Below are 116,214 nucleotides of genomic sequence, written 5' to 3'. Positions count from 1 at the left end.
TTGAGGCCACTGAGAGCAACATCCAAGGGGTTGGTGAGCAACATGTTGCTCGCGAGCTACTGGTTGGGGATCACTGCCTTAGACAATACAGTATGAAGGTTTAGCTTATTCTGTACCCAGAACATTCCTTCTCTATACATATGGGAAGGAGGTGCCATATTGTTTCCCTTAGACAGTACAGTATGAGGGTATAGCTTATTGTGTGCCCAGAATATTCCTTCTCCATATATTTGTATTTATACATATGGGAAGGACATGCCATATTGTTTCCCTTAGACAGCACAGTGTGACGGTATAGCCTATTGTGTGCCCAGAACATTCCTTCTACTGAATTTTCAGTACAGCAAATAAGTGTTCATCCCCCAAATCCTTCAATATTTGACTTACAGAGTGAAATTACAGGAGTATCTAGGACAAGGATCTTAACATTTTGCTTGTGGGAAATTAAACCTGGCGACCCAAAATAATTGGTTTAGAATCAATTATGCACTTTATATAACTGTGATTAATTATTCTAGCTAAACATATTACTGTACTTAGGACAGTCATGAGTACCCAGTTTTGGGTCCCGACCCATAGGAAATTGTTCTGAGTACAAATAGGCATTCGCCCAAGTTAATATACATAACAGGCCTGTTCAGTCTCTTTTAGTCCAGGCCCCTGCTTACCCTTGAGTGTTACATTTCTCTGAGAATGTAATATTAAATAGATACTGTCAGTATATATGTTTCGTGCATATGGATACAGAGTTTATAATTAATGCAGTTCATTCAAATATAGCCAAACTGGCATATCTATATTTTGTTACAGAATAAAAGAACCAATGTGATTGGGCAGAAATACACAGTCTTTTAATATGAACCTTCTCTAGCCTGACACCCTGTGGGTTTAGAATGTTAATGGCAAATTCTGGAAACAAGCCTAAAAAGAGAAGGCAGAATTAGTTTATAATAGAGAATCTGTTAAAGAAACTGCTGTCATTTGAAAGAGGATTTAAATCACACCACATTATAACCGATTGGCTTTGACACTTAGCCCGTTTTTCAGATTTTTTTTTTTTTAATTCTAGTTCAAGTTCCAATTTTGGGTTTCTTTTCTATGATCAATTGTGGTGGTGGTTAGTATTGTAGTTGCCATTTAAAATAATGTATTAAATAGGGATGCACCGAATCCGGGATTCGGCCAGGATTCAGCCTCTTTTTCAGCAGGAATCGGATTCGGCCGAATCCTTCTGTCAGGCCGAACCGTATCCTAATTTGCATATGCAAATTAGGGGTGGGTATTCGGCCAAATCTTTCGCCAAGGATTCGGGGGTTCGGCCGAATCCAAAAAAGTGGATTCGGTGCATCCCTAGTATTAAACAATTTGTAACTTTACTAGAGATGCACACAATCACATCATGTTTGGATTTGGATGAATACTGAACCCTCCACAAACTATTTGGTAGAATATAAAAAAAAAGCAGAGAATAAAAAAATGCCTTAAACTTGTTTGCAAAGTATACTTACTTAGTGTGTGCCTTTAAAAATATGGCTACAATTATAGAAAGAATATATTTATGTAATACAAGAGATGCATTGAGTTCATCATTTTTGGATTTGGCCAAATTTCTAATGAGGCAAAAAAGATTTTGCCAGGTCCCAAGGTGAATCGAATCCCCAATTTGTGAATCAAAAAAGACTATTGTCATCAATTGTGCACAAAAATGTGTCCTAAGTCACATGACCTTCTAGTCGTGTCCTGTTTCAAGTCACGTGACTCCAGTTACAAAGGTTAAACAACGCATAATAACAGAACTGAGGAACACGTTATAACTATAGAAATGTGTGAAGCTAAAGATACTACACAGTCCATTATAACTGTGCGTGGTAAAGTAGTGTTTTTAGGATTTTTTTATTTTGTCGCACCCATGGTTACAGACCAGTTTGGAAACACTTTAATCCATAGTTAATGTGAATTGCCACTTATAGAGATCCCTACAATGAGATAAGGAGTCCTATGGCAATAAACAACAATGGATCGCAGGACTCGAACGACAAAGTTTCTTGCACGCAACCCAGTGGCCCGGGAGAATAATGCGGCCATGGTGGAGAACAGCACTGCTTCAGATTAAGAGAGTCCTAAAGGTAAAAATAAACTGGCATAAGCAGTGGTACTATGGCCTAACAATCGGAGTAAACCGATATGGCCCTATCTTTGGTGGGCATATTGGGTTAAGATCTGCTCGTTTGGCAACCTCACCAAACGAGCAGATCTTATTGTGTATGGCCACTATAAGATTAACACAAGCCCAATTCAGTGGAAAAACAGGGTATGCTGCCCCTTAACATAAATCAGCCAATAGAAGAGGGATGGTTGAGACTAGGGTTGCCACCTTTTCTGGAAAAAAATACCGGCCTTCCTATATATTTATCTTTTTTCCCTATTGATATCATTGGGATCAACCATCATTTTTACCAGCCAGGCCGGTAAAATACCGGCCAGGTGGCAACCCTAGTTGAGACTGACAGATTAAACTCAAGTATGTTGTATTTTTATTTTATATATTTTATTTGGTTAATGGACCCTGTGCTTTGTTTACTTTTATGCTGCAACTCGGCATATCCAATAGGATTAATTAGTGGAGGAATTCAGGACCATGGTGAAGAAGAGGCGTGAGGCCACGAAACGCGTTAAGCGTGGGGCTATGTTCACTGGTTTGCTCTTCATGATTTTATGATTTTTCAATAAATTTGGACTTTTTAAATGACCCCAAATGCTGCCTGGTGCTCCATGATTTTGTTGCTCCATGGTGAATAGTGGTAGGGCAAGGACAATCCAAAACTATTGTAGTAAAAAGAAAAAATTCAAGGGTGAAAAGACTCCTCAATATCTTAGAAAGGGGAGACTAGCCCATTCCTTTATCAGCAATAACCCTCACACACAGGCCCTCCATGTAGTGAAAATGAAATAGGGTCTTGTTTGGGTCAGAGGATCCATTTAATATTGGGATTTTGTCCGGGACAACAGTTGACTTTGAGGTCACCTATAAACACGTTATAAAGTTGCAACTAGTTGAGCTCAATGTCTTGTTGCATCACAAGTGTCAAGGGGATACAATGTTGTCTATTCTTCTTATTGTATCACCATACAGAGGCCAATGGTTCTTACTGGAGTCCCACAAGAACTACAGTGACTACTAGCTGAGAGATACTTCTGCCATGATGACTGTGGCCAACTTCCCAATGAGCCAACTCTTACCACAGAGCTGAAACTCATGGGATGCCCATTCTTGGTCCTACTATAGTGACACAAGCAAAGCTATTGGCAGTCAGTCAGAGAGCTGCCCTACCAATCTCTTCCCTCCACACAACCCAAACCACATGGCTGCAGCACCGAGAACCCACAACCACGTGACCCAGCACATAATAGTGCCGGTGGCGAAGGGATCCAAAGCACACCGTGTATTCTCATTGTGCTTTTTTCTGTTTTTGATGTATCCGTCCGCAAAAGGCGCCCCCTAGCGGTGAGAGGGGGATTATCTTGGTGACCCGATTTTCTCGTTCACCCCAAATTCCTGTTAGGCAAGATAGCCTGTGCACTTGCTCATCTCTCCGGTAGCGAAGGTACACGGCTCCGGCCAAGATTTGTTTTTTCCCGGGCTCCCGCCAGCTCCGGACAATGAGTCCCCCCCGCTCCTCCTTCATGCTAATGAGGCGCTTACGTCACTTCCGTTTCTTCGCGGCCGCCATTTTGGCCAGGGCAGGATAGGTGTCGCTGCTGCTGCCGCCGCGCTGTATTGTCTGCAGGAGGAGGAAGTGCACCCGGCGGACTCTCAGCTGCAACACCGGCACCGGGAACTGACTCCACCCCTGTCTCTCACACACATACACGGGGCTCATGTTCAGGCGCATTGCCTGGCACCCCCGTATCCCCAGGTGCCATAGGCTGCCCCCCGCCTTGGGCTGACAAGGACCCCCCTCCCCGGCTCAGGTATGTCAGGGCTTGTAAAGACATAGCGGTTATGGGGGGATATATTGGGGTGCACCTTCACATGAAGTTGGGGTTCGCTAACTTGAGGCACAACTAAAACTCCCCTGACAGTGAATTATGGGATTTGTAGTTCAGGGATTGGAGGTGATTGGAGACATATGGGGGTTGGCAGAGTGAACAGATCATCTAGTGATCATAATAAAGTTACTGAGGCTGCGGGGGCCCGTGACAATTATTTGGGGGAAGATACGTGTCAGGGACACATTGCTTGGGTGACAGAAGTAATAGAGGGTGAGGATAGTGTGGGGTGCCACTGACTGTGTTGAGGTATCAGTGACTCTAGTGGGGTACAGATGAGGTGGGAGTGACTGTATTGGGGTACAGATGAGGTGTGAGTGACTAGTGGGGTACAGATGAGCTATGAGTGACTAGTGGGGTACAGATGAGGTGGGAGTGACTGTATTGGGGTACAGATGAGGTGGGAGTGACTAGTGGGGTACAGATGAGGTGGGAGTGACTGTATTGGGGTACAGATGAGGTGGGGGCCCATACCTGGCTATTGTATTGTGTACATGACACTGTGCCGGGGAAGTTGCAGCAGGGCACAGACTGGGGGTGTATAAGCATGATGGGGACGGTACAGTGAGTATTTGGCGTGCGGATAGTAATGAGAGGCTCAGTGGCATGTATAGGGGTACAGAGAGGGGTTCATTTTGTGTCCAGGGCAGATTTAATTGGGTGCAGCTGATGGGGGGAGCTGTCTGTATGAGGCAGTCTTGTTACCCCCATTCCTACTGCCTGGGGAGCCCTAATTATAACACACAGTGCGGGTGATTATCCTGTTGATTAGGGCCCCCCATTGCCGCTGCTCGGGAGTTCCAGTCAGGCCCTGACATGTAGTGACAGAGGGACTGTGAGTAGAGGGACTGTGAGTAGAGGGACTGTGAGTAGAGGGGTGCTGGAGGTGTAGGAGCCAATAGGAGGGGAGCGCTGAATGGCACAGACAAGGGGCTCCGGGTGTCTATGAGCAGCAGCGCAGGAGGGCATGGGGTTGGCGCTGCCATGTTACATAGTTAGGGCTCCAGCTCGCAGCCTGGGTTTGCGGTTCCGAAGCCGGCGGGCCGTAGCTCGGGCAAGCCAGTGGCATCAAAGCAAAGGGTTAATGTATGGGAGGGGGTGGGGATACGGCTGCCCCCACCCTCCCTTGTCTGGCTGCTGCTGCAAAAAGGCGCGATCCTGTAGGAGGTACCTTTAAACCAGCATGTTCCCCTCTCCCCAGGTACACATGGCTTGGCCGGCGGTAGGATCTAGCGGCAGGTGGGCTGCACCATCCCCAGGATGGGGGTCCGGCACAAAGGCGCTCGATCGGAGCTGCTGCTGCCGGTGTTTTCCTGCTGTGCACATGGTCTGCTGTCAGCCTGTCACAGTGACGGCCTCGCATTTGTCATACACTTTAGCGCTGTTTGTTTTCTCTGTTTGGCTGCGAGCAGTGGCACGGGGAGAAGGGAATAAAAAAAATAACAGGCAGTCTCCACCCAAGATGCACTGCAGCTGCAAAATGGCGCCTCACATTCCAGTAGGGGGCGCTTGCTGTGCGCCGGGTAAGGCTCTGGGGTGGGGGGATGGGGAGGCTGAAGCAGAACTGGGAGCTGCCGCACAGCGCCTCCTATAGGCTTGGGAATGGAATGTAGCTCGGCCCATGACAGCAGCACTGCTTGTGTACAGAGAGGCAGTGATTCACTCCCACATTCCCCAGGCCCCACTGCTGCTTCTGGGTGCAGCCTCTAACTTATCTCTTGTTTGTTTCTAGTCACTGCCCATCCATGGTGTAGAGCTTGGGTGCCCTGCTTGGGGCTGCTACAACTCCCATCATCTCCACTAAAGCCTTTCAGCTGGTGATAGTTCAGCAACATCCTGGAGACTATTCATTGGATATCTGGGCACAACACTGCCTTGTCTTTTCTTACTCATGACAATTTACTTTACTCCATAGTAAGCCACATACTTAGTTGGTGCATAAACTTTCCATCCTCTGGTGCCCATTAGGGTTCTGCATCTCGCATCCGATTTTGCCAGATTTTGTAGTGGCTCAGCAGCAACACTCACTATTGGCATTTTTTATGTTCAGATGTTTCCTCGTGCAGGTATAGCTCTCCCAAAATCAGCTGGCAGTTTGAAAGACAAGCCGAAGCTGGCATTATTGGGAGGGTAACATAAGAAAGACGGGCGATAGAATGTGTCAGGTCAGTAACTGCCACTATAGAGTGGAACAGTAGAATCAGGCAGGTACTGTAGTTTTAAACCAATACTATGTACTTACATTTCAATTATTTTCCCTTTGCAGGTGGATTAATTCATTGGCACTTACACTTTTTCCCTTGGATTCCTATCAGCAACACCTTGCACTGTGTGGGACGTACAGCAACAAACTGGCGCTCGGATCTTCATTTCAATTTTCCTTAACTTTATTTTGACATAAAAGGTTTGTTTCCATTTCTCCTTTTTAGCTCTAAGCTTAGGAACATAGCTGGACTGTGTTTTGGAATGACATGTTATAGGACCCTGGAGTGAAAAGCGTCTTTAGTAACGTAACAGTACAACTATACTTTATATAGTAGATGTCCACTGAAAAAAAAGGTTTATTGCCTAATAAAAGAAAATACAATTCTGAACATCTTCCCAATATCTATTCATTTCATATAATCATTATTTTCAATGTTATGTGTAAATGTAATTGCTGTTGAAAAGCAGTCTGTTTATCCGTTTCTGTTCTCTGGCTGTGCTCTGTCGATGCAGTAACTTCTACCCCAGTGCTTGTTGATCAACTGGCTTCTGCTACAGTGTTTCATGTGTCAGAACTAGTGGTGCAGAGAATGTAAGCAGCCCGTAGCGGCTTGTGATAAGTTATATTTACAAATAACCTTATAGAAATTGTTCAGTATAAAAATAAAAACTGGGTAAATAGGTGCAAAATAAAAAATGTTTCTAATATAGTTAGCCAAAAATGTAATATATAAAGGCTGGCGTGAACGGATGTCTAACATAATAGCCAGAACACTACTGCTTTTCAGCTCTCTTGGTTTCCACTGATTGGTTACCAGGCAGTAACCAATCAGTGGTTTGATGGGAGGCCACATGGGCCATAGCTTTTGAATCTGAGCTGAATGCTGATGATCAATTGCAAACTCACTAAACTGTTTTGTCCCATGTGGGCCCCTTTATAGTCACTGACTAACTCTGAGTTAGAGAGATGAAAAGCAGGAAATAGTGATCTATTTACTCGGTTTTTATTTTTACACTTAGTTGTCGTGTAAACACTAGTTTACTGAGGGGTGTCAAAATCTTGGACACCCCCTCGGGAAGTAAATATATAGGTTTTTATTCAAGGCCTGTTTATTTAGGAAAAACAGTATCACTTCCTGGAAAAGTCAGAGGGCCACACTAGCACTTACCTTTTCCCAGTGTCTGTAGTGCGGATTTCAACTGTTATATGCACAGTAGAGGTGCGTGTGCGCCTGCCCAAGCTGCAAATTGTTAATATCTGCGCACTGCTCTTAGTTTTTCCACTCCCCGGCTGGTACTGTCATTTTCCTAACAGGAGCACTGGCAAGGGAACTAACCTAATAATTCTATACACTGGGGATGTGTTTGATATCCCCAGTGAATATGGATTTCCTTGTCCTTTAAAACCAGTGACATTGTGTTATATAGTGAATAAAGTACCCCCTCTTGTAAAATATAAGGATATTATAAGTTACAGATGAGTTTCATAACCACATAAATATGGACCGTTTGTGTACACATCATCTTCTGCTTTAGTAGCACTAGACAAGCAAATATTTGTGTTGCGTCTGTACCCCTAAATATTTTGCTGTAGGCCATCACCACTGCGTTTTTTGTAGACTGAGGTCTTGGTGAGTGATGACATAAAGAGTGTGTATTGCAGAGGTTTATTTTGGCAAATTGAGGGACACATTGTTGGCTGTTTGGTTTAGGGCATGTACAGACTGGTGTCCTGTAGTCTGGTTAAGCTGTACAGCACTGAAACTGAATTGTCTTAATTCTTCTTACAGTTCATTATGTATTTACTAATCAACCCCCTGTTCCTCAACCCTATATCTTATTTTTTTGACTGCAACCTAAGCACTAATTCTGCAAGTAATATACTGATTTCTAACGGGCTGGTTCCAGCAGCAATATGAAAAGCAGTAATGACACACAGCAAATTTGGGTTGCCTGCAGTCAGAAAATTAGTTATCTTGAGGAATCTGCAAACTATTCATATCTAGAAAAAAAACTATAAGGAAAAAGTCTATTTGTACAGTTTGGGTGCACGGTTCTTTTTAGTGGCTGTTTTAGTAAACTTGCAATTAGTTTTAATTGTTTTATTAACACTGGTATTACTGGACCTGTGTTGGCTTAATAATGATGTGTGTGTATATATATATATATATATATATATATATATATATATATATATATATATATATATATATATATATATATATATATATATATATATATATATATATATATATACATATATATACACATACATACATATATATACACATACATACATATATATACACATACATACATATATATACACATACATACATATATATACACATACATACATATATATACACATACATATATATACATATATATATATATATATATACACATACATATATATACACACCCCTTCCCACCCCTAATTTTCATATGCAAATTAGATTAGGATTCTGTTCGGTATCGGCCGAATCTTTCGCAAAGGATTTGGGGGTTCAGCCTAATCCAAAATAGTGGATTTGGTGCATCCTTAATATTAATATATAAAATATATATATATATATGTATGTATGTGTGTGTGTATATATATATATATATATATATATATATATATATATATAGTGCAGCAGATAGGGGCGCACACCTTAAGCCAATGTTTATAACCTGGGTGCTAGTCCAAATAGAAATATAAAAGACAGCAACAAATAGCAGCACTCCAAGGAATTTTATAGCCAGACGAGATTGGTCAAAGCAAGCAGGTTTATTATTCCAACGTTTCAGTTCCTCATGGAACTTTCATCCCTGATGAAAGTTCCATGAGGAACTGAAACGTTGGAATAATAAACCTGCTTGCTTTGACCAATCTCGTCTGGCTATAAAATTCCTTGGAGTGCTGCTATTTGTTGCTGTCTTTTATATATATATATATATATATATATACATGTATGTTTGTGTGTGATCAGAAAGGGGTTGACACAACATAAAAGGCGCAACTTTAAAGGCGCAACTACAAGAGAATGACCTAGCAGCATAAACCTGACCCTTTTTACCAGAATATTATCTGAACCAAAGCCTAAATCATCCTTGCGTACGTTGGATCCATAGCCCATGCAGAACACATGCTTATGGCCTTGTAATTATGTCTCATAGTGAATAGGAGTTTAGCTGAGACTATAATGCTTATGAGGGGATTGGATAAAAAGGACATTAACACTGTAACAAGAAGCTAATTTTTAAGAACATCATGGTACTGTTATGGTATGGGATCTGTTATCTGGAATTACAGAAAGGTAATAATCCAACTTTTTAAAAACAAATTCCTTTTCTCTATAATAATAAAACAGTAGCTTGTACTTGATCCCAAATAAGATATACTTAAACCTTATTGAAAGTAGAACCTGCCTATTGGGTTTATTTCATGTTTACATTAAGAAGACTTAAGTTATGAAGATCCAAATTACGTAAAGGTTATATCCCATAGACTGTATTATATCAAAATAATCCAAACTCTTAAAAATGATTTCCTTTTCCTCTGTAGTAATAGAACAGTAGCGATGCACTGAATCCACTATTTTGGATTCGGCTGAACCACCCGAATCCTTTGCTTAAGATTCGGCGGAATACCGAACTGAATCCGCATCCTAATTTGCATATGCAAATTTGGGGTTGGAAGGGGAAAACTATTTTTACTTGTCTTATGACAAAAAGTCATGTGATTTCCCTCCTAAATGCTAAATCGGATTAGGTTTGGCCAAATCCTGCTGAAAAAGGCGGAATCCTTGATTCGGTGCATCCCTATAAACCAGTACCTTGTACTTGATCCCAACTAAGATATAATTAATCCTTATCGGAGGCAAACCCAGCCTATTGGGTTTGTTTAATGTTTACATGATTTTCTAGTAGACTTAAGGTATAAAGATCCAAATTACAGAAAGATCCATTATCCAAAAAATCCCAGGTCCCAAGCATTCTGAATAACAGGTCCCATACCTGTATTTATCTTCATCTTAACGGTGAAACACATGCCTTTAATTCTCTTTAGAGAGTCACATGACACTATCGATGAATATGCCTTTGCGTAGACTGTAACCTGTTGGGATTTTTAGTTTCATTGCTTTGTTGTAGTGCAAGTTTCTTCACGTTTCTATGTGATTCTTTCTTCTTCTTTTTTTTTAATAAGCTTTTTTGGTGTGAGATTGTGCCACCTGCCATTATACATTTGCTTTTTAAGACATTTGGCTTCTTCCCCAAGTGCAGGAAGTTTGGTGACCTTGTTGCTTTGGGCAAGTGCCTTTTCTTTCCATTAGCCTTAGAAATTCTTCAGTGTTCCAGATGTGCTCTTGCCACATTATTTTGTATCTGCTTTCTGTTACTTGTGAAAGATGTGGTGGAATAAACATCAAAAACGTCTTCTCTCTGCCTTCGAACCACATAATCACATCCTACAAGTCCCATATAATTGTACAGGTCAAAAAAAAAGGTAACGGATTTGAACGTTTACTCTGTAACCTGTACGGGTGAGTTATCGTGTGACACTACAGGGAATAAAGCAGGATTTTCATTTGGTAAAATAAAGTTGCAGAGAAGATAGTGAGATATAAGCACCAAGAATGTGGTTAAAAGCAGACAAATTCTTTTCTAATTAAGACCCTTGGGCAAACCGCTTTACTGGGAAGCCCCTTTCCTTCCCATTGTGGTTAGGGGGAGCTGTGTAGATCAGGGTTAAGTAGATTTTTAGATTAATAACACCTTTTTATTAACCTGTTCCTGATGTCTAAGAAGGCCCAAGCAGGCTTTACAAGGTAAATAAAGAGATGCTTTTTGTTTTTTTCAATGATAAATTCCTGCCTTTTTTTGGTGTACTTTGATGAAATAGTATACCGTACCGAGTTTCTCATATGGAGAGCGTTTATTTGCTTTTCAGCAAGTAGAGTTATGATCTGGGTGGAAAATATCACTTTATAATACACAAAAACCATGAATATTTTGTAAATTATATCCTATTATATCCTTATAAAAGGTGACTAGTAGGGATGCACCGAATCCAGGATTCGGTTCGGTATTCGGCCAGGATTCGGCCTTTTTCAGCAGGATTCGGATTCGGCCGAATCCTTCTACCCGGCCGAACCGAATCCGAATCCTAATTTGCATATGCAAATTAGGAGCGGGGAGGGAAATTGCGTGACTTTTTGTCAGAGAACAAGGAAGTAAAAAATGTTTTCCCCTTCCCGCCCCTAATTTGAATATGCAAATTAGGGTTCGGATTCGGTTCGGTATTCGGCCGAATCTTTCACGAAGGATTCGGGGGTTCGGCCGAATCCAAAAAAGTGGATTCGGTGCATCCCTAGTGACTAGTGATGTCATCAGTTATAAACTGAGTAGTGATGTCATTTCTGTCACATGACTCACTAAAACTTGTGTATTATAATAAATAAAGTACCCCTTGTTGGAAAATATGAGGATATTAGAAGTTACCTCTGACTTCCATGACCTGTATAAAAACACTCTGCCTTCAGCCTCGTACTTTTATGTCAAGTCAGGTGGATTTTATTGTCATTTCAGCCATATACAGTAAATAAAGTACATAGTAGAAACGAAATGACGTTCCTCCAGAACCCCCTGGTGCTATACATATATATATATGGTCATGGAACTCCTCGCTGACTTATAATATCCTTATATTTTACAAGAGGGTTACTTTATTCACTATATAATGCACAAAAACCAAGAATATCTTGTAAATGATATCCTTATAAATGGTGACTAGTAACATCATCAGTTATAAACAGTAAGTAGTGATGTCATTTTTGTCACATGACTCACTAAAATGTGTGTATTATAATAAAGTAGCCATTGTTGGAAAATATGAGGATATTAGAAGTAACCTCGGAGTTCCATGATCTGTATAAAAGCACTCGGCTATGGCCTCGTACTTTTATACGGTCATGGAACTCCTCGGTGACTTATAATATCCTTATATTTTACAAGAGGGGGTACTTTATTCACTATATAGTCACACAGGTGTTTCCCTTGGGCAGCTTTAAAGGGGTAGTTCACCTTTAAATTATTTCTTGGTATGATATAGATAGACAGTGATATTCTGAATTTCTTGGTTGTTTTGTGGTTCTTGAATTCCACTGTGTAATTTCAGCAGCTATCTGGTTGCCAGGGTCCAATATACCCTAGCAACAGTAGAGGGCCTGAATAGAAAGATTAGTAACTTGCAAAGCAATTCTCTTTGAAATGACGCAACGCTTATTTTTCCCCGCACTCTGCAAGATATCTGTGTCTAGTTCTTCCCTGAACTGTAAGCAAGTGGCATGCAGTTCTGTCACATGACTGGCAGTTGCAGTGAAACTAGGAAGGATGCAGTTTCACTGTTGCTGAAATCCGACAGTCGCAGTAACCTTGCACTGGCAGATAGGAATGAGGCCTCGGCTGCAGAGATGCAAGAGATTTACGTGTTACTGTGGGACCCTCCACTTTTACGTTATTCTGCTGTAATCGATACTAAGTTAAAGCATGTGCACAGGCAGGCATAAACATTTCCACAAATTAAACTCTGTTCTCCATAAAAGAAACAATTCTGTTAGAAGTTGCTACAAAGACGAGTGTGTGTAGCTATTTCACTTGGTCTGTTTCTCCCAAATTATATTTGTTACATTTAATGTGTAGAAGGAAGGTTCTGATACATGCAGTAACATTTTATTAAACGTTGCAACTGCATTGCTAATTTAGCTTTAATTGTTTTTAGAAATATGATTACTTCTGCTTAAAAGCAGCTTTTTGCAGTTGTCTTTTTGTAAAAGCTAGTTGTGTTTATAGGCTGCGTTTGTATCTGTTGGCAGACATTTATGTGGCATCATAATACAATAAGCCCAGTAAGTGCGGCTGGGATGGACTGTATATGGACAGCTTATATGAACATTTGTTTGTTTCGTATACATGTATGGGACCTGTTATCCAGAATACTCGTAACCTTGGCTTTTCTGGATAACAGATCTTTCCATAATTTGAATCTTCATACCTAAATTCTACTAGAAAATCTTGTAAACATTAAATAAACCCAATAGGTTGGTTTGGCTTCCAATAAGGATTAATTATATCTTACTTGGGGTCAATTACAAGCTACTGTTTTATTATTACAACATTATTAAAATCATTTTTAATAATGTGGAAAAAAATGGAGTCTATTGGAGACGAGCATCCCGTAATTTGGAGCATTCTGGATAACAGGTTTCTGGATAACGGATCCTGTACCTGACCTCCTAAAGAGTTTTTGAAAGCCTATTTGATACCAATTTTCATGCCTTGTGCCCTGTCCCCCTAGCCCCATATGACAACGATTATCAAGATTAAAGGGATATCATCATGGGAAAACGTGTTTTTTTCAAAATGCATCAGTTAATAGTGCTGCTCCAGCAGAATTCTGCACTGAAATCCAACCCTCAAAAGAGCAAATAGATTTTTTTTATATTCAATTCTGACATGGGGCTAGACATATTGTGAGTTTCCCAGCTGCCCCGTTCATGTGACTTGTGCCTACACTTTAGGATGAAACCACTTTCTGGCAGGCTGTTATTTCTCCTACTAAATGTAACTGAATCAGTCTCAGTGGAACTTGGCTTTTACTATTGAGTGCTGTTCTTAGATCTACCAGGCAGCTGTTATCTTTTGTTAGGGAGCTGCTATCTGGTTACCCTCCCATTGTTCTGTTGTTAAGCTGCTGGGGTAGGGGTTGATATAACTCCAACTTGCAGTAAAGAATGACTGAAGTTTATCAGAGCACAAGTCAAATGACTGGGAGCAGCTGGAAAACTGACAGTATGTCTAGCCCCATGTCAGACTTTAAAATTAAATATAAAAAAATCTGTTTTCAGAATTCTGCTGGAGTAGCACTATTAACTGATGTGTTTTGAAAAAAAAAACATGTTTTCCCATGACAGTATCCCTTTAAAGGGGTTGTTCACCTTCTAACACCTAGTTGTTTAAAGATAGTTCACCAGAAATAAAGACTTTTCCAATTACTTTCTATTATCTATGTGTGACAGTTTTTCTAATATTGAAGTGTAAAGTTGAATTTTTCACCTTCAAAAGCAGCTCTGGAAGGTGGGTCGCCGACCCCAGTAAACTTTTCTAAATTGATACAATTAGTTTGATACGTTTCTTATCTTTGTTCCTGATGAGCAGAATCTCTGGGTTTCCTTAAAGGCAGCTGTTAGAATTGATACAATAGTTGCTGATACTCCAGAGATGCTGCTGAGAAATGGATCAACTCAATGTTGCAAAATTGTCTGCGCCTGAATCACTGAACTGTCAGACTCAAACAATAAGTTTTAAACTTAGATTTTGAAAGAACAGTAAGAAATAAAAAAACGTAAAGTAATTCAAAAAAATTTCTGGCGAGAAATCTGAAAACAACTGAATTGAAAAAAGTGTTTGGAAGGTGAACAACCCATTTAAATCCATAGCAACTGTAGAAAATTCAGAATATTGACATTTTAGAAGACGGCTGTTTTCTAGTGACCTCAATGCAGTCCTTTCCTGGTCATATCTAAGCTTTTCTTTTCAAGCACAAGTAGAAGGAAACCCACTAATAGTCATACTCAGGCCAGGCACTGTTAAATAGTTGTGGGTTTCAGTTCTGTGCTGCTGCAGTATGGGAAGCTGTGCCAGCCCGTTAGAGAAGAGACTTGAGTTGTGCAGGGTTGGTGCAAAGGGAGTGTTCACTGATGCAGTTGGTTTGTTTAGTAGCTTTGTCCTTGTTGCCGGTGTGTGGGCAACTTCTTGGCTCCTTGTGTGTCCTTTGCTTAAAGGGATACTGTCATGAGAAAAAAAATTTTTTTTAAAAATGAATCAGTTAATAGTGCTGCTCCAGCAGAATTCTGCGTTGAAATCCATTTCTCAAAAGAGCAAACAGTTTTTTTTATATTCAATTTTGAAATCTGACATGGGGCTAGACATTTTGTCAATTTCCCAGCTGCCCCAAGTCATGTGACTTGTGCTTGCACTTTAGGAGAGAAATGCTTTCTGGCAGGCTGCTGTTTTTCCTTCTCAATGTAACTGAATGTGTCTCAGTGGGACATGGGTTTTTACTATTGAGTGTTGTTCTTAGATCTATCTACCAGGCAGCTGTTATCTTGTGTTAGGGAGCTGCTATCTAGTTACCTTCCCATTGTTCTTTTGTTTGGCTGCTGGGGGGGGGTGATATCACTCCAACTTGCAGTACAGCAGCAAAGAGTGATTGAAGTTTATCAGAGCACAAGTCACATGACTTGTGCAGCTGGGAAATTGACAGTATGTCTAGCCCCATGTCAGATTTCAAAATTGAATATAAAAAAATCTGTTTGCTCTTTTGAGAAATGGGTTTCAGTGCAGAATTCTGCTGGAGCAGCACTATTAACTGATTCATTTTGAAAAAAAATTTTTTCCCCTTGACAGTATCCCTTTAATTGTTGAATGAGTGATTTTTCTTTTTTCTACTCTTTCTTCCAGTGTCTAAACCTAGGGCCTAACACTCAGATTACAACAAAGAGAATGGGTGCAGACCGGCCGTAGGACCGCATCAACTAGCCGATGTGGTCCTTTATCGCAGGAAAAATCAAACCTGCCGATTTTTGGCCCAATATCGATCAGGGAGACCCCACATGGTCAGATAAGCGGCAGATTTGGTTTAAAGCACCGATATCTTCGGCTTAAAACTGCCTCTGTATGGCCACCTTCAGGTTTTTAGTATGTTATAGAATGGGCATTATTAATTTTTTATAGTTTATGAATTATTTGCCTTCTTCTTCTGACTCTATCTAGCTTTTAAAAAGGGGACACTGACCCCCTGTAAAAACAAATCCTCTCTAAAAATAACATTTATTGTTATTAGGAATGCACCGAATCCAGGATTTGGTTGGGGAACCGAATCCTAATTTGCATATGCAAATTAAGGGCGAGAGGGACATTGTGACTTGTATTACAAAACAAGGAAGTAAAAAATGTTTTTCCCTTCACATACCTAATTTGCATATGCAAATTCGGATTCGGTTCGGTATTCGGCCGAATCTTTCATGAAGGATTCGGGGGGTTCGGCCGAATCCAAAATAGTGGATTCGGTGCATCCATAATTGTTATTGCTACTTTTTATTATTCATTTTTCTGTTCCGACCCTCCCCATTAATATTCCATATTCTCATTCAAATCAATGCAGGGTTGTTAGGGAATTTTGGACCCTAGCGACCCGATTGCTGACACTGCAAACTGGAGAGCTGCTGAATAAAAAGCAAAATAACTCAAAAACCACAAATAATAAAAAATGAAAAAGCTATCTTATCCTTCTATTTCTTGTATAATTGTGTGTGCAATGGAACCAGTGACATTAGCCTGAAATAAATTCAATCGCTGTCGTTTAGAGCTAGTGCACAGCTTGTCCCTTTAGTTAAATAAAAATGAATTCTGTTACCCACTTAACTTGCGCTCCCTTTTTGGTTTTCCCAGGGAGGTATTTTGCAACTTAACAAAAACTTAAAGTAAAAGGAAAGTCACAAACACCGGTGGCAAAAGTTAGGTACCCCCCATGATTGTATTCTCTTGTCAGTGCTGTCCAACTGGCCTTCCTTGTGTTCCCTGTGTGTGCCATACTCTGCCTTCCCAATGCTCCCTGTGTGTGCTATACTCTGCCTGCCCTATGCTCCCTGTGTGTGCCATACTCTGTCTGCCCTATGCTGACTGTGTGTGCTTTACTCTGCCTGCCCTATGCTCCCTGTGTGTGCCATACTCTGTCTGCCCTATGCTCCCTGTGTGTGCGCCATACTCTGCCTTCCATACTCAACATGTGTGCCATACTCTGCCTGCCCTTTGCTTCGTATGTGCCATACTCTGCCTGCCCTATGCTCCCTGTCCTGAATATATCTAAAGGTGTCTGAAAACAAAGCCTATAAATCAGGCAGATATATATATCTGCTAGGTAAGACAATCCCGTCAGACGAGAACTTTAGTAGCCAGATCCTAACAGACCTACATAGGCCTTCATTATGACTGTGAATTCTAGATCCTGTTTTGAGCTCTATGGGAGATTTGTTCTACCCCAGATAGTTTATTGATACAGGCACCCAATGATTGTACAGTATTTGAGCCAGTGCCATACACGTATATTGTCATCAGATATCATTTTTCATACTATGTGTGTTAAGCAAACAATCTTAATGCACAGAATTGCGCAGTACAGCTGTGAAAATGTCATATCCCTTCATTTCTGGTCTTTGAGGTCATTCTATTGCATCATTCTGACATCTCACTGAAACAATAGAAGGGGCAGAAATGATGAATAAGACTCTGTGGTCCTTGCACTTTCTATTAGGGGGTCCATCATTCCAAACAGATCATTTGAATTATTTTTATATAAGTGCATGTTCTGTTTATTTGTTCAGCCATGCGGCTTGTCCTGTGTGTGGCATGCTTCCTTTAGATAAGTATAATTCTGTATTTTGTTTGTCTCGTGGCTTTCAGTCTGGTGGATGATATTGATAACTGATATTGACAAGAGTGGCCTCCTAATTATCCTTATCAGTATTACACTCTTGGTTGCTGCTGATTAGTTGCTGAGCCATGTCCTAGATATGCTTTTGGAACCTAGAGCATGGTTGTACAGTTCAGCAGATTAAGTTATTCATATATCCTGTAGTTTTTGGGGTTTTTTTGCATATGTTGTAAAACGATATCATTTTTATTTTTAATTTTTTTTATTTTCCAGGTAGAAATTATGTTCCAGCTTCCCGTTAATAACCTTGGCAGTTTAAGAAAGGCCAGGAAGACTGTAAAGAAGATATTGGGGGACATTGGTTTGGAATACTGCAAAGATCATGTAGATGTAAGTTTGACTTTTGGATTCTTATGCATTTGCCGAGAGGGGGTTCATTCCGTTTTCCTGCCCTTGGGCCTTTGCTGTCTCCCTTCCCAATGCAACTCAGGCCTATCTGAAAGTGCAAGGAGCTGCGTGTGGATGGCTGTGAGTTAGTCCTTTATTCACCCAAAGATTATGTATTTGGAATTGGATGACTTTGGTGGTCTGCAGGCGATTTCCATCATTTAAGTTATGCCTCTCTCATTCCATATGTGAACTGATTTGCAATCATTGACATAACTCAGTAGTAATCAAAGTGGGCAGATTTACACATCAGGTTTCCATCCTCAAAAACCATCAACTCTCTTGCTTTTAATGGCTACACTACTTTTGCTTTGCTACTATTGGGTACAAAAAAAAAATAGTGGGGAACTAAATGCTTAAAGGAGAAGTAATCCCTATCATCTAAAAAAATTTTTAGGTTGACGGCCCCTTTCATTTTTTTATCTTTTTTTTTTTCATGCTTATGAGAAGCTTGACCTCCCTGTATCTTTGAAGCGGTCATGAGAGTGCTAAATACCTGAGCATGTGTGGACTTGGGGGTTTTCTGGAAAACTGATCTTTCTGTAATTTGGATCTTCCCACCTGAAGTCTACTAGAAAATCATGTAAACATTAAATAAACCCAATAGGCTGGTTTTGCTTCCAATAAGGATTAATTATATCTTAGTTGGGGTCGAGTACAAGCTACTGTTTTATTATTACAGACAAAAAGGAAATGATTTTTAAAAATGTGGATATAGTCTTTAGGAGACAGCCTTTCTGCAATGCAGAGCTTTCTGGATAACGGGTTTCCTGATGACTGATCCCATTTCTATATCTGGAAGGAGTTTGCATGTTTTCCCTGTGACTTTGTTGGGTTTTCTCCCACAATCCAAAATATTGGCTGTATTACAGATATGGGGTCTGTTATCTGGAAACCTGCAAATTACAGGAAGGCCATCTCCTATGCACTCCGTTATAATCAAATAATAAATAATCATTTCCTTTTTCTCTGAAATAAAACAGTACTTGATCCCAACTAAGATATAATTAATCCTTATTGGAGGCAAAGCCAGCCTTTTTCTTTTAGTAGTCTTAAGGTATGGAGATCCAACTTACAGAAAGATCCATTATCAGGCAGGGATAACCGGTCCTATTCCTGTACAGCCAAGTTCTCTTAACCTAAGGTGTTATACTGACGGGCGGTTGATTTATTCCCCCCCCCACCCACCTAGTCCAAACTGGAAAACCATCAGCATCACCTTCCCTGTTGTCTTCCCACTTGTAAAAAAATGAATCCAAGTATTTGTATGGGCCACTTGTATACATTGATGAATATATAAGCCGCTTATGATGTCATGCACACCCATGGGCTGAGCATTAAAGGGCAACTATTAGGAACTTTTTTGCAGGAAAATGCACCCCATCTGGAGTTACTCCACCAAGACCAGAAAGTGAGCTCCTGGTGTAGCAATTGTGGTGGGGCACACCTACGTGTATAATGAATAATTAATGCCTGGCTCTCATTATCCACATGCATATAATGTAGGCCCTCAATCCCAATAGCTGTCTATTCCATGACCCAGCTAAACAAATTGATTTATCACTCCCATCTTTTTGCAGGGCAGATCCAATTAAAAGTTTCATACTCAAACTCACACATTTTAGAAAGGCTGCACATTTCTTTAATGCAGCAATATTCAGCTTGCTGCTTTCCTGCGGATGATAAACTCAAGAGTTCTGAGTATCCCAGCAACAACCAATGGATTTTATGGTGCTGTGCTAGGGGATGGCTAGTGAGGCTGCATACCAGGCATCTGCATATGTACTGGTGCAACACTAAGCATAAAATCAATATTCTCAACAACATCAGAAGAGCGTGAGTGTTCTGCTGTACAGTGCTGCGTACATATGTAGCATCTATATGCAAGAGTATATTTCTTTGTGTACATGGCACAGAACTATTGATAAATCAACGCTCTACAGGGTTCACCATTTTCCTGTAGAATTGAGGCAGTGCACAGGAATACCTAAGCTGCCCTAGTTTTATGGTCTCTCTCTCTGTACAGGCTATGAGCAAACTTAGGGGACTGTTCCTGCTGAATTATGCTTAGTACAGGGGAATACCTATGCTGCCATAGTTTTATGGGATCTCTCTGTACAGACTATGAGAAAACTTAGGGACTGTTCCTGCTGAATTGTGCTTAGTACAGGGGAATACCTATGCTGTCATAGTTTTATGGGATCTCTCTGCACAGACTATGAACAAACTTAGGGACTGTTCCTGCTGAATTGTGCTTAGTACAGGGGAATACCTATGCTGCCATAATTTTACGGTATCTCTGTACAGGCTATGAGCCAACTTAGGTTGCTGTTCCTGCTGAATTGTGCTCCATCTAGGAAGTTGATATGGTTTTATGGTTTCTCTGCAGGCTAAAGAAAATCCAAGGAAGTTGTGCCTGCTAGTTCATTGTTTGCCCCTGTATGGCTGACCACAGGCCCAGTTATGTCAGATCACATCCCTGGGCTCCTAGCCTACACTCTTTTCTGGCTGCTTATTAGTAGTATACACCATAGGAGTGTAAAGATAAGAAAGGCTTGGTAATTGTATACTTTTGAGAGAATAATGATCACAGATCATTACAGGGACCTTATTCCAGTTAGTGGTACTGCAGCAAGTTAATAGCAACAGAGTATTAGAAGCTGAAATTGCAAAAAAATCAAAATTGTACTCAACAGCATCTGGAGACATTGGCTATTTTGAAATTCCCAGGCCTTGAACTCGCAACCAAAACTTTGTCGGCCAACGAGAGATGAACCCTATCTATAAAGGAACTCTGTTTGCAGACCTCTTCTTCTGCCTCCTTCTCCTTTCCCCTTTCTCATTAATCAGACTGAACTTTTGCACAATTATTTTTATTTTCTCCATTTTTTTTTTTTCTTCAATATATTACGGTAATCTAAGCTCTCCAGCTTCTTTAACATCAATGTGGGTAATAGGGGAACTCAGCTTTTTGGCTGTACATTGGTTTCATGGTGGAATGGCCCATTCCATGTCACCCACCCACCAGGCTGAGAAACATGTGCAATCACTACATGTCACATTGCAGGCTTTGATATTTAGGGTCCGGCAGTGCATTTTAGTTTCTTCTGCTATAATAATCATTGTACATGTTTTCAGCCTTAAACTATGGAACTGTACACACACAGGCAACAGCTAGGGGAGGTTGCGGTATATGAAGATTTTTTCCACTGTTGCCCATGCTCTGTGTTTGATCCTGAATAAACCTGGAAATTCCTTTCTTAAATTGTAGTTAAACTTGGAGCTTGTGAGAACTCTCTATTTCGTAAGGCAGAAGGTTGAAAAAATATTCAGCTACATAGAAGTGATGGAGAAAGAGACAATTTTAATAAACCTTTTTCTATATTGTGTAAATTCATATAGGGCTTGTTCACTTTAACTGTATGTTTTCTGACTGTTCAATAAAAGGCATTTGAGTATATTGTTTTTTTTTACATGAGCTTTTTCTTTTGTTTAGGAGTTCAAACAATTTGAACCAAATGACTTCTATGTGAAGAACACCTCATGGGATGATGTGGGACTGTGGGATCCTTCACTCACTAAAAATCAGGTTCGTGCTGTACTCAGTTAGACACAAATTATTTTGCATCTATACCTGAAAGCATTGTCTATAATAGTTTTGAAAAGGTAGACATGTACTTAAATTACATTTAAATGTAATAGTTGTAAGTACATTGCTATCTTTACAGAACATGAAGTCGCAGAAAAAAACATGCTTATGCAGTAATTGATGGCAACTTTCAGTGTGGTCACAGAGAAATGAATAGAAAGGATGTAGCGGGGAGAACCCCTGCACATTTATTCAGTCACTTGCTTCATACAAGGGGTATGCCCCCGAAAAGTTACATCAAGTGACTGAATAAACGCGCAGGGTTTCTCCCCGCTACATCGGCTTTTGTGTTTGTCATCCTTTTTATTTATGCACACTGGGAGAGGTGCCGACCCCTCCAACCAAACACAGGCCATTCGCTCATTGGAGTGGATTGGGCAAAGAGAATAACTTGAACGTCAAAGAGAAATAACCAGTCTAGAATTTTAGCATCTGATTAGCTTTAATTTTCCATGGAAACTGGACATGCTCAAAATACCCTTGGTTGCCATATGCCTTAAAGCTAGCCATACACCTTGAGATCCACTGACAAATGAGCAGATCTTTGCCCAGTTAGGGTACCTACATATGTAGCCAAATCAAGCTGATCTGATCACTGAGTCATACTGTGGACTTACAGAGACCCATCCACATTGATCGCTGTATATCGATCAGTTAGGCTTTCGGAAAACACCTGTACATGGGCAAATAAGCTGCTGACTTGGCCTGGGAGGGGCCAAGTCAGTGGCTTATACCATGCCAAGCTTAAGATGGGTACATTTATAGATGAAGCAAAAACTGTCCAGTTAAATCTGCCCAAATAAATGTTAATTATAAAGTGGCAGTTAATAAGTGACATTTATTTACATCTTTTACTGGGTACATCATACCTTGTTGTTTTTCCTCTGTTTTTAGGATTACCGTACGAAGCAGTTCTGCTGCAGCCAATGTCCATTCTCTTCAAAGTTCTTCTCTGCCTACAAAAGTCACTTTCGAAATGTTCACAATGAAGACTTTGAAAACCGAATCCTTTTGAACTGTCCCTACTGTACTTACAACGGTGACCGAAAGACCTTGGAAATGCACATCAAAGTATTTCATGCTCCAAATGCACCTACGTCGAATCCAAGCCTTGGTGCTTTCAAAGATAAAAGCAAGTTTGAGAGCCTTAAACCCAAACCAACTGACAGTGTAGAGCAAGCTGTTTATTATTGTAAGAAGTGCACTTACAGAGATCCTCTTTATGAGGTAGTTAGAAAGCACATATACAGGGAACATTTTCAACATGTTGCAGCACCTTACGTGGCAAAGACAGGTGAGAAGTCGCTAAATGGAGCAGTGCCCTTGGGGTCAAGTCAACGAGATGATGTGAGCATTCATTGCAAACGTTGTCTCTTTATGCCGAAGAGCTATGAAGCATTGGTGCAACATGTAATTGAAGACCATGAACGCGTAGGTTACCAGGTGACTGCCATGATTGGGCACACAAATGTGGTAGTCCCTAGATCTAAGCCATTGATGCTTATAGCTCCAAAACCACAAGATAAAAAAACAATGGGCATTCCTCAGAGAATGGGTCCAATGTCCCCTGGAAACATCCGAACCCTTCCTTCCCAACAAATGGTGAATCGGCTATCAATACCAAAGCCTTCAATGAATTCTAACATGATGTCCAATGTTCATCTACAGCAAAATAGCTATGGAGTTAAAAATTTGCCACCTGGTTACACTGTTGGGCAGTCAATGCGCTTAGGTATAAGTGGAAACTCACCAGTCTCTCTTCAGCAGCAGTCTTCCTCTATGAAACAATTGCTTCCCGGAGGAAATGGAAGATCGTATACCCTTAGTTCTGATCAAAGATCACAGGCCCCATTAAGGTACTCCCTTCCATCTGGAAATTCAGGTCTCTCACCGGGCCAAATGAAGCCTGCATCAATAACTCCAGCTCATGCAGCATCGCGAGCGCTAGCTCAAGCCAGTTCAAAGCCAGCCACATCGGCGGCCGCTGCTGCTGCAGCTGCTGCTGCAAATTCCAACTCTTCCACACAGAAGTGGAAAATCTGTACAATCTGCAACGAGTTATTCCCTGAAAATGTGTACAGTGTACATTTTGAAAAAGAGCACAAGGCAGAAAAGGTGCCTGCCGTTGCCAACTACATTATGAAAATCCACAATTTCACTAGCAAATGTCTATACTGTAACCGTTACTTGCCCACGGATACTCTGCTCAATCACATGCTCATCCATGGCCTCTCATGTCCCTACTGTCGTTCTACCTTTAATGACGTGGAAAAAATGGCTGCTCACATGAGAATGGTTCACGCTAATGAAGAAATGGCGCCCAAAACAGATTCCACTCTGACCTTTGATTTGACTTTACAACAAGGCAGCCATACTAATATACATTTACTTGTAACCACTTACAACCTTAGGGATGCTCCGGCAGAGTCTGTAGCATATCACGCGCAGAATCCAAATGTGTCTTCTGTTCCTCAAAAGACTACACCAAAAACAGTTGAGAAACAGCCCGAGCAGCCAGCACCCATCAAAAATACTCCACAGACTGCTGTTCCCTACAAAAAAGATGTAGGAAAGACCCTTTGCCCTCTTTGCTTTTCTATCTTGAAAGGTCCCATATCGGATGCACTTGCACACCATTTGAGAGAGAGGCATCAAGTCATTCAGACAGTTCACCCTGTTGAGAAGAAGTTAACCTATAAATGCATTCACTGTCTTGGTGTTTACACCAGTAATATGACTGCCTCAACCATTACGTTGCACCTTGTGCATTGCCGAGGTGTAGGGAAGACACAGAATGGCCAAGACAAATCTGGTCCTCCACCAAAAATTAATCCAGGTCCTATACTCACAATGAAACGTGCCAATGATTATGTGGAGATGGCTCTTGCAAAGAGGAGGAGAATGGACGATGATCCAGATGCACCTGTTATTTTAGATGACAAACCTGAAGAACCAGTGGTCTTGGCATTGGATCCAAAGGGACATGAAGACGACTCGTATGAAGCACGAAAAGCATTCCTTACAAAATATTTCAGCAAGAGTCCATACCCCAGCCGGCGAGAGATAGAAAAGCTAGCAGCCAGCTTATGGTTATGGAAGAACGACATTGCTTCCCATTTCAGCAACAAAAGGAAAAAATGTGTTAGAGACTGTGAAAGATACAAAGTCAGTGTCTTACTTGGATTTAACATGAATGAGCTCAATAAAGTAAAACACGATATGGCGTTTGGCGCTGAATGGATGTTCAAGAATATAGATGACACACAAGCCAATGCTAGTAAAACCGTAGACAAGAAAAAATTAAACGAATCCAGTTCATCTGATAGCTTCAACAATGAAGATGACTCCAATGAAAGCAGCGGTGAGCCAACCCCAGAAAAAAACGTGCCCACAAAACCTCTGTTAGACAACCAAGAGTCAAGCATTTCAATGTCCCCTCTAGAAGTAGTAGAAAAGACTGAGTTAAAGGACGAGGATGTAAAGGTTAAAGACAACGACGTGTCTGAAACACCAAAAGAGATCATTTTAGACAACTCAGATAGTGAAGGTGATCGAGAGCAGCCTTCCACATGGAAGGACGAGGCCTCGCAACCTGCTAGTGATACTGGCTCTCAGCAGGGATCCGATGTAGAAGACACTACTCCAGAGACAAAGCCAGACATTTGGGTTAATGATTCCAACCACAGTGAAGATGATGCTGCAAGTGCAACAGACCCCTCCAACAATGACGCTCCCGTTGTGGAAATCAAACAGGAGAAGTCAAAATGGAAAACTAACTCTTTTGAAAAAGTTGAGGAGTTTTGGTCCAAAGACAAGCCTACGTCATATCCAAATTCAACCGCAAATGACGAAAGCTTCCTGAACCAGCCAATGGAATGGCCAAATAGCACAAATAACAGTGAAGACGGGGAACAGTTTGATATGACTGTTACAGACACAATGCGCAGCACTCTACCAGGTGTAGGACTCAGTAGTCAAGAAGTATAAGTGAACTTTTTAGGCACCACTGCTGTGTATACCCCTCCCCAGTAACTGTTTAAATATGTTTTCATTACCAGGCGGCTATGCCTAACTTTTGAACTCTTACAGCCTATATGTGGTAGGCCTCCTCTGCAGTGGGAATCACCACTGGTATTCCACAATTTCTTTGCAGACAGCTATTTGTTAACCTTGCTTGTAATCCCCGCTGTGTTGGGCACATCAAACCATGAAACTAAAGGAAGAAGAAACTTTTGACGACAATAGAACGCACTCTGGAGATCTTGAATTGCGTTTCTCTTTCATGTCCTGTTCCAATGTATGTCCATGTAACCGCCGGCAAAGTGTTGCGTAGCGATATTTTGCCAGTCCTTCATTGAGCAAAACTTATATAAAAACATCCTTCTACTCCCCCACAATAGACTTTAGCGTAAGATGCAGTCTGCCCGCTCGATGTGTATAGCAGATTCCGGGAATACGTGGATGTTTTCCCTCGTATTCATTCTGAATAGCTAAAATGTATATTTGTACAGTCTTTTAGACCTATTCAAAGTGAGGCTTATGACATTGTTATTGTGTATCCGATTATAGAATTTTTTTTTTAAGTGACGGCCTGCTGTGTAATAAACTCTGTACTTAGTTTACCTAGCAAGGGGCTTGAAACTGCTATAGTAAAAGCTTAGAAAAAATAAATAAAAAAAAGTACATTTTGACAAAGTTCGTTTTTTGCATATAACGTACACCCTGGCAAGGAACTGTGTCCAGTCATACAAATTACCGGACTGTTGTACTAAATACTTTGAACATCCTCGATATCGAGACGAGGCGGCAAACCGTTGTTTCGATATGGCTGAAATCTTTCAAGCTATTTAAGTTAAATGCAAGAAGCAAGTTTGCAGCTCTTCATATTTTTGACACCTTTTAAGACTGTATAGTATGTATTGTGTTTCAGAGTAACCTACAGAACACAATGCCGTATTTTGGATATTTAGTTTTCTTAGTTAACGCCCACATAGTGTTGATCATTTTACACCATCTAATATTCGACACACGGTTGTTAGTAGTAATACGTGATCTTTATTTTCCCTTTGTATTCATTTAAGCATCTAAATAAAATGCTGTATTGTGCTCAATGTACATATTTATTGCTTTATTCACAGGAGCCGCTGTGCTTTGTAGAGTAAGAACTCTTTCGAAGGACAATGTGAGTTCATGTTCAAAGGTCCAGGCTGAATAAAAGTTGTTTAAAGTGTATACATTTCAATAGAAGAGTTATTAGAACTTAAAGGGGAACTGGCAGTGGTATAAACACCTGTCTAAACTGTAGTGGCTGTTTCCAAATTTTGCAGATTGGGTTATTAACATTGTTCCTCAAGCAAACAATTCTACTGCAGGCATATGGAGAACTGTCAGGAGAAAGACCACATTAACAGGCCAATGCAGCACTTGTGCAGTCAAATTGTTTAAGTTGCCCAATAGATAGAAGGCAATTCTGCCCATCCAATTGGATCGGCTAGGTTTGGTCAACCATTCACTAAAAAAAGTTGCCAGATGAGCAGATCTTCACAGTATCGGCCTATAGTTCTTGGCTACAAAAAGTGTTGAGGAACTTCCATTAATTGGGCAGTTTAAAAACATTTTAGAATGGCGATTCAGCCCATGCAATTGGATCAGCTAAGTTTGATGAGCAGATCGTCACATCATCAGCCTGTTTTTCCCAGCCACACACAGAGGAACTTCTAAAATTTTGCAAGAAACCAATATTCTAAAATATTTGAAAATATCCGACTGCTACAGTAGTTTATATAATATAATTGAATTATACCTCTCAAACGCCTAAAAACCACCAAGCATATTCGATATTCAACCTCCATGCTCTATGCACAGGTTTCCTTGAGAAAGCCGTGACCATCTGCAATTGTTTGCCCCTGAGGAATAGATTCTGTTTTAATCTCCTATGAGCCTTAAAGGGTTTGTTCACCTTCCAACACTTTTTTTCAGTTCAGTTGGTTTCAAATAGTTCATCAGAAATAAAGACTTTTTCCAACTACTTTCTATGTGTGACCGTTTTTCTAATATTTAAGTGTAAAGTGTCATTTTTCACCTTCTAAAGCAGCTCTGGAAGGGGGGGTCACCGACCCAATACACTGTTCTAAATTGATATATTTAGTTGACGCATTTCTTATCTTTGTCCCTGCTGAGCAGAATCCCTAAGACAGGAACCTTAAACTTAGATTTTGGGGAAAATGGTAGAAATGAAAAGTAAATGGAAAAAAAGTCTTTATTTCTGGTGAACAATCTGAAAAAAAATTAGAACTGAAGCTTAAAGGGGAAGGAAACCTCCTCGGCGCTAACCCCCCACCCCCCCCTCCCGTGTATTGCTCCCCCTCCCTCCTCCCCCCTGGCCTACCCCTTCCGCTGGGCAAATGCCCCTAACTTGTTACTTACCCTTCTGCGCAGGTCCAGTCCAGGGAGTTCACAGGCGACATCTTCTTCCACGCGATCTTCTTCCTCCTTTGACCGGCGTTTTGGCACATGCGCAGTAGGAGCATTTCGCCGGTACGGATCTACTGCGCATGCGCCAAAAGTCACGCGCATGCGCAGTAGATCGTACCGGCGAGACGATCCTATTGCGCATGCGCCGGTCAAAGCAGGAAGAAGATCGCGTGGAAGAAGATGTCGCCTGTGAACTCCCTGGACTGGACCTGCTCAGAAGGGTAAGTAACAAGTTATGGGCATTTGCCCAGCGGGAGGGGTAGGCCAGGAGGGAGGGGGGGCAATACACGGGAGGGGGGAGGGGGGTTAGCGCCGACGAGGTTTCCTTCCCCTTTAACTAAAGAAGCTAGAAATGTTGTACATGATGTTTTGTGCTTCTGTACCAGCCGAAGGCAACCACAGCCCTTTAGCAGTAAAGATCTGTGTCTCCAAAGATGCCCCAGTAGATTCACTGCACATGCTCTGTGCTGCTGTCACTTACTGAGCTTAGGGAGCCACTCACAATATACAGTACACATAGAATAGAAATCTCACAATATAAGGCTGATTAGTAATTAATACAGATAATTACTACATGGCAGCACAGAAACCAGTGCAATTAGCATCAGAATTTAATAATCAGCAAACCTGTAGTATCAGCTTATATTACAGGGGAAGCTCATTTTCTGCTGGATAATTAGTGACGAGCCCTAAGTTTAGCTTCTCAACAGCCAATCAGAGCCCACTTAGCATGTGAGTGTCACAGACACTTTCCAACATGGTGACCCCCTGTGACAAGTTTGAAGTCCTGGATCATTGCTGCTATTGACAAGCTGAAACTTTAGCCTCGTGCAATAAGTTCACTAAATAAAGTATGGCATTTTTAGCCATATTCATTTTTTGGGTTTAGTTCTCCTTTAAAGGCGTCCTACATTTAAAGATACTCTTACGCAGCATTTCAATTGTTACTGTTTTTATTTATGCAATTCCACTTTCCATAAATGTTTTTGTTGTGGTGGAGGCTTTTAAGTCCCACTGTGCACAGTAAATATGTTGGTTAGGATACAGTGTTTTAATTTATGTTTGATACGAAGTGGCCCAAAGTGTGATTTATGGCTTTAAACACTTCTGTTGGATTATAATGGAAGGAATGTGTCCATTGGATGACATTTGCTGCCTGTTTGACCTAATATCTATCACGCTGGCCTCTGTAGGCATTGGTTTTTTGGGGGGATTTTTTCTGGATAGCCGGTGCCATACCTGTACTTGGCACTTTTTATACCTAAATGTCTGTGTTTTTTGACTTAGAAGCTTGTAGGTGTTGACGACCGTGATGCTATATATTAAGTTGCTATCAAAACACGATAGGGAGCAATAAACACCTATTGAGTATGTGGCCAGAGCTTGATATTGTATCAAGCACAGTACAAAGCAGTGTAATGGAGGAGCACTTACTCTTTCACCTTGTTCCACAGAGCAGTCGAGGGAGGAGAAAGTCGTGTAATCAGATCATAGGATAATAAACACCTTTCTGTGTTATCTTGGCAAAAGGCAGCAATTAGGGAAAGTGTGGGACTCGTCATACTCTCTCTCTTTGAGAAATAAAGAGAAAATGATAATTAGCAATTAGAGTGAAGCATTTTTTTTTTTAAATTAAAATAAATCAAGCCTGGGATTAAACATTCGTATATGTGAAAGGCGGCCGTAAACTGCCACATGAGTGATGGCCTGAATTGGCCACCCATGTGCAAGGCCAAATAAGGCTAATAATCAGATTATATATTGGGGCCTACAGAGAGGCTTGTCAGATGAGGATCACATCAGTGTTCTAGTCCCAAGTCCAATGGGAATTTCAAATATGCCGAATTGATCTAGTCGATTTCCAGACAGGTATTTGAGGGTGGCCCCATATGTTTAATAAACTGCCAAGCTGGTCTAGTGGAACCCAGTTGGCAATTTTATCAGCCCACCTTTATACTCTTAATCCACTCCTTGTGGCACCTGGCTCAAACCAATAAAACAACCAGATGGTGCAATAGCTGGCAAATTAGGCCAGGACGAACATTTTGGACAGTTTGAACGATTACGACCATGCTGACTGACTGTCAATCTGTATGTGTCACTGTTTAGACTGGTGATCCTGGTGGGTCATAGATTATCATTCCCAATGGGGAAAATTTGGTCCCCTGATTGAGCAATTGTTATCTCAAATATGTGTTGAATAAAAGTGCTCTTTAGTCTATAATTGGGTGGATTTGCGATGTGTGTATGGATTGTATGGGATCCGTTACCTGGAAACCTGTTACCCAAAGGGAAAACATTTTTTACTCCCTTGTTTTGTGGCAAAAAGTCACGCAATTTCCCTCCCCGCCCCTAATTTGCATATACAAATTCAGATTCCGTTCAGCCGGGCAGAAGGATTCGGCCTAATCCTGCTGAAAAAGGTCGAATCCCGAAACTAATCCTGGATTCGGTGCATTCCTACAAAAAGCTCTTATTTATGGAAGGGCCATCTCCTCTAAACTCCTTTTTATCCAAATTATCCAATTTTTTTTCAAATGATTCTCTGTAATAATAAAACAGTATATTGTACTTGATCCCATCTAAGATATAATTAATCCTTATTGGAAGCAAAACCAGCCTATTGGGTTTATTTAATGTTTACATGATATCCTAGTAGACTTAAGGTATGGTGATCCAAATTAGTGAAAGATCTGTTATCTGGAAAACCCAGAGTCCCGAGCATTCTGGATAATGGGTTCCATACTTGTTTTGCTTCCAGGCTGTTCATTATTTTGCCTGTAAATCTGTTCGTGCAACGTTGATCTTTATATTACATGGTACAGTGTCATTCTAAAATCAATATTTTAACGCTTATGCAGAAATGTTGCATGTGATATTGGCGGATAATTGTTATATCAGTATCTCACGGACTCTTGCCTTTTTCAATTGAGACTTTAGCAAGGGCATCATGTACAGCTGTTTGCTTTTAAACAGGCAACAGATCTTTCTGCATCATGGAAATAAAAATACGCCACCCATCGACAACTTGGAACGGAAAGCTACTAGCGCTTATTGTTTCTGTGTACGATGTGTATCTAGCATTATCGGCAAAGTGATCCTCGTGTGATGGAAAGCGAGTGCATTGCAAAGAAGGAGAATATCAGTGTTGCTAGGGAAACAGTTTTTTTTTTTTTATTATTTGCATTTTTGCCCTGAGCCGCGGTGCCATATGCCAGAAAGAGTGCTTTCCCCTGATATTGTGGGAGCCAATGCATTGGGAAGCAGTGCCTGTGTATCTCCACAGCTGTTCCCTTTCCTATCCCATGGATGCACCAATCGGCACTCTTCCAACCGCCGGGGGCTCGCCTGTCTGCCTCCTATTTTGATGATATAACAGCAATACCCACCTCCTTCTTCTTTGCTCCTCACTGGCAAGAAAATAATATCACCTTGATATCAAAGTTCAGATTTAACCATATCCCATTTTCTTTTTACCAGGCTGGACCTATTAAGTCTTTTGAGAACATGATTTAGATAGCGGTAGATGCATACAAGAGCAAGGTAAGCATGTTAGATCTGCATTCCTCAATTAATATCTTCACATCCAGATCATCTAGCCTCCTCTTACATGGAGATGGGTCCCTCCTGAATGTACTTGCATGTTTTAGCACCACAAACCCTCCTTGGTACTTGATTACACATGGACATCCGTATTAGGTGGGAAAAACCTCACATTTCAACCAGTCACGTAACTAGATACTACTGGGCCCCACAACAAAGTATTTTTCAGGCCCCCAAAATTTCTAGAAGTTGACCTGTTTTACCAATATTTATTGAAATATATGAATAAGGGCATTAAGGGGCTCCTATACCTCCTGGGCCCCCTGCAGCCGCAGGGTCTGCTTCCTTTATTTTTACACCCCATGACTTCAACCATTTCTTAGTAGCTATGTGTACAGTCCTGCAACACCATTGGTGCATAATGGCTCCTCTTCTATTCTGCTATGGGACCCAATACACTTGGATGTCTTACCTCCCCTGCTCAAGATAGACGGCAGCTTATTGGCCATAGCCATGATGACGGACTGCCCAAAAAAATCATTGCAGTGTTTTTGGAAGATTTAAAAAGCCCATTGGTAGAGGAACACATTGGCATGTTCTCAGCCCAAAATTTCACGCTAGGCCTCTGATCCAGCTTAGCTAATGCTCTTCCTAAGGTATCTGCAATGGTAGGTAGATTTTGCAGTGAAGCCAATGATTGGGAAAGCTGAATTGCCAACATAGGAGCCGGAGGATCTGTGGAAGGCCCAGGAGTGCTATCCTGTGGGTGGCCATATCAGAAATAAATCTGCTCGTTTGGAGACTTCACAAAATAGGTGGCTCTTTAGGAGGGTTATTTATCAAAGGTCGATTGTTCGAGTTTTTATTTTATACCTCGAATGAACTCGCAACGGTTTGAGAAACGCTAAAACTTGATTTAATCGAGTTTTTAGTGAAAAAAAAAACCTCAAATTTTCGGGCAAAACCCTCCGAACAAAAACGTGAACTTCATACAGACTATTAATATCTACAAATGGTTTGAGGGACCTCTGCCATTGTCTTCTACACAACCTCGACAGGTTTTAGAAGGTGCATTTTTGGATTCGAGTGAATTCCAAGGTCGGGGTATAATAAATCTCACGAAATTCTAGTTTTAGTTTTACACGAAAATTTGAGTTTTGACCAAAAGAAATAACCTCAAACTCGAATTTTCATTGAAAAAAACTCAAAACTTAATAAATAACCCCCTAGGTGTATGGCCAGCATTAGTTGTGAAAGCAATGTGAACTGCCTCAATATTGAAATAATTTGTTTCCTGGTGGATTGTTTTTTAAAATGACCCCTTTATGATAAACCTACTGGCAGCCTAAATTGTGTGATAGGGCTCTAACACAAGGTTCTTTAAAGTGAATTATATGAAACAACCTTAAAGAATGAAGAATGTACACCAAAGATAATTAGACTCCATTAACATGTGTAGAACCAAACTGTAGTAGTTAAATATATATTTTCTATTTCTTTACCTTTGCAAATAAGCGAAATGTATTTGTTTTTTTGCCAGAATATGTTGCCATGGTAATTTTCATGCCATCTATTGCTGACGGCTGAGCTTTATAAAGGCAATTTAATGACACTGTTCTCACGGGTGGCAATTGTGCCCAGCACTTGCCCCTTTCATTGCTTAAATAGACTAACTCACATGCTGAGGATGCTGGGAGTTGTAGAAGGGGTTCTAATATGTGTATAGTGTTTGTATATGTTTAATACAATGTAAAGTGATGGTGCAGCCCACATTATACCTATAGTAATAGCACCCAGAATTGTTAAATTATGGGGGTTACAAGGGGATAAAGTGCCAAAACCTTTGTGATATTATGAGACATTGTTTCCAAAAATAGAGTTGATGTTTTGGGGTTTTAGGTGGAGCAATCTGTGTCTCCAGTTGAAAGTAATCCACTTTACTGTGAGGTTGGTTTGACTTTGGAAACATCAACTTGGTCCTTTATCCTTACCAGACAGCCAGGTATAAACAACATTTCAACTGAAGTCATTGGAGATCGAAGTTGACCATCTGCAACTCAGTCCAACCCACAATAGGCTCTCCTGCTCTTTGCACTTGCTGAGATAAGTAGAGTATGCAAGAAATGGCACAGAAAAGCCACAATGTGGAACCTAATCGTACAGGAGCTTGCCTATTAAAGGAACAGTAAAGTCGGTGTCCTAAAGTCATGAAAATATAATGTACTGATGTGCTGCACTGATAAAACAGGTGTGTTTGCTTCAGAAACACTACTATAGTTTATATAAATAAGCTGCTGTGTAGCCAGGGGGCAGCCATTCAAGCACCGGATACACAATGGATCACAGATAAGTTCTGAAGAATCCCATTGTATACTACAAAACTTATCTGTATTCTGTGCCTTTTCAGCTTTGAATGGATGCCCCCATGACTATAGCAGCTTGTATATATAAGCTATAGTAGTACTTATCTGTTATCTACCGTGTATCCTGTGCTTGAATGGCTGCCCCCATGGCTACACAGCAGCTTGTTTATATAAACTATAGTTGTTTTTCTCCAGTTTTGCCAGTGCAGGGCACCAGTACATTTCATTGTTTTTCCTTTAAAACACTTTCATTTTTTGGTGTTCCTTTAAGCCTGTGGCCTGAATATTTTTTTTTCCCCCATATCATATTCAGTGTTTTTTTTTTTTTGTTTTTTTTTTTTACACTTGCCTTCCAAGTAAGTTTCAATACAGATTAATATTCAGAGATGTGTTTTAAAATCCACGCAAACTCTGACACATAATAGACCTCTTCTGAAAAGATGTTACAATATCGTTTAAATTGCCCAAAACAGCCAAAAAACAGCACATTTACTTTATGTTGGTTTGTGGGTCTATAACTCACTTTCAATAAAATCACATCTAGAAACATGAATGACCTTATTTAGGCCTGGTATTGCTATAGAAACAGGGCCAGATTTACATAGCGGGCACCCATAGGCCCACTGCCGTTCGTCCCCCCCCCCCCCTTTATTTGGGCTAGGGAAATTTAAAAAACTATCATATGTCTCCTGTGTTTCTGAAATAATCTGGGTGTGGTTGAGCAGCATGCCGCCCCCCTAAAATCTTGCTGCCCTAGGCCCAGGCCTTGGTGGCCTTTCCACAAATCCGGGACTGTATAGAATTTGTAATGTTTGGGCAACCATGGCAAATAGAGCGTCTGAGGCGTTTGCAGATCATATGCCTACTGACATTTTCCTTTGCTAAAAAATCAATAAAAAAAATTTAACGAAACCAGTGACTTCTCATAGAATTTCAAAGGTTACAGATATTATTAAATCTGGTACAGGTATGGGACCTGTTATGCAGAATGCTCGGGACCTGTAGTTTTCCGGATAATTGATCTTTCCGTAATTTGGGTCTTCATACCTTAAGTCTACTAGAAAATCTTGTAAACCTCAAATAAACCCAATAGGCTGGTTTTCATTCCAATAAGGATTAATTATATCTAAGTTGGGATCAAATACAAGCTACTGTTTTATTATTACACAAAAAATGGAAATCCTTTTTAAACATTTGGATAAAACGGAAGATGGTCTTTCTGAAATTTGGAGCTTTCTGGATAACGGGTTTTCTGATAACGGATCCCATACCTGTAGTTCATTGGTGATCCGAACAGTGGTTTGTTTGATGTTTGGAGGGCAGGACCCACAGTATAGACCGCTTTCTCTGCATTTGTTTAATTTAAACCACAAAAAAACATAATACATGGCCCTGTTCATGACTCCTTGTTTATACTTTCATTCTGCCCACAGTTGCAATATTTCACTTTTAAAAAATAAAGTTTTTCCATGTTTTGTTTAAACATTTTCCAGTCCATCACATCCTTGACTCCTCTTGACCGGTGGATTGTCGATTCACATCCGTTTATTAGGATGGGTGGAAGTGGTGGGAAAGTAGTCTTCTGTCCTGTACATCTTTGGAAGTTCATAAATACTCTGCTTTTTTGGCCCAGTTTTCTAAAGTAAGGGGAATACATGAACAGAAATCAGTACATATTTTGGTTAGTCGTACACAGGCATAGGGGTATATTTATCAAAAAGTGAAGTTAGAGATCGCCACAGTCCTCTAGAGTGTGACAAATCAGTAATTATTATGTGAACCCTGATTGTTTCCCTTGTACAAAATAGCACTTCTGAAATATATTGCATGCAGATGTTGAACAGACCACTATCACTGTTCATTTATATAAAATATTTTCAATTGTTGGTGACATTGGCCCTTTAAAGCTTAGGGAATTTTTGGGTAATTTCCAGTAAAATATGTTTTAAAAATTCCCCTGTTATGTAGTTATCAAGCCATGCATCAATGCAAATTACAGTTGGGGTATCAGATGATCAAGCAAAATCAGCACTTTTAGTTTAGGATGCCGGTGCGTCAGACCTTTATCAGTTTCAGAGAATTAGAAAACGGACCCAGTTATTCCGTACCTAAAATGTATAAATTCTGTCGTTGGTACTGTGTGCAGAATTCATTAATGAAGTTGAAAGGAAGTTAAAGGGACTGTCGCATTTGAGTTAACTTTTAATATGATGTAGAGAGTGATATTCTGAGACAATTTACAAGTTTTCATTTTATATAATTTGTGGTTTTTGAGTTATTTAGCTTTTTATTCAGCAGCTCTCCAGTTTGCAATTTCAGCAATCTGGTTGCTAGGGTCCAAATTACCCTAGCAATCATACAGTGATTTAAATAAAAGACCTGAATAGAAAGTCAAATAACTACATTTGTAGCCTTGCAGAGCATTTGTGGCCCCCTTTTAAATGCTGGAAGTTAGCTTAAAGGTGAGCCGCCCCTTTAAGAGCCAGGCAGGTCAACCATTATGTCATTTAGGGGATGTCCAGCATCTCCTAGTGAAATATAAATATATAGATATAAAGCAGCCCGGCCTTAAGGCAACGGAACAGTGAAACTGGTCAGAAGAAAAAAAAAGTTATGCCCATCGTTGCACATGCTTTGGGCCAATTATGTAATACACAACATGAGTGTAGGCTGGATTAAAAGGAAAAGTAAAGCTTAACTAATGAAGTAGGTAGAAATGTTGTACGGTATATTTTGGGCTTCTGTACCAGCCCAAGGCAACCACAACTCTTTAGCAGTAAAGATCTGTGTCTCCAAAGATGCCCCAGTAGCTCCCCATCTTCTTTTCTGCTGATTCACTGCACATGCTCTGTGCTGCTGTCACTTACTGAGTTTAGGGACCCACTCACAATAGACAGTACACATAGAATAGAAATGTCACAATATAAGGCTGATTAGTAATTAATACAGATAATTACTACATGGCAGCACAGAAAACAGTGCAATTAGCATCAGAATTTAATAATAAGCAAACCTGTAGCATCAGCTTATATTACAGGGGAAGCTCATTTTCTGCTGGATAATTAGTGACGAGCCCTAAGCTTAGCTTCTCAACAGCCAATCAGAGCCCACTGAGCATGTGAGTGTCACAGACACTTTCCAAGATGGTGACCCCCTGTGACAAGTTTGAAGTCCTGGATCATTGCTGCTATTGACAAGCTGAAACTGTAGGTTAGTGCAATTAGTTCAGTATATGAAATATGGCATTTTAGCCATATTAATTTTTAGTCTTTATTTCTCCTTTAAATATACCTATGGAGCCAAGGTGAGGATGGGAGCAAGTTTGAGTCTTCTAGATGGAGCCCTTTAATTTAGAAGATTGTGGCAGTAAGGGTAACAGCAGACAGCTAAGATCTGAATTTACGCTCTTGCCAAATCAGCAGCGACCCCCCCCCCCATTTTTTCTTTTACCATATTTTATCTGGTTTTCGAACAATACAATACTAACATCCTATATTCTCCCAGATGTTACAAAAAGTTTTCTCTGGTACTGAAAAATGTGAAAAAGGATCTGGTGAATTTGAGCTGGAGGGATAGAGAATGTGTCTTTTCCTTGAGAAGGTTAAGAGAGTCTGGAGGAAATTTAAGGAAATAAGATAATCTGTACAAGGTAATACAAATGCTCCTCAATTCTGTCTTTTGTCTAAAGCTAAAGAAGTTTTCTATAACACCTAAAGCAAATAACCACGGACTAGACTATTCATTCCATGAGTTCATCCATAACGAAGAACTCTGTCCAGAATCAGTGTCGGACTGGCCCACCGGGATACCATGAAAAGTCCCGGTGGGCCTAGGTGTCAGTGGCCCCTCATGCTGCTAAACATTTGGCCTATTTCATGGCCATTCCCTATTTCTATGAGAACAAAGAGGCTAAATAGATGGAATAATAGATTATAGTATGTAAAGAAAAGAGACTAAGAGAGTGAGGTTGACTGAGTAGAGGAAGAATAATAGTACTGAGAGTGGGCCCCTGGTTTAAGGTTTTTTTTTGTGGGCCCTTGGTCTAAGGTTTTTGGGTGGGCCCCTGGTGTCCCAGTCCGACACTGTCCAGAATAACTGCTACTAATACAAAGTAGCTATTAGCACCTGCGGCAGTGATCCCCAACCAGTGGCTCATGAGCAACATGTTGCTCCCAGTGGCCTCAAAGCAGGTCCTTATTTTTTCAATTCCTTGTTTGAAGGCAAGTTTTGGTTGCATAAAAAACAGGTGTACTGCCAAACAGAGCCTCTGCCAGTCCCGATAGGGGCTACCAATAGCCAATTTCAGTCCTTATTTTGCAACACCGAAGAACATTTTTTCTTGCATATGTTGCTCCCCAATTCTTTTTACATCTGAATGTTGCTCATGGGTTAAAAAGGTTGAGGACCCCTGCCCTGAGGGGTACCACTGTCCCCTTGCTTTTGAGCAAATCGGCGCCGACTCAAACACAGCGCCATGACCTAATGGGTGGTATCACCTCTAGACAGAGAGCTTTGCATTCTGACGTGCACTGCAGTAGCAGGACTTTACTTTGGAATCTAAATGACATAAATATCAAGTTCTGTGGGAGATATAGGTCAATACACACAATTCCTTTCATACAGAATTGCAGTTGTTGCCCTTTTTGGGCATGTTTCCTTGCATGCCAGCATTTCCTTTAATAACAGTGACCGGCATGCTTTTATCCTATGAGACATGCTAGGAAAAATAAAAACAGGAGAACAGGGATCTAGTGATAATTTCCAAATTACTGAATGGCCTTTACTTTTGTTTTTCTGTAACTCGATCGCCTTGTTTTGCTGTGGCACCTTCCTGCAGTGTAACCATATTTAGCACACCATACTGCTTTTCTGCATTATTCATGCCTTCGTCTGCCAGCCGGCCCAATTAATTGGTGCCCACATGCTACTAAACTGGAAGAATGCGCCGGCCTCTAGGGCGTAATCCAACCCAGCAGTGAATCGATGTGTTTTCTGATTACTGCCGACGACCACTGTAATCTTAAAGTGATAACTACCAAGTGCCAGAGATGAACCAATCCCTGCGGCCGTGCAGCCATGGCTCCTAAAATTACTCTTTTTTTTTTCTTTGGGGATGTTATATTTCTTTGTCCTCACTGTCTCTTGGAAGAAAAATGTATGTCTCATGGTCAGATATCACCCAAATGAACTATTTTTATAGTTTATATGGTTATATTTTTTCAGTTGCAGTTGGTTTGGAGTGATAAACTGGTATAACCAATTATATATCCTAAAAGTTTACCTCGGATAAGATTGAGGCCCATTTATCAAAGGTCGAATTTTGAATTCATGTGAATTTTTTTTAGGGATGCACCGAATCCACTGATTTGGATTCAGCTGAACCCCCGAATCCTTTGCGAAAGATTTGGCCGAATCATAATTTGCATATGCAAATTAGGTGTGGGAAGGGCAAAAATGTTTTACTTCCTTGTTCTCCCCCACCCCTAATTTGCATATGCAAATTCGGATTCGGTTCAGCTGAATCCTGCTGAAAGAGCTGGATTCGGTGCATCCCTAAATTTTTGGACTCTAATAAATTTGAATATACTCGAAATTTGAGTCTAAAACTCGAACAAATTTTATGACTTGAAAACTCGAATCAAATTCAATTCGAATTCAACTAAACTCGAATCTAGTTTTTCTCCAAAGAAAACTGGAAGTCAGGAAGGCTATTAACATCTTCAAATGGGTCACTTGACCTCTTCCATTGATTTATACATGAAAGGTTTATACCTTATACATACAGGTTTTAGGAGGCAAATAGTCGAATTAGAATTATTCCCAGGGTAAAGGTTTGATAAATTTCAAATTGAGTTTGGATTATTCCCAATTTGAATTTGTGAGTTTTGACCAAGAAACTATTCTAAAATTTGAATTTACTATTTGACCCTTGATAAATCTGCCACTAAGTGTAGAATCTGTTATCAGTAGGGTTCTCCCACATCCCCAAAACTAAAAAAAAAAAAGGCAGTGCCAGTCTTCTGGCCAAAGTGCTGGACGCTATGGAGCCCAAGCATTTTTGATCTCCAGGAGTTGCACCCCTGGGGTACCTTAAGGATCACAGTGATTAGAGGAGGCAATAGGGCACTTTTACTTACTAGTACAGGATGACTTCAGCCCCCGACTGCTAGCTGTTGGGGGCTGAAATTATGGGGGAATTGAGCAAAGGGGGTCTGAAGAAACTTGCCTCTTGGGATATCAGGGATAAAGGGCCTACCCTAGTCTTCACAGGTGTTTATCAGGACGATCTCCTCTCTACTTTGCTCTCTGTAACCGCACACAGGCGGAAACTGTACTTTTAAATGGATACTTCCGACTTCAGTGTATCTGCTTCTCTCCACCTAATTAATATTCAACAGGCAAAAATAAGCATTTAAAACAACCATAAACCCCTAGTCTGCCCTTGCCTCTAATGTTCCTGGATTCAGACTCCCAGCATTATTCAATCCTTGATAATACTTTATTTGGGGTTATGCTAAGGGTTACTTACAGTGCACCAACATTTTGCCAAGCCGTGATTGAGCAAAACATACCTTTCTTCCCACAATTCTTACTGTTTTGCATATAAAGGGGTGCCTGATCAAACAAATCTTCTGCTTAGCACATTCACCCTTTATAGATGTGCTATAAAGCCCTTAAGTGCTCAACTTATTACCACTGTAGTAGTAGGAATGCACCGAAATTTGGGCAATTCCTAGCATTCACTTTTCAGCCAAATTGAATCAGAACCTTAAAAGTCATGCAACTTCAAAGCTCTGATCAACCTAAATCTTTTGTGGTGAGGCTGCATCTGAAAATTATGGATTTAAAGAAGAAATAAAGCTACAGAGAAAGATTGTTGCCAATAGATGAACCACAATAGTTCAAGCTAGAATGCTATATTTATTCTGTAGAATGCTTTAACATATCTACAGCTCTAAAAGATCTTACTGTGTGTTTAGGATAGTAGCTGCCATATTAGCTTGATGTGACATCACTCCTATCTGTCTCTCCCTGCTCACTCATAGCTCTGGGCAGAGATTACAGCAGGGAGGGGAGGAGAAAGAGAGGAGCAAACTGAGCATGCTCAAGCCCTAGCCCTGGAGGTTTAAGCTGAAAATAGGAAGTCTGATATAGAAGCCCATGAGTACACAATAGAAGGAAAGAAATGCAGTGTTTCTTTTGAGCAGCATTACTTTGAGGGTTTACTGTATTTATATAGACCTTTCTGATAAAGCTTACTTAATTTTAACTTTTCCTTCTCCATTAAAGACTCTGTCTACTGTGCAGGGATGCCCAATACCTTTATGGATTTGTAGTATTCCCACCACTAACATGAGTTATGTGTGCCATTGGCCCGTAGGTAGGCTAGGGATCCAATCCCTTCAATGTCGGAATGACTCAGAATACTGAATACGGCTGGTAGTGCTGTATATAATAATATAGATACTTATATAAATATACAAAATGTAACCATAAACAGCTTGGTATACACCAGCACCTTATTGTAGGTAGCACCCCTACCTTCCTATAGGGCTACAACAAAGAGATAAAGGGAACAAATGAACTACTGTTAGTGGGGAGCCAATCAAGTGGCAACAGTGATGTAAAACAGCAATTAAAGCAGATACGTGCCTATGAAATATTGCGTTCATCTGTCGCAGCTTCTAGTGCTGCATTGGAAAGCCCCGACACCAGGAGCAGCTAGACTTGCAGTGTGGGGGGATGGGAAGCTCATTAAGCTGCAGAGCCTCATGGCGACTCCTACAGGCGGAATTTAAGTGGGTGCACTGCATGGAGCGCTCTGCAGATGGGAAAAACCACTAGACACACACACAGCCACAACAACTGCAATTTGCAGAGCCCAGGGAGTGGAGGAATAAAAAAGCCCTTCCAGACTCAGGAACTCGCTACCACTTACTGCTCAGCAAACTCACATTTTCCAGACAGAATATTTTCCATGTGTCAAGCAGCAAAGACCAGTGCAATTTAATAACATTATTATTATTGCTCTTTAATTACTGCACTAATTGTGGCGTAGTTCACCTTTAAATACACTTGTTTTATAACATAGACAGTAATAATCTCAGACTATTTGCAGTTGGTCTTTTTTTTTAAATGTTCGAATGATTTGGAATTTCAGTAGCTATCTGGTTGTTAGGGTCTACTTTGCCATAGCAACCGGGTAATGGTTTGAATCAGAAACTGAATGAATAGGAGAGGGCCTGAGTAGAAAGCTGAGTAATAAAACATAACAATAACATTGCAGTTTCACAATAGGTTTCTTGCTGCTTGGGACATTGGAAACCAGGAAAATACATCATAAACTATAAAAAATGATGACCAAGTGATTTTCTGTAAATAGGTTTTGGGTCTTGGGTCTACTCTAGTTATAAGGAGGGTTTAGATCCCCTTTAAACTCCCCTGGAAGGCCTCTGCAATACAGTGAATTATAGGTCACTGGGTCAAGCATGGAAGCAAAGGAATAAGACCACATATTTTTCCTAGAACCATTACAGGTTTCACCATTTATATTCTATAAGTGAATATTCCTTTTCTGTTTAGTTACTGACACTTAACAATCACTTGCTGAAAGTAATTCCGAAATCCCTGCTCTTCACTGTCATCAGTATATAATGTTTGTGCTTTAAAACAATGAACAATGATTTCCTGAATAAATGTATTTGTGTTTTGAAAGGGTTGTAACCTTTTACCTTGTATAGGAAAGTGTAATCTAGATGTGTTTTTTTTTGTTTATTACAGAGCATTCTGTCCCAGTGGCTGCACAGATCTGATCCCCATTGTAAGCAGCAGCCCTGCCTAGGGTTGCCAATCGGCCGGCTGATATTACAAATTTCCCGGCAATGTAGCTGCCAGTAATTTGTAATACCCTTAAGAAAAGGTCTTGCCCTCGCGCGGTGTGGCCCTGCCCCTTTTGTGTCACAGTTCCGCCCTTTTTGCGTCACAGACCACCCCTTTAGTTCCCGCCCCCCGGTGGCAACCCTAGTCCTGCCCTACTTTATGGCTGAGCTTCTAGCTATCTGTATAACAGAGCATTCTGTCCCTGTGGTTGCACAGATCCTATCTGATCCCCATTGTAAGCAGCAGTCCTGTCCTGCTTTATGGCTGAGATTCTAGCTATCTGTATAACAGAGCATTCTGTCCCAGTGGCTGCACAGATCCTATCTGATCCCCATTGTAAGCAGCAGTCCTGTCCTGCTTTATGGCAGCTGAGATTCTAGCTATCTGTATAACAGAGCATTCTGTCCCAGTGGCTGCACAGATCCTATCTGATCCTCATTGTAAGCAGCAGTCCTGCCCTGCTTTATGGCTGAGATTCTAGCAATCTGTATAACAGAACATTCTGTCCCAGTGGCTGCACAGATCCTATCCTATTGGAAGCAGCAGGCCTGCCCTGCTTCATGGCTGAGATTGTTGCTCTCCAACCCCTTGGATGTTGCTCCAAGTGGCCTCAAAGCAGGTGCTTATTTTTGAATTCTAGGCTTGAAGGCAAGTTTTGGTTATATAAAAACCACGTGCACTGCCAAACAGAGTCTCCTGTAGGCTGTCAGTCCACATAGGGGCTACTAAATGGCCAATCACAGCACTTATTTGGCACCCCAAGAACATTATTCATGCATGTGTTGCTCCCCAACTCCTTTTACTTCTTAATGTTGCTCACAGGTTCAAAAGGTTGGGGATCCCTGGTTTATAAAAACAAGCTGCTGTGTAGTCATAAGGGCAGCCATTCAAAGCTGAAAAGGAGAAAGGCACAGGATACAGATAAGCTTTGTAGTATACAATGGGATTCTTCAGAACTTATCTGTGTATCCTATGCTTGAATGGCTGCCCCCATGGCTACACAGCATTTTTTTTTAATATAAACTAGTAGTACTTATCTGTTATCTACTGTGTATCCTGTGCTTGAATGGCTGCCCCCATGGCTACACAGCAGCTTGTTTATATAAACTATAGTAGTACTTATCTGTTATCTACTGTGTATCCTGTGCTTGAATGGCTGCCCCCATGGCTACACAGCAGATTGTTTATATAACTATAGTAGTGTTTCTGGAGCAAATACACAAGTTTTACCAGTGCAGGGCAACACTACATTATATTGTCATTCTTCTCAAATACTTTAATTTTTTGGTGTTACTGTACCTTTCATAATAATATAATACTGTACCCAACATAAACCCGAAAACTGATTATTACATAAATTCATAAAACTGAAACAGAAAAGGGGATTTGGGGATGATCAGTGAATCAAAATAATCTGACCAGCAATTAGTAGGAAGAGATGTCCCAGGTTTTTAACATTAACCAACTGCATAGATATATTTTAAGCCCAGGGAAAAAAAAGTCCCCCCCCACCAGGCACATTCTGCACTGTTTTGGCACAGGGAGTCTAATGCTAGTGGCTGACTAAGAGACTGCAGTTTGAGTAAGAAAGCTCTTGCCTTGTATGCAGCACTTAAATAGTTAAGGACGAGAATCTCTTGCAAGAGTGGGCAACCTGCAGGCTTACGCATGTAGCTAAACTATATCTCCCTACCCTGTGTAACAGGTTTCAGCTGCGGCGGCCGGGTTGTACTTAAGCAAGAGGCCAGAGGTTGCCCTACACTAAAATCCCACGCAGACAGGAGTTGAGAGAGACAGAGAGAGAGAGAGACATGGCCTCGTTATGCATTCCCACTGCTTGAGAGACAGATCATGTGAGTCCAACACCAGCTCCAGACGGCTGTGTATAAGCCTAAGGGACATTCTGTATGCAGGAAAGAAAGCACAGTATGGCGAGATCAGGCCTTAAAGGGGATGTAAACCCCCAAAAAAATATGTTGAAAGAATAAAAAGGGCCAGACAGATACTGCTTTTACCAACAATAATTTAAATAATATAAATATTGCATGGAATTATATTAATTTTCATTCATTCTGCAATTTTTTATTTTTAGATTTCCCCTCCCTTACTAAATCTTTATGGTATAGTACAGGTATGGGATCTGTTATCCAGAATGCTCAGGACCAGGGGTTCTCCACATAATGGATCTTTCCATAATCTTCATAACTCTAGTCTACAAGAAAATCATGTAAACATTAAATAAAGCCAATAGGCTGGTTTTGCTTCCAATAAGGATTAATTATATCTTAGTTGGGATCAAGTACAAGCTACTGTTTTATTATTACACAGAAAAAGGAAATCATTTTTAAAAACTTATTGTCACCATTTCCTTTCATTTGAAGCCAAGATCTGAACATTTTTGACAAAAGTTTATTTCATATTGTTTTTTTTTTTTTTTTCATTTCAATATTTTCTATTGTAGGAAAAAAGTTTACATTTGGTTAAATAAGGGAGAAATCCACCCAAATGTTCTACCCATCTGAAACGTTAGCTACATTAGTGAGTCCAGGTTTCCATTCTCATGTAGAGATCGGTCTCCTTCCAATTTGACTTTTGGCCTCTTTATAACATACAGTTCTATTCCACCACTAAAAAAAGGTTTGTTCCAATGATTCTGAATTCTATTAAATAATAGTGAAGATGTGGAACAGACTCCCTACAAAGGCAATTATCAATTTTTACATTTTTAATAAAGAACGAAGGAGCCGATTTGTTTACAATGTTTCAATCGTTTTTTTTATTATTATTCAGTATTTTCAGTAATAAATGGCATTTTTTTCTCTCACCGGATTATTTGGACTTTCCAGGAGACAGTACAACCGACGTCAAAACAGGTTTGAAATTACCCAGAAGTAACGAGTTGCTATGGCAACACGACACCGACAAAGCAGAAGATCACAGCTAGATACAGTCTAACAACAGATTGTTACCCCGCTGTTGGTAGGTGGGAAACATATCCTGCTATTGTATTGTCTGCATAGAAGCACATGCACACAAATGCACTGCTAATATATATGTCAACATCACATAGACCGGGAATCCTTACTTTTTTATTAGTCCTTTGGCTGTACATTACGAGTGTATCGCTTACTGTGTGCCCAGAGCATTCCTTCCCTGTATATTTGCATTTATACATATGGGAAGGAGGTGCCATATTGTTTCCCTTAGACAGTACAGTATGAGGGTATAGCTTATTGTGTGCCCAGAACATTCTTTCCTTGTATATTTGCATTTATACATATGGGAAGGAGGTGCCATATTGTTTCCCTTAGACAGTACAGTATGAGTGTATAGCTTATTGTGTGCCCAGAACATTCCTTCTCTGTATATTTGTATTTATACATATGGGAAGGAGGTGCCATATTTTTTCCCTTAGACAGTACAGTATGAGGGTATAGCTTATTGTGTGCCCAGAACATTCCTTCTCTGTATATTTGTATTTATACATATGGGAAGGAGGTGCCATATTGTTTCCCTTAGACAGTACAGTATGAGGGTATAGCTTATTGTGTGCCCAGAACATTCCTTCTCTGTATATTTGTATTTATACATATGGGAAGGAGGTGCCATATTGTTTTCCTTAGACAGTACAGTATGAGGGTATAGCTTATTGTGTGCCCAGAAAATTCCTTCTCTGTATATTTTTATTTATACATATTGGTGCCATATTGTTTCTCTTAAATACTACACGAGCGGATCTCTCCCCAATTGAGGTGGGCAATATCGGGCTGATCCGATCGTGGGCCCAACGATCGGATCCTAACGAATGGTAAAGGGCGGTCAGATCGCGGGACCGCATCAACAAATGCGGACGCGATCCGATGGGATTTTTAGTCCCGTCCGATCGACATCTGGCCGACTTTTGGCCAGATATCGATCGGGGAAGCCCGTCGGAGAGCACCATACACGGGCCAATAAGCTGCAGCTTTTATCGGCCCGTGTATGGCCACCTTTAAGAGAGGATTTTGGCCTGTAGAATTTAAGACCCTTTTATTTGAAGGACATATCAGTGGTCTCTATGACAACAGCCTGTAAGGTTCATTTCAGTCTTCTTACCCCTCTGGCTTAGCAAATCCCTGAGCAAGCAGAAGCAGTCTCACAGCTGCTCTCGCCCCCCAACCTGTGCCTCCCGTCTCTTCCAGCTGAGAATGGTAAAAGGAGCTGTCAGGGCTGAACTGAGGGCTCGGGGGGCAGCTTGAACACAACCCCCAACTGCCGTGTCGGCAGCAGGAAAAAGGGGGTTCAGTTCAGATTGGCTGGTTCCATAAGGTTCAAATCCTTTATCGACTATTCTAGCAAGAAACTCAGGAGAGAAGGGAGAGGAAAGGCATAGAGGTCAAACAGCTTTGGGCAGTGCTCTGTCAGATCTGGCCTCTTGGGAAGAAGCTGCTTAAACAGGACAGGGAAAGAGCAACAAGAGAGTTATCCAGGGCTGCACTTAACCAGATGTTGCTGAACTGCATCTCCCAAGCACCTCACTATAATCTATTAAAGTTCACCATTAATTGCAGGATGGAAAACAAAGAGCCATGTGTTGCTCAGCTGGCCGCATTCAGTAGAAGAAACAGCATTGTGTTATCAGCATAGGTACTGGGCAATGCAGGGCTATGATGAAACATTTAGCCAATGGTCACTTATTGATTTAGTCTTTAAGTAACCAGTCATCTACCAGATGTGGCTCCTTTACATATTCAGACTGATCCTTGTTCTCATGAGATATAAAGACCAGCCTCTGTACAAATATACAGAGATGGAATGTTCTGGGCACACAATAAGCTATACTCTCATACTGTACTGTCTAAGGGAAACAATATGGCACCTCCTTCCATATGTATAAATACAAATATACAGAGAAGGAATGTTCTGGGCACACAATAAGCTATACTCTCATACTGTACTGCCTAAGGGAATCAATATGGCACCTCCTTCCCATATGTATAAATACAAATATACAGAGAAGGAATGTTCTGGGCACACAATAAGCTATACTCTCATACTGTACTGTCTAAGGGAAACAATATGGCACCTCCTTCCATATGTATAAATACAAATATACAGAGAAGGAATGTTCTGGGCACACAATAAGCTATACTCTCATACTGTACTGCCTAAGGGAATCAATATGGCACCTCCTTCCCATATGTATAAATACAAATATACAGAGAAGGAATGTTCTGGGCACACAATAAGCTATACTCTCATACTGTACTGCCTAAGGGAAACAATATGGCTCCTCCTTCCCATATGTATAAATACAAATATACAGAGAAGGAATGTTCTGGGCACACAATAAGCTATACTCTCATACTGTACTGCCTAAGGGAAACAATATGGCACCTCCTTCCCATATGTATAAATACAAATATACAGAGAAGGAATGCTCTGGGCACACAAAACGCTATACCCTCATACTGTACTGTATAAGGCAACTACCTTTTCTTGTATGAGCATTTGTTCTGTTTTTTATACCTTCAAGTTTTCTTATTTCATACCTAATCTGTTTTATAAATGCAGTAATCCAATTCATTAGCATGTGAGTATGGCCAAATGGCTAGGGGGTGTTGTGTGTTCTCTGTTAACAGAGGTCAAAGATGGCAACGATTAGACAAAACAGCAACAGGAACAGCCCCCAAAGTTTGCTCATAGCCTATACAGAAAGATACCAATAAACTATGGCAGCATAGGTATTCCCCTGTACTAAGCACAATTCAGCAGGAACAGCTAGGGGTTGCCACTTTTTCCAGAAAAAAATACGTAAATATGTATTTATCTTTTTTTCCCTATTAATAACATTGGGATCAACCATAATTTTTACCGGCCACGTGGCAACCCTACGTATAGCCTGTACAAAGAGATACCATAAAACTATGGCAGCATAGGTATTCCTCTGTACTAAGCACAATTCAGCAGGAACAGTCCCCTAAGTTTGCTCATAGTCTGTACAGAGAGATTCCATAAAACTATGGCAGCATAGGTATTCCCCTGTACTAAGCACAATTCAGCAGGAACAGCCCCTAAGTTTTCTTATATCCTGTACAGAGAGATCCCATAAATTATGCCAGTGCAAAAACATAAATTGCAATTAATAACAAAATACAATAAGAGGTTCATGACAAAGAAACAGCAACAGTGCAAAATTCCAGACACTTACCCAAAGAAATGTAGGTGTTGCTTTTAGAATTCTGTGAAGGACTTGTGGGAAAGGTAGGTACCGGTTCTCTGCTTGAATTAACTCTTCCTCCATGAAGGAAACATGGTGCCCGACCATCTTCACAAATGCCTGGGGAATCAAATCAGGTCATTTGAAAAGTGACACTTAGAAAATAACCATACGGCTAATGTATACAAAATGTATGTATTAAAGGTCTGTCTGTCAACACACAGGCTGGTAAATTGGTTCCAGATAAAACTGCCCCTAGTATGTGTGTGTGAATGATGTGGAAACCTAAGATTGTAAGCTCCACTGGAGCAAGTATTGATGTGTCTCAAGAACCATGAATGTGTAATATGTCGGCACAATATAAAGGCTAAGTAAAGCACTCCTGGCAGATGTATTTGGCATATGAGCATTTAAAGTGCTTTAACCGTTGTATCATTCGCACTAGCAGCATGCACGCACACTCCCAATCAGACACGTGTGTGGATCACAAACCTCCAATTTATCAACTCGCGTGTATATTCTGTTCATTTCTTCTGCTTTGCACTTAATCTCTGGGATTTTGTCTTCCATGATATGGAATGTTTCACTTCGAATCTGTATAACAAGAACAGAAATAACACAGTTTTGGTACTGACCAGTTCAGCCCAAACCAAATGTAGTCGTTTCTATATGAAGGCCACTGACACCATCTTATTTAAATCCCCATTTGACAACCGGAAAGACGAAGACGAGTCAGAAGAAGATGGCAAATAATTCAAAAACTATAAAAAATAAATCAATAATGAAGAGCAATTGCAAAGTTTCTTAGAACTGACCATTCTATAACATATTAAGCGTTAAACTTAAATGTGATCACCCCTTTAACTACAACATATTTATATGTTTTTGAGCTTATTTTTGTTCGCAATAAAATGAAACACCCCAAATATGGAACGTCACACCTATCATAAAACACATGAAAACATTTTTTCCAGCAAAAACACTCAAAACGGTTGAGAAATATTTCCTTTCGGAAACCAGTGAAACTGGAGGAAACCCGCAGACTAGAATTTTTGTTAAAGGGAAAACATGTTTTTTTCAAAATGCATCAGTTAATAGTGCTGCTCCGGAAGAATTCTGCACTGAAATCCATTTTTCAAAAGAGCAAACAGATTTTGTTATATTCAGTTTTGAAATCTGACATGGGGCTAGACATATTGTCAATTTCCCAGCTGCCCCCAGTCATGTGACTTGTGCTCTGATAAACTTCAATCACTCTTTACTGCTGTACTGCAAGTTGGAGTGATATCACCCCTGCCTTCTCCCCCCCCCCAGCAGCCTAACAACAGAACAATGGGAAGGTAACGAGATAGCAGGTCCCTAACACAAAATAACAGCTCCCTGAAAGATCTAAGAACAGCACTAAAGCCAAGTCCCACTGAGACAGTTACATTGAGTAGGAGAACTAACAGCCTGCCAGAAAGTAGTTCCATCCTAAAGTGCAGGCACGAGTCACATGACTGGGGAAGCTGGGAAACTGACAAAATGTCTAGCCCCATGTCACATTTCAAAATTGAATATAAAAAAAATCTGTTTGCTCTTTTGAGAAATGGATTTCAGTGCAGAATTCTGCTGGAGCACCACTATTAACTGATGTGTTTTGTAAAAAAACATGTTTTTCCATGACACTATCCCTTTAAGACATAAGGCTTTTTGTACAGGGATAATGTCATTACTGAGGGCTATTTGATGATATAAGAATAGTCGTGGCCAGAGATTTAGGGAACAATGGAGTCTCATGCATAAATGAAACAGCAGAGAGAGCAACCCCATTCTGTAAAGAGGACGAAAAGAGGGCAAAGAATTATATATAATCAGGCCCGGACTGGCAATCTGTGAGTTCTGGCAAATGCCAGAGAGGCTGCTGTAAGGTCCCATAGACAGTCACTATTTAGTGGGCTGGTGGAGGACTATTTGGGCCAATGAGTACTTGGAATGCCAGGGCCTATTTTGACTCCCAGTCCTGTATATATTAGTTTGGTCAAATCGTTTGCTGTCTCTCAAACGCCAACTGCTGTCTGTGTGCAGCTTCACCCTGACTCAATGGGAGTGGTACAATTTGTTAATAATAATCAGTGCAAAATTGTTGAATATTTTCACTTGATTTCAAAGGTGCCTGTATCCCCCCTGACATGTAACTGTGCCTCTTATTGATGTGTTGGACTGATACTTACAGTAGTTACTCACACTAACTGAAAGGGAGTCGAGGAAATTGGATTTTTGTAGCCATGATATGAGTTAAAAGCAAAACAAAGCTGCTTTTTTCCCCGTCCCTGTAGATCCACTGGTTACCTCAGCAGCGCTGCAGTGAGTGTAGAAAGAGCTCCACCTCTGGCCACCAGTGAGAATTACAACCCTCTGAGGGGAAGAAAATGAAACAACATCCTCCATTTTATGAGGGAAGGAAGAGGAGTGAGAGAGAGAGAGGAATTGTCATCAAAATGGCTGACACTCTGAGGTGTTCTCATTAGGCCCTTATGTCATGCTATCAAGGCCAGAAGTGTCTGCATGTTTCCCATCACACAAACCAAAGTACCACAGAACTGAAAAAGATCTACTGACTTGTCAGTCAAGGTAATGAAACCATTTCACTCAAGTGAACTCCAGTCACAAGCTAACTGAGTAAGGCGTTGTCTTAGATCGGCTTATGACCATCTTATTGTTAAAGACAGGATCAAGTCCATGGCTAATGCTCTCACTGAATGGATTATATTGTTATGCCGCCTCTTAGATTAACACTTAATACTCTGTGAACTTAAAGGGAGACGTGTTTGTAATACAGCAAAGCATGCTGGGTGGTCCTAATGAGGTAAACATTGTCCCGCTTCATACATGGCGCCATAATGAATAAATCGTGGGCGTCTGGAAAATCAGAAATGATTTTATGGTTAAATATGTGTAATATATATCCACCAAACTGGCTTTTTTGAAGGGGTAGTTCACCTTCAAGTTAATGTTATACTGTAGAATGGCCAATTCTAAGAAACTTTTTCAACTGGTCTTCAACTTTTATAGTTTTGTAATTATTTGCCTTTTTATTCGGATTCGTTCCAGTTTTCAAATGGGGGTCACTGACCCCATCTAAGAGACACATGCTCTGTAAGGCTACACATTTATTGTTATTGATACTTTTTATTACTCCTCTTTCAATTCAGGCCTCTCCTATTCATATTCCAGTCTCTTATTCAAATCAGTGCATGGTTGCTAGGGTCATTCGGACCCTAGCAGCCCAATTGCTAACTGGACAGCCGCTGAATAAAAAGCTAAATAACTCAGAAACCACAAATAATAATAAATGAAAACCAATTGCAAATTTTCTCAGAATATCACTCTCTACGTCATACTTAGGGGCAAATTTATCAAGGGTCTAAGTGAATTCGAGGGAATTTTCGAAATAAAAAAATTCAAAGTAATTTTTTGGATACTTCGACCATCGAATAGGATACTACGACTTCGAATTTGTTTCAAAGTAAAATAGTTTGAATATTCGACCATTCGATAAGCAAAGTCTCTTTAAAAAAACTTGGAATTCAATACTTCGCCAAATTAAACCTGCCGAAAGTGCTATGTTAGCCTATGGGGACCTTCTAGAGCAGTCGAAGAAAAATCGTTTGAACGATCGCTGAAATGCTTCGAATCGTTCGATTCAAAGGATTTAATTGTTCGATCGAACGATTTTACTTCGACCGCAGGATACCCAAATTCGCTATTAAAACTTCGATATTCGAAGTCAAAGTAATTAAATTAGACGGTCGGATTTCAAAGTATTTTTATCTTCGAAATTCGACCCTTGATAAATCTGCCCCTTAAAGTTAACTCAACAGTGAACAAACCCTTTAACAAATAGTTACTGTCTATGGCATCTTACAGCAATCCATGTTCTTTATGGCTAATTAGCCTCTCGTTTAGATTTATGCTGCGGACTGTACTGGTCTCCGTGCAGCCATGGAGTGTACACCCGATATGGTGACTCTTTTTCCTTCCACTAACGTCTGGTTTTAATGATAAAAACTTGACATCAAATCACAGTCAAAAAAAAAAAAAACCAGACCAACTTATACACTAGTTTCAGTTAAATAACATTAGACAAATAAAGTGATGTTAATTCAAGTCAGGGCCCCTTTTCTAAAGAATTAAAATTAAAAATTAAAATTGTGAGCTCTATTGTTATACAGGTATTGGATACTTTATCCAGAAAACTCCACATTACAGAAAGGCAGTCTCCATAATTTGAAACTTCATTGCTAACGTCTACTAGAAAATCATGTGAACATGAAATAAACACAATTTTGCTTCCAATAAGGATTAATTGTATCTTAGTTGGGATCAAGTACAAGCTACTGTTTTATTATTACAGAGAAAAAGATAATCATTTTTAAAAATTTGCATTATTTGGATAAAATTGAGTCTATGGGAGGCAGCCTTTCCGTAATTTGGAGCTTTCTGGATAATGGATCCCATACCTGTATTGTGAAAATACTGGACAAGGAAAGTAGAATGGAATGGCAGGCATCTGAATTGCAAGTATAACAGTAATATACCAAATGCTAAATTTTTGTTTTCAAGCCAACAAAACCATTTTCATGTGCCGTTCGTTATTCAAACTGCCTTATTCCGAGCAACATGATGTTCCTGATTTCCCAACCTAGAACAGGAAGTGGGCATACCCAGCCGAATTTCAATGTATAGCAATATTATTTGCCTCTTTAAATCATGCCCTTTAATCTCTGGGAAAGTAGTTTGTTTCCTGTTTTTTGGCTGTTCATAGTTGATTTCATTTATTTCTTACTTAAACCCAAAAAATCATATGCTTGAATGCCTTGAGTTAATTAGCATAGTCCTCCCCTGCTGTATTACTATATATCACAATCAAATACTTCTGGTCTGGCTGGTTGTTTTTAAGGGGTGATTCACCATTAAAGCGGTTGGTCACATTTGAGTTAACTCAGTGTCGGACTGGCCCGGCGGGACACCGGGAAAATACCCGGTGGGCCCCGACCCTTAATGGGCCCCCGCCGGGCCAGACACCTCTCCAGATATCTTTTAAAAAGTTTCCCTCCCGCACTCCCGCAGCGCCGATCAGCGCAGCGCCTTCTGCGCATGCGCCAGGCGCCTTCACGCTGGTGCGCCAAGCGGCGCCTTTGTGTGCGCGCGCTCAGCGCGTCGCAGTAGAGGTTGGGGGGCGGGTCGGAAGGGGCCCTGGACAGTAGTCCCGGTGGGCGCCGGGCCCCCCAGTCCGACCCTGAGTTAACTTTTTGTATGATGTAGAGAGTGATATTCTGAGACAATTTGCAATTGGTTTTCATTTTTTATTATTTGTGGTTTTTGAGTTATTTAGCTTTTTATTCAGCAGCTCTCCAGTTTGCAATTTCATCCACCTGGTTGCTACGGTCCCAATTACCCTAGCAACATTGAATAAGAGACTGGAATATGAATAGGAGAGGGCCTGAATTGAAAGACGGGTAATAAAAAGTAGCAATAACAATAAATTTGTCGCTTTACAGAGCATTTGTTTTTAGATGGGGATAAGTGATCCCCGTTTAAATGTTGGAAAGAGTTAGAAGAAAACATATATATAAATAAAAACTAAAAGAAATAATGAAGACCAGTTTAAAAGTTGCTTAGAATTGCCCATTTTATGAGATACTAAAAGTTAACCACCATTTTAAGTTAACTTTTAGTATGTTCTAGAATGTCCAATTCTAAGCAATATTTCAATTGGTCTTCATTATTTATTTTTTTATAGTTTTTTCTTAATTATTTGCCTCTTTCCAGCTTTAAAATCTAGAAAACAGTGCTCTGTAATGCTACAAATATACTATTGCTACTTTGTATTACTCATCTTTCTATCCAGGCCTTCTCCTATTCATATTCCAGTCTCGTGCAATGCATGGTTGCTAGGGTAATTTGGACCCTAGCAACCAGATTGCTGAAATTGCAAACTGGAGAGCTGCCGAATATAACGCTAAATAACTCAAAAGCCATAAATAATACAAGATGAAAACCAATTGCAAAATATCTCTCTACTTCATACTAAACGTTAATTTAAAGGTGAACAACCCCTTTAAAGGAACAGTAAAGCTAAAGATCGAGTTGCTTATATAAGTTAATAAGTTGTGACAGTCCTGTAGAGACAAGTGGGAGAACTGTCTTCCAGCAGAATCCAGGGAAAATCAAGTTTCTGATTCCTGATCTATCCGATCGGAAGCATGAATTATCCCTCAATGTTGATGTTCTTACATGAACTAACTCCACATTTAATGTGGCAAAACAAGCTGAGGCTGAATGTATATCGCATAGATGCAACTTGTCGCTGCACTTTACTGTTCCTTATACCCAGTTGCACCTCATGCAAACCCTAGGGCCACATATAAAACTCCTAGGAGGGAATTCACAAAAGTGTCGGTAAAATAAGTAACCCAGAAGTGGCGGTCGACAAATTTGTAAAATGTCGTACGAACGGCAAATTCACAAAGGCAGATGAATGTCTCGTAAGTCCGACAATTTTCTAAAATGTCGTATATCTTTTCATCGTACAAACGACATTTACCAAGACTTTTCAAACGACAATTTGACCGACATTTTCATTTTGGAGAGCCTAAAGTGTCTGAAAAATTGTCGGTAAAAAAAATGAGTTTACGAGTAATTCATAAAAATGGCGGGAAAAGTGGCGCGGAAAAAACCACGCCCACTTTTCACGACACTAATTCAAAAGTGTCGTCGATGTCAGAAAATTGGCTCTGTGCTCTGTGAATTTGTCGGCTGTTGCTACGTCACTTTCTACGTCATTTTAAAGCCCTTTTTTCGTTCCCGACACTTTTGTGGATTCCCCCCCTAGTGTACAAATCAATCCTGCACCATAAAAGCCACACAGCCAGTTGCCGCCATCTTTGATACAGTTGGCTGCACTTGGCAAGAGATGTGTCCTAATAAATTGGATCAGATCATTTGATTTAATGTCTATTTTCTTTTTTGCAATGCTCAGTATTAATGCAACTTGTGTGCTGCATTTAAATGGATTACCCTGCTGGCCGGATGAAGCCATCATGTAGATTTATGCAGATGAGTGAGCACTGCTCCCTACCTCAGCCATGAAAAGGTTAAGAGGAACACAGCGCACAGTACTCGGCATTCAGCTGCTTGCACTCTCTACTGCCACCTAGTGAGTGTGTGTGTGTGTGCAAGAACATAGCCATCTTGCGAGTCAGGAGGGGAGAAAGGCTTCATATAAAATGGCTGCCTTCCCAGCAGGCTTGCAGAACACCTAGTGGCCATTCAGGGTAAAGCAGGTTACATCATGCAACAGAGACAGCCAACTCCACACACACATACCAGTGAGTCACATGCAGATGGAGCCCAGAATATTCTAATGGCTCTCCAAAGTAGTAACCACTACTCACCATATCCATCATAGCGCAGAACTCGTCCAGCCTCACCAGCATCTCCTCTATGGAATCTTCCAACTCCTCCACCTGCATAAGAGCCACAAGCAATCTCATTAACGTTGCAAAAACCCAATAATTAAAGATTAAACTCAACTCAATCAAGCGGCCTTTATCCGCTCTCGTTGGCAGGGATCAATATTTCTCAATAGATATTGAAACCACCATCACTTGTTCCTGGGGGACAGACATAGCTGCTGCACAACCTCTTGAAAAACAGCGCTGCTCTCATTAGGTCATTGGACAGTAGAAGCTTGTTTATTTAAAGGTTGTTGACCTTTTAGTATGATGTAGAGAGGGATACAATTTGCATTTGGTATTCATTTTTTTATATTTGTGTTTTTTGCGTAATTTGTCTTTATTCAGCAGTTCTCCAGTTTGCAATTTCAGCCACCTGGTTGCTAGGGTCCATATTACCCTAGCAACCATGCATTGATTTCAATACGAGAATATGAGTAGAAGAGGGCCTGAATAGAAAGATGAGTAATAAAAAGTAGCAATAACAATAAATGTGTAGCCTTACAGAGCATTTGTGTTTTAGACGGGTCAGTGACCCCCATTTGAAAGCTGGAAAGAGTCAGCAGAAGAAGGCAAATGATTCAAAAACGATATAAAAGAAAAAAACGAAGCCCAATTGAATAGTTGCTTAGAATTAGAAATTCTATAACGTACTAAATGTTAACTTGAATGCATTGATTTGAATAAAAGACTGGAATATGAGGCCTGAATAGAAAGATGAGTAATAAAAAGTAGAAATAACAATACATGTGTAGCTATGTTAAACAATTAAAATTGTTCTATATAGTTTATATAATCGGACACCCCAGATCCTTATAATAACTATTCACCAATAGGGATTCAACATGTTAATTGTATTTGAATAAACGTGTAGCCTTACAGAGCATCTGTTTTTACATGGGGTCAGTTAACCCCCATTTGAAAGCTGGAAAGAGTCAGATGAAGAAGGCAAATAATTAAAAAACTATAAAAAAAAGAAAAAAATGAAGGCCAATTGAATAGTTGCTTAGAATTAGAAATTCTATAACATGCCAAATGTTAACTTAAATGCATTGATTTGAATAAGAGACTGCAATATGAGGCCTGAATAGAAAGATGAGTAATAAAAAGTAGAAATAACAATAAATCTGTAGCTATATTTAAAATTCAAATTGTTCTATATAGTTTATATAATTGGACACCCCAGATCATTATAATAACTATTCACCAATAGGGATTCAGCATGTTAATTGTATTTGAATAAATGTGTAGCCTTACAGAGCATCTGTTTTTAGATGGGGTCAGTGAACCCCCATTTGAAAGCTGGAAAGAGTCAGATGAAGAAGGCAAATAATTAAAAAACTATAAAAAAAAGAAAAAATGAAGGCCAATTGAAAAATTGCTTTGAATTAGTCATTCTTTAACATACTAAAAGTGAACCACTCCTTTAAGGAGATGAAGCACTAACTTCAGGGTCAGAGCCCAGCTGCTGTCGCATATCTATGGGTCCCTTGCCAATAAAGCTCTGAAATGTGTACGGGCTAAAACCTCAAGTTTGCTATTTATGGGTCTGATGTGTACTTATATTGTTTACAAACCCACTGGAGAATTCTGACTGCTCAATTGTCCCGATGCAAGAGAAATTTCCATTGCTCAACTTTAGCCTTTGCACTCTGGTACCGCTACATCAGGATTTATATTATGGGTGGGTGGGAGTCACGTCAAGTGAAGGAGAAAGACATCACAAAGGTGAATGTGAAAAACCATGGATCAGTTTAGAGATCAATTCATTTATCAGTTTAATAATCATGGAATAAAAGCAGTGGATCAATGTGGGACTGGGCCCCAGGAATTGCTAGATACAACCCACTAATCTTCTTTCTTCATTCCCTTCTCGCTTCCATCCTTTTATCATTGTATCCCCTCTTCTCTGCTTCCTTCATCTCTTCTGTTATCTGTTTATATTTCCATCTTTTATCTTCTTTTTGCATTTTCCTCTTCTTCCCTAATTTTCTATCTGTTCAACTGTTAGACCTGTAGCTGCCTATACACATACCCATAATATCCTACAAAAAAAAGCTGCAGGGAATGGGCAATTTTGAATATTTTATCTGCAGATACACCATGTTGCCCACTCAGATCCTCTTTACTTTTTGCTGTTCCATTCCAGCTGTTTTCCAAAATGATTAGAACAATGGAAAGGTGGCTTTCATATGCTGCAGCCAATGGGACTGGTTGGAGATCATAACCTGATCAGCCCATGTATGGACTCGTTGGTCCCTTTTCTTTATTCCTGGTCTCCTTTTTAAAGGAGATCTAAAGCTTAACTAAAGAAGTAGCTAGAAATGTTAGCCCTTAGCAGTAAAGATCTGTGTCTCCAAAGATGCCCCAGTAGCTCCACCATCTTCTTTTCTGCTGATTCACTGCACATGCTCTGTGCTGCTGTCACTTACTGAGTTAGGGACCCACTCACAATATACAGTACACATAGAATAGAAATGTCACAATAGACGGCTGATTAATAATTAATACAGATAATGACTACATGGCAGCAGAGAAACAGTGCAATTAGCATTATAATTTAATAATCAGTCCTGTAGCATCAGCTTACAGTATATCTACAGCTTAGGTCTACAGCCAGGCCAACCTAATTTTCTGCTTGATAATGTACGACAACCCCTAAGCTTAGCTTCTCAGCTGCGGCTCAGAGCCTACTGAGCATGTAAGTGTCACACTTTCCAAGACCAAGATAGTGACCCCGTGTGACAAGTTTGAAGTCATGGATCATAGGCTGGTGCAATAAGTTCCGTATATAAAACATGGCATTTTTAGCCATAATAATTTTTAGGATTTAGCTCTCCTTTATGAGGTGGTTCACATTTAAGTTAATGTTTAGTATGTAATAGAATGGCCAAATCTAAGCAACTTTTCAATTGGCTTTCATTTTTTCTTTAGTATAGTTTTTTTTAATTATTTTCCTTCTTCTGACTCTTTCCAGCTTTCAAATAAGGGTCACTGACCCCATCTAAAAATGAATGCTTTGAAGGCTACAAATGTATTGTTATTGCTACTGATTTTATTGTTTTATATATATTATTATATTATTTTTACTCATCTTATTCAGACCTTCTCCTGTTCATATCCAGCCTTAATGCATGGTTGCTATGGTAATTTGGACCCTAGAAACCAGTTTGCTGAAATTGTTAACTGGAGAGCTGCTGGCTCTAAAGCTAAAGAATTAAACATTTTTCTCCGAATATCACTCTCTACATACAGTAGTACTAAAAGGTAATTTAAAGGTGAACAGCCCTTTAAACTGTCCCTCTAACCCCCACTTTTCATTTATCCTCCCTTGTTTTGTCTCTCGTCCCCATTTCTTTTCTCCCCCCCCCCACTGTTTGACTTTTCTCTCTCCCGTCTCCTGTTTTATAATTTAGGTCTCTTCCCCATCTGTGCTTCTATTCTCTTACCCTCTTTTCCATCTCTTCTTCTTTCTATCATCCACTCTGATCCCCATTTCTATTCTTCCCAACCCTTGTCCCTTCTACATTTCTGATCCATTCTCTCTAATAATTTATAACCCCTTATTATTTCTTCTTCTACCTCTCCAACACAACCAGAACGTTTAAAATCAGTGGTACGGATTGTATCAAATGGTTGGTAGCATTAACAATGAAATCACACTGCACTTACAACTAGAGACTACAGTGATTTTATTTTTTTTCTCTAAATAATTGGCAAATAAGATGACATGGCTGCCCTGGAAGTCTTCTTTGTCTTTAGCTTTCTGTATAACAAAAAGAGCTGCCATGCTGTTTCTCATCAAAGCAACCAGTTAAATCTTTTCCATGGACTCAGACTCCTTTTATTATTGAACACAGACACAGGAGTAACCTTGTTTCACTCAGCATGAAAAGCTAGTATTGAAATACTTACTGTTTTCTGAATGTTTAACTTACCGGCATCAAGTATTTTTCTGTGTTGAGTACTGTCTGACCTGTGCTCCTTCAGCTGTAACTGCACACCTCCCATCAACCCGGACAAAGTTTAGCTGTAAGTGCATGCTGGGATTTGCACTTCAACGATAACTGAAGGACTGATATACAGTAAAGTGTTCCTGTTGGCATCTTACCCTACTGTCTCCATCTTAGTCTACTGTCTCCATTGTCTTCTTCTTGTCCTTCTGTCTCCATCTTGCCCTACTCTCTCCATCTTGTCCTATTATCCCCATACTGTTCTGCATTTTCTATTTTGCCATATGGTCTCCATCTTACACTACTATCAGGCTACCATGTCCTACTGTCTTCACATCTTCCCCTACTATATTGATCTTGTAGTACATTCTCCATATCGCCCTATTGTTCCATCTTGTCCTACAGTCTTTATTTTGTCTTTCTGTCTTCGTCATATCCTACTGTCTCCATCATGTCCTACTCTCTTGTCTTACTGTCTTCATCCTGTCCTACATTTTCTATCTTGCGATACCAACAACATTTAGCCATACTATCTCCATCTTGTACTATTACCACTAGGTTGTCCTACTGTCTCTTGCTCTTCTGTCCCATCTTGCCTCACAGCCAGCATCTACTCTGTCTCTATCATATCCTACTGTCACCATCTTGAACTACTGTCGCTGTATCTTTCAGTTAAGAGAATACAGGGCTAGTTGTTCTTCAGTGTTACATTCTCTCTTGTCCTGCATTATTATCTGAGGGCCACACTGTGTATAGCCAAACCCTAGTTTTATGAGATCATTAAAACTGATGGAAAGTTAATAATTGTGTCTCTTATGGGACAGGCTGGGGCCATAAGACAATGATGGTGTCAGAGCATTACTGGAAGCCATTCAAGTGACTCAAGAACACTGATTAAACTTTATTTCATTGAGGCCCAGTCACAAGGCCTTTCTTTTAATTCTTGTGCCTCTCCTAAATCCTAAATTTCTTCCCCCCCCCTCCCGTGCCAGTGGGAAAGACCGAGAGTTCCCCTCCTGCTTCAGCCCATCACAGTCATTTCCCACAATGCAATTCTTGCTCTCAACAGCCACTGGAATCAGAAGGGCATGATACCTACATGTTTCTGCAACTGAATCAGAAAGTGGGAGGGGGTCACCCTTTCAACCCCCCCGGCTAACAATTTACATGTTTTTATTTTCATGCTCCAAAAATCTGCTTTTGGAAATCCTCTAACTAAACCATTCTTGTTACTTTTAGGCAATAAAACAGCACTCCTGACCTGCTTTATGGCATATACATCCAGAATCAGAGCACTTATCTCACAAGACAGAAGGTAAGGTCAGTTACACTTTATCGGACAGTCTTATTTACAGGACTGCTGCCTAGGGAGGCCTGTGTCTGTAACGGATTGAGCTGTGATGGAGGAATAACCCTATGGGTCACGGACTGATGTATGCCATAGTATGCCATATGTATGCCATAGTTTTATGGTATCTCTCTGTACAGGCTGTGAGCAAATTTAGGGGGAACTTAGGGAGTATCACTCATGTATTATAAGGAATAATTTACCCCCTACTGTAAATAAGGATATTAGAAGTCACTGAGGGGTTCTGTGACCATATAAAGGCACAAGGCTGCAGGCTGAGTTATACAGGGAACTCTGAGTATCACTCATGTATTATAAGGCATAATGTACCCCCTACTGTAAATGATAAGGATATTAGAAGTCACTGAGGGGTTATGTGACCATATAAAGGCACAAGGCAGCAGGCTGAGTTATACAGGGAACCTGAGTATCACTCATGTATTATAAGGGATAATGTACCCCCTACTGTAAATGATAAGGATATTAGAAGTCACTGAGGGGTTGTTCTGTGACCATATAAAGGCACAAGGCTGCAGGCTGAGTTATACAGGGAACTCTTGAGTATCACTCATGTATTATAAGGGATAATGTACCCCCTACTGTAAATTATAAGGATATTAGAAGTCACTGAGGGGTTCTGTGACCATTATAAGGGATTATGTACCCCTATTGTAAATGATAAGGATATAAGAAGTCATTGAGTAGTTATTCAGGTAAATATTAACCCCTAAGTTTTCTAATAGCTTCCTCAAGACACAATACATACACTTTAATATCATGTAACACAAGTGACATCACCGAGCAACAACTATAAACTGATGACAACATTCAGCACCATTTGTAATGATATGTGTGTGTGTATGTGTGTGTGTGGGTGAGTAAGTGAGCACACACACACAAACACACACACATACAAACTGATGAGTGACATTCGTTTCTGCTTTTTCAAGAGGTTCTGCAGTAGCAGCCAGACAGGTCAGAGTAGGGGAAACACACAAGGGTCCCATGTAACTTACCTCTGTGATATTGTCTGCGGTGAGGATCAGTGCATACTGCTGGCTGCTTGGTACAACACTGTGCCTATGTACTACCCCAGCTCCCCTCTCCTGTGTAATGTGCATAGTTGCCCCCCACTGCCCCACTGTGTCCTCTACTGGAATCTCATCATCTCTGTGTTGGTGTCTAACCATGACTTGTTTCTGTGCGACCTGCTCCTCTGTATCTTCCTGCACCCCATCACACTGCAGCCTTCCAACTCCCTGTCCCCAAACTTCTTCCTGCACCTCACTACACTGCAGCCCTCCAGCTCCCTGCCCCCAAACTTCTTCCTGCACCCCATCTTCCTGCACCTTATTACACTGCAACCCTCCAGCTGCCTGCCCCCAAACTTCTTCCTCTACCCCATCTTCCTGCACTCTATTACACTGCAGCCCTCTAGCTCTCTGCCCCCAAAAATGTTCCTCTACCCCATCTTCCTGCACTCTATTACACTGCAACCCTCCAACTCCCTGCCCCCAAACTTCTTCCTGCACCCCATCTTCCTGCATTCTAGTTCCCTCCCCCCTAACTCTATGTCTAACACTCTCTACCTGTTTCTGCACCCCAACATCAAATTGTACCTCATTAGTCCGCTGTACCTCTCTCCCTTCCCGCACCCCAAACCTATTCTGAACTCTATCACCTCCCAGCAGCACACCTGCCTCCATCTGCTCCCCACTACATCTCTGTGCATTTCCCTCTCTTACCATCCAAGACACCCCTTCTTCCTGCTGCTCTCCCCCATCTCCCTGCACCTCTCTAACATCTTGTACCCCAGTACCATGCTGCACCCCTCTCTGTTCCTGCAAACATTTATTTTTCAGCAGCCCACTCTCTTCCTGCACCCCACTCTTTCCCTGCACCCCACTCTCTTGCTGTACCCCACTCTTTCCCTTCACCCCACTCTTTCCCTGCACCCCACTCTCTTGCTGCACCCCACTCTTTCCCTTCACCCCACTCTCTTCCTGCACCCCACTCTTTCCCTGCAACCCACTCTCTTGCTGCACCCCAGTCTTTCCCTGCACCCCACTCTTTCCCTGCACCCCACTATCTGCTTGCGCATCTCTAAATCCCTGCAGCACTTCCTGACTCTCACACCTGCTCCCTATCGGCTCCCCTACCGGCTCTCCCCCCAGATCCCTGCTACCACCCTTCTCCCTCATCCCTCTGCCCTGAAGGCTGTGCGGAGATTCCGGGTTGGAAGAGAAGCAGCTGGCCGAGCCCCAGAGCCGGTCCTTCATCCTCTGCTCCCCATCTCGGCTCATCCTGCTGCAGTAAACCCGCGCTACGATGATTTGCTGCCACCCAGTGGCCAAACTGTGGAATTACAATTTTTTCTCAGTAACTGCTTCACTAGTTATAGGCGTCTGGGCAAATTGGTTGATGTGTATTGCTGCAGAGCAGTATAACAACTAGATGCTTTTTATTAATACTGAATATTTGTTAAAAAAAATGTAAAAACAAATGAAAGTCAGGAAACTATCCCAAAAGCTTGCGATCTAAGGTGTAACAACAGCTGAAGAACTGAGCTACAAATTCCAGCCCTTGTCTGACCTATGATCACTGCAATGTGCATCTGAAACACTACAACATAGCTGAAAATATTTCTATATAGATTGGTGTACTATCCCGTTTAATCTTCATATATAATTACAATGTAATTTCATAAAATCAGCCTAAATTACTGTTAGAATATGTGAATATTTATATTTTAAAAGTGTATTATATATGGGTGCTGCCATGACACTTGGTGGCATCTGACGTCCAAAGCCTGACAGGCTGTATGCCTCAACTGTAACTGATACCAGTCTGTCTCCAAATTGCACAAGGACAATAGGACACATTGGGGGCCCTAAAACGAATTTATTTTGGGGCCCAGTATCATCTAGTTATGTCAGTAACTAGCCTGTAAGTACTAAATAGAGAGATTGCTCTGCTGTCCAACAGAAAGGGGTGGTTCAACTTTAAATTAACTTTTAGAATGCTATAGAACAGCCAATTCTAAGCAACTTTCCAATTGGTCTTCATTATTTGTTTTTTTATAGTTTCTTAATTATTTGCCTTCTTCTGACTCTCTCCAGCTTTCTGATGGGGGTCACTGACCACATCTAAAAACAAATGCTCTATAAAAAGCTAAATAATTCAAAACCCACAAATAATACAAACAAATCTTCCCCACCTGACCCTCCCCTCTGCTTGCTGATGAATGACCTGGACCCAGGGGTACATAGAATAGGTGCTTAGCACCCCCTCTCTGTTGCTCTCACTGCTCTGATGGAGGGGCTGGACCTGTGGAGGTGCAGTGTTATGTCATGGGAAAATTACTATATATAGCATTGAGCTCACAGGGGCAGCAGGAACAGTATTTTCCAACTTGCAGCCCATTAAAGTACAACTCCCAGTATCCACTTAGCTGCCAGTAAGTTGCTGGGGGTTGTAATTAAATAACAGTTGGAAGAAGGAGCAGGGTTAGTATATCAGCTGGATAGCTATAGGGGATATTTACTCAGTATTTACATAGTATATATTATAGTATGTGCATAACAGTCTCATCCCTGACCCCCTCCCCCAGCCCATGCTAAACTACAACTCCCTGCATCCCAGCTGTTGTGTAGCAATGGTGGCAGCCATTCAAAAGAGAAATGGCTCAGGTTACACAGCAGATAGCAGATAAGCTCTGTAGAACATAATGGTGTTATCTTTTATGTCACTTCCACCTAAGGAACATATCCAAAATGCGATCATTTATCACCCAAGATGCTGCCAAAATTCTTATTCACTCTCTCGTCATATCACGTCTACACTACTGTAACTCTCTTTTAATTGGCCTTCCCCTCTAGAGACTGTTACCTCTCCAGTCCATAATGAACATTGCCGCCAGGCTTATACACCTCAGCAACCGCTCCTCCTCTGCCAATCCCTGCACTGGCTTCCGCTACCTTTCAGAATAAAATTCAAATTAATGACCCCAACATTCAAAGCACTTCATAACTCTGCCCCACCCTACATCTCTGATCCCATCTCTATATATTCACCCACTTGCTTACTACGCTCCTCTACTGACCTGCTACTCAACCCTTCTCTCATTACCTCCTCACATGCTCGTATTCAAGACTTTGCAAGGGCTGCGCCCCTCCTCTGGGATTCTCTCCCATGGTCTGTCCCACTTTCTCCCAGCCATTCTGCTTCCAAAAGATCGCTTAAAACGCACTTATTTAGAGAAGCCTACCCTCACTCTGCTTAACTACCAGATACAATACCACATACTATAGTACATCTCTCACTCACTTAATTCCAATCTTGCCCACTCCCACACCTTGTGTTGTATTCCCTTCCCCTTAGATTGTAAGCTCTTTTGCACAGGGCCTTTCTCACCTCTTGTACCAGTATTGCTTGTGATGAATGTAACTCCATATGTTCTATGTGTGTAATTAATGTGATTTAGTTGTATAAACACATTTACTTTACAGTGCTGCGAAATATACTGGCACAATATAAATACTTGTTAATAATAATAATCCACTATCTAACCCAGGGTTTCCCAACCTTTTTTACCCATGAGCCACATTCAAAAATAAAAAGAGTTGGGGAGAAACACGGGCATGCAAAAACTTCCTAGGGTGCCAAATAAGGGCTGTGATTGTCTATTTGGTAGCCCCTCTGTTGACTGACAGACTAAAGGAGGCTCTGTTTGGCAGTGCACCTGCTTTTTATACAACAAAAACTTGCTTCCAAGCCTGGAATTCAAAAATAAGCACCTGCTTTGAGGCCACTGGGAGCAACATCAAAGGGGTTGGTGAGTAACATGTTGCCGTTATATATATATATATATATATATATATATATATATATCCATTTATCAATTTCCACCATTGATATACAGCAGCTTGTTTATATAAACTATATTAGTGTTTCTGAAGCAAACAGATCAGTTTTACCAGTGCAGGGACACAGTACATAATATTTTCATAACTTTAAAACACTTTTTTGGGGTTACTGCTCCTTTAAATATGCTGAAAGGACCCTATATAAAGTGGCCAATAGATGGCGCTCTGAAGTAGCTGATAGATAGGGCAGCCTATTCCTGTTCTGGATTACAGTTTCACTTATCTCTGTACCAAGGGGCTGAGTTTTCTTTCTGATATGAATTCTGTTTAAAGGGATATTTTTATTCTTTACATTATTATTATTATCAATGGCAGGCCTTGAGTTTCAGGCCTTGATATGATTAAGGATCAGCGTCTGATAAAAGACACAAGTGTAATTAAGGTATTGGTTCTTACAGAGAGCAATGACCCCAATACTTGGCTCTTTACTTGTGCTGTGAGCAGAATACCTGCCTCTTGGGGGTCAGGAAGGAAGGAAGACGGGAAACAGGTTTAGACATGGATAGTTCACCTTCCTCTGGACCAGCTAAAGGTTATATAACTTGAACTTGATGTATAGGGGGTTCTTGCTCATTGGAAGGGAGCGATTATGACATTTTAGGGGCCATACTGATGCCCATTGAACATCATTGTCCCTCTTGCCCAATAGCAAAGTTTATCCAGCAACATGAACTACTCAAGGAATGGAAATCCTCAAAGATATGTGCCAAATTATTATATGAAACGAATCATTAAATACATATTTATGCGATGATCTTGCCTTGACTCATGAATAGTCTCAGTGCTGGAAATCCCATGGTTATCATTAACCGAACGTCTCTAGCCAGTAGAGGCCACACAGATGATTAACCAAGCTGGTGTGCTGCCGTTTAAGGGGTGGGGTTCAGCCCACAAACAGAGAACAGAGCAGAGATGTATGTCTATGAGTACTGTAGATTGTTGTTTTTCCTGCACTTTGGACTTCAGATGAATTTATTCCATCTTCCCCTGGATCATTTAAACACTAGAAATAAATTATCTGAGGGATGTTTCTCTTTTTAACCACAACTACTATATAACTGACAGTTAACCTCTGCTGACAAATTTGTACAAACCTGCATCTGTCTCTTTAAGGTTCAGCCTGCTACTAATCCCTCATTAAATTCCAATACCATTACAGCGACGGTCGTGTTATTGACATTCTGCCAGGGTGATCCATTGGTAATTACAGCTTGCCCAGCGCTGATCACAAAGCAATTCCATGTGTCATAATGATCGGCTATAGGATCACGTGTGCATCACCTGTGCTTATAAATAGTTGTTTCATATAATAACCCCACATAAATGCAGTGCCAACCCCCATCCTGTTTGTTGCAGGGAATTCATTGGTGTTGGTTTGGGGGTGCTTAGCCCATGATAAATCACCCCATGTATGTTATGTCTGTTATTCCCCATCCTATACAGGGCCCATGCCAGTTAGGGGGGCGTTGGATGCTAATTATTAATAAGGTTGCACATTACCTCTAGCGCATCCAGAAAGGCTTTTATTTCACAGTATAAAATAGTACTTAGCCTTGAAAGTGTCTGATTAGAGAATCACCTGCCTTTCCAACAGGGTTTTTGGGTTTTTTTTATATTTGAACACAGTGTAGTTTATTTAACTAGACACGGATTATTCTTCAAATTATTTTATCCAGTAAGGTAGTGTGTTCTAATACATAGGCCAACTGCAACTTGGAAGTTTGAGAAACATATAGGAAATAATGCAACCCCTTGTAATACAGGTCTGAGTGTGTAACATTATCACTTATTTTACTCAGCCTACAGCCTTGTGACTTTATATGGTCACAGAACTCCCCCATGACTTTTTATATCCTTATCATTTACAGTAGGGGGTACATTATCACTTATAATGCATGAGTGATACTCAGAGTTCCCTGTATAACTCAGCCTGCAGCCTTGTGCCTTTATATGGTCACAGAACCCCTCAGTGACAGTGATACTCAGAGTCAGGCCCGGACTGGCAATCTGTGGGTTCTGGCAAATGCCAGAGGGGCTGCTATAAGGTCCCATAGAAAGTCAGTATTTAGTGGGCTGGTGGGAGCTGTTTGGGCCTCTATGAGGGCTGATTGGCCTCTCTGTACCTGAAATGCCAGGGCCTATTTTAATTTTCAGTCCAGCCCTGCTCAGAGTTCCCTGTATAACTCAGCCTGCAGCCTTGTGCCTTTATATGGTCACAGAACAACCTCTCAGTGACTTCTAATATCCTTATCATTTACAGTAGGGGGTACATTATCCCTTATAATACATGAGTGATACTCCGCGTTCCCTGTATAACTCAGCCTGCAGCCTTGTGTCTTTATATGGTCACAGAACCCCTTAGTGACTTCTAATATCCTTATTTACAGTAGGGGGTACATTATCCCTTATAATACATGAGTGATACTCAGAGTTCCCTGTATAACTCAGCCTGCAGCCTTGTGCTTTTATATGGTCACAGAACCCCTCAGTGACTTCTAATATCCTTATCATTTACAGTAAATAATCCGGTTTAATAAATGAGTGATAGAAAACACAGACACCTGTATGATCTATTGGTTTATTTCTTCATTTTGTAAAAATATAAGACCTGAACATAGAGCAGAAGCAAAGATTTGATTGTTTTTAAAAATTAACTTCATTTAGTGATACAAATGCAGTTTATACATTAGAGTCGTATTACAAAATACTGATATTTGACTTTTTTTTTTCTTTTTAACATTCTCAGTTGAGTAGAAATCACATTTACTTTAACCCATAAAAACACATTCTATCATTTCCGGCAGAGATTCAGATTTAATCTGGTCAACAGCCAACATGCTGCAAACGCGTCGGGGAGAGAAAGAGAATATAAAAGATGGATATTTATTTTTAATTTAAAAAAACAGCACTTGCTTTAGGTACAGTTTGTCTCATACCAGTGAAATAAAGGGCCACAGTCTTAGTAAGAAGGTCAATGTGACATAATGGGGCTCATTATTGCACGCAGCCATGCAGGTATTATATACACAACACTTCATATCTGCCACCGCCTTATTAGGAATTGTTCTGGGCACCTTTAAGGGATTGTTCACCGTTGGGTTAGTATGATGTTGAGAGTGATATTCTGGTTGGTTTCCTTTTTTTTTTTTATCATTTGTGGTTTTTGAGTTATTTAGCTTTTTATTCAGCAGCTATGCAGTTTGCAATTTTAGCAATGTGGTTGCTAGGGTCCAAATTACAATAGCAACCATACATTGATTTAAATAAGAGACTGGAATATGAATAGGAGAGTCCTGAATAGACAGAGGAGTAATAAAAAATAGCAATAACAATACATTTGTAGCCTTGGATGGGGTCAGTGACCCCAATTTGAAAGCTGAAAAGGAAGGAAACTATAAAAAATAAATAATGAAAACAAATTGAAAAGTTGCTTATAATTGTCCATTACACAACACACTAAAAGGTGAACCACCCCTTTAATGTATATTATAAGAAAAGGAATGGTAAAGTCACTACGGGGTGCCACTGTAACCGAAGACACTGTAATCACTGGCCTACGTCCCTAAAATGGCACTCATTTAATAACTGCACCAGCCTGTAAACAGCTTGATATGCGACTACAAGTGTCACCCCTTGCCCTTTAAAGTTAGACTGTATTGGAGACAGACTAGAGAGGCAATTGATCAGAATTAAAATTCTGAAACAAGGTTCATCTCCAACCTTTTAAATTGGCCCTTAGATTACTGTTACACAGAGTTAGCTGGCAGTCAGTACTTATGGGTAGGCCCAGGGTTGTAAGACCCTGGTAGTATAGGGACCCCATGAGGCCCAAATAAAGAGCAATTTTAATATATGTTGGTAAAACAGGGCAACCTCTGGATATGTTGGGGGCCCTAAAAATAATTTGCTGTGTGGCCCAGTAACATGTAGTTACGCCACTGGTTGGGCCCCAGTTTTGGGAAGAGGCAAATCTTTGTTGGTAGCAAGAGAAGAGCACCACCGGCTTTGATTTGTGGTGTTACACTACAGACTGGGATATCTGAGACGTAAACATACTAACAATTAACATAAATGGGAATTAGAACGTCTGGGCAGCACTGAATTATAAAACCCAATTTTTAGGTTAAAAAAAAAAACAAGTCTTGTGACTCCCATGAAAGTAGTAACCCAATCATTCTCCTCCCTACAGATTAATTTGTTTTTAGATCCACGGTGGATAGAGAAGGTCAGACAGTGCCTTGTGCAACATGCACACAAAAATAATAGTAGGTAGGATAGCATCAGTATTCCCCTGTACTAAGAACAATTCAGCAGGAACAGTCCCCTAAGTTTGCTCATAGTCTGTACAGAGAGATCCCATAAAACTATGGCAGCATAGGTATTTCCCATGTACTAAGCACAATTCAGCAGGAACAGCCCCCTAAGTTTGCTCATAGTCTATACAGAGAGATCCCATAAAACTATGGCAGCATAGGTATTCCCTGTACTAAGCACAATTCAGCAGGAACAGTCCCCTAAGTTTGCTCAAAGTCTGTAAAGAGAGATACCAAAGAATTATGGCAGCATAGGTATTCCCCATGCAGAAAAAGCTCCTTAAACTAAACCAGAGGAGATACTAGGTTTTACTAAGCAAAATTCAGTACAGTGTAAGGACATAGTGGCCTTTTAATCAAACTATTATACACTTAAATACATATTTGTTAAAAATACATCATGTATTTAGTACATATAGAGGCACATCTATTAAAGGTCGAATTTCGAATTCATGCGAGTTTTTAAAAACTCCCATAAACTCGAAATTCAACCAATCGAAATTTATTTAAAAAAATCTAATTTTCAAAATTTTCGGGTGAATAGGATTTAACCAAAAACTCGAATCAAATTTGACCCTTAAAGGAAAACTATACCCCCCAAACAATGTAGGTCTCTATTAAAAGATATTGCATAAAACAGCTCATATGTAAAACCCTGCTTCATGTAAATGAACCATTATCATAATAATATACTTTTTTAGTAGTATGTGCCATTGGGTAATCATAAATAGAAAATTGCCATTTTAAAAAATAAGGGCCGCCCCCTGGGATCGTAGGATTCACTGTGCACACATACAAACCACATGTAAGGTCACATGAGCCAATTAACAGACAGAGATCTGCCTTTTGCTTCCTCACTTCTTCCTGTTACAGTTAGTGTTGTAGTATTTCTGGTCAGGTGATCTCTGAGGCAGCACAGATAGAGTCACGAAATGGTGGTTCAAGGCAAGAGATGTAAAAGGGCAATATTTATGTAAATATATATTCCAGTTTGGTAAGATTCTTTAATATGTCATTCAATTTGATATAAAATATCTGTTGCTTAAGTATTCATTTTGGGGGTATAGTTTTCCTTTAATACATCTGCCCCATAATGTGCAAGAGCAATATAGGGATGTGTTGATCAATTACAATTTAATAATGTACCTTGTTAACCAAAATCTGACCTGACTGCCAATATAATATTGCAAGTAGATTGTGTGCATGAGTGTGGCTCAGAGGGTGGCTGTGCAAGTGCAGCAATGAGAAGAGGAATGTGGATAATGTTTAGGGCCCCTAATCCAATATTCTAGCTGCTGAGGTGCTGAAGACAAATGAAATGCCTGGTGCAGACAGCAAGCTTTGTCCTCTCAGCACTGAATGGTGAGATACAGATAATATTAGTGTTGGGTAAGCAAGACTATATAGCATGACAACGTTACCCCTTTATAGCTATGATTAGGGTGGCACGGACCCTGGCAAATATGATCACTACCATACAAGCTGCCTATATGTTGTGCTTTATTCTTCTATATGCAGTTGCTGTGAGTTAAAAATTGGGGCAAGTGGACTAAATGAGAGGTTCCCATATGGTGAGGCTATTCACACTATGGAGGCTCAGAACAGAAGGTAAGTGCATCAGTGGTTACCAAGAAATCTGTTATACAGTGAATAAACTTCATTTACCAGATGTATTATGCTTCCTATGCCAGTCAATCACTTTAAAGGGAAAGTGCCCATTCATTAAATACAGAAAACAAAACTGTACAAAATGCCCCTACCTTGTCTGTAAAACTGGAAAATAATATGGCTATCATTCATTACATCATTTTAATCAATATATGGGCTGCACTATGGGGGTAAGGGACAATCCTACAACTGCAGGATTATTAGAGGGACAGTTGATCTGAGCTTTAATATGTTCCACGAAATGTAGTATTATTGAATTCTGCAATCAATTTCAAGAACAGTTTAAAAGGGACACAAATCAGCCACAGAAATACCAAACAGCAACCTTTCTGGCTTATGCTCCATTCTGCAAATAATTGCTGTCACATTCCAGCCTGCTGTGTCCCCCCTTTTGGCAAGATCAGGTCGATATATTTTTATGCCGATTACTCCTTACACAGAATCATGTGCTCTTTATAAAATGTTTAGCAGAAGTGCATAAAATTCTGTGAAAGGAGCATTCAAGATGTACATTTGTACTTGTGATCTCAAATGCAAAGACAAGTCTGAGAGGGAAAAATCTGTAGACGGGAATAAAGCAAGCTGGAAGGTTATACTAAAATATAGGCTAGGGAGGGAATAATCCAGTTCGGGGAGATTAGTCGACCCGAAGAAAAGGAGATTTATCGCCGGGTGACTAATCTCACCGAATCCGAGTGTGTCTTTACCCTAAAAGTGATAGTAGAATGCTATGTCTGTATTTGGCTCTAGGTTCCTGGCAACATACAGGTGGGTAATAAAATTAAACATAAAATACATTACAACTCTAGACTCCCGAATCTGAGCGTGTGTCTCTGCCCTTAGGTTGGCCATATATTGTATGGAAAATAAGAATGATCCAATAGTCTAGCCTCTGGGCCAATGATTGGATCATAATGGGGCCTACAGAGACAAGTGGGTAGAGGAGTGATTCAATGACGCGATCCTAAGCCATCACCATTTTCATACCTAGATTAGACATGGAAACTAAGATGCACAACCTGCTAGTGTAATTTGGAAAAAAATCTATGCTAACTAAGACTACATTTATTAAGTGAAAGGACCCTGTCAGGCTTTAAACAGTGTAATTTTTGTCATTTAAATAAAGAGGTAGTGTGTAAAAACCCTAATAACTATATATATAACTATATATATAACTATATATATAACTATATATATATATATATATATAATATATATATATATATATATATATATATATATATATATATATATATATATATATATATATATATATATATTCTTAATCAAGAAACAAAGCAACAAGGTATTGATTGTGTTTCCTGGTACCATTGATATAGATCAGCTGCTCTTAGCCCCTTGATTACCCCAAAGCAGTAGTGGAGACATATACAATATAGTGGCATAACACTGGTATTATAGTAACAAGCCCAAGCCCAAAAATATCAATTAGAACTAATTACCCAAGCAATGAGTATGAGTACATAGCAACATCCTCAGCTAGTGGTCCAAAATAAGATTGACAGAAAATCTTTGGAACACAGCCCTGTTTATCATGTTGTATTTCACAGTATAATCTCATTAGTACAAACCAATCCTAACAGCTCTGATTCAATTGGAACAAGATCAACTACAAATGTATGCAGTGTAATTCTATTCATAATCCTTGTTTTATAGGGAAAATATACCCTATCCATAAGCAGGTTATATTCAGTTTATTGTCTTTTAAACAGACACTAATGCACAGGGTTTCTGCCTGGTGTGTGCCCAGAACATTCCTTCTCTGTATATTTGTATTTATACATATGAGAAGGAGGTGCCATATTGATTCCCTTAGACAGTACAGTACGAGGGTATAGCTTATTGTGTGCCCAGAACATTCCTTCTCTGTATATTTGTATTTATACATATGGGAAGGAGGTGCCATATTGTTTCCCTTAGACAGTACAGTATGAGGGTATAGCTTATTGTGTGCCCAGAACATTCCTTCTCTGTATATTTGTATTTATACATATGGGAAGGAGGTGCCATATTGTTTCCCTTAGACAGTACAGTATAGGAATATACATTTACAGTTATGGGACCTTTTATCCAGAATGCTCGTTACCATATATTTATATATCCTTTGTATGTGATGAGCTATCCGATCATACTGCAGAGGGAAACAATATGGAAGTGTGAGGAGAAACATTTGGTCTAACCCCACCCTATAAATAAATACCAATTAGCAAACAAGAAATATTCCATGCATACAATAAGCTAAGAATTCTCATTAAAAAAAAAAGAAAATACTTAGTAATACTCTGCTCACAGGCAGGGTAAATTTCCCCCCAAAGCCTTATTCCTGGGCTGAGATTAAATATTTGTGCATGGTTACATGAAACCTGATTATGTGCATACTACGCACGTAAGAAAGTTTAGCAGCACAGAGTTCATATATACATAATTATTTAGTCCTGCATCAGAACTCAGCTGTCTTCATTCCCAACCCACCCACCCAATCAGAAGTGCCAAGTCTTAACGAGCAACGTAATTCATCCAATCACAGCCCAGATTTGCCGATTGCTTAAATCAATCACAAGAAATGAAAACAATGAAATTAACGGCTCCGCTTCATCTAATGGTCCTGCATTCATGATCGGGTTTTATTGCGAATGATCCAGAAGCAAGGGCTGTGACAATGTCAATAAGTTATGTCTTAGTCAGTCTTATAACTGCTATACACACTATAAAAGAACAAGCTTATATGGACCTCAGAGCCTCTTTATTAGGGATTTATGGGAGTGTATGCACATGTGTATATATATATAGTCAATGGAGGAGCCGGCACTCTCGTCAAACGGTTCAACATTGCCTGGGTGCAGTGTCCAAAATTTTTGAAATATTTATCCCACAAAGAGAAAGGCCTCGGAGAGGCCGAAACGTTAGTCGTTTAGTTAATAAAAACATTTTTTCAATTTAAGTCCTGAGAGTGCGGACCTTCTTTGTGGGGTATATATATATATATATATATATATATATATATATATATATATATATATATATTTATTTATTTGAGCAAGCCACTCCCCCTTTTAGGGCTGTAAATACAGCAGCTGGGAGGTATCATAGATTGTATATAAATCTATACATACACTAAAACAATGTCGGCCAACAGGTTCAGCAGTGCAGGTTACAAGAATCCTTCCTGAATTTCATGGGTATTCCTGGATATATACCAGGTTTCAACATTGCAAATGATTCGGAATTTTATTCAAATTTCAACAGAAGGCCAAAGCAAATATTTGGGTTATAAAACAGTGGAAAAGGCAGAATTCGAGGGCTCTGCAATGCGTCGCCTGTTATCATGTTTGGAACACCAACAAGGAAATACAAAGTATAAAAAAAAACCCTAGCGGAGATAAAATGGATGACAGGACATTCAACACACGTTGCGTCCGTGTGTCTTGTCTAGAGGAATCACAAGAGCGTGGATTAACAACGCTACATGCCAATACAAAGTGACGGATACAGAATATTTTGTTCACATATGGAATGTAAGGTATAAAAGGGACAGGCGGCATTGGTCGTTATTTCTCCTTCATTTCACACACCGAAGAAAGGTTATACTTCGTGCCAAAAGAAATAAAATCTTCTGGGAAAATAAAACTATACATTACATAAAATATTTTAAAAAGATCTCTTTCCCATTTACAGTATCATCACGCGGATCAAGAACTAAAAAGTAGATGTGCAACCAACGAGCCATTCGTTAACCACCCGAGTCGTATCTCCAGGGAGTGGGGAATGAGGAGTTCACAGTGTAAGGATGGTACCGTCTTCTTCGAAGATTTTTTTATCGTGGTTATTTCCCAGTTGCTCCATGCTGCCCCCTGTGGTGCGGAGGTGCATTCTGTAAGTGTTTGTTGGGATGTAGCCATTTTGAGATGAATCGTACATTTCCATGCGTGATAAAGATTCCAAGCTCTCGCTGGTGGGAATGGCTTTGGGAATCTGTTGGGGGTCACCATCCTCTTCGATGATAATGTCCTCATCGTCGCTCTCAGCATCTTCCGGAACATAGTTCTGCACAATCTGCGGAGGGGCAACGTGGCCCTGCATACTTGTGCTGCTGTCCGTAGACTGCCCAGAGCTTCCCGAATTCCGGCTGTTTCGAACAATATTGTTCCTCTGGTTGGCAGGTCTTACTGTTATAATAAGGTTGTGACTGTTTGCAATCATCATATCAGTCACTTGGTCAAGGCTCTTTCCGGAAACTTCAATCCCGTTGACTTCAAGGACCTCGTCGTTGACGGCCAGCAAGCCAGTGCTCTGTGCAAGTCCACCAGGTACAAGCCGTGATATAAAAATCCCGGGCACTTTCTCTAATCCATGTGGGGTCATTCGGACACTGGAGCCATCACGTATGTAGAAGCCAAGAGGTTTATCCATGCCGTGCTTGTAGAGCCGAACCCGGCGGTGGGTTTCGGGGAGTATGTCTACGTCAATGATTGATGAAACAGGTCTGAAATCTTTTGGCATGCTTATAACTATGTGCGGCTTCTTTTTGTTCAGCTCCGGGTGCAACACTGTTGAAAGGACAGTCTTCTTTTTGGTTAAAGTGTCTGTGCCGAATGCACTGTAATCGGCCTCCTCTGTAAATACAAACAAAGGAACAAAATTAGAATCTTTTTACTCTCAATGTGATTACAGGAGAAGTAAAGCTTAACTAAAGAAGTAGGCTAGAAATATTGTACATTATGTTTAAGGTTTCTGTACCAGCCCAAGGCAACCATAGCCCTTTAGATGTAAAAATCTGTGTCTCCAAAGATGCCACAGTAGCTCCCCATCTTCTTTTCTGCGGATTCACTGCACATGCTCTGTGCTGCTGTCACTTACTGAGCTTAGGGACCCACTCACAATATACAGTACACATAGATTAGAAATGTCACAATATAAGGCTGATTAGTAATTAATACAGATAATTACTACATGGCAGCCCATAAACCAGTGCAACTAGTATCAGAATTTAATAATCAGCCCTGTAGCATCAGCTTATATTACAGGGGAAGCTCATTTTCTGCTGGATAATTAGTGACGAGCCCTAAGCTTAGCTTCTCAACAGCCAATCAGAGCCCACTGAGCATGTGAGTGTCACAGACACTTTCCAAGATGGTGACCCCCTGTGACAAGTTTGAAGTCCTGGATCATTGTTGCTATTGACAAGCTGAAACTTTAGGTTGGTGCAATAAGTTCAGAATATAAAATGACATTTTTAGCCATATTCATTTTTAGGGTTTAGTTCTCCTTTTACACTAATTAGAAGCTTTACACTCAGCGCTCACGGAATTATAGAACTACCTCTTCAAAAAGGCACCGGGCCCTAAAGAGCTTATCTGTTCCCTGTATTTACAGGAATCATAGATATATGGGTCCAACTAGAAACACACTGGCAGGACCCTATGTAATACAACTGCCAAATCAGAAATATCACACAGACAAGATATTATCTTGGTTGGTCCATGGGCAGTGCAATCAGATTGTTCCATGTGTGTTCCATGTGTGTTCCATCTAAAACACAATTAAAGGATTCAAAACTTCGTTTCTCCTTCCTTCACGTTTTTTTTCATTCAAACTATTAATCATATGAAACTTTTAACATTTAATTTAACTCTCACCACTTAAAGTCGTTACACAACAAACCACAACAATATTTGCACAACATACAAATGGAAATCATTCTATTTAGGGTTAAGCGCGGGTTCATTATACGGATGCTGGAAGTTAATTGGGTATATACCTGCGTGGGTAGGATAGGTAGAATGAACTCTTTGTGTGTGTTTTTAGCAATACCCTTCCTCCTGTGTGTTCATGCTATACAGCTTTTGTACATTATCTTCTAATGGAGAAGGACAGATCAGCAGCACAAACCAATTGTTGCTGTTCCTTTTAAAATTCATATTAAAGAGGTAGTTCACCTTTAAGTAAACTTTTAAGTATGTTACAGAATGGCTAATTCTAAGCAACTTTTCATTTGACCTTCATTATTTATTTTTTATAGTTGTTGAGTTATTTGCCTTCTTCTGACTCATTGCTTTCAAATAGGGGTCACTGACCCCATCTAAATAAATTAATGCTCTGTAAGGCTACAAAAGTATTGTTATTGCTACTTTTTATTACTCATCTTTCTATTCAGGCCTCTCCTATTCATATTCCAGTCTCTTATTCAAATCAATTTATGGTTGCTAAGGTAATTTGGAACCTAGCAACCAGATTGCCAACACTGCAAACTGGAGAGCATCTGAATAAAAAGCTAAATATCTCAAAAGCCACAATTAATAAAAAATGTCTCACAATATCACGCTCTACATCAGTGATCCCCAACCAGTAGCTCGTGAGCAACATGTTGCTCCCCAACCCCTTGGATGTTGCTCCCAGTGGCCTCAGAGCAGGGGCTTATTTTTGATTTCCAAGCTTGGAGGCAGGTTTTGGTTGAATAAAAACCAGGTGTACTGTCAAACAGAGGCTCATGTAGGCGGTCAGTCCACATCGGGGCTACCAATAGCCAATCACAACCCTTATTTGGCACCACCCAGGAACATTTTTCATGCTTGTGTTGCTCCCCAACTCTTTTTACATCTAAATGTGGCTCACGGGTGGAAAAAAGGTTGGGGACCCCTGCTCTACATCATACTAAAAGTTAACTCAAAGATGAACAACCCATTAAAACAGCCTAAATATTTTCAAATAAGTTTGAAATTTCCTCATGAGGAAACTTTATGCGACTTTTGAAAACGAAGTACTCCAAGTACCATCCTGCTGGCGATTTTGATTCAAGCCGTTGGGAAGGCAGTTCGGGGAGATTAGTCGGCCTGAAGAAGAGGAGATTTGTCGCTTGGGCAACTAATCTCCCCGAATTGCAGGGTGTAACTCTGCCATTTTTTTCTGGTCACCTGACAAAAGTCTATGTAATAAAAAGAAGGTTGACTCCAGAGAGCTGCTGACAGGACCCGCTAGATAGGGGAGTAAAGGAATGAAAACTATCCTTGGAATTTGGAACATGCATTGTAACGATACAGAGAGAAGAGAGAGGGATAATTAATTAGTAGGAGGGTTGGAATGGGACAGGCACACCTGCTGGGAGTTGCGCTGGTAGCTGGTAGCATTATGAGTTTACATAACATGCCAGTGAGTGTATGAGATGAACCTTTACCTACATGTGCCATGACACACATTCCTATTTATACAGGAGAAACAGAGGAATCCAGGTCATTCCAATCACTATGAGACTACAGAGCAGGTTCTTGGCAAGATCAGTGACATCATAAATACACACACACTCATCCTATTAGCATTTGCCGATATTTCCTGTTCTAAAATGTTCAATTATAAAGGAACAGTTCAGTGTAAAAATTAAAAATAGGGAAAATAGATAGGCTGGGCAAATTTAAAAAAATGTTTCTAGTATAGTTAGTTAGCCATAAATGTAATGTATAAAGGCTGGAGTGACTGGACACTACTTCCTGCTTTTCAGCTCTCTAACTCTGAGTTAGAGAGCTGACCATATGGGACATATCTGTTCAGAGAGTTTGCAATTGATCCTCAGCATTCAGCTCAGATTCAAAAGCAACAGTTATGGCCCATGTGCCCCCCCCCCCTCAAGTCACTGATTGGTTATTGACTGGTAACCAATCAGTGGAAACCAAGGGAGCTGCAAAGCAAGTAGTGTTTTGGCTATTATGTTAAACATCCAGTCACTCCAGCCTGTATACATTACATTTTTGGCAAACTAACTATATTAGATACATTTTTTATTTTGCACAGGCTATTTATTTACATAGTATTTAATTTTATACTGAACAATTCCTATAACGTTGCCATAAGCTTCCTAACCCCTTAATATGGAAGGATCACATAGTGAAATATTAACCCACTTGCAAAAGAAAGGGAACATTTCTTTTCTGATACGCTCATTCCCCAGTAACAATCAAGCCTTTTGTTCAGTGCACCGCAAAGGAAAAGCACCTTCCTCATCAACAAAATTCTGTCCAAATCATTTCAGAACAGACACACAGAGACATGAGCTATCTACTCACTTGCCAGAAACATATAAAAGAGTTTATACTGCCCCCAAACATGGCACTCCCTATTTGTATAAACACAAATATAAAGGAGGAATGTTCTGAGCACACAATAAGTTATACCCTCATACTGTACTGTCTAAGGGAAACAATATGGCACCTCCTTCCCATATGTATAAATACATATATACAGAGAAGGAATGTTCTGGGCACACAATAAGCTATACCCTCATACTGTACTGTCTAAGGGAATCAATATGGCACCTCCTTCCCATATGTATAAATACAAATATACAGAGAAGGAATGTTCTGGGCACACAATAAGCTATACCCTCATACTGTACTGTCTAAGGGAATCAATATGGCACCTCCTTCCCATATGTATAAATACAAATATACAGAGAAGGAATGTTCTGGGCACACAATAAGCTATACCCTCATACTGTACTGTCTAAGGGAATCAATATGGCACCTCCTTCCCATATGTATAAATACAAATATACAGAGAAGGAATGTTCTGGGCACACAATAAGCTATACCCTCATACTGTACTGTCTAAGGGAATCAATATGGCACCCATATGTATAAATACAAATATACAGAGAAGGAATGTTCTGGGCACACAATAAACTATACCCTCACACTGTAGAGTCTAAGGGAAACAATATGGCAGCTCCTTCCCATATGTATAAATACAAATATACAGAGAAGGAATGTTCTGGGCACACAATAAGCTATACCCTCATACTGTACTGTCTAAGGGAAACAATATGGCACCTCCTTCCCATATGTATAAATACAAATATACAGAGAAGGAATGTTCTGGGCACACAATAAGCTATACCCTCATACTGTACTGTCTAAGGGAAACAATATGGCACCTCCTTCCCATATGTATAAATACAAATATACAGAGAAGGAATGTTCTGGGCACACAATAAGCTATACCCTCATACTGTACTGTCTAAGGGAATCATTATGGCCCCTCTTACTCATATGTATAAATACAAATATACAGAGAAGGAATGTTCTGGGTACATAAGCAGCTGTGCACTTTAAAATAACTATTTAATACAATGTAAACAATAGTAGTCCAAGGCTATTAGTAATTAGTCTTTATTTCTTATGGGTTTTGAATTATTTTTTAATTACAGAAAGATCTGTTATCCTCCAGAAAACAGGTCGCAAGCATTCTGGATAACAGGTCCCATACATGTACCACTAAATCCTCACACTTGCTTGCAGGCTGCAATGAGTCATGATGGAGATGCTAATAATGCAAAAACCATGCTAAATAAATCAAAAAGACCAACTGAAATGCTATCATGGGTCTATCTATACTATCTATACAACATACAAACATTAATTTAAAGGTCAAGTTCCCCCTTACAGAAACAATCAAAACCTTGGACAGGTGGAAAGCTTCAGAAACGATATGAAGCATCATGCAAGGGGTTAAGGGTTACAAATTGGAAATGTGCTATATCACTAACTCCCACTCCCTGCAGGTACTAGCCAGTGCTTGGAACCAGACATTCCAGAGAACATTAAATCCACTAAACTGGCTGGTGCTGTGACAGCTGCACTCTTGCTAATAAATTTACTAACCAGCGTTTTAAGCCTGATCTCCAGACGAGCACATGGGCATGAGGCTTAGTACAGTCAGCTCCCCCTTTCCCACTTCTCGGCACTAACCCGGTTACGTTTGGAATCAAAAGAACCTGATTCAGCAAACAAAGGTGCAGAGCGAAGGGATAAGGAGGTCATACCAGTAATAAAATAATTTCCTGGGCTTTTCTGCCAGCTGTGTATTGCCCACCTGAGAGATCACTGGCTGCCAGCCTGCTCAGCTGTGTTTTCTTTAATAGCAATACCTACATTATTGTATCTGAAAACAAAGAAGTGAATGTATAATTATTGCACTTTCTTTTTGTTTCCCTCTTGCTGTATTATGCAGATTCAGTAGGGACCGCCCCCTAATTTCCCATAAAACTATGGCAGCATAGGTTTTCCCCAGTAGTTTGCTAATACTCTGTACAGAGAGATGCCATAAAACTATGGCAGCATAGATATTCCCTGTACTAAGCACAATTCAGCAGGAACAGCCCCCTATGTTTGCTAATAGTCTGTACAGAGAGATCCCATAAAACTATGGCAGCATAGGTATTCCCCTGTACTAAGCACAATTCAGCAGGAAAAGTCCCCTAAGTTTGCTCATAGTCTGTACAGAGAGATACCATAAAACTATGGCAGCATAGGTATCCCCTGTACTAAGCACAATTCAGCAGGAACAGTCCCCTAAGTTTGCTCATAGTCTGTACAGAGAGATACCATAAAACTATGGCAGCATAGGTATTCCCTGTACTAAGCACAAATCAGCAGGAACAGACCCTAATTTGTTCATAGCATGTACAGAGAGATACCATAAAACTATGGCAGCATAGGTATTCCCTGTACTAAGCACAATTCAGCAGGAACAGTCCCCTAAGTTTGCTCATAGTCTGTACAGAGAGATCCCATAAAACTATGGCAGCATAGGTATTCCCTGTACTAAGCACAAATCAGCAGGAACAGACCCTAAGTTTGTTCATAGCATGTACAGAGAGATACCATAAAACTATGGCAGCATAGGTATCCCCTGTACTAAGCACAATTCAGCAGGAACAGTCCCCTAAGTTTGCTCATAGTCTATATAGAGAGTTACCATAAAACTATGACAGCATAGGTATTCCCCTATACCAAGCACAATTCAGCAGGAACAGTCCCCTAAGTTTGCTCATAGTCTGTACAGAGAGATACCATAAAACTATGGCAGCATAGGTATTCCCCTGTACTAAGCACAATTCAGCAGGAACAGCCCCCTAAGTTTGCTCATAGTCTGTACAGAGAGATCCCATAAAACTATGGCAGCATAGGTATTCCCTGTACTAAGCACAATTCAGCAGGAACAGTCCCTTAAGTTTGCTCATAGTCTGTACAGAGAGATACCATAAAACTATGGCAGCATAGGTATTCCCCTGTACTAAGCACAATTCAGCAGGAACAGCCCCCTAAGTTTGCTCATAGTCTGTACAGAGAGATCCCATAAAACTATGGCAGCATAGGTATTCCCCTGTACTAAGCACAATTCAGCAGAACTATATTAGGACAAACAAACAGAGGACTTTTAAGGTGTGTTTACTGTGAAACATATTTTCCACAAAGAAAACAAAGCCCAGGCCCAGTGAATAAAGGTGTGGGTGCTTACGCACACCAGACTATGATGTGGTTGTTTTAAAATCTCTGCTGAAAAATCTATTAGTAGCAGAAACAATAAAAGGTACTTAAACTGGATACGTGAAAAGCAATCCCTTAAGGGATAGATAGATGAATGACATATACCTGGTAGTTGCACTCAGAACACCCTCTGCCTGCCATGGATTTTTGCCATTAGTTTGATTGGAAAGTGCAGTAAAGTGTAGTGGGTGGCTGTGCATGGGATATATATGTGTATTTTTTTTTCCGCCACAGGTTGTCATGGTGCCCTTATCCTTATATACCCTCTTTACCATGACAGCTAAGGATCAGTCAAGAAAACAATCTTATTAAATCATTTTTAAGATGTGCATCTCCTCGGCACTGGTTTCTGGGCTTCCCATTACCTGGGAACAGAACAATGCATGCCTTTGTACTAAGCATTATTGTTCAGCCTGTTTATTAAAAAGAGTAGCATTCAGCAGATTGCAGAGCAGGCGAACATAAAGACCAGTTTCATTTTGCAATTTAAGCATTAAGCACAAACTTTATCAAAGCCTGCAGAGAGGTTGCAGACTGAAGGCCATTTAGGGGGAGATTTGGGGCGAGTGCTTATTTGTGCCCTCGGTACCCCTGGAACTATAGCAGGGTGACTGTCACCCCAATGTTTCTATATATCTGTAACCTTGTTATGAGCTAAGGTGGCCCAGCCTGAAGGCCAGTTAACATTAGATTTGGGGTGAGTGTTTATTTGTGCCCTGGGAACCCCTAAAACTATAGCATGGTGACTGTTACCCCAATGTTTCTATATATCTGTAACCTTGTTATGAGCTAAGAGGGCCCAGTCTGAAGGCCAGTTAGGGGGAGATTTGGGGTGAGTGCTTATTTGTGCCCTGGGTACCCCTGGAACTATATCAGGGTGACTGTTACCCCAATGTTTCTATATACCTGTAACCTTGTTATGAGCTAAGGGGGCCCAGCCTGAAGGCCAGTTAGGGGGAGATTTGGGGTGAGTGCTTATTTGTGTCCTGGGTACCCCTGGAACTATAGCAGGGTGACTGTTACCCCAATGTTTCTATATATCTAACATTGTTATGAGCTAAGGGGGCCCAGTCTGAAGGCCAGTTAGGGGGAGATTTGGGGTGAGTGCTTATTTGTGCCCAGGGTACCCCTGGAACTATAGCAGGGTGACTATTACCCCAATGTTTCTATATATCTGTAACCTTGTTATGAGCTAAGGGGGCCCCGTCTGAAGTTCAGTTAGGGGGAGATTTGGGGTGAGTGCTTATTTGTGCCCTGGGTACCCCTGGAACTATAGCAGGGTGACTGTTACCCCAATGTTCCTATATATCTGTAACCTTGTTATGAGCTAAGGGGCCCAGTCTGAAGGCCAGTTAGGGGGAGATTTGGGGTGAGTGCTTATTTGTGTCCTGGGTACCCCTGGAACTATAGCAGGGTGACTGTTACCCCAATGTTTCTATATATCTGTAACCTTGTTATGAGCTAAGGGGCCCAGTCTGAAGGCCAGTTAGGGGGAGATTCGAAGTCAGGGATTTGCAGATATGAAGCATGTGCAATTGTCAAAGGTTGAAGTCTCATTTCTGCACCACTGTAAAGGTTTTTTTTTTATGTCTTGATTTTGTGTAAATATTTTTACACCATCAATGACTATCTACTGAAATGTACTTTAATAACTCTCCTGTGTTTAAGTATGACATATGTTTTACAATATGGGGAAAGCTCTTTTGGGTGTGCTTAACTGCTTGTATCGGTTATCGGTCTTATTTTTGCATAGACTCTGTTGTAAACACCTATTTATTGTACAATACTGTAGAAAGAATATGTTGGCACTTTGTAAATATGTGTTAATAATAACATGGATAGGCTTCTTGCACAGAGATGCAGTGTTTTATCTGGAGTGCTTGAAGACACCTCAATAGTTCCAGACATGAAGCTGACTGATAGTAGACTGCCGTTAGCAGATAATTGAATTAACCATGCACGTCACCCCCACCTGTACTCATACCCAAAAACTGAAAGGAGCAGTTATGCCCCATATTTCCTATATAGTTCCATGCAAAACAAGGGCAGGGGAATAAGTTTGGAGCAGCTGGTTAATAGATAATGAAACAGGAGCCCCCATGGAGTCCGAACATGAAGGCAAGTCAAATATTAACAGGCAAGGGGGCAGAATCAGCAATTTCTTTATCCTACAAAATGCATTTCCAATGAAAGAGGAACAGAACGAGATTGTTACCCGATTTATTCTGCTGGTAAATGAGACTATACAGGCCCATATTACCTATATAAACTGCTTTATACCATCACAAAGTCCTGCTTATTGAGAGGGATATAAATGGTTATACCTTACTTATAACAAAATTAACACGCTATTAAAAACTGGGACCAAAGATAGCAGATCTGGGGCCCCACATTTGGCAGCCGTTACTCGATAACCCTAGAGGCCGCTGCTATTAGGTTAACATTCTGTGGTTTGGACGGTGCTTAGGAAAGAGAAGAGTGTAAAGTTTCCCCCATGCCTTTTTTCTTCTGATCAGGGAAACATTGCAGCAGCTGCCCAGCCCCACTTCATGCTTTATTTATCTTCCATTTAGCTGCGGCTCAATAAGGAGATGGACACTTAGTAATAGTAACCCTCTGTAGTCTCCATTCTATGTAAACCTACAGATAGAATCTTAAAGGAGAACTAAAGCTTAACTAAAGAAGTAGCTACAAATGCTTGGGCTTCTGTACCAGTCCAGGGCAACCACAGCCCTTAGGGCTAGTCCACACGGGGAGATAGCCACGCGTTTGCGGTCGCGGCGACAAAGCGCCGCGCCAGTCGCCGCGACCGGCGCAGGCGACAGTTTTGTATGGGCGCCTATGTATGCCTGGCGAGGCATTTTCAGGCGACTGTTGAAAAGCGCATCGCCTCGTGTGGTTAGCACAGGCGTTTTTACATAGGCGCCCATACAAAACTGTCGCCTGCGCCGGTTGCAGCGACTGGCGCGGCGCTTTGTCGCCGCGACCGCAAACGCGTGGCTATCTCCCCGTGTGGAATAGCCCTTAAGCAGTAAAGATCTGTGTCTCCAAAGATGCCCCAGTAGCTCCCCATCTTCTTTTCTGCTGATTCACTGCACATGCTCTGTGATGCTGTCACCTACTGAGCTTAGGGACCCACTCACAATATACAGTACACGTAGAATAGAAATGTCACAATATAAGGCTGATTAGTAATTAATACAGATAATTACTACACAGAAACCAGTGCAATTAGCATCAAAATGTAATAATCAGCCCTGTAGCATCAGCTTATATTACAGGGGAAGCTCATTTTCTGCTGGATAATTAGTGACGAGCCCTAAGCTTAGCTTCTCAACAGCCAATCAGAGCCCACTGAGCATGTGAGTGTCACAGACACTTTCCAAGATGGTGACCCCCTGTGACAAGTTTGAAGTCCTGGATCATTGCTGCTATTGACAAGCTGAAACTTTAGCCTCGTGCAATAAGTTCAGTATATAAAATATGGCGTTTTTAGTCATATTAATTCTTATAGTTTAGTTCTCCTTTAAGGTTTCCTAACAGTAATGAAGATGTTAATTCTCAAAAGAGATGGTTCTTCATCTGAGTAACCTGGGGGCTGCAGGGGGCACAGCCCCCCATTCGCCAAGTATGATGCCAGGTGCAAATATGACAAGGTGAGAAGTGCTTGCACCTTTTAGGGCAGGTTTATCACTGAGCGTGCCTCCAAACCAACATTGCCAATACGCAGAAGTATTCAACAACTAAGGTGCGGCTGCTTGGTAAATACAAGGTGCCAGAGAGGCGATAGAAAGGGATTAACAACATCTATTTCTCTGGGCAATGAGCACCAATTAATACACTTACACTTTTGGGCAAAAGTGGTACATAAACTCACAACTGCCCCCCGTTAACTTGCCCACAAGTGTCCAATAAAGCACGGAGTACTTTCAATCAATAAGCACCTGCTGAATTAACATTGAAATTCATACAGGTTATCGTTATCCGGAAACCCATTATCCAGAAAGCTCAGAATTACGAAAAGGCCATCTCCCATAGACTCCATTTTATCCAAACAATCCAAATTAAAAAAAAAATGATTTCCCTTTTCTCTGTAAAAAATAAAACAGTCGCTTGTACTTGATCCCACCTAAGATATAATTAATCCTTATTGGAAGCAAAACCAGCCTATTGGGTTTATTTAATGTTTACATGATTTTCTAGTAGACGTCAGGCATGAAGATCCAAATTACAGAAATATCTGTTATCTGGAAACCCCAGGTCCTGAGCATTCTGGATACCAGGTCCCATGCCTGTATATTATAGATAGATCCCAGCAAGGGAGGTTATAAGGACTGTTAAAGTTCACTGTAGCTGCCGCCACATAGTTTGATGTGCACATTATGATCTGCAGAGACTATTTACCAGCTACAAGCACTTGGTAACTTTCCCAAGCGAGTATCTTTGGAACCTGATTGTAAAGTCAACAGATGTACGTTGCATTTAATTTCACCAACAAAAAGCACCGGCCTTTGTGTATATATAGAAGGGGGGGGGGCTTTTTCTTGGAAAACATTGTACATAACAGTAAGAACATTTCTTTAGTAGGGACCTATCAATTATTATTAGGTTTCCAATTGGCCAATTTTAAGAGTAAGTTAACATAATATGAAAAATTCTGAACCGTCCTCCCTAGCTGCAGCACCTCTCTAATCTAATATGCTGCATCTGGCGCTGAATGGGAGTTCCTACTTAAGCAGTCATCACTGGTTTACAGAGACAAGTGCACGGTTTACTGTGCCAAAAACTGGAACCTTACCATTCACAACAGAAACCAACAATCACCTCTCAAAAATGAATATAAATTTAGGGTAAAGGTCCCTTTAAATGCATCTTTTTTTTTCAGGAAGGCTTAAAAGGCAGTTCTGACCTCCAGGGTATTGCCAGCTCTTTCCATCTGATCTCAGTGCTTGTTTTCGTTCAACAGCACATAAACTTATCAGTCATGATCCCAAAACACAATGTGCGTCCTTCCACCTGCTCTGCAATAACCTTCCCAACCAGGACAATCACAACTGGACCTGGACCTGACTTTCTGTTTCACATTGGATTCTGCCAAATGCTCCGTCTGGGATTGACTTCCCATGGAAATACCGTTGGCAAAAATAAATGGATAATCGAGTTGCACGCGGAAAACAAGGGTAACATGTTTCAATGCTATTGTTAATCACAAATTAACTTTGTGTTTAGTCAAAGCATTTAGGCATTGTCATAATCTGGCCAGCAGGGGCGCTGTTCCATTGAGGTCTGCGGATGAGATTTAATTTTATCTCAAAGGAAAATGTATGGGGGGGGTGTCCATAATTGATAAGGATTTGGGGATTTTTGTAGATAATAAGTTTAGTCTAATTCCAGGCAGTGTTGTTCCATAGCTACTACAGCAAATATACTGTCATAGATTAAATGAACAGTTCAGTGTAAATAGATAGGCTGTGCGCAAATAAAAAGTGTTTCTAATATAGTTAGTTACCCAAAAATGTAATGTATAAAGGTTGGAGTGACTGGATGTCAAACATAATAGCCACAACACTACTTCCTGCTTTTCAGCTCTCTAACTCTGAGTTAGTCAGTGACTATAATTCAAAAGCAACAGTTATGACCCATGTGGACCCCCATCAAGTCACTGATTGGTTACTGCCTGGTAACCAGTCAGTGGAAACCAAGAGAGCTGAAAAGCAGGAAGTAGTGTTCTGGCTATTATGTTATACATCCAGTCACTCCAGCCTTTATTTTTGGCTAATTAACTATATTAGAAGCATTTTTTATTTTGCACATACTATCTATTTACCCAGTTTTTATTTTTACACTGAACAATTACTTTAAAAAGGGCATTAGCTCAAAGGATCAAAACATAATTCCGACTCTAGGGGAACCAAACCTTTTTAACCCGTGAGCCACATTCAGATGTAAAAAGAGTTGGGGAGCAACACAAGCATGAAAGAAGGCCTTGGGGATGCCAAATAAGGGCTGTGATTGGCTATTTAGCAGTCCCTATGTAGACTGACATCCTACAGGAGACTCTGTTTGGCAGGACACCTGGTTTTTATTTAACCAAAACTTGCCTCCAAGCCTAGAATTTAAAAATAAGCACCTGATTTGAGGCCACTGGGAGCAACATCCAAGGGGTTGGGGAGTAACATGTTGCTCCTAAGTCACTGGTTGGGGATCACTGGTTTATAGTAAGGCCCCACCTGGAGTATGCAGCACAGTTTTGGGCTCCAGTCCTTAGGACTTGTGTTTCGCCGAAATGCATTAAATAATATGGGCGACATATTTCTTTGTCTATGGGCGTCATTACAACAGCGCAACTCTGCTATAAAATTCGCGAATCCCTAGTCAATACCTAAAACCGTGAAAAGATTGGATAAAGACACTCATATTAAAGGGTTGTTTCACCTTCAGGTTAACTTTTAGTATGTTACAGAATGGTGGATTCCAAGCAACTTTTCAATTGGTGTTCATTTTTTTTTCTTAATAGTTTTTAAGTCATTTGCCTTTTTTTCCGGACTTTTTCCAGCTTTTAAATGGGGGGGGGACACTGACCCCATCTAAAAAACAAATGCTTTGTAAGCCTACAGATTTATTGTTATTGCTACTTTATATTACTCATCTTTCTATTCAGGCCTCTCCTATTCATAGTCCAGTCTCTTATTCAAATCAATGTGTTGTTGCTAGGGGAATTTGAATCCTAGCAACCAGACTGCTGAAATTGCAAACTGGAGAGCTGCTGAATAAAAAGCTAAATAACTCAAAACCCACAAATAATAAAAAATGAAAACCAATTGCAAATAGTCTCAGAATATCTACATTATACTAAAATTTAGGTGAACAACCCCTTTAATCACAACTGAGAAGCAGCACTGGCCTGAGCTTTGGGAAGGGGGTCTGGTTGAAAGAAAACAACACAGTAAAGGTGGCCATACACGGGCCGATAAAAGCTGCCGACAGACCGAGTCGGCAGCTTATTGGCCCGTGTATGGGGGCCCCCGACGGGCTTCCCCGATCGAGATCTGGCCGAAAGTCGGCCAGATCTCGATCGGATGGGATTAAAAATCCCGTCGGATCGCGGCCGCATCTGTTCGTTGATGCGGTCCGCGATCCGACCGCCCGTTTGGCGAACGCTAGGATCCGATCGTTGGGCCCTAGGGCCCACGATCGGATCAGCCCGATATTGCTCACCTCAAGGTGGGCATATCGGAGGGAGATCCGCTCGTTTGGCGACAACGCCAAACGAGCGGATCTATCCGTGTATGGCCACCTTAAGAGATATCAGCTAAAGCCAGCAGAATACAGTTAAAAGGGCACAGCTTTGACTACTGGTGGGAACAAGGGGCTGTAACTGTAGCTCATCTTGTTTCTGTTGGAAATAGTTGGCCTTTCAGACCTGGACAGGACGGGGAATATGCTGAAATATTTATTCACCTCTCCCTGGCTATTGGGAGAAAAACACTTCATGTGTAAGCCAAGGCGCAACAGCTTCCCCCGTTTATTTTGGGATCTTTATAAATCCTTGAAACAAAACCCCCAATTATATTACTTTAATAAAGCACACACAGTGGGGAAACGACGGACGGCAAGTACAATATTAACAAGTTCTATAAACACGGCAGTTTGTTTTCCATGCCCAAGTCACTGCTTTCCCTAATAATGGCCATTCAGTGTTAAAAGCACATGGTGAATCTGCTATTTGTGCAGGGAAGTGGGGGCCTCATTACTCGCTGAGAGGGATTTCAGAGAACTGACAAGGCAGCAGATAAGAAAAGGAGATGTAGATTACAAAAGACCTGCATGCGTACACAATGAAGGCATTGAGGCGTTTCAGTCTAATTATACAAACTGGGCTGCACTGGGGCTGGAATATAAATGAGCGACCTGCTCGCCTGGCCCCCATCATCAGACTCCCAAGTCTACAAAACAAAAGCCTACTTAGCTGATAATTAAATAATGAGAAGAAGATTCTCTTTTTTTCCTTGGTCAGCCGTCACCCATGACCTGTGCTTTTTGTGTTGGAAGGGGCCTCCTAGGGCCCACCAGAGAACCCAACATCCCAGCTCTTCTCTAACAACAATCAGATGTAGACACTACTAAACGTAATCCATGTTATAAAGACCTATGGTGGGAAGCTGAAAGGGCTGATGGGAGTTGTTCTTAGCCAGGGCCCACTAAAGCCTGTCCCCATGGGAGTGGGGGAGTGGGGCTCTTCTTTTCTTCACTGCAATTATAATACATGAGTGATATTTAGAGTTCCCTGTATAACTCAGCCTGCAGCCTTGTGCCTTTATATGGTCACAGAACCCCTCAGTGACTTCTAATACCCTTATCATTTACAGTAGGGGGGTACATTATCCCTTATAATACATGAGTGATACTCATCAGAGTTCCCTGTATAACTCAACCTGCAGCCTTGTGCCTTTATATGGTCACAGAACCCCTCAGTGACTTCTAATATCCTTATCATTTACAGTAGGGGGTACATTATCCCTTCTAATACACGAGTGATTCTCAGAGTTCCCTGTATAACTCAGCCTTCAGCCTTGTGCCTTTATATGGTCACAGAACAACCCCTCAGTGACTTCTAATATCCTTATCATTTACAGTAGGGGGTACATTATCCCTTCTAATACACGAGTGATTCTCAGAGTTCCCTGTATAACTCAGCCTGCAGCCTTGTGCCTTTATATGGTCACAGAACCCCTCAATGACTTCTAATATCCTTATCATTTACAGTAGGGGGTACATTATCCCTTCTAATACACGAGTGATTCTCAGAGTTCCCTGTATAACTCAGCCTGCAGCCTTGTGCCTTTATATGGTCACAGAACAACCCCTCAGTGACTTCTAATATCCTTATCATTTACAGTAGGGGGTACATTATCCCTTCTAATACACGAGTGATTCTCAGAGAGAGAGATATTTGTATATGCAATGCCGATAGATATTTTTTTCATAGATCAAATGAGTTCCTAACATAAACAAGGTTAAAGTTTAACCTTTGCATGCTCACAAATGTACCAATGAGCTGGTGCTGTAGAGGACACTTTACGGGTTACAGGAAACACTACGGAAGAAATGTGTTTTCTAGCTACAAAATGCAAAGGCTCAAAATAAATTATTTTATTGTTTTATAATACAGTTTAATTCTTGCATAAGCTATAACCTTACTGTGCCGTTTTCTGTCACATTAAATTGGTTCCCAAGCTGTGAGGCTGGCCTGCCTTGGGTGACGGCTGGTTAATCTGTCATGGAGGAAGAATGTCAATTTTCTTCCCCGGAGTCCTGTAGCCCATATTAAAGGTTAAATGGGGTAACATGTTATTAGCTGGCCTAAAATACACGTTTTATTGTGGGGATAGAATAAATCTTGCCATTTTCTAACACAGATCATTCTAAAGTCCATTTTTCATTGGAAACAAGTCCTGACTGGGCCAATGTAAAAATCTGTCCTTAGTAGGGTTGCCATCTGGCCGGTATTTTACAGGCCTGGCCGGTAAAAATGATTGTTGATCCCAATGTTATTAATATTAATATGGAAAAAAGATAAATATATATTAAAGCTGGTATTTTTTTCCAGAAAAGGTGGCAACCCTAGTCCTTAGCCTAACAAGCTGCAAGGATTCCCCAGAGATCTGGTGATTGAGCCACTACCAAATATTCCTTGGTACATTTATTGATAAGCCTGGATCTCCACTAGCAAACGTCGATTTTTTGAGAACTGGATAGCTTATGCTAAAGGAGGCTACATAAAAGAAGGGTAAAGAATTAGGAGGCATCTCTTTAAACATTTTAATAAAGTTACTTTAAATAGACAACCCCCACCACAGTGTAGAAACACAGAGTTCCTGAGCTGTGAATGTGTTTAGGTATGGGAGTGTGTGAGTGGGAGATTTGCTTCGGCCCAATGAGCACTGAAAAGCTACAAAACTGATTACTTTTTCACAACACTTAGCAAAACAGTCATCTTGTTTATGCACTTTGAGCTGACACAGTGCTGTAAAAATAACCAGAGATCCAATTTGTCATCCTATAGTTCTGCCTTCGAACTGTATTTCTCTGGCTACATTAGGTACTTCAATGTAGAGTTAGTGTAGGCGGCAACTTTTTCTGCAGGGTCAGTGCTTGTGTGCCTGGACAGAAATAGGGTTATTAAAAGCACCAATGTCACTAATACCCTGCAAGAATCAGTAAAGGCTGTAGATCCAAACGTTTGGTCTCAGCTAGCCTTCTTATTTAACCCTATGAACCCTGAGGACTGACGGACGCACACTGCCTGTGTAATATGAGGGGGATGCACAGAGTAAGAACAATGAAATGGGGAGAGCAGAGCATCTACTTTGCCTGTGATTGTTACTTATTAAAAAGCTATGAGGACTCCAGTGAGGGGTGCAAGTACCAGTACCAGAGGCCCACAGCATGCTACAGGTTCTGCAGCCTAGGAGATCACTTGCCTCCAGTGCAGAACCATATGCCAGAGATAACATGGCTCATTTATTAGGGTCCACAGGCAGATTCGGGGAGATTAGTCGCCCAGCGACAAATCTCCTCTTCTTCTGGGCGACTAATCCCCCCGAACTGCCTTCCCACCGGCTAAAATGTAAATCGCTGGTGGGATGGCACTCGGGGCGATTCGTTTTCTGAAGTCGGCCGAAGTTTCCTCGTTCGGCAACTTAAGGCGACTTCGGAAAAGGAATCACTCAGAGTGCCAGGAAGGCAGGGGAGATTAGTCGCCGGGCGACTAATCTCCCTGTGTGCCCCTGACCCTTAAGGTTATGGCTAAAGATGGCCATTGACGCAAAGATCCGATCGTGCGAATCATCGTATGATCGGACTTCCCCATCTCCCGACCTGCCACTAATTCCGATCAAATAAAGTACAAAAAAACAGATCAGCCGATGTTCTGCCTTTGACAGCAATCGTATGAAAGTTATGTCCGACAAAGTTACGGACAGTCTCCCTCTGAAAATCGTATGATTGGCAATACATGCAGAGATATTATCGGCAGCCGACAGAACTCTTTTAACCTGTCCAATCGACCAAACCACGATCCCTGCCGGACGAAAAATGTCGGGACTCTCCACACACGGTCTGAAAATCGCACGAATCCTCGATTTATACGATCAGATCTTTGTGTCTATGGCCAGCTTAAGGGATGGGAGACCACTCTGCGTCGGGCCCATTTATGAAGTACTTGTCCCTGTGGGGTTCAAGGCTCAGCAACTTGCACCAGATGTATATTTTGGGTACAAGAGAGTGTACCACATTATCAACTGCTTATACAGGGCTCCCAGTGTTCCTTAGCTTGCATGAATAACATGCAGATGGGGGGCATTCCAGCCTTTTGCCCCCTAGGTACAGTAAGAGCTATATACAGAATGAGTTACAACCCATGGTGCAATGTGCAAAAAAAAGTATGGGGAAATATGCAGAAAATAAGCACAAATACCCAATACAAACAAGGCCATACAGCTCCCTGATAAACTGCAATGCAGGACAACCTTGCCCCACGGCCATTTCAGCAGTTATTTTTGACATGTAGCAAACATAATTTTCAAGGAAACTTAACCAACAAGCATAACAAGCTGCCAGTCACTAATCTACAGTCCATACCAGTTCTGGCCTGATGGCCCCTGTATTAATTATTCTACATTTAATAGGCCATGTCTCGTTTGCAGAAATAAGAATTGGTCCCTTCATCCTGTAGGCATTGTATGGGGTCCTGACCAATGGGTAGCCCAACTCATACCTGGGTGAAAATCTCCCAATGATACCATTATGCTCCGATCATTGGCTTGGGGATCAAAAATCATCCCAATCCTGATTTAACCCAGTGTGTTGGTGGTCAAATCAGGGAAATATCATCTTGTTCAGCAACCCCCCCCCCAAAGACTTCCTACTTTCTAACACTTTGGTGATGTTTAAAGCAAGAGAATGTTCCTATGATCCCATTTATAAAGAGTTTTAGCTGCCTCAGAGATGTATCGACTGGACCAGTTTCATAACTAGAAATCACTGGGCCCCTAGAGCATTCCAGATGTCCTCGCTGCAATTCACCAGATGCAGACTTCATACATCTCATATGGTATTGTCCAGATATACTGAATTTCTGGAAAAAAGCAATGCGATTTTTTAGCCGACGAACTTACTTTACCGCAAGTATTGAACCCAACTACTTGCCTACTAGGAGTAATAGACACCCTGGTACCTAGAACCCACTCCAGATCATTGATCAGAGCACTTTTTTGTTGCTACGCCAGAAACACGATAGCCCTACACTGGATGGGACCAACACCCCTACTACGCTTAAATAATGGATTAAAATTATAAATGCCCAGCCTGAACTTTACAAACTACTTATAACAGGTCCTCTCCATGTCTACTTCTCCTTCTTCCTTCTTACCATACCTTCCTTCTATATTTTGTTAATTAATGGAAACCATTAAAAAAAAAAAAATCACTTGGCCTCACGGCTAATGCAATTCCGGGCTCCTAAACATCAATAAGTTGACCTATTCTACCAAGATACATTGAAATTGCTCTTCAAGTGGATTTCTGTAAATAATAATGCATATTTCTTACAGTGAAATCCATCTTGTAATAGCTCTAAAATAAAAATGTTAATAAAAATAGAAATCACACATTAAATTACAGCCTTACAGTTCCCCATACAATCCTGGTCCCCCTGCAGCTGCCCTTGGATTGGACTTTTAGTCGCCCCGAAGAAGAGGAGATTTGTCGCCAGGCGACTAATCTCTCTGAATCTGCCTGTGTGCCCCTGACCCTTAAGGTTATGGCTAAATCCTCGATTCGTACGATCAGATCTTTGCGTCTATGGCCAGCTTTAGAGTGTGCACAGGTTCATAGGTCAAAGAGCAGCCCAACAATACAAGGAAGGTTACTCTACAAGTGACAATTGAACCAGATGTACCAAGATAATCTCCTAAAGCAGCAGACTCGTTATCAGTGGATTACTATTATAACTCAAGCTTATGTCTCGTTTGGATCTTAGAAACAATTAGGCTGTTTCAGTCCTTGCAGTTTATAAATAAGAGGATGGCTATCCCAAAAAGCAGATTTCTGCTAGAGATAAGATTTTGGCCCATCTGGGCTGCCATACCCTCCCTGTGATCACATTAATACTTCCTGCTCAGGAGAGCACTGGACCTTTTCCTACTTGAGCTTCTCCCTCCTTACCTTTTCTCTGCAGAAATATCCGGAGCAAGGGGTTCGCCGTAGTTATTGCTTTAAGATAATTGTCATCATTGTTAATAGGCAACAAGTCCCCGTGAATATCTGCGTAGCCCACCAATACTTCCACATTTGGGATTTTGTGCACGTGTTGGAGTAATCCATAGAATTCGTCAAATTTTCCCGGTTTGGTCTTTTCCAAAGCAAAGCGTCGGAATTCTGCCCCAAACTGAAACATAAAGAAAATAAATAAATAAGCAGATCTAATATCTCTACAACATAAGGACTATGTTTTCCCAAGTGCAAGACTTATTTTTTTCCACGGAAACCCTGTTTTCATAGAGGAATTGCTCTGACAAATCAAATAAAACACACAGTGTCATGATTTCAAATGATTATTTATAGGAGCAGTCACGTGGCCAGGAATTAACTGGGTTTGTTGGGACGGGGCCCACAGTTTTGTAGTGGAAGCAGTTAATCGGCAGTTTTATTTTGAATAATGTTTATGGCACTTAACAAAGAATCCAATCCTCAAGAGTGATGGCAACACAAACACTACAAAGAACATTGCTCACACTTTCGGCATATTTCCAGGCTATTAGAGACACACCTAGCGATGACTAAGGGGTCAGTATAAAAGGTTGAGAAATACCTTGTACGTAGCAAGGAGCACAATACCTACAGGTTGACTCAGTAGCACAAACACCACTCAGCATTCACAGAGTCTCAAGTGAGATGCCTTGATAAGATTTACTTGTGATCCTTTCACATACAGAGAAAGGTCACTCCGGGAGGCCTCCGGTTTAACCATTTTGGTATATTGAATGCCTAAGCATGGACACTCAAGGAATTCATGGTGTGAGAGGACATTTAAAATTCCAGGCATATACTACATGTATGGGATTATCTGGAAACCCATTATCCAGAAAGCTCTGAATTACAGAAAGGCTGTCTCCCATAGACTCCATTTTATCCAAATAATCCAATCTTTTAAAAAGGATTTCCTTTGTCTGTGTAATAATAAAACAGTCGCTTGTAATTGATCCCAACCAAGATATAATGAATCCTTATTGGAAGCAAAACCAGCCTGGATTATTTAATAATTATATTATTTTCTAGTAGACTTAAAGTATGAAGATCCAAATTATGGAAAGATCTTTTATCTGGAAACCCCCAGGTCCTGATTTAGGCTATACACCTTAAGTCATCAAACGAGTTGATCGCTATCCAATCTGGCCACTTACATGCCAAGCCAATTCAGCGGGCCCGCAAAGACCTGTTTAGGTCTTTGGGGAATTAAAGGGAACATTGCCAGAGACTCTGGTTGAAAGCGGTCAAACTGTTCCACCAAATTTAGGCCTAAACAAGCAGCTATACTAAACTGAGCCGGTAAAAAGCAAATTAGGTGTAGTGGTAAATCCTTGCTAAATTTAGTACAGGTATGGGACCGGTTATCCAGAATGCTCAGGACCTGGGATATTCCAGATAATAGATCTTTTCATAATTTAGATCTTCATGCCCTAAATCTACTAGAACATCATGTAAACATTAAATAAACCCAATAGGCTGTTTTTGCTTCCAATAAGGATTAAATTATATTTTAGTTGGGATCAAGTACAAGGTATTGTTTTATTTTTACAGAGAAAAAGGAAATCATTGTTAAAAATGTGGATTATTTGCATAAAATGTCTATGGGAGACGGCCTTTCCTTAATTCGGAAATTTCTGGATAATGGGATTCCGGATAACAGATCCCTTACCTGTATAAACTTACTGAACAAAGGTATGTAATCTATTGTTTGAAATGCCTGGGATTTGGGGTATTCTGTATAAAGGGTCTTTTCATAGTTTGGAGCATTGTATCTTAAACCTAATAAAAAAAAAAACACAAATGGGATTATTTTGCCTCCTTTATGGAGCTTTATTAGTAAGGTACATGTCTTATTATTATAAGAAATTAATAAAAAACAGAAAATGGCATTCCCTTATTTTGGAGCCTTTTGGTTAACAGATCCCACACCTGTACTTGTTTAGATTCTGTAGACTTCCATTTATGTTGCACCTGACATAAGGGCCTTTGCTTTGAGTTATTGTAAATAACCTGCTAATTACAGTGTTCAGCGTTTTGAGGAAAGACAGCATCTACAATTCATTTAATTAGGAGAAAAAGAAAAAAACGGTACAAGGTTCCCTTTGAGGGATAAAAGAGGGGAACATTGTGTTTGTTTAATTTATGCTAAGCCGAACCATGTGGCTGCTTGAACTACAAGATCTGAGGGGGTCTAAAAACACCTTCTTACTGGGCGGCTTGTGCTCTTGGTATGTGATTGTCACTAAACCAACAGGAATTTCAGACACATTCCTTTATATAAACGGAGAGAGGTGGAGGGTAAGGTTCAAACTGGTTTTAAAGGGATAGCAGCACATTCCAATCAAAGCTGAGCAACACGTCAGCATTGCTTTATGTCAATGACATCAATAAGAAGACATCTTTGACTAATAAAAGGGACACAGTCCTCCCATAATGACTTCCTTCTATTAGAAAACCAGTTGACTTTTTGCACAAGCTACAATGGTGTCTCGTGTTCTGTCTCATTAAAAAATGTATATCTCATATGTATATAGAGTCATTTATAAATTCCTTGTATCCATCTACTGCTTTACTCATGCCTATTTACAATTGCCCTTCAAGGATCAGGGCACACAGGCAGATTCGGGGAGAATAGTCGCCCGGTGACAAATCTCCTCTTCTTCGGGGGCGACTAATCTCCCTGAACTGCCTCCCCTGCCTTTGCGCCGGCTTAAATGTAAATCGCCGGCGGGATGGCACTCGGAGCGATTCGTTTTTTCGAAGACGCCCGAAATTGCCTCACGAGGAAACTTCGGGCGACTTCAGAAAATGAATCGCTCTGAGTGCAAGGCAAGAGAGGCAGTTCGGGGAGATTTGTCACCGGGTGACAAATCTCCCAGAATCTGCCGGTGTGCCCTGACCTTAAGCACTGGCACACAAGGCTATTTGAGGTGTTTTATTATCCAACACACACACACACGGGCCCTCACACACTTGTCAGGGCATGCGAGCGGCTCCTGCTTTGTGTTTTCTTTTTTTCTGGCACAGAAAATTCAGTGCCAATCAAGCAGGCATAGTAGACTTATTATAACAGCCAATTGCATTCGGTATTCCCGCTGCAAGAACACCCGGCAAATTTGCTACATATTACTTGCTCCTCTAGCTATCAAATGCCCTATCTGTATGGTAATCAGCTTCATTATGTTCAGTCAAGCCAGTAAATTCAGAGAGTCAATTTTAACACAGTGTATAATGAAGCCGCTCTGCGTATCCTTTGTTTCACAAGGACCCCACACTGCTGTGGCCAAAAATAGACGGTGCCTTTTACAATGTACTGAGGTTCTTGGAGAAGTTTATACGTAACATGGTAGCTTCAAGAATACAAATATACAGAGCGGCGCGCGGACTGCCGGGGGGCCCTGAGGGGGTGCGGGCCCTGGCCCACTCGCACCCCCTGCTCCCCCGGTAGTTCCGCCCCTGATACAGAGAAGGAATGCTCTGGGCAAACAATAAGCTATACCCTCATACTGTACTGTCTAAGGGAATCAATATGGCACCTCCTTCCCATATGCATAAATACAAATATACAGAGAAGGAATGTTCTGGGCACACAATAAGCTATACCCTCATACTGTACTGTCTAAGGGAAACAGTATGGCACCTCCTTCCCATATGTATAAATACAAATATACAGAGAAGGAATGTTCTGGGCACACAATAAGCTATACCCTCATACTGTACTGTCTAAGGGAATCAATATGGCACCTCCTTCCCATATGTATACATATAAATACATAGAGAAGTAATGTTCTGGGCACACAATAAGCTATACCCTCATACTGTACTGTCTAAGGAACATATGGCACCTCCTTCCCATATGTATAAATACAAATATAGAGAAGAATGTTCTGGCACACATAAGCTATACCCTCATACTGTACTGTTAAAGGGTAACTACAACCATTCAAATGTAAAAATGGAGCAAACAAGAGAATGTTCTGGGCACACATGAATAGCTAATACGCCTTCATACTGTTAGCTCGTCTAAGCGGATAACAGTTATGGCACCATCCTTCACCATATGTATAAATACAAATATACAGAGAAGGAATGTTCTGGGCACACAATAAGCTATACCCTCATACTGTACTGTCTAAGGGAAACAATATGGCACCTCCTTCCCATATGTATAAATACAAATATACAGAGAAGGAATGTTCTGGGCACACAATAAGCTATACCCTCATACTGTACTGTCTAAGGGAAACAATATGGCACCTCCTTCCCATATGTTGGAAAATGTCTCCATTAAAAATGTTTTGTTATTTTTGGGAACAACAGCGAAACACTGATTTTGTAAGATTCCATAAACTAAAAGTACAAGGGCTGAGGATAAAAAACAAGGAATGCACAACCCAGCACCAGCATATAAAGTTTCAAAACAGAACTTTAAAGGGGTTGCTCACCTTTTAGATTAACTTTTAGTATGATGTAAATCGTGATATTATGAGACAATTTGCAATTGGTTTTTCTTTTTATATAATTTGTGTTTTGGCTTTTTATTCAGCAGCTCTCAACGTTGTCATTTCAGCAATCTGATTGCTAGGGTCCAAATTCCCCTAGCAACCACGCACTGATTTGAATAAGAGACTGGAATATGAATAGGAGAGGCCTGAATAGAAAGGTGAGTAATAAAAAGCAGCAATAACAATAAATGTGTAGCCTTACAGAGCGTGTGTTATTTTATTCATAATTAATGTAGATTCTCGTATCCATTGTGCAATAAAAGATTCTTATATCCAAATTCGAACAACTGCGATCACTGAAATGTAAATATTTACAAGAAAGAAGTGGCAGGGCCTGTCTCTAGAGACGATGTATCAAACTATAACGGCTGCTCCGATGTATCATCTTGTCACATTTCCCCCTTTGCGAACTGTGTCAATGTATCTTGTCGTGATGTTGTTGTCCCTTGTGTTGTATCAGCTATTATTGCGTGTAACAAATTCATTCCAGGGCCGTGACTCCCACTGTTTGTGTTTGTTTTTAAATATCACGGTGTTTTGACAGTCATTACAGAGACCATGCGGCTCAGAGCTGTTTGTAAACGTGGAAGTGATCCTAGGGGACGGCTTTCACACTGGCTTGGAAACGGGCAGAATAAGACTGGAACTCATCGATAATAATCCACTAAACAATTATCAAAATATAGACAATTAAATGATTAATAAACAGGAAGGAAAGGAGGTACCGGACACAGAGCATACACTTAAAGGGGGGTTGTTCACCCTCCAAACACCTTTTTTTAAGTTCAACTGTTTTTAGGTTGAAATAAGGACTTTTTTCTATTACTTTACGTTTTTTATTTTTTACCGTTTTTCCGAAATCTACGTTTGTTCCTGTCTCAGTGTAAAAGTTCAGTAATTCAGGTGCAGATTCTAAACTGTTACAATTTTGCAACATTTAGTGGATACATTTCTCAGCAGCATCTCTGGAGTATTAGCAACTATTGTATCAATTTTATCAGCTGCCTTTAAAGGAGAAGGAAAGGCTAAAACTAAGTAAGCTTTATTAGAAAGGTCTATATGAATACACCAGTAACCCCTCAAAGTAATGCTGGAGAGACTCAGGCAGGAAGTGATGTCACACCAAACTATTATGGCAGCTGCTATTAGGGTTGCCACCTGGGCGGTATTTTACTGGCCTGGCCGGTAAAAATTATGGCTGATCCCAATGTTAATAATAGGGAAAAAAGAAATATATAGGAAGGGCGGTATTTTTTTCAAGAAAAGGTGGCAACCCTAGCTGCTATCATAAATAAACAGAGAGCTTTTAGAGCCGTTTACTCAGGTATGGTAAAGCATTCTGCAGAATAAATATAGTGTTATAGCTTGCACTATTGTGGCTAATCTATTGGCAATAAACTGCTTTGATAGCTTTCCTTTGCCTTTAATGGAACCCAGTGATCCTGCTCAGCGAAGATGAGAAATGTATCAACTAAATGCATCAATTTAGAACAGTAGGGATCCCCAACCTTTTTCACCCGTGAGCTGCATTCAAATGTAAAAAGAGTTGGGGAGCAACACAAGCATGAAAAATGTTCCTGGGTGGTGCCAAATACGGGCTGTGATTGGCTATAGGTAGCCCCTATGAGGACTGGTAGCCTACAGGAGGCTCTGATTGACAGTACATCTGGATTTTATGCAATTAAAACTTGCCTCCAAGCCAGGAATTCAAAAATAAGCACCTGCTTTGAGGCCACTGAGAGCAACATCCAAGGGGTTGAGGGACAACATGTTGCTCACGAGCTACTGATTGGGGATAACTGGTTTACAGGGTCGGCGACCCCCCTTCCAGAGCTGCTTTAGAAGGTGAAAAATGAAACTTCACACTCACACTTCAATATTAGTAAAACAGTCACACATAGAAAATAGAAAGTAATTGGAAAAAGTCTTTATTTCTGGGGAACTATCTGAAAACAACTGAACTGAAAAAAAGTGTTGGAAGATGAACAACCTTTTCTATTCATTCAATTTAATTACTTTAAACATTGCAGTGTTATGCCCAAATCAGAAACGTTATATGCTTTACTAAGAAATCAACGATCAGGAGATTAGGTTAAACGTCAGGTTCGATAATCCGTGTGGTTATAATTCCAACAAAAACACGTGAAGCTGGCCCTCTCGATAAAATACAGTAAATTGCCTGGGTGCACAATCAAAAAACTTCTCCATACAGTCGCAAAAAAGGATCAGCACTACTTATGTCTTAAAAATTAATCCGAATTTATTTAATAAAATAGCAGCAGACTGACGTTTCAGCTGACTACTAAGCCTGGGCACTTTGAGAAAGGCTGAGGAGTCAGCCGAAACGTCAGTCTGCTGCTATTTTATTAAATACATTTTGATTCATTTTCAAGACCCGAGTAGTGCTGATCCTACAGTGCGACTGTATGGTTATAATTTCAGATATAATTGGTTGTATGGAATAAAAACTCTCAACAGCAATAAAAAAAAAAAAAAAAAAAAAAAGCAACTGCAGCATCAAAGTCCTACATTTTATAGCACCTTTGGTATTAAAGTCTAATTGATCTCACTGCAAGTCAAAGGGTTTCTGCAGCGGCTGTTACAAAGGATAAACAGCGACGTATGTAGGGGAATGCCGACTGGTAACTGGTTTACAGGCCAGTATCACTAGCAGGATCTACGTAGGATGGCTGGAGATGATTACCACCCCATGCACTCCGGTTTAGGCTGAAATAACTAGAACATGAATTCATAAGAAAAACAATGTGTACGTCACCTTTAGCTTGTGTCATAGGTAGGAGAAAATCTACTGCATTAACCATGCAGAGCACAATTCGAAGAACTGGTTTAACCAACCAGCGAGGCAAGAGGAATTGCCCAATACACATCTTGCTATACAATCACAGGCTGGTGGGCGAAACTAGAGGGTTTCGCGGATCAAAAGAATCAGCCGCAACTTCTATTGTGGGGAGAGCAAAACCCTGGCAAGTCACCAGTTTCAGAAACACAACGCTCATCAACGCTTCACAGGAGGGTCATTAGAAGTGCTGGGCTGCAGGGCAACAAAACTTGTGTGGGCCCCCGGGACAAAATAAATGTCGTTTCCAAACTACAGTTCACCACAAGTTCTATAATTAGCCTTCAGGTATTAATAATAAATTATAGAGTTAAAGTTAAAGTATTATGCAACAGAGACACACCCTAAAATCTGCAGGTGGATCAGTCCGTGAATACTGTACATACATTGAAATGACGATATGTACATTACAATAACAGGTGTGCTTAGAAGGAACGGACTGTGATGCTTTTGGCCTAAGCAGTGAATAAGTGTGTGTATAGATCTAGAAGAACACAACCATAAATTCATAAATCAGAGAAAAGTTAACAGACCTTTGGTAGTGATGGACATATAGAATTTCCAGAGACTATTATCTCCACTACTACTATAGGCACCATCTCTCCCTACTATACCTGCTATGCCACAGTCACACTCCCTTCACAGAGACTATTATCCCACTGTTACTATAGGCACCATCTCTCCCTACTATACCTGCTAACTCACAGTCACACTCCCTTCCCAGAGACTATTATCCACTGTTACTATAGACACCATCTCTCCCTACTATACCTGCTATGCCACAGTCACACTCCCTTCACAGAGACTATTATCCCACTGTTACTATAGGCACCATCTCTCCCTACTATACCTGCTATCTCACAGTCACACTCCCTTCCCAGAGACTATTATCCTGTACATAGATCTTCTACTATACTTATGCACACACACTCTGCTATCCCTACTATAGCACCTGCTCTAATCCCACAGTCACACTCCCTTCCCAGAGACTATTATCCACTGTTACTATAGACACCATCTCTCCCTACTATACCTGCTATCCCACAGTCACACTCCCTTCCCAGAGACTATTATCCACTGTTACTATAGGCACCATCTCTCCCTACTATACCTGCTATCCCACAGTCACACTCCCTTCCCCGAGACTATTATCCACTGTTACTATAGGCACCATCTCTCCCTACTATACCTGCTATCCCACAGTCACACTCCCTTCCCAGAGACTATTATCCACTGTTACTATAGACACCATCTCTCCCTACTATACCTGCTATCCCACAGTCACACTCCCTTCCCAGAGACTATATCCACTGTTACTATAGACACCATCTCTCCCTACTATACCTGCTATCCCACAGTCACACTCCCTTCCCAGAGACTATTATCCACTGTTACTATAGCATCATCTCTCCCTACTATACCTGCTATGCCACAGTCACACTCCCTTCCCAGAGACTATTTTCCACTGTTACATATAGCACCATCTCTCCCTACTATACCTGCTATCCCACAGTCACACTCCCTTCCCAGAGACTAGTATCCACTGTTACTATAGGCACCATCTCTCCCTACTATACCTGCTATCCCACAGTCACACTCCCTTCCCAGAGACTATTATCCACTGTTACTATAGCACCATCTCTCCCTACTATACCTGCTATCCCACAGTCACACTCCCTTCCCAGAGACTATTATCCACTGTTTCTATAGCATCATCTCTCCCTACTATACCTGCTATCCCACAGTCACATCCCTTCCCAGAGATATTATCCCACTGTTACTATAGGCACCATCTCTCCCTACTATACCTGCTATCCCACAGTCACACTCCTTCAAGACTATATCCACTGTACTATAGAACCATTCTCTATATACGCTATCCAGTCACACTCTTCCTAAGGCTATTTGCTTTTCCCTTTTGGATGACAACTGAACAACATTAATTGTTCCAATTTAGTGAATTTTCAAGGAGCTATGAAATGCTCACCCTTCGGACCTGTAATACTGTAACTAGACAAGACAGTCTCAGGCATATCCTATATGCAGGTGTGGGTACATATAACTGCTTGAGCATAGTAACCTATACAACTAGAATTATTCTAAGGTTCTGCAGGACAACTGGTGTGTGTGTATATATATATATATACTGTAAAGTGTATCCATGTACAATTTTAGGGGGGGGGTATTTTTGGGTAGACTAAAGCACCTGAATTTGATTTGAATGCATGTAAAATAAAACAAATAAATAAATATACATATTATACACACACCGTTACATACATTAGCGAGGTCCTCAGTTGGCAAATCGGCTGCCCCACTGTCCTACCCACCCCCAGGGCTAGGGATAATACATGTAGATCATGGTCTATTCGCAGACAGGTACCCCCCTCCGCTGTGTTGGAATTTCCCAGCAGGGGCCACTGCATGTACAGAAAGTTATATTCTCAGGAGGCGGGGGGGGAGAAGACTCAACCAGCAGGTGCAGCGCTGCCTCCTCCCCGTCTCTCTTGCTCTCCCGGGTACTCACCTTGCTTTTCACCTCTACGGTACCCAGGGACCTGCTGCTGGTACCCGCCGCCCGGTGTCCCCGGTTCATGTTGCCAGTGCACAAGCCTCTTCGTGATCGCTGCGACAACCCCGCGCTCCTTAATGAGCTTACAATTCACTCCCCTCTCTCCCGGGCCGGACCCTCCTGCGTCACCTCTCTCTCCCTCGCTCTCACTCTGCCCCCTGCAGTAGGACACGCCCCGCTGCAGGTACCACGCCCCTAAGGTTTCTCAGTAGAGGCACATTCCAACAAGCGACACGCCTCCTCACTCTACACTGTATGCCACGCCTTCTCTACCTAGAACGCGCCCACTCCTTATTAGAGACAAGAATGCTCCTGCGACAAGATCACGCCCCCAAGCGGCTAATGCGGACACCTGGAGAGCGAGCGATGGGCTGGCTTAGTCCTGCGTCCTTGCGTGGTGCCGTCAGCGAAAGGCGGCTGCTATGGCAACGGTAACTAATGCTTGGCTGGCACTGTGTTTACATCCTGGTCCTGGAACCCGCTCAAAACGAGATGTTTTTTCATTAGTATTGTATAGTGTACGTGTAACACCCACTCCTTCTCTCAGTGGCAGTTTCATTGCTGCTGTTTAATGTGCCACTGTCACCTGCTGCAGGTTAGCACTTCTGACTGGCTCAGGCTTAGTCATTACATAAGGACATGGCTTGTACCAGAGCAGCGTGACTAACTCTTCTTCGTGCCTCTCAGGAGTCATTGAAATCCATGACGTGATAAAACACTCATTCGTGTTTAAAAACTCACAAACCAGGAATAAATTGAAAAGTGTCATTATTTGAGGTGTATTATCTAAAAGCGAATAGAAAGATGAGTAATAAAAAGTAACAAGAGCAAGAAATGTGTAGCCTTACAGAGCATTTGTTTTTTTTTAGATGGGGTCAGCGACCCCCCCCCATTTGAAAGCTGGAAAGAGTCCGAAGAAGAAGGCAAATATTTCAGAAACTATAAAATATAAATAATGAAGACCAATTGGAAAGATGATTAGAACTGGCCGTTCTAGAACATACTAAAAGGTAACTTAAAGGTGAACCACCCCTTTAAGCCCCCTGACACCTTAAAGGAGAAGGAAAGGCTTGCAGCACTTGGGGGTGCCACATGCCACAGGCACCCCCAAGTGATTGTATTCAGTGTCGGTTTTCGGACACTAGGGGCCCATCCAAAAACCTTAGACTAGGGGCCCACCAATTAATCTTAGACCAGGGGCCCACTCTCAGTACCATTATTCTTCCTCTCCTCACTCAACCTCTATTCTGTTTTCTTGACATACTATACTTTATTACCCCATCTATTTAGCCTCTTTGTTCTCATAGAAATAGGGAATGACCATGAAATAGGCCAAATGTTTAGCAGCATGAGGGACCACTGACACCAGGGCCCACCAGGAGTTTTCCTGGTATCCCAGTGGGCCAGTCCGACACTGATTGTATTGACTTACCTGAAACCCCAGGCTGGTGCTCCTATCAGCAGAAAACTGCTCCGGCCCAGGGTTATACCAGTGAGCACAACGGAGAGATCCTCTTCCGTCTTCTTCTTTCTTTAAATTACCCGGGGCAGACACATGCGCAGTTGAATTAAATAGTCGACTTTGTAGTTAAAGTTCAGCTTTTCGTTCTACTGCACATGCGCAGCCACGCAAAGAAAGAGGAAGGCGGAAGAAGATCGCTCCGTGGTGCTCACTGATAGAACCCCGGTCCGGGGCAGTTTTCTGCTGATAGGAGCACCGGTTCGGGGTTTCAGGTAAGTAACCAGCCCTGGTTTTGTGGAAAGGCCACCAAGGCCCAGGCCTAGGGCGGCTGGATTTTAAGGGGCGGCATGAAGCCCAACCACAGCGGAAGCTCTGAGGCTGATCATGAGATACAATAGTTTTTTAAATTTGCCATGCACCGATCCCCAGTGCTCCCAACCTGATGATGAAAATTTGTGCATGTCCCCAAATTAAGCGGAGGGGACAGGGGTGTGAATGCCAGCAGGCCTAGGGTCACCCGCTATGTAAATCAGGCCCTTTAAATAACTACAATCACTTGGGGGTGCCTAACATTTGGCACCCCCAGGTGCTTCAAGCCTTTCCTTCTCCTTTAATCACCTAACAGTTGAGGAACAGTAAAGATATTTGGGAAAATCCCAAGTGGTTTTCTGAAGCTTTGTATACTAACTTGCTCTAAACAACAACTGTAAAATTGTAGCACATAAACAGACAGGGACTGAGATTTAAAATAGGCCTTGGTATTTCAGGTACACAGAGGCCCAAACAGGCCGCACAGCTGTCTAAACAGCCCCCACCAGCCCAATATATAGTGAGTGTCTATGGCAATTTACAGCAGCCCCTATAGCATTTGCCAGAACCCACAGATTGCCAGTCTGGGCCTGCACATAAACCCTAAACCCCAAAGCTTATATTCTTTGCCATATTTCTCCCTGCCCAATGCCAGTTTATAAATCTGAGTTGATATCTGTATCAATTAGTATACACATATCACATGCAACATGCATAGACTGCCCTGCACATATGATGATTGGTAAGTGGAGGGGGCAGTTGGAGGTCCAGTGTCTTGGGCAGCACCAGCACTTGTATAGCCAACAATCCCATTGTCTGTGCCATTGCACTAAAGTAAAAAAATACATACCATAAGGCAGGGCCAGACGATGGCGGCAGAGAAAAGCTAGTTTTTATCCAAAAAATAATTTTCAAAAGAATAAACATACAGACCCCATGATATTCAGCCTATTGGGGTCTGTATGTTTAGTCTTTTAAAATAATTCTATAGAAAAAGAACTAGCTTTTTAGGGTAATAATGAGTTATGGGATATTTTTTTGATTACTAATGTTGTGGGCAAGTGCTAGAGCACTACAGAGTGAAAAACCGTACCCTTTTTAAAGAAGACATATTGTGTAAAAAATAAGAATGTACCAGGGCATTATACTCATTTAGATATAGAAGAATTGTGCTTAAAAAGTAGTGGTTTCAGGCTGATTTATTGAATATTTCTGCAAAAACCATAATAATCCTTCCCTTCTCTTCCACTTCCTGCTCCCTGGATTCCCAGGCTCTCAGCTCACTGTAGGACAGGAACCAATCAGCAGCTAGCAGGACCTGATAGGGAACTGAAGCCTGTCTGTGCTTGTGTGACTGCAGGGCTGTGATTGGCTGTCCCCTTCCTACTGTGCTTCTGGCAGTGACCATTAGGATACGCCCACCCCTCATTTGAAACACAGACAGGAATCAGAGAACTTAAATAAACATAAATAAAGGGGCTATTTTTAAAGAAAATATTAATTTTTAGCACTATGTAAAAGCAACATCATATATTTCTTATAATTGCCTTCAAAATTAGGGTTTTTGCATTTATCCTTTATGTCTCCTTTAACTAAAAATTCATTTCTTGCAATTACCCGTGTGTGTGTGTATAGATCATCTTAATAATAAAAAAATAAATGTAAAAAAAGAATAAATAAAACCAAACTGTTACATAAACCAGCAATGCTAAGCCTAGGGCATTCCAGTTGTCTCTAAACTACAACTCCCAGCTGGCTCTCAGTGGCCCCACTACAGCCAATTTCGAGTTGAAGCGATGGGAAAAGAAATCCATCACATACAAAACACCACCTTCTTAATAAGATTAACTCTCTGTTTGGCCTGGTTACTATATATAGTCATCCAGTTTGACACCTTCCTCTGCATACAGAGATTTCAGCTCATAGCTGAACTAATAATCCCCTCCTGGCTTAATTTCACCAAAATAAATGGAAAATAGCAGTAAATGGCTTAAGGCAAGCCTAGATCATTATCTCACATGAATTCACCGGAGTCTCTGGGTAATACAAAAGTTGCCATGTAGGGAAAGGAATCCATGGGTACAGTTCTAACAGCACGTATGATGCACTAACTAGCAGTAGTCACATTATTTGAAGATTTCATGTGCCTTCTAGTGAAACTTCATTTTTAGTGTATGAGAGCTTTGTCTGCTTTGACACTGCATTTAAAGAGGTTGTTCACCTTTAAATTAACTTTTAGTAACGTTTTAAAGATTAAATAAACCCAATGGGCTGGTTTTGCTTCCAATAAGGATTAATTATATCTTAGTTGGGATCAAGTACAAGCTACTGTTTCTGGATCACATACGTGTATTTGATTTTTTAGATGGGGTCGGTGACCCCCCCTCCATTTGTAAGCTGGAAACAGTAGAAGAAGGCAAATAATTCAAAAAATCTAAAAATAAATAAAAAATGAAGACCAATTGAAAAGTTGTATAAAATTAGCCATTCTATAACATACTAAAAGTTACCTTTATAAAGGTGAACCACCCTTTAAGCTACAAGATGAGCCAATAACACTTCTTCACTTCTGAGTTATTATCATTTTGGGCACCGGCTGATCTGAAGCATTTGATTGGGATATGTATGGGCAGCAGCTTATCTAGTTGTGAGCAGCACGTTCAATCAGACCACCCTTGCTGTTGTTTTTATAAAGCTGTTGTAGCTGTTTGGATAATTATTGCTGGTATTAATTGCTCAGAGGTTGTGCATCTTGGCTACTGATTCACAAGAAATGAAATAACTTTGGTTTTGTTTTCTTACAAGAATCCTAACCCAGGCACTTTTCATATGTCGTATGGAACTTTTAAAGTTTTGTTGGAGGATTCATCCATTGCAGGGCACGCTCAGATTCGGGGAGATTAGTCACCCGGCGACAAATCTCCTCTTCTTCGGGGCAACTAATCTCCCCAAACTGCCTCCCACCGGCAAGAATGTAAATCGCCGGCGGGATGGCACTCGAATCGCTTCGTATTCCGAAGTCGCCTGAAGTTGTCTCACGAGGTTGATTTACATTCTAGCCGGTGGGAGGCAGTTCGGGGAGATTAGTCGCCCAAAGAAGAGGAGATTTGTCGCTGGGTGACTAATCTCCCCGAATCTGAGCTTGTGTCTCTGCCCTAAGAAAGGAGGAGGGGTGGAATAAATTCCTTTAGGCCTGATATTTTTAAAATGGTGTGATAACAGATCACAGAGAGTTTGCAACATAAAAATAGTTCTCAGGACTAGAGTGATTAAACTGCAAAGCATTTATCATGTACCTTGATGCTAGATAAGGCCTGGGGGAGTTCTGCAGCCAAATACTCAGCATTGCTGACGTTCCACAGCAGGGAGTAGCCCGAACCTCTTTCACTTGACATTTTACAGGAAGGAATCAGTTGGTATATAATACCTGTTTTACCATAATTGGGTCGATAATCACTGAGTAAAATAGATAGTTTTTATTGCTTTTTTCCCTGCTCTCATTTACGGCCTCTGCAAATTGATTGGATGGCATGTGTACAAATTCTGTTAATGATTGAAAAGAGCAATAAGCAACGTTTGAAACCGTAAGGCGGGCAAAGTTCAGCTCAAAAATCTGTCAGTGAACTATAAGAGCAGAGATACACGTGGAGGTTGGGGAGATTAGTCGCCTGGTGACAAATCCCTTCTTCTGCAGGCAACTAATCTCCCCAAACTGCCTTCCCGCTGGCTAGAATCTAAATTGACAGCTGGGTGGCACTCGGAGCGCTTCGTTTTCCAAAGTCGTCTGAAGATGAGGAAACAACAGTGTTTTTTTTAAAATTTTAATAAGCCCCTGGCCACAAATGTAATATTTTAATCCTCTATAGGCCCATGGTCACCAATTTTTAAAAAGATATTCTGTTCGTGCCCTGACCACCAATGTTTTTTTTTAACTTGTATGGGTGGGGGGTAGTTCCTGGCCACCAATATTTTTTTTAAATTTTCTATTGCGCTCCTGACCACCAATTGTATTTTTAACTTGTAAGCGAGGGCCTGGCCCATGACAACCATTTACTGTGGTGTCGGGTATGTGGGGTCTAGGGCGGGGCCTGTGGTGGTGGGCGTGGCCTAGGGCCCCCAGAAATTTTTGTCATATGGGGCCCCATGATTTCTGATGGTGGCCCTGTATACAGGTTTGGAACCCATTATTCAGAATGCTCAGGACCTGGGGTTTTCTGGATAGTGGATCTTTCCATAATATGGATCATCATATCTTAAGTCTACTAGAAAATCATGTAAACATTAAATAAACCCAATAGGCTGGTTTTGCTTCCAATAAGGATTAATTATATCTTAGTTGGGATCAAGTACAAGCTACTGTTTTATTGTTACAGAGGAAAGGAAAATGACGGCTCCCATACCTGTATATTTATATATATATATATATATTTGACGTTTGCTCCTCAGTTTTGTTCAGTGATCCCCAACTAGTGACTCAGGAGCAGAGCCGACCGGGACAGGCGACTGAGCCAACCTGGCTGGTCGCAGCGCCTGCTGGTCGCTCGCACACGCGAAATGGCTCTGGCAGCGTGCATGCATGAATCAACGCAATTACACGGCAAATATCAAATACAGTCAGAGAGAGGGGACCGGACATGAGGTAGGCGACAGAGGAGGTACTGGTGCCCCCCCTAGCTTTTGCGCCCTAGGCACATGAATACTCTGCCTACCCCTAGTTCCGGCACTGCTCAGGAGCAACTTGTTTCTCACCAAAACCTTGGATGTTGATCCCAGTGGCCTGAAAGCAGGAGCTTATTTTTGAATTTCAGGCTTGGAGGCAAGTTTTGGTTGTATAAAAATCAGGTGTACTGTCAAACAGAGCCTCTGCCAGTCCACATAGGAGCTACCAAATGGCCAATCACAGCCCTTATTTTGCATAAACCAGGAATATTTTTCATGCTTGTGTTGCTCCCCAACTCTTTTTACACCTGAATGTTGCTCACGGGTAGAAAAGGTTGGGGACCCCCACTTAAGACCGTCTTCCAGACCCAGTCATCTCCTTACTATCTACTTACCTACTATTTTAAATTCGGGTGTTTTTAATTTCTTCTAAACCAATGTCTAACCCTCAACAGACTGGCCTTTAATGATGTTGGCCAATCTTTGCCCGATTTTGAGCGTTGATTATTTTCAAATAAACATTCAGGATTAATGTGGAATGGTGCTAAGTGGAAACCAAAGTATGTTATCCCCTGAAGTGAAAGAAAATATTTAACTTTATCATTTTACTGACCATTGTTCTTCCAGATAAAGAGATTTCCTTCAACACGTGCTGAGTAAATACGTCACTGGGTTCCTCCGATTTCCTATCGTTAATAAAAAGCTACCTGGTTACTAGACATGACTTCTTCCCATTGTTCCACAGCAAAACCCTTCAGGTGAATAACCGAGATGACGCACACAGAGAACATTACCAAACAATGAGTCTATTTGAGAAGTGGGATAGGAGGGAACCAGCCAGGAACCAATTAAATCAGGCAACATCAAACTTTATTGCCGTTAAATAACAGAGTAAAGATTCCCTCTGACTGGGCTTTCATGAGTTATTTAACACCAGGGGGAGGCTGGCAATGGTACTATTACTGATCTAGTCTCCTTTCATTTGTGGAGTCCACACTGAAATGTATTCAAGCTCCTAAAAGTCAGTGAAAAGTGTTTCTTATTAATATGTGCACCAGACAAGTGACTCTTGTTATAGCCCCTACTAAACCATGTGATTATATATGGCTGCCACATTGCCCAGCTAATTGCCTAATTTTACAGCAAAAATGGCAACAATAGATCTGTGTGCCCCCCATGCTGAACTTTGTTCACTGGGGTCTCAATGAGAGCAAATCTGCTACATCAGGGGTCCCCAACCTATTTTACCCTTGAGCCACATTCTAATGTAAAAAGAGTTGGGGAGCAACCCAAGCATGAAAAAGTCCCTGGGGATGCCAAATAAGGGCTGTGATTGGCTATTTGGTAGCCCCTATGTTGACTGGCAGCCTACAGGAGGCTCTGCTTGGCACTATACTTAGTTTCTATGCATTTAAAACTTGCCTAAAAGCCTGGAATTTTAAAATAAGCCCCTGCTTTGAGGACACTGAGAGCAACATCCAAGGGGTCGGAGAGCAACATGATGCTCATGAGCTACTGGTTGGGGATCACTGTGCTATAAAACAAGAATAGGCTGCAGTTATTTGATAAGTGGGACATGATTAGCAGCAAATAAGCACCTCCTAGCAATCAAATGGGATGAACATACTTGATGCTAGAGTCCTGCGCAGATCCATTATTTGTTTATTATTTATTATAAACCCATACCCGCAAACCGTATGTTCCTGCTACCCAACCTGCAATAGGCCAACTAACCTTCCAACCCAGGGGACACGCAAAATTGGAGGTGACGTCACATTGGTGCCGATACTCTCGAAAAAATTTAAAAACTGGAAGAACCACAAGTGTGGGCGGGAGGGATCAAGCTGGCATCTTTGTTGGGTACCCAGAAGGGTTACTTGTGGACTGCGCACACAGCCAAGAAATCAGGGACTTTTGGCCTGAAACCTGACCAGTTTGCGGGTATTCCACAGGTACCCGATGCAGGACTCTACTTGATGCTACACAAGTAGAAATAAAGCCTTCTTTTATAAGGAGAGTATTCCATTAAGGCTAATGCCCAAAAATTAAATAATATCCCCTTTTTGGACAAGCATGCAAGCCAGTACAGGTAAATGATCCATTATCCAGAAACTAGGGATGCCCCGAATCCAGGATTAGGCCAGTATTCGTCCTTTTTCATCAGGATTTGGATTTGGCTGAATCCCTCTGCCCAGCTGAACCGAA

At 40.9% G+C, this 116,214-nt stretch overlaps 3 protein-coding genes across 4 annotated transcripts; 1 reads left to right on the top strand and 2 right to left on the bottom strand.

The window, feature by feature from the left end:
• The first annotated feature begins 3,699 nt into the window (after positions 1 to 3,699).
• On the top strand, positions 3,700 to 26,944 carry adnp.L (activity-dependent neuroprotector homeobox L homeolog). Of its 2 annotated transcripts, none has more exons than XM_018234929.2 (5): positions 3,700 to 3,972; positions 6,317 to 6,454; positions 18,011 to 18,127; positions 21,681 to 21,773; positions 22,728 to 26,944. In XM_018234929.2, exons 3-5 carry the CDS (start codon positions 18,020 to 18,022, stop codon positions 25,818 to 25,820), a joined length of 3,294 nt encoding a protein of 1,097 aa, XP_018090418.1. In that variant the 5' UTR covers positions 3,700 to 3,972; positions 6,317 to 6,454; positions 18,011 to 18,019; the 3' UTR covers positions 25,821 to 26,944. The 2 variants fall into 2 exon arrangements, with proteins under 2 accessions (XP_018090418.1, XP_041432998.1); XM_041577064.1 differs by lacking the exon at positions 3,700 to 3,972 and adding an exon at positions 4,956 to 5,251.
• Positions 26,945 to 35,555: 8,611 nt separating this feature from the next.
• On the bottom strand, positions 35,556 to 64,425 carry bcas4.L (breast carcinoma amplified sequence 4 L homeolog). Its single transcript, XM_018234928.2, has 5 exons — positions 63,109 to 64,425; positions 56,732 to 56,803; positions 49,785 to 49,886; positions 49,284 to 49,412; positions 35,556 to 35,850 (listed from the first exon to the last, which is right to left on the bottom strand). Exons 1-5 carry the CDS (start codon positions 64,393 to 64,395, stop codon positions 35,749 to 35,751), a joined length of 1,692 nt encoding a protein of 563 aa, XP_018090417.2. The 5' UTR covers positions 64,396 to 64,425; the 3' UTR covers positions 35,556 to 35,748.
• Positions 64,426 to 76,129: 11,704 nt separating this feature from the next.
• pard6b.L (par-6 family cell polarity regulator beta L homeolog) lies at positions 76,130 to 107,800 on the bottom strand. The gene is made up of 3 exons (XM_018234926.2): positions 107,535 to 107,800; positions 97,562 to 97,784; positions 76,130 to 77,632 (listed from the first exon to the last, which is right to left on the bottom strand). Exons 1-3 carry the CDS (start codon positions 107,601 to 107,603, stop codon positions 76,794 to 76,796), a joined length of 1,131 nt encoding a protein of 376 aa, XP_018090415.1. The 5' UTR covers positions 107,604 to 107,800; the 3' UTR covers positions 76,130 to 76,793.
• Positions 107,801 to 116,214: the final 8,414 nt, after the last annotated feature.

This window comes from Xenopus laevis, chromosome 9_10L (genome assembly GCF_017654675.1).
Source record: "Xenopus laevis strain J_2021 chromosome 9_10L, Xenopus_laevis_v10.1, whole genome shotgun sequence".
Classification (NCBI taxonomy): Eukaryota; Metazoa; Chordata; class Amphibia; order Anura; family Pipidae; genus Xenopus; species Xenopus laevis.
Note: the sequence above shows the minus strand (reverse complement) of the source record. Positions and strands in the feature narration are given on the sequence as shown.

Coding starts and splice junctions, on each gene's coding strand:
- pard6b.L (XM_018234926.2), bottom strand. CDS start 107,603: ATGAACCGGGGACACCGGGCGGCGGGTACCAGCAGCAGGTCCCTGGGT. Junction 97,785..107,534: donor CCGTAGAGGTGAAAAGCAAG/GTGAGTACCCGG, acceptor TTTATGTTTCAG/TTTGGGGCAGAATTCCGACG. Junction 77,633..97,561: donor GATATTTCTGCAGAGAAAAG/GTAAGGAGGGAG, acceptor TTGTATTTACAG/AGGAGGCCGATTACAGTGCA.
- bcas4.L (XM_018234928.2), bottom strand. CDS start 64,395: ATGAGCCGAGATGGGGAGCAGAGGATGAAGGACCGGCTCTGGGGCTCG. Junction 56,804..63,108: donor CCGCAGACAATATCACAGAG/GTAAGTTACATG, acceptor GCTCTTATGCAG/GTGGAGGAGTTGGAAGATTC. Junction 35,851..49,283: donor CAACACCTACATTTCTTTGG/GTAAGTGTCTGG, acceptor CCCTTACTTTAG/AAAACTGGGCCAAAAAAGCA.
- adnp.L (XM_018234929.2), top strand. CDS start 18,020: ATGTTCCAGCTTCCCGTTAATAACCTTGGCAGTTTAAGAAAGGCCAGG. Junction 18,128..21,680: donor ACTGCAAAGATCATGTAGAT/GTAAGTTTGACT, acceptor TCTTTTGTTTAG/GAGTTCAAACAATTTGAACC. Junction 21,774..22,727: donor CTTCACTCACTAAAAATCAG/GTTCGTGCTGTA, acceptor CTCTGTTTTTAG/GATTACCGTACGAAGCAGTT.